The 144,179-nt window shown below is 37.7% G+C and overlaps 1 protein-coding gene across 1 annotated transcript; it reads right to left on the bottom strand.

Moving 5' to 3' along the window:
* Positions 1-30,297: 30,297 nt before the first annotated feature.
* Positions 30,298-115,930, bottom strand: LOC116268633 (renalase-like). Its single transcript, XM_031651923.1, has 4 exons — positions 115,858-115,930; positions 103,228-103,401; positions 60,449-60,624; positions 30,298-31,705 (listed from the first exon to the last, which is right to left on the bottom strand). The coding sequence occupies exons 1-4, from the start codon at positions 115,928-115,930 to the stop codon at positions 31,553-31,555; spliced, it is 576 nt and encodes a 191-aa protein (XP_031507783.1). The 3' UTR covers positions 30,298-31,552.
* Between the last annotated feature and the right edge of the window lie 28,249 nt (positions 115,931-144,179).

Raw genomic sequence — 144,179 nt, 5'->3', positions numbered from 1 at the left:
AGCATAAAAACAATTTCTTTGTGTCCCCTATAAACCCTTACCTTTAAAAGTGAGTATAGTTATGATCATAATATATATGCAATATGTGGGACTTTTTCATAAAGGAGAACACTTTGCACGTCTTCACATTTTTTAATGTCCTGCTCTCATTCTCATAGTAGTTTGAAGGCAGCTTTAGAAGCATCTGTCCATTTCATGATTTCTCCCCCGCATATCCAGCTGCCCTCCCTCTCTTCCTGCCTCCTGGCAATGAAGCGAGCCCCCAGGGCCATGGTGTAACTGTGACCCTGCCTCTACCTATGACTAACTCCTGCCAAACTGAATAAACAGGAGTAGCACTAGATGCAAGATGAGTCAGAGTCTTTCTCCCCAAAGTGTGAAATTAAGGCCAGGAAAAGGACTTATGTTGGTTTCTTTTTGGGTAGCTGAACCTGCAATATGTCAGCTTAAGAGTGGGGAATTGGGTTTTCTCCAACAACGCTGTGGACCTAAGAAGAGAAGAAGCTGAGAGAGGAGAATGAAGAAGATGTGCACAGAAGGGCAGAGGTGACAGAACTTCCCCGAGGCCCAGGTATATTCCTGCTCTTGGTTTCTGTGAGACACACCTGTATTTTTTGCTTAAGCCAGCTTTGTTTCATTTTTGTCACTTGCAAGCAAGAGTCCAAACTAATTATCAGAATAATAATATTAACGACACGGAACATTTGTGATGTAACAGATACTTTATGCACCCAGTATTTAATCCCTTCAATCACCTAACGAGCTAACATAGAGATCCAGTAACTTTCTCAAGATAATACCCCTTCATGAATCGTGGACTGGGATTTGAACCCTGATCTTGTCTGATGTTACAGTCTATGGTCTTAACTATTCCCTATGTGGACTCTCAGTGTAAGCGTGTCATCACAGAAGCGGGATCAATAGAGGGAAGAAACATCATCCTTCCAAGAATAAATAGAAAACACTCCCATTTCAGATGCCAGAAAGAAGACCTTTTGAGGCACAAGCCTCTTCCTGCTTAACCCCCTCAAGTGACCCCATATAGATGGTACTGTTTTCCTTGTGTCTTGGCTCATGGCTGTCCTTCCTGGCCTTTGGTACCTTGGATGGGCCTACCCTCTCCAACAGCAAGGAAGACCTGTGTTGAGTCAGTTCTCTGCATATAAACATGTCTGCATGATCCAGCCGTGGTTTATTCGTGATACATTTGTTAAAATTCTCCTCTTGCCATCAACTGTGCTCCTGGGACCACCTTTCATTGGTTCTAGTTGGTATATTCTTAAGCATTTCAAACTAGTGGCAGTCACTCATGCATTTATTCACTATCTTTAACATGTTAGTTGACCACAGTCTATGGGCCTGTCTTAATCCCAGGGATACAGGAGAAATCAAATAGCATGTCTGCCTCCTTAGAGATCACAGAGGCATTTGAAGACATTCCCTAAAAATGCCACACATTAACATCAGAGTAGAGGCACACACAGGCTGCCTGGGGAGCAGGGGAGGAGGAGTAGGGGTAGGAGGGCTGGTGTGGGGTGTGTAAACTAACTCTGTGCAAAAGACTTAATGAACAAATGGACTTTGGAGGCTGTGAGCATTTGTACTAACCCAATCAACCTAAATAAAGCAAATGCACAAGTTTTCGTCTGCTGTGATATTATGATAAATCATTTATCAGGAACAAAGGCTGAATTGCGGGGCTATGTCTCTCCATGTCTCTCTTCAAGGGCACTATGATTTTGGGAACTGATAGAATTGGTTACAAACCTTCATGTGTACTAAGAATTCCTAGCCAATCATCCAGGGATTTGCTTCAGCAGAGAGTGTTTGAGTGGAAGGACTGGTCTCACAGTTTCCCCCTAGGGCAGCACCTCTCTACAGAAATGCCAGCCCAGCGGAGGGAAAGCAGCCATGTGAGGATCCTCACTTGCCTCTGGACATCTTCAAAGGTGGCAAACAGGAATCGAGACTTATGCAGAACTCTTCTTCCTCTAGGATGGGTACACTGGAGCGCAGTTGTAGCTGGAGCAGAAAGGTGGCTCAGGGAGGAGAATTAGTTTCAGGAAATTCAGACAAAACCAGCCCGTGGGGAATATTTTTGAATTCCAGGCAAATGATTGGATAGGAATACAATAAGCGTTCCCAGTGTAAAGGCTTTCCCTTCTCGATATTGATCTTGTGGCAAGTCAGAAAGCTGTTTGCAAGGAAATGGTCACTCTTTCCCTTTACATAATATTCATAAATGTGCAGCCAAATTCAATGTGTCATAGATGAAATTACCAACCCGCGTACCACCCGCCTGTCTCATGTGAGCTCGGTTTACGGATCCAGTGTTCTCCAGCGAGCATCACAAATCCACATAATGTTCCCGAGTGCTAAATTTGGAGCTCTGATGTAGCTGACAGATGTTTAAAATCACATTTAGTCGGACAACTCCCTGAGGAGGACACAGCTGCAGATGTGAAAGAGAGCAAGTTATTCCAGTTAAGGTCGGCGGGAACTCTGCCTGCAAACCTTCTGTCTCCATCCGCCTTCTTCAGACAGGAGGATATGGGCGAAGGAACTTTTTCATGCGGGGTTCACTCACTTTCGGCCAAACCATCACCCTCAAACCCGGGTTTGAATTGTTGCCAAGATAAACGTGGAGGTTGTGTCTTGGGCAGAGTGTAGGGTGCTACGCTTAGCCTTAATGGAGTATGAAAGAGGCTGCTTGCTCTTTAAAAACAGGCACAAAGCCACATTTTGGAGCCTGCTTTGCCCCTCTGTGGCATCTTAGTCCCGAAAATGAATACGATTCTGCAATTTTGCTCTTCAGGATCAGTTATTCAAATGTCAACCATTCTGGATGGGTTGAAGGGCCATTCACCCTCCCTCACTCCTCTGACATCTCGAATAGTTCCTCCTTCGTTTTTTAAAAACAACAAAATTAAAATTATCCTAAAATCTTTGCAAATCACATATTTTAGGCTTGTTTCAAGACTCAGACTAAAATGGATTTGTTTAAAAAAATGGTCTGTGTATTTGATGTGGGAGACTAGTGACCTTTGGTATGTTGTGCCAAAAAAAAAAAAAAATGTTTGATGTCTAAAATTTCCCTACTGAGCTTGTATTGTTTCTGGTCTCTTTCTGTGATTTTTTCCATCCTCCATCATTCCCCACGTTCAAAATCAGTTCTTTATTTACTCAACAGAGGTTTTGATATAGTTATGAGCTCATCCTGATGGCAGCCTTGAATCAATGCAAATCACTTTACGATGTCAAAATTGAGGTGATGTGAGTGTAAGATAAATGATTGTAAAACAATTTTAGGACAGAACCCAAGAGAGACTCTTACCGTGTCAGGAGAATGGTAGGAAGGGATTACTGGGAGAACTCTGCCAGATTCATATCAGCACAATAGAGTGTGCACACAGGCTTTACTCCCAGTTTGAAGTTCTTATAAAGGCATCCTTAGAGACCACGAAATACCCTCAGAGGAGGCTGACGGGCAGCTGGCTAGGGTGATACAGTGGATTTGGCCCACAAAGTTTTAGGCACTGAGATGAGCAGATAGTAATGTTAAGTGAATGACAAACTGGGAACAAACCAAACTCAGGCAGTGCCGATGAATCCCTGGAGCCTAGTTTCTAAATGTTCAGGCTGGGAGACCGATAGCTAGGAAAGGAGATTCACTAATGGGGTAAATAGGGGAAGCAGAAATAGACTCTAGGACCAGTGAGAAAATCTCAGGTGGATTTCTGTGCTAAAAGTAAAACATCACACTTCCTAACTCCTCGGACTTCAGGACTCAGTCTATGATATTATCTTCGAACCATGGACTTTCACAGTCTGGAGTGGAACATTATACACCAATCCACGACTACAGATGACTTTGGGAGGGTGGAAGTGGAAGAAGAAAGGGGAAGCACATTAACATTAAAAGCAAATTTGTACTGTGTGGTTTGTTGTAACGCTTTTTCCTTTACTTAAAAAAAAATCCATTGAAATTAATTGAATGACATGTGCATAAACACACACCCTTTCCCCCACAAGAAATTTTACTGGACAAAGTTCAGGAAACTTGATAATTGACTAGCAAGTCCTTTGACCTCTGTGGGTGCCAGTTTCCTCGTCTCTGAGAAATCACAGTATTTCTGGGAGAATAAAATGCAATAGATAAGGATAGAGTTTTGAGAAGCTGAAAGGGGGGTTAGAGTGCAAAATGTTACTGCAATTATACAGGACATAAAGGGCACTTTATAAATATTGTGACTGACTGTGACATTGGCACAAATTCCTGTAAGAGACTCTTTTAGGCATATGTTTCTCAAGGACTTTGGACACTAAAGATAAATGTTCAGAACTTTGCATTCTGGGTCCTATTAAATAAAATCTAATTTGACTTGTGGAAAGAGTCTGTGATTTTTCCATCCTCCATCATTCCCCACGTTCAAAATCAGTTCTTTATTCACTCAACAGAGGTTTGGAGTCCATTTTGAACCCTAACTCCACAACTCACTTGCTCTGATACATGTGGGCAGATTAGTTAATTTCTCTTAGCTTTAGTTTTCCATGACTATAAAAAGAGGATGAATATCACCTTCCTCTAGGACTGTTGTGGGAAATATATGAGATAATGCATATAAACTGTCTAATCACAGCTGCTCCCATCACCGGGAGATCTCCATGCAAAGTGCAATCATTATTTGATGATTACAAACATTTGTTCCTCTCTTTTACCAACAGAGAAACTGAGGTAATGAGAAAACTAATAAGTTGTAGCTGCAGGATGAGATAAGGCAGTACTTGGGAATAAATCCCAGGCCTAAGAGCTGCCATCAGGTCATAGTAGGAACTGTTTGATTATTTTCTGCAGAGGAACTCTTACCTTAGGAGTTTTGGGAACTGCATCCACTCTTGTGATGTCTGGGTATTGGAAAAGAGAGGGTCATTCCTTCACCAGAGACCTAGGGTGCTCTGCTGCTGTGATTGTGAAAATGTGGGGCAGCAAAGTGCAGTCTTTAATGCTCTGTTACTGGCGAGCTCAAGTTCCTGCAGCTAAAGAGCATTCTGCATGCCCCGGATTTCCCTCACATTCACTGTGTGTGGAGACCTTAATCGTTCTCTAATTCTAAATACTGTGGGAACAGTTGCAAATGCTATCACACACTGGTTACTTTCTACTTATCATTAAAGTGTGATCTAGAACATACCAGATTATTTAAATGATCACCAACAAAGACACTGGTTTAGAGAAGCACACAGGAGTTGGCTAAGACCAGTTGGTTGGGAATCATGTCTGCCGGTCTCAACTTATGTCCATTTAGCAAAGTGAAGTCTTAAAGACAAAAGAGGGAGGAGTTTACAAAGATTCTCACTCCTGTCTAGTGAGGAAGACAATCCCAATCTCTAACTTAGCGGAAACTATCACATCAATCTCCACAGGACATTGATTTTAATTGGAGCCAGAGAAATGGGTAGTTCAAACAAAAAGAAATGGGTTATCATCACCATGCCAGGTAACCTTCAGTGCTAACACATATTTTCTCAGTTTAAATGGACATTAAGTATGTGTGCTTATGGGTGCAAAGGCTATGCATGAAAGTTCTACTTGGAAATGATTTAAATGTCTATCTCTGGGAATCAGGTGAATGAATTTTGGCGAATCTGCACACATTCTCCACACCTGTAAATTGAGTGAGGCAGATCACTGCACTCTCATGCATAGTTACCAACTGGCTGCATTCTAAAGTGGAAAGCCAGGTACTGAGTTGTGTGTAGAACATGCAAATTTTTTCCAAGTATATGGGAGGAATCAAAATATGGGCACAAAACTTAAATAGGATTCAACAGAAATTAAAGCTAGCCTTTTTTTTTTTTTTTAGGCCAAGTCTCACCCTGTCGCCAGGCTGAAGTGCAGAAGTGCGATCTTGGCTCACTGCAACCTCCGCCTCCCGGGTTCAAGCAATTCTCCTGCCTCAGCCTCCTGAGTAGGTAGGACTACAGGCAAGTGCCACCACGCCCAGCTAATTTTTGCATTTTTAGTAGAGACGGGGTTTCACCACATTGGCCAGGATGGTCTCGATTTCTTGACCTTGTGATCCACCTGCCTCAGCCTCCCAAAGTGCTGGGATAACAGGCATGAGCCACAGCACCTGGCCAAAGACAGACTTTAAGGGAAAAAAGAAACTGGTTTGGGCCTAGAGAATGTTTATGAAATTCTAACAGTACCCTACTCCTGGGCTCCCAAGAGAATACAGTCTCTGCCTGTAACCAATCCCCCTCATAATTTCCTGACCAAGAAATTGCCTCAAAGAACAGGAAACATGAAGATAAGCAAATTTGAACTGGTTTCTCTTGAGTCCTGCAGCTACTTCCCTGTGGCAGTATTCTGATTTTCTTTTAACCTAAGCTATGAAGATGGGCAGGTGTTATTTATGGCAAACTTAATACTATTTTTCATCAAATGTTTATCAGATAGTAGACAGTGGTGTCAAGGATTGTCCATGTGAGTTTACACAAGTGTGTAATCCTTATAGCAATTGTACAAAGGTAGCTGTAATTTACCCATATTACAGAGGATAAAACTAAGGCTCTGAGTGGCTAACTGAATTGACCACATCAAAGAACAAATAAAGGGCAGAATTTGAATGTGAACTCATTTGGCTTTGAAACCCTGCTCTTAAACACTACCTAGTACTAGTCTGACATCACAAACAGCATCTGTATCAGGCCTTCATGGTTGGAAGGATTCTTGGGCTGAATTAGCCAAACAATAATGTTTTCTTCAGCCTTGAATTTGTATTCTCCTCATCCTCCCTAATTTCAGTGCTTTACCAACTCATTGATACCACTGGCAAAGAGAGTTGGCTTTTAAAAAATAAGAATTTCTTTAAGGAAAGCAAACCACACAAACACTTGTGTCTGCTATTTAATGAAAGGTTATGTTTGCTTAGTAGAAACTAAAAAAGAACTCTTGAAATGACTTTTAAAAATCTAACTAGAAAATGAACATGTGCTGACATGTTCTTTATTGCTTTCAGCAAAAGACAAATACTGTATGTGCCCAAACCTTCCAGAGTTGCTGTTAGCAAAACCCAACACACCCAAAGTAGAATTAGGGGATGGAGATATTAACAGACTTGAGAAGAAGAGGGGGAGTTTTCTTAGCTATTCCTGAAGGAGTAGCTGCTCTACCAATTTCTGATAACGGCTGGAAACAGGAAAGGAAGTAATAATTAAAATGGTCAGTGTGGAAGAAGATTGGTTTCATTCCTCTTTCTCTACTCCATAGAGATCTGGAAGATAAGCTTTAATACCAAACTTTAACATCAAGCTTTAACATCTGCTGAGTTTGAATGCCCCCTCTGCCCTCTACCACCTGGGTGACCTCAATTCATTTATAAAAAGAGGATAATATTAGACACCCTCTACCCCCCACCACACTAGTCAGGAGAGGCTTAGTTATGCCGCAGTAACAAACACCAGTTATCAGTGATTTCAAACAACAAAGATTTATTTTTCATTCATGCTGTGTCCAACATGGGTCAGCAGGGGGTCACTGAGGCTTCACTACCTTATAATGATGCCCGCCAAATACAAGGCTTTAGGACCCACTATTGTAAGGGGAAAGAGTGCCTCTTATTAGATGATTATACATGGAAGTGACACATGTCACTTCTGCTTAAATTTCATCCATCAAAGCAAGTCATGTGGCCACCCCTAGCTTCAAGAAGAGAACCAGAAATCTTGGTAAGCACTGGTTATGTCCACTTCTACCACACCCTCCCTTTGGGATTATTGTAGGGATTACATGTTAATTATTATTGTCACGATTTACTTCAATACTCCTAGAACCCACATATTAATGAAAAAGAATGACCAACACAGTGGCCATGACTTTCAGCAGCTCAGAGTTTAATATAGGGAACAAAATCAAACCAAGAACCAAACTGCAATGTAATAAGTGCCCAAAGCCCAAAGAACTGTGTATTGAGAGAGCAGAAGAGAATCAATGTAATCTTTTAGATGGAGGAGTGGGAAATGAGGTCTTCACACGGGAAGCTTCACTGGGAAGGGGACACTTCTGAGTTTAGACAAATGAGTAGGAGTTCATATGGTGAAGAATAAGGAGAAAGGCAAACTGGCTGGAGAAAATCTACACAGAGGCGGAGGCAGGAGAGGGTATAGTGAGTACCTTCTGGGAAATGTAAAGGGCAGGATTCATGCTGGGGAACTGTGGGTAGTGATGGTGGCTAGGTAGGCAAAGTTTAGACTAGCGAACACCTTGTATATCTACGCCATAGACAGATTTTTTGTTTTTAAATGTAGGATTACCAGTGCTGCACCTAACAGTGTGTCTTTAACAATGAGAGCAGAATGTTCAGTGGAGAGTCCTTTAAACTCACCTCATAATCTGTTCATTAATTCTGCTGAAGGAACAATGTTCATCAGCTCTGTGAACTTTGGCATCTCAAGGTCTCATGGCCTTTATTTATAAATAAAAAGGTTTAAATAAGTAAAATTTGAGGTTCTTTCACACATTCAAGTTCAAGGAACAGGACTCAGATTGGCACCCTCTGTGGTGCTTCAGCCCCAGGAAGATGGCTATGCCAGTGTGACTCATAATTTTATCCCTCACCTAGGTTCCTGAGACACTACTTTTGATTGACTGTTATCTTTCTGGCACAGATAATTCATGATAATGACTAAAGAAATATAATACCTATGATAAGTGTGTAAATTTAGGAACTGCCAAGCTTATTCTTTAGATTTCAAAATTTGTAACCCAGAGAAAAATATACTGTACTTCACATCACAGAATCACTCATTTTCAAGGTCTCCCATGTCGCAGAATTGCTGATTTGACTGAACACACATTTCTGTTCTTGCACTATTCAGAGGTGCCAGAAGGGGATTCTGGTCAAGTCTGTGACTCACAGGACATCTAGCCTCGTATTTGGTACTTGATCAAGACATTATGATTGTTATACTTTATTCTGGCCTTTATAGAGTCTGCTTGTGTTGATGTCTGATTTACCTGGGCTATTTGAGGCACTATGTTGGAGTGGTTAAGAGTGTAGGTTTCAGAGACAAACTGTTTCCTCTCTTAGGGCCTCAGTTTTCTCATCTGAAAAATGGAAATGATACTAGGTTTTTTCATAGGTGAGAAAACAGCTTAGGGCAACACATTGTGAGTAGTAAGTGTAATAATAATAGTAATAATAATGACAGTAATAAAGATGTTGAAAGAGAGGTAAAACCAATAGAGATTCATGGAAAATTGAAGAGAATTTGAGGCGAGGGAAAGTGAAATTGATGAGGAGAATTTGAGCAGGTGGGATGTGACTCTGACTCACAGAAATTATATGGTGGCTGGAAAGGGAGCACCTGGGATCTCTGAGTGTCTAGAACAATTTTGTTACCTAAAAAAAAAAATCTTAAAGTCTTAAGCCAATGAAATTTCATATATTTGGATTTGAAGAATAAATTTTATTCTTCATACTAACACTGTTGTCAATAATAGCATCATCACAATCAAAAGTAGATTTACTGTGAAGATAATGAGCCTGAAGCTTCAGCCGCTCTCATTTGCAGGGACTCCTTCTAAAGTTCTGTGTTTGCTTTGTTTTCACTTTTTTTTTCTTTTTCTTGAAGAGGGCTGCTCCTAATCCCAAGCCCAGCCCAAAATTGTTTTACTTTGGGGTCCTCAAAACCTGAACCTACCTTAATTGCACTGATTGGAAAATAGGGGGGTATTGTTAAGACCATAGGTTCTGGAGTTAGAATGACCTGAGTTCAAGTCTCAGCTCAGCTATTTGCTAACTAGGTTAGTTTAGGCAGATGATTTAAACTTTCTCAACCTAGGCATTCTCATCCGTCCAAAGAGAATAATGGTAATGTCTCCTTCTTCTTCTCCTTCTCCTTCTCCTTCTCCTTCTTCTTCTCCTCCTCCTCCTCCTCCTCCTTCTTTTTTGATTTAAATAGGTTTTGGGGAAACAGATGGTATTTGGGTATATGAATGAGTTCTATAGTGGTGATTTCTGAGATTTTGGAGCACTCATACCCAAGCAGTATATACTGTACCCAACGTGTAGCCCTTTTATCGCTCACCCACCTCCCACCCTTTCTCCTGAGTCCCCAAAGTCCATTGTATCATTCTTATGTCTTTGCATCCTCATAGCTTAGTTCCCACTTATGAGTGAGAACATATGATGTTTGGTTTTCCATTCCTTAGCTACTTCACTTAGAATAATGGTCTCCAATTCCATCCAGGTTGCATTGAATATCATTATTCATTCCTTTTTATGGCTGAGTAGTATTCCACAGTGTGTGTGTATATATATTTGTATATATATATATATATACACACACACACACCACAATTTATCCACTCATTGATTGATGGGCGTTTGGGCTGGTTCCATATTTTTGCAGTTGTGAATTGTGCTGCTATAAACATGCATGTGAAAGTATCTTTTTCATATAATGACTTATTTTCCTCTGGGTAGATACTAGTAAGTGGGACTGCTAGATCAGATGGTAGTTCTATTTTTAGTTCTTTATGGAATCTCTATACTGTTTTCCATAGTGGTTATACTAGTTTACGTGTTCACCAGCAGTGTAAAAGTGTTCTCTTTTCACCATATCCCCACCATCTATTTTTTTTAAATTTTTTGATTATGGCCATTCTTGTAGGAGTAAGGTGGTATTGCATTGTGGTTTTGATGTGCATTTCCCTGATCATTAGTGATGTTGTGCATTTCTTCATATGTTTGTTGCCCATTTGTATACCTTATTTCCAGAATTGTCTATTCATGTCCTTAGCCCACTTTTTGATGGGATTGTTTGTTTTATTCTTGCTGATTTGTTTGAGCTCCTTGTAGATTCTGGATATTAGTCCTTGGTTGGATGTACAGATTGTGAAAATTTTCTCTCATTCTGTGGTTGTTTGTTTAGTCTGCTGATTGTTTCTTTTGCTGTGTACAAACTTATTAGTTTAATTAAGTTCCATCTATTTATCTTTGTTTTTGTTGCAATTGCTTTTGGGTTCTTGGTCATGAAGTCTTTGCCTAAGCCTATGTCTGGAAGGGTTTTTCCAATGTTATCTTCTAGAATTTTTGGGGCTTCAGGTCTTCTGTTTAAGTCTTTGATCCTTCTTGAGTAGATTTTTGTATAAGGTGAGAGATGAGGATCCAGTTTTATTCTTCTACATGTGGCTTGCCAATTATTCTAGCACCATTTGTTGAATAGGGCATCCTTTCCCCACTTTATGTTTTTGTTTGCTTTGTTGAAGATCAGTTGGTTGTAAGTATTTGGGTTTATATTTCTGGGTTCTCTCTTCTGTTCCATTGGTCTGTGTGCCAATTTTTATACCAGTACCATGCTGTTTTGGTGACTATGGCCTTATAGTATAGTTTGAAGTCAGGTAATGTGATGCCTCCAAATTCGTTCTTTTTGCTTAGTCTTGCTTTGGCTATGCGGGCTTTTGTTGTTGTTGTTGTTCCATATGAATTTTAGGATTCTTTTTCTAGTTCTGTGAAGAATGGTGGTATTTTAATGGGAATTGCATTGAATTTGTAGATTGCTTTTGGCAGTATGGTCATTTTCACAATATTCATTCTATCCATCCACGAGCATGGGATGTGTTCCTATTTGTTTGTGTCGTCTATGATTTCTTTCAGCAGTGTTTTGTAGTTTTCTTTGTAGAGGTCTTTCATGTCCTTGGTTAGGTATATTCCTAGGTATTTTATTTTATTTTATTTTATTTTATTTTATTTTGCAGCTATTGTGAAAGGGGTTGAGTTTTTTATTTGATTTGCAGCTTGGTCACTGTTGGTGTATAGCAGGACTACTGATTTGTGTACATTCATTTTGTATACTCTAACTTTGCTGAATGTGTTTATCAGTTCTAGGAGCTTTTTGGAGAAGTCTTCTTTATAGTGTTGTTCTAAATATAAAATGAGATCAGTCAGAAGTGCACAATTAATATTCCTTGTTATAACTGATTTGTCTTTCCCTTTTGAGTAACAGGAGGATCTGAGTTTACTCATGGGTGTCCCAAATGGAGAATTAGTCATTCATGCCTTTAGGAAAAGTTTCATGCTTTACTTTTCTCTGAATTCCTTTCCTTCATCTCCCCAGCAACCAGCATGAGGCAGCTCACACTACAGAAATTCACCTAGAAAATGTCATAAGGATTGTAGAAGTGACTGTCATTTCTTGGGCTTTTTTGTCTAGGGCACTTTATTGGCGGAAGATGGGCTGATAAAATTTGATGCATATGAGTAAATTCTGAGTGCTTTTTTTTTACCAGGCTGGTTAGTCATGTGATGCTAAGCCAGGAGGTCCTTAGGATGGGCAGGCCAGTCACTTCTCAGGAAGCCTCACCCACTCTAATAACAATGATCCACTTCTCCACAGGCTCCCATGAGAAGGTGAGTGAATGCTGGATTTACAGCAGATTTGTGCGACAAGCCCTATGGAGACAGAAACATAGGGCAGTGGAAAAACGCTCTCAGGCTTATGTTCTTTAGAGCTTTGGAAATCAAATGCTAATGTCTGGGTCACTGAGGAGGCTGCTCCTAAAATAACTCCCCTGATTCCTGGCCAAAACAGAGGGCTTTTCCACCTTTACAACTAACACAGCATGTTGGATGCCCAGCAGTCTCAGTATACTTTGCCTTGGCCAATTTTCATTTCTAATCCCATTGCTTTGTAAAGTGTAGAATTATTCTCTTTTGACCAAGCCAACAGTCTAGAAGTTGTGGGTGGGACTTGGTCTCACAAACAGAAATATTCTATTGTGGTTTGCATTGTTTTTATCATGTCACAGTTCAGACTCCTACTTCCAAGGCAATCTCTTTTCTTTTAAACACACACACACACACACACACACACACACACACACACACACACACACCCCACATGCCAAACAACTTCTACTTAAAAAAATAAATTCATCATGCGTGGCTGCCAGCATGTACATCACTCAGATTCCCCCTTTAAGAGTACCTGCTGTGAGAAAGGTAGCTGGCTGGTGTCAGCTGCTATCAGGGCACAAGAGCTGGGCCATTTCTTCCTCTAACAGGCAATCTTTGCTCTGGGGATCTCCAGTGGCCGGGCTGAGGTCATCTCAAATTTGCATTGTTGTCTTTGGGTCTTCTTAGCCAGTCCTCCTTCCCTCCTTCTTTGTCTCCCAATGCAGGTGTCAGACCTGCGTCACTGTCTGAAAGCTGTCCCTGCTACTCCTGTTCCCTATACCCTTTATCTTTCATAGGCATTTTCCTTTCTAATTTGGTCTTTGTGTCTATTTTTCAGAGGACCCAAATTAATACCCCATGAATTCTAGTTTCTAGTTTTAATGAATTACAAATCTCCCAGGGTGAAGACTCTAACATCTTGTCAGATGTGTGAGGACACATTGCTGCAAACCCAAGAAGCAACATATAAGAGATGCTATAAAGCAAAAGGAGGCTGGGCACAGTGGCTCACACCTGCAATCACAGCACTTTGGGAGGCTGAGTCAGGAGGATTGCTTGATCCCAGAGTTTGAGACCAGCCTGGGCAACATAGTGAGACTCCCTCTTCACCAAAGGTGGAAAAATTAGCTGAGCATGGTGGCACAAATCTATAGTCCCTGCTACCTGGGAGGCTGAGGCAAGAGGATTGCTTGAGTCTGGGATTTCAAGGCAGTGAGCTACAATCACACCACTGTGCTCCAGCTCAGGCAACAGAGCAAGACCCTGTCTCTAGAAACAAACAAAACAAATAACTAGCCTCTGTCAAGGAGTGGTTGGACTCCTGGATGAAAATACCACCAATACATACTTTAACCAGGAAGAACATAAAACCCACAAATTGAGCACATCTGAACAATAAAGTCACACCTTCCCATTTTGAGTTAGGGTGCATTTTTCAAAAGATGGCCAATGGCACAAAGGCTCAGAAAGGAGGAAGAAGTGAGGAATAGAGAATTTCGATGTGGAAGTTGAGAAGTCATGTGATTCAGTGTCTTCTTAAAAGTCTCAGAGGCCACAGAAGGGAAGAAAGCCTGCCATGGCTGTGCTGTTCCCAGAGAAATTTTGATTTTAAATATCTTGGTAAGAAAATTAAATCCTACAGTCTTATAGGGGAGAAACATTGGTTTAAGATTTTTTTTTTAACAGAAAGGTTCTGTGAATTTTGGCAGTGCTCAAAGAAGATATTTGAGACAACACTTGGTTTTATTAAAGACTTTTGAACTTCCTATGGATTCTTCTATTAAAGAATCACTAATTCGATCTCTTTTCAGACCTGCCATAGTTCTGAGTTGGGTTCTTTCAATATGTAGGCTCACCTCTGAAGGCTTCTCAATGGTGGCACTATTGGCATTTTGGGTGAACTCTCTTGTGTTAGGCAGGATAGTCCCGCCTAGACCTTTCAAGACCATTTAGCATCCCTGGCCTGTGTCCATTAAATGTCACTTGTGTTTCCCACTTCCCAGTCATTGAAAAAACGTGAAAGCTCTCCGTATATTTCCAGATGCCCTCCCCACCTTCAAAGATGTGGTGCCATGCCTGGTTGGGGAAAAACAAACAAACAGACCATTCCCAATGATTAGACATGGTCAAACCATGCAATAGGACCGTGTGGGAGGTAGCTGTACGGGGTTGACTCCATGGTCCCTGCATGCTGTATATCTCTCTCACTAGAATGACAGTTTCAAAAATGAATCAGGATGGCTTAAGCCAAAGAAGAACTTATTGATTCCTACAGGTAGAAAGGCCAGGGCCAAATTCAGAGCTCAAATGATGCCATCAGGTCTCAGGTCTCTTGGCTCTCCCATCCTCTATGTTAACTTTATTCTTGACCTTCCTATGGGGACCCTGGCAGCTCTAGGCTTGCCCCACAGAGTGGCATGGCTACCAGCAGCTTTGGCTCAGATCTTTTGCTTCAAGTCCAGTGGGAAACTCTTCCAATGTTCTGAGTCCCAGTCTGACAGAATGAATTTATTTCAAGTTTATTTTACCTCTGAACCAGTTGGTGTGGCCAAGATAATATGAAGCACTGACTAACTCAGGTTTAGGTGTTCTGACCACTCCAGCACATGGTGCCTTGCCCCACCCCAGGCCACATGGACTGAGGGTAGTGAAAGGAAGCCTACTAAAATAAAATCTCTGGAAAGAAAGGCTGTTAACCCCTGATGTTAGGGGACAATCAACAAATGTTCATCAGAGTCAGAAAATTGCTGGAATCTATGATAAAGATCAGTGAAACTCAGAGGCATACCCTCTTTGGGGAGAAAGCAATATAATGCAAAACTCAGGTGCATCAAATCTTTCAGACTTCTTTGGCTACTTTTAAACATATTTGACAACCATGAGATTGAATAAAATATTTTCCTACACAGGGACCTGGTTTGGCATTCACAAGGAGTGGATATGAATTGATACTTCTCTGAATCAAGGAGTATTTACAATGAGATTCCTGAGAATAGGTTGTCTATATGTAAATAGGGTTACTATACTAAGCTGAGGTCCTATGCATGAAACTATTTTATTAGTCCTCCCTCCCTAATTTCATGTTTTTTCACTGCTTGCTTGATGCTTTGGCAGAAAAACCAAAGTGACAGCGATATTAGGCATGTCTGAGCTGTCATTCTTACCCATCATCAAACTAGGGCCTGGCCTAACTGACTCCTATTGAAACAGGAGGATCTGGGTTTACAAGGTCTTGATCCATTATTTGGGTGACTTCCCCACAAGAGGCCAAAGACAGAAGTCATCGATCTCTGAGGGGCATCTAAAAAACGGTTACAGAATTGGGCAACAGGGGCCTGAGAAGTCTCCTTTATCCATGGCTTACACTGCTTTGAGGGGGCCTTAGAGGAATGCAATGTGGTCCTTCTTTAACTTGTAGCGCTGCTCTTCCTTGGACTTGATTTATGTACACAACAATAGAAGATTTTATTTGAATATAACTTCCATGACCATAGCACAGTTTGTTATTTTATTTTATTTTATCTTTATTATTATTTTTTGAGACAGAGTCTCGCTCTGTTGCCCAGGCTGGAGTGCAGTGGTGAGATCTTGTCCCATTATAACCTCTGCCTCCTAGGTTCAAGTGATTCTCCTGTCTCAGCCTCCCGAGTAACTGGGACTCCAGGCGTGCGCTACCATGCCCAGCTTGTAGCGCAGTTTGAAATCCACTTGTCTCACCAAACTCATCATATTCCTGACAAAGTCCTGAGAAGAAGAGTCATTTCTTTAAGCCAGCTGGGAACATGAGTCTTTTAAACTTTGAGGCCCTCTTAGGTTTGGGGAGACAGATTATCTCTTTGACAAGAGAAGAGAGGAGTAAATGAAACAATGACACTTATTTCTACCTATAATCTCTGTTGATTGTCCTTTGTACTCCATGGTGAGTCTTACACCTAAGAGATGCAAATTAGACCTGTTTGCACTCCTAGTGTGGTCAAGTGCGGTCAAGATCTCCTTCTCCTTGAGTATCAGGTTGTGTCTCCTGGCTGCTCTCCACATCTTTCATTCTGAGGATTTAGCTGACTTGCCTCAGTCTTCAGGCCAGGCACTCTAAAGGCAATTTAGGGGACAAGTCTTGCTTGTTAGATACTGAGTCCCTTCAGCCTCAGTTGCTGTCTTGTGCCTCAGGGGTTCCTAAACTGGAAGTGGTGGCCCAGAGTTTCCTTCAGGTACTGTGACACTGATCTGAGAAAGAAAGCTAAGCTTCCACCTGCCCACTGCCTCCCTCTGTGAGTAACTTGAGTCTGGTTCCACTCAGGATCCTCTGAGAACTCAGTTCAATACTTGTCCAATAGTAAACACTCCATAATGTTTGCCTGTTGAATCTATAATCAAAATCTCCAGTAGGAGAAGGCTCTTATATTTCTGGTTCATTTTTTTGCTAGTTGGTGGGAGAACACATTTTTCAAAATACTAATAGTTCACCACTGGACAAGAGATACATACAACCCCAATTTCCAAGTAAATGGAAAATACCTTTTCTGGGTACGTTCATTTGGAAAGGGTTTCTTCACTTGAAGAAAGAATTAACAACCCCTGTTTGGGAGGATAAAACGAGAAATTCCTTTGGGATGTCTCAGGTTTCTAGAGAACCAGGCTCTCGCAGGCTGAGGTGGCTTCCACGCTGTTCATGAACTACTCTTGGCGGGCTGGTGGCCTGTTTGATATTCTGAGGTCTAGCAAAGATTTAGCTCTAGGGGGTCATCGAGAGGTCATGGTCTTGATCATTTCCTCTGTTATTTATCTTTGGCTTGTGGTACTGGAGCCTGCCTTTGATACAGGGCATTTCTACCACAGCTGCACAGAATCAAGCATTTCAGTGATTTGGTTTGAGGTGAAGGAGGCTTGGCTTCTAATGCTGTGAAAATGTCACTGGGTACATCTGAGACTATCTAGCTCTGTCCTTCACTGATGGGTAAATTCATTTCTGGGGGTTTACCAGTGGCACTTCCCAGACTTGGGTCAGGAAAGGAATCCTCCTGGTGAGGACAGCAGTTTTCAGTTTGAGTAATTCCTTTTTCAGTTCCTCCTGAGACATTCTTCTTGCTCTGAGCTGGAGATAAAAGCAGCACGTCTCAGGCCTCTAGGGTGGATCTCTACTTTTCAACACTGTTTATGACTCACCTGTGACTGCCCTCAATGCAGCCAAGGGGACCATTTATGCTGAATTAGCCTTTGGATTTTTCTTTTTAGTGACAGCAAAACTTCCGTGCCAGCAAACAAGTAAACCACAGGAACATCCCTTGCCTGCTCAGATCAGCAGGCTCTTGGGTTCTCAGAGAGCCTAGGAGGACTTTTCAGCTTGTCTTATGTGGGTTTGTTCACCCGTTCTGTTTCATTTTGATTTAAAACAATTGGTATCTTTCATCTGGGTTGCAAAGTATGGGTTGCATATGGTTTTGACCTGATATGAAGGGCCCAAATCAAATACCCAGCACCTGGCCTGGAATATTGGTTGTATAAGCCCTGCTCTTGTCTTCCCCCAACAAGCAGCCTAGCAAATGGAAGCAATGGCTCCCAGAAGTTCCTTTCTGTATGCGGCTCTAACTCTGCCACAAAGGCCAGGATGGATAGTGTGCAGTGCTCTGTCATGTCTACCAAAGAAAATGATGCAACATGTGCTGGAGACTTTACCATCTGTGCGAGAGTGCAGCCCTAGGCTCAATCCAAAAGAAAAAGGAAGTGGCATTATAGCAGGGATATTCCCAGTGAGTCAAATTCCCAGAACAGCCTGTCCCTCCTCAAGGTGGTCAGTGTGCCCCAGCATCTCACCTCCAGATTTTGACTAAAACAGAACTGTTGCATGCAGGGGTTAGAGAGGACTAGAACAGTGATGTATTTTATGTATCATATTTTCTAGCAATGGTTTTCCATCTGAAACCCAGTTTACATTGTGGCCAGGGCACAGAAACAGAAGCTTTATGAAACAAGTTACTGTTTCCATGTGTCAGCATTCTAATTTTCCTTTCCTTTTCCTGTTCTTTTCTCTGTTATTTTAATTTTTTTGAAAAGCTTCTTGACTCACTAAATTACTATAACAAACCACTTATGATTCAAAGCCCATATTTTGAAAAACAACATTGCTTTAGTGTATATACGCAGCACCTTGGGAACATTTATAGAATATGGATTCTTGGATACCTCTCCAGGGATTCTAATTCAGTCATTCCTGGGCCCAAGAATCTACGTTTTATGTTAACCTGACCTGAATGTGACCATTAAGAGGGTGGGAAATGGTTTTGATCCCTAACATATCCCAAGTGCTTTAAACAAGGAACTCAGTACAGCATAGGCTCTTGGTCGTTGGTGGTTAAATAAATAAGTGAAAGAAAAAGTACTGATCTTGAAATGACTCCATCCTTCAATCCCAACTGTGCCTCCCTTTGCATCTATACTGTTGTCCTTGTTTTTTTAAGATAGATACTCAAATAGTCTGTAGACCTTTGAATTGCAAAATTGCTTTGAATCTCCAAGTTGGAAGCAGCCTTGAAAGTCTCTAATCTAGGGATTCTCAGGTGTAGAAACTTTGTCTCGTTGCTTCAGAATCCGCTGGGGAAGTTGAAGGCAAATACATATCCCTAGACCCCAGCCCTGGAGTTTCAATACAGGTAGATAGGGTTCATGGCCCAGGAATCTGCATTCTGTCCTCCCTCAGGTGATGCTGTGGCCCAGCCAGGGTTGAGATGCATTGTTCTTGTGACCTCTCCCCACTGTGGATCACTGTGGATGGTGGTCACCCAGCCTCTTCTGGAAACGTTTTGGGCTGGCAGAAAGAAACTCCCAGAGGTCTGCTCCACATTGGAAAGCTCTGTTTATTGAAAATTTCTTTCTGATATTAGCTTCAATCACTTTCCTACTGCTACCAGTCTTGGTTCTGTCCTCTGGAGCACCTCAATACAAGGCCAGTTGGCTGCCTGACTGCTCATTGTACAAATACAGAAAAAATATAAAGAAACAAATGAAAAATTTTCAAAATCCCACCATCTTGAAGACCTTGAGTATTTCTTTTGGTCTTAATATATGTACACACATAAATGCATGTTATACTCACTTGACGTTTTTTAGAAATGAAAAGCATCCTGTATTCTTGACTTAGCATTACATATTGTGGGTTTGTTCTTAACATTATATCACAAAAAATATCCCATATAGAAAAATTTGCTTTAAACCCACATTTTAAAATGACTGCATTAAATTCCACTGTTTTGATCTATTAGAATTTATTCAACCATTTCCTATTAGTGTTGATTTAGGTTATTTCCAGTTTTCCACTGTCATAACTAATGCTTAAATAAACATATTGCAAATAAACCATTGTCTGCATCCTTGATTATTTCCGTAAGCCAGATTCCTAGATGTAAGTTATTGAGTTAGAAAACATGCTTAAAAAACAGTTGATACATATTGCCAACTTACTATGCAAACAAGATGTGAAAAATTTTACTTCTACCAATCATTTTAATCCCTGATTAGAATTTAGTCATTCAAAAAAAAAGATGCCAATTTGATAGTTAAAAATTATATTTCATTATAGTTTTGAATTTGTATACTTTTTGTTTACTCATAAGACAGAACATGATTTTAAATATAAACACACATACATAAACATACATATGTACACATTTTGATTACTCATGAGGCAAAATATGTTCATATATATTTGTGTGTGTGTGTATTTTTTCCCATTTGTTTTGGCATTTCCATTAAACAGGGTGTTAAAAGAAAAAGAAATAGATTGAGTCTATTTTTCTGCTAGAGAGAGGGGCCTCATGCTTCTTGTTGATTTGCAAATGCCCTTCTCCTCTTTGTAAGTATAAGAAATATCAACTTCTTTATTTATTGTGGTAAATATACATAACATAAAAGTGATGATTTTAACCATATTTAAATGTGCAGTTCTGTGGCATTAAGTGCATTCACACTGTTGAGCACCCATCACCATCATCCATCTCCAGAACTTTTTACCTTCCCAAACTAAAACTGACCCACAAGACACTCACTCTCCATTGCCCCCTTCTCCCAGCCCTTGGCAACCACCATTCCATTTTCTGTCTCTATGAAGCTGACTGCTCTAGATTCCTCATACAAGTGGAATTATGTAATATTATGTTTTTGTGATAGGCATATTTCACTTTGCATAATGACTTTACGTTTTATCCATATTGCAGCACATCAGAATTTCCTTCCTTTTTAAGGCTAAATAATAGTCCATTGTATGTTTATACCACATTTTATTTATCTACTCATCTATCCATGGACACTGGCATTGCTCGCACCTTTTGGCTGTTGTGAATAAAGCTGCTATGAACATTGGTGTACAAATGTCAGTTCAAGTCCCTACTTTCACTTCTTTTGGATAGATGGACATCTAGATGTGGAATTGCAGATCATATGGCAATTCTATATTTCATTTTTAAAGAAATTGCCATATCATTTTCCATAGTAGCTACATCATTTTACATTCCCACCAGCACTGCACAAGGGAATCCAGTATCTCCACATCCTTGCCAACATTTATCTTCTGTTTTGCTTTTTGTTTTGCTTTTAAATAATAGCTATCCTAAAAGCTGTGAAGTGGTATCCTATGGTTCCTTTAAAAAAAAAAATCAAATAAAATCGGACTGTGTGCTCTAATTTCCAGGAAGTCATATGGGAAATCCAGTGGCCGTCATCCAGGGGCTCTTCCCACATCCTAGAATCACACCAGCACTTGGTACCCGAAAATCAAAGGAATAGCCTTCAACCCCAGTGCCACCCACCACAATGGCCTCTGACATCTTGTCTACACTAATAGTGGTTCTTTGCTTTCACGGAACATATATAGACTTGGAATGGGGAGGGTTCTGGCTCTATAGGTGGTCTTGCTAACTTTTTGAGGAACTGCCACTGAGCAGGACCCCCCAATTTTACATCTTTATCCCAACCTTGTCCCACTTATTTTAGTTATAAAAAATTCTACCAGTTCGCTTTAAAATACTCTGCATAATTGTTATCTTCTGTTAATTTTCAAGTTATTATTTAAAACATATAGATATATAAAAATTAGCATATTCCTTTGAACGCAGGTCTCGGTTTTAATACATTTTAACATTTTGCCTTATAAAAACTCTTGCACAAGGGTAAAAAGAGAAATGTGCAAACATATTTATTGCAACAATGTTGCAGTAGTAAAAATTTGGAGCAATCTAATGTCTATCAATGGGGAAATGGACAAATAAACTGATATATTCATAAAATGGAAGAGTGCACAGTAGTAAAAATCAATGGAATATATCTATGTATATTGACATGGAAAAATACTAAAAATACAACACTGGGGAATAAAGTTCTAAATACATACAATATGCTATAAAATTAAAAACACACAGAACATTACCATAATTTATGGATACATACATATGATGTCAAAGTAGGAAAATATGGTGGTGTTACTACAATTAAAAAGGCATGTAAGCTGGGCACGATGGCTCACATCTGTAATCCTAGCACTTTGGGAGGTTGAGGCAAGAAGATCACTTGACAGGAGGAGTTTGAGTCTTACTTGGGCAACATAGTAGTAACTCATCAGTACCAAAAAAATAAATAAATAAATAAATAAATAAATTAGCCAGATGTAGGGGTGTGTACCTGTAGTCCCAGCTATTTGGGAGGCTGAGGCAGTAGGATACCTTGAGCCCAGGAAGTTGAGGTGCTGTGAGCCATGATCAGGTCACTATATTCCAGCTTAGGTGACAGAGCAAGACACTGTCTCTAAAAACAACAAAAAACCCCACAAAACATATGAATAATAAAAAACAAAAAATAAAATAGATGGACTTTAGCTCTGTCTGTATCATTTTTAACTCTTAAAAAATTGAGCCAAAATTTTAACTTCTGTTGTTTTCTCTACTTCAAGGACACACTTTTATTATAAATTGTTGTATATGTATTTTTCTTAACTGGTCTGTAATCTTTTAGTTTTGTTTTCTAAGAGCTTTAAAATATAATCAAGTAGACTTATTTGTTTCTTTATGATTTCTTTTGTTAATTTATAGAACTTCTTTTGCAACCTAGAAATAGGTTAAATATTTATCTATATTTTCTTCTATATGGTTTTTGGGGAGGCATGTATTATATATTTGTTTATATTTATCCCTTAATTCATCTGGAAATTATAGTAACGTATGGTAGAATCAAGTTTGATTTTTTGCTAAAACTAAATACCTTACCAATTTTCCTCAAATTATTTGTTAAATAATTATTGCTTTTGTATTGATTGGTTTTGTATTGATTCAGTTATCACATTAAGGGGCTATTTTATAGTTATTATTTCCATTGATTTGTATCAATTCCTGAATCAACAGTAAACTACTTATTTATCTAATTTTATCATATGTCATAACAGCAGATAAAATTGCCATTTTGCAGGAAGGTACTTACTACCTTCTTGCTCAAATTTGTTAGTTATTTTTACCTGTTAATTTGTTTCCAGATGGACTTAAAATTATTTTTTCAGGTTAACGAAATCCCACTGTGATTTTGTGCAACCTATAAATTAATCAGGGGATAATGGAAAAAATTAATAATATTTGCTATTTCCCTCTAGGGACATGGTATATCCTCCCTTATTCAAATGTTTCAAAATATCATTCCATAAAATTTTGGAAATATTTCCTTGCATAAATTCTGGATCCTAAAGATAGTCCTTTGTTGATTATAAATCATGCTACTATAAAGACACATGTACATGTATGTTTATTGGAGCACTGTTCACAATAGCAAAGATTTGGAACCAACCCAAATGTTCATCAGTGATAGACTGGATTAAGAAAATGTGGCAAATATACACTACGGAATACTATGCAGCCATAAAAAAGGATAAGTTCATGTCCTTTGCAGGGACATGGATGAAACTGGAAACCATCATTCTCAGAAACTATCACAAGGACAGAAAACTAAACACCTCATGTTCTCACTCATAGGTAGGAACTGAACAATGAAAGAACACTTGGACACAGGGCAGGGAGTATCGCATACTGGGAGGCCTGCCAGGGGGTCGGGGGTTAGGGGAGGGATAGCACTGGGAGAAATGCCTAAAGTGGATGATGAGTTGATAGGTGCAGCAAACCAACATGGCACACGTATACCTATGTAACAAATCTGTACGTTGTGCACATGTACCCTAGAACTTAAAGTATAATAAAAGAAAAAAAATAAAAGATAGTCCTTTGCATTCTGTTTTTTGTTAACAACATTATATATAAGATATATTTGCTTTGATTATTTTGGCATACAGAAGAGTTATTAACCTTTGAATGTTTGTAATTCAGCCACTCTATTTCTCATCAATCTAAAAGTTGGTGCACTTGAGTTTTCTAGGAGTATAATCATATTCACACAATTTGTAACCACTTTGTCTTCTGTTTCCCAACATTCACACCTCTTAAATATTTTCCATGCCTTAATGCATACCCTAGAAATTTTAGAATATTGATGTAAGAATCTTTGACTTCTCCCTAATTTAAAATAGATGGTGCTAGTGATTTATTCTTAATTGTAATGTTTGTTATAGTTTTAAAATAGAAGTCCTTATTCCTTTAAGGTAGTATCCCCTGTTTCTGAATTTATCATAATGTTTTAGCAGCAATGTATATTAAAGTTTGCCAAATTTAACTTTTAACAAATTTCAGCAGATTTGTCAATAAATTTCAGCATCTATTGAAATAATTATAAAGTTTTTATTGTTTCAAGTATTAACATTTCTTAGTATTAATAGTTAAAATGGTTTATTTAGTGAGTGGGTTTCCTGATTTTAGGCACATAATTAATGGGTTTCCTGCTTCTAGGCAAATTATTGTAGCTCTTTCCTGTAATATAGAGCTAATTGCTTAGAGTGCTGTTCAGCCATGATGGTGAACATCTCAATTTCTCAATTAGGTGACACTTGCCAATTGTTTTTTTCTCCACAATGGTCTCTGTATCACTAACATTCAGTTTTCTGACAGTCTTTTGGTTCACAGAAAATAGTTTATTTTCCAAAGGACAAATAAACATGGCTTATTGTAATGGTTAAAATATATGGTACAAGTTTGAGGTTGGCAACTGTCTTGCAGAAGTGGGTGCAACTAACTCTAGGCCTAACTCTTGCCACCTTTAGAGCAATTCAATTTAAAAAGTATCGAAAAAGTAAGAATGTCAGTCAATAATCCTGCTTGCATGTCATTGGTAGGTGATAAAATCACAATAACAGAATACACTGCTACAGGAGCTATATTGATTGTTTGCACAAGGACAGCACCATTCCCCACCTCTCTCCCATGCTAGCACACACATGTGCATACACAACACACCAACTACACAGAGATGGCCCATTTTAAGTACTGTATTTCTAATGGTAGAGCCACTCTCCCGCCTTCCCCTCACCTCTTCCAAAATATAATGGGATGTAGTATAAAGTGAGGACTTTCTGAAATCACCTAACGACTTTGAATAGAAACCACATAAAGAAAATATAGATACTGTTGTAATTATTGCCTCTGTTAAGGACGAGGTTAGTACATTTTTGCTCTATGGGATAATTCTGTGTCAGCGAGATTTTCCTTTGGCACTTACTAATGTTAGAATAAAATAAGTTAATTAGTCAAATTCATTCATTCATTCTTTGGATCAACAGATATTTACTGAGTAACTCCTATGTGCCAGGTCCCGCTTTTGTGGCTATTGCAGTTTTGGCAGCAAGTAGATATTGAACAAGTAAGTACACATGGGATAAGTATCACAAGAGTGGGGAGACTAGATCAGCTGGGGGAGAACACAGTGCCATGAAAGGTCTGTGAAAGAGCACAGCCACAAACCATACACAGCATTTATTCATTTAAGAGTAAGACTTTTTGAGGAGGCCAACCTTACAGTAGCACTTAAGTACAGTCACCAGTGAGCTCTACAAATACTGAAGTGGCTTCCAGCTAGATCTAAAGCTACCTATGGAGGCAGTGATGGCTATCAAAGGGGATTATTTTCCTAAGTCATATTTTACTATTATAATAGTAATAATAATGGCCAGCATTTATGGAGTGTTTTCTCTACACAGGACACGATGCTTACACTTTGCATGTACGTACTATAACCCTCAGAATAATCCCCTCAGAATAATCCTACAGTAGGTGAAATTGTATCCACATTTCATAGACGAGGGCCCTGCGGCTCAGAGACAAAGAAATTGGACCAAGATCATACATCTAGTAAGTGGCAGATTCAGGATGTCACCGACCCCACCAGGAATTGAACTCTTTAAAATGAAGGCCAGGGACAGGAAATGAATCTGCATACTTAGCCAAACACTTAGGAGTGTGAAATAACTCACCCCTAGTTTTTGCAGTGTTTCGGAGATTCACTAATCTTCAGCAGAATCCAATCCAAGCGTGCAATTCTTTGCATTCAGCACAAATGGTTGCTAAGAGAAAAGACAACGTTCTTGCAGAGAATGCTTCTATTTTATACTATCACTATTCCTGATAATGACCTTTCCTAGTGTCTTTCCAGGACTACATCAGAGCTAACCACCTTTTCCCCAGGTAAGTTGTCTACTTACTCACTGTAGCTGGAAAAGAGAAAGTGGCCCAGAACTGGTCACCAGGAGACACTGCTATTCTGTCTCATGGTTTTGAAGCAACCTAGAGCTTTTAAGCTTCTGGGTTTAACCATGTTTTGCTATCAATCCACTAACCCTCATGCTTTGCTATCAATCCACTAACTCTCCTTATCATCAATTCTCCTGTGTCCTATGTGAATATAGAGGAAATTGGCCTTCACAGAGGCCTCAGAGGCACCAGGTTAAACTCTTCCTCCCCTCTCCTCTCTCGTCCTCCCCACTTTATGATCAACATCATCACTGTTATTATTTATTAAGTACTTACTGTGTATCCAGCATTCTCTTAAGGTTTTATGTAAACGTAAGCCTCACAACAATCTTATGAGGTAGTCATCATTAACTCATTTTGCCGATGATAAAGGAAGCTAAGTGAGATTGTGTAACTGCACAAGGTCACACAGTGAGAGGCAAACTTTAGATTAAAGCGCAGATCTAACTGCAGATGATGTGTTCTTAACTGCAAAGTTACAGGCTTGCCTTAAGGGATTTACAACGTGGCATAGGATCAAGGAACAATGGACCAGATGTGTGGATCAAAGATAAGACCATATTTACATAAAGTGATAGGTTTAAGATTTAGAGGTTCTCCTTGGACCCCTGAGTGTCTACAGACAGATGTGTGGGGGGAGGGTTTGAACCTAAAACAGGGGTCAGTAAACATTTTCTAAAAGGACCACATAGTAACTATTTTAGATTTTGCAGGCCATATGGTCTCTGACAAAAACACTTATCTCTACTGTTGTAGTGCAAAACAGTCACAGGTAATACACAAATGAATGGGTGAGGCTGTGTTCCAATAAAACTTTATTTACAAAAACAAGCAGCTGGTGAGCAGGCATTAAATGGCATGCAAATTCTATGTGCTCATATGCATAGTTGTCTTTGTTGTTATTATTAGGAGAACCATGGCTTTCTATAGCTTCTTAAACAGGTTCAACATCCAAGATGGTTAAGAACTGGTCTAAATGGTTTCTAAACCTCTCTAAGCTTAGCTATTCCACAGGGTTCCATAATTCATCTAGCCTTTTACAACCCCTTAGAGATTCTTTCTCCTTAGCAGGCTCTTTTGTGGGATTCTGCTGCGAACTGTTGAGTGGACAACAATTACTGTCTATTGAGAAGGAAACATGAATCATATTATCATTCAACTTTCCTTGGTTTTCCTGGTCAGATGATACTGGCTAAAACACAAATACATTCCAGACTGAAATACAGCAGTTTGGTCCTGCATCAGATTGTCTGATGTTTGCGGAGGCTTTTGTCTCCTGCCAGAGACCTCTTTCTCTGTTCTGCTGAGCTTTCTGCAGTAAGAACTCACTTGTGCTGACCACACTAATATGCAGTTTGGATTCTGAAGTCAGCCAGGTCGACCCAGGTATGGTGTGGAGGGGAGGGATATTGCTGGATGTATTTGACTGAGGCTTCTCTGTATTTGTTCAGGGATCTTTTCTCCCCAAAGGAAACATTTCTCTTAGGATTCCCTAGCTTCACGAATTAGAGCATCTTATTCACTGCCTGTGACCTTGTCAACATGTGTCAACAGGTACCTCTACTCTGCCTCCCACTCCAGGGGTCTTGTCTTCTCCTAAGTAGAATCTCTGGGTGGGGATTGCTGATTATATTCCATTGTGTCCACTAGAGAGCCTGGTACCAGGCTTTGCACACATATGACAAGAAGAGTAAAGAATTGGTGTAAGGAAACCATACAAGTCATGTTTTAGTTTATTAGCACTGAGATCCCTGAAAGCTATGGCCAGTTTTAAATTCTTGCATCATTTTCGAAAATCAATATAAGGGTTGTCCAATCAACTTGAATAACAAACAGGATCATCCCTCTGGGATGGCTTCCAGCTTTAAATTTTAAGAACAGCCACAACAAAACCCTGATATATTAAAACCTGGAAGCACAAATACTATGAATGATAAGGTGATTGCATTCATATTCCAGGTTTTGCTGAGAATGTAGGCATAGGAGAAGAGGCAGGAAAAAGAAATAGAAGGGGAGGAAGAAATGGCAGAAACTGGAAGAAAAGAAGAGAGCAAAACAAGGGGAAAAAAGAAACAAAGAAGAATCAGATGGAAAGTGAGTCTGTACTGTAACCAGCTACTGCTGGGTTGAAATTCAGTGTCATTAGCATGCAGCTATTTCTCACAGCAAGTACCCCCCAAAGAAGGAAATAAACCAGCAAATGAAAGTAGCAGGAGTATAAATCACTTAGCCAGTACTTATGGAGACTTTATCCCATATTAGACTCCTGTATATATCACATCAGGATTAGTGTTAAGTCTCTGAAATGAAACATCAATAAGAAGACCACATGGTGCGGACTGTACCCCCAACTAATATTTCAGTTCAGTTTTAATTATCATGTTCATCTGGCAGCAGCATGGTGCCTGTAAATAGAAACGGGTCATGAGGGGCTTGGGCTCTTGTCCTGGAATATCATTACATGACCTTGGTTGGCCAAGTTCTGTGCCTTGGTTTCCTCATTTGTAAAATGTAAATAAGAATCCTCTGCTCTGCTTATTTCACAGAGATGTTAGAAGGATGAAAAGTGAAAATACACACACACACACACACACAGACACGCTTGGATGAGTATAAAATGCCAGAAAAATGTAAAATTGACCCTGTTCTCTTCAGTTAACAAGGTAGTGGGGAGGCGGGGGGTGGGGACCATGGCATTCTGCACAGAAGGCTTGGTGACTCAATGAAGTGTCTTCCTCCCCCCACCCTCCCCCAGTAATATCTGGTCTGGGATTATTGCTGCTTTCTCAATGTTTTTAGACATACTTTTCTCCTTCAGAAATGTCAAAGGTGAAAAATACTATTTCACTGCTATAATTTGTCACCCTTGCTGCCTGAGCAAGATGTGCATAGACAGTTTAGTAATTAAGCTTTTCAACACTGCATCATAAAGTTTTATTCTGGCAAAGGCTATATTTATCAGCTAACAAGTATTAAATCACCCCACTGCTCACGCCGTTTCTCACTTGAATACGCTCCTTTCAAAACAGAACAGCTTTCCTTGGCTGGCTTGATTAATAAAAGTTCTTGTTTGGAAATACTGTGATGATGTGTGGTCCCGTGGGGCTAGCATACATACACCTTGGCCACTGTTCTACCTGGTGCTGACTCCGATCTCCCAGGGGAGTTTGATATCGTAGCCCTGTGTCTCTCAGAGCATCCTGGCCAGCTGAATTTTCTGGCCCTCTGGGATGGCTTCCTGGAGGAGATATTTCTACCATTTCATTTCTAATGGGGAAGAAGTGAAAGAAAATCTAAATGTGAAATAAGTTTTCAAAATAATTAAAATAGCAAAGAAACAATGATCTACATATTAAGTAGGGTTTTTCCTCATATTGCCATAGTCTTATAAAAACAGATGAAGAATTAGAAAGAATAGATATTAAAAGTCATTAGTGATGGCTTAGAGGAGTACCCTCTCCAAGCAACCCATCCCAGCTTTACACATCCTTTCCCCTCCTCCTTTGGAGGACATAAATTCATAAAATAAATATAGCATTGTTTTTAAAGGCTCAGGGTGCTTTCAGTCAAATGGCTCTAGAATTATATTTGTTAAAAACAAAATAGTTAATTTGAATGAACTTTCTACCATATTTTAAGGGTAAATATGGTAGAATATGGAAAAAGAAAATGTGGTACATACATACCATGGAATATTATGCACCCATAAAAAAGAATGAGATCATATCCTTGGCAGGAACATGGATGGAGCTGGAGGCCATTATCTTTAGGAAACTAATGCGGGAACATAAAACCAAATACCACATGTTCTCACTTACAAGAGGGAGCTAAATGATAAGAACATATGGACACACAGAGGGGACAACAGAAAGTGGGGCCTACCTGAGAGTAGAGGGTGCAAGGGAGGAGAGGATCAGGAAAAATAACAAATGGGTATTAGGCCTAACTCCTGGGTGACAAAATAATCTATACAACAAATCCCTGTGACACAAGTTTACCTCTATAACAAACCTATATATGTATCCCTACATTTAAAATTTTGAAAATATAAATAAAGACAAATGTTAGTCAAATATGGGCCAAAATAACAAAAGGTCACTCTTTTTCATCATTTCATAGAGACTACAAATTTCCTTCTTCCTCTCCCTGCTTTCAAAATAAGTGACATTAATCACATGTTGGCATTTAAGTTTTTCGCCAATTTATTGCTAAGAGGAAACATACAATAATATGCTATATGGTCATAAAACCCACTTTGCAGCCATAGAAGCAAGTTCTGCCTGTGCCTGTACATGTATATGTATGATAGTGGACATGTAAGTGTGAAACTTTAAACACTATTAGAGTAAGAAGTCTTTTGTTGAACTTTTGTTAGTTTGAGAGGCTGCAACAATTTTTCCCCTTTCAAAACACTGGAATAGAACTCATCATTTTGCTTTCCAAATTAGCAACAGGTAGCTGGTTTGGAAGGCTGGAGATTGATTTCTCTCCAGCTAGCAAGTCATGGGGACAGGTCACTGAAGCATGTGGGTGATATGCTGAACCACCAACTTGGCAAATATTGAACTATTTTAAGTGCATCTATTTTATGGTTCAGTAAATTTTTTGTTGTGTTAAATTCATTAAACTTCACACAGTCGAAATGCCACAGCACATACTGGAGAGCCCATAAAGTAACAGCACCAGCCATAAAAGATGGCAAAAGGTAAGGATTGATGTATTTTCTCTCTCAGTTTCTATTTAATTTTTATCTTTCATATTAGGACTGGGATTTATTTTAAAGTTAAAAAGTACTGTGTGGATGGGAAAATCAACTGGAATCTTATTATTTTCTGAAAATCTGAAGGAAGGTCTCTTTGTCAGTCAAGTTGCCCTCCACGCTAAGATGATGACATATATGACCTACAATTCAGGATCACTTAATAACTTGGGGGATAAATGAGAAATAAGAATTACACTCTGTTACTCACATTTTGGAAAAATCTTGTTTTGTATAATTTGCAAAAATATTGATTCAAGGACACATCTGAAGACTTAAGATGGGGCCTTGACAATGTGATTATTCTTTATTCAGAATTGAAATTTTCATAACGATAATCAAGTTTTTGGCACATAAACTGTTATCGTGATTTAATGCAATTTTCTTGAGAGAGTCGTTTGTTATTTTTTAAGTACCACTTTTCCTCCAACAAGGAGTAGTCAAAGCAATTCAGAAAAGTAGAGAAGGTGCAAGGTGCGAGGAATTTCCATTCTAGCATGGGTTGTAAGTATCAAAATTACAAAATTGATTTTATACTCCACATGAAAAATGACAATAAGTGAAGAACAATTTTCCAGTAATTTTTCTTAACAAAATAGAAAACAAAATAATCAATAACAGAAAATTGTGAAAATAAAAACCCAGTGTACATGTAGAGAATAAGGATATAAGCACTAAATATAATTCTTTAAAGCTTCCAGAACACATAGGGCAGAAGTGATGCAGCCATCAAAGTTGGACTGAGTAAATCCATCCCCTCCACATGCAAGGAAAGGTTTGTGATGCAGAGTCATTTGGCCAGGACAGTTGGCAGCAGCATTTGTAACCTGAAAAAGTAAAAAGAAGACTGCAATTGACATTCTGCGCTCTATTGTGCTGTCATGGCAACACCCACCTGGAAAAGGCTAGTCTACCTGGAGAAATCAAGATTTCTCACAAGAAGCACCAGAAAAAACAAACAAACAAAAAATGCACACACAAGAAATAAAAAACAAACCAAGACTCACTAAACTCCCCCCAACCCCAGTTCAAGTGTTTATATTTATATTCATAAATGTTTAAATTTTCAGTTATTAGATAAGATAATCAGAAGTGGGTTGAACTTCAAAATTAGTAGGGCCTATGGTCTGAATGTTTATCCCCCTCAAATTCATATGTTGAAGTCCTAACCCGAGGTGATGGTATTAGAAGGTGGGGCATTTGGGGAGGTGATTAGGTCATGGGCAAAGTCCTCATGAATGGAATTAGTGCTCCTTATCAAACAGGCCCAAGGAAGCTTGTTGGTCCTTTCCACCATGTGAGGACACAGCCAGAGGTGCCATCTATGAGAAAGGGGGCTCTCACCAGACACTGGATCTGCCAGTGCCTTGATCTTGCACTTCCCAGACCTCAGAACTGTGAGAAAGACATTTCTGTTTATTAGCCACCCAGTCTATGGTATTTTGCTATAGTGGCCCAAATTGACCAAGACATCCTTCTTCATTTTCTCTCCACCACTCCTCACCCCATGGTTCTTTCTTCCTCACATATTTCCTGAGTGCTGTTCTGGCCCAGGCCCCATGTTGAGCACTGGAAGCAGGAGAATTTTAAAAGTTCACAACCTTGTCCTTAAGGAACTTTCAGTCCTGAGAGGAAGACTGACCCCAAAGCAGTCTTTTTTAACAGCTTTTTATTTTCATATCTGAACGTATGAAAAAAGGCACAGAGATTGTTTTCTGGAGAAAATATTCTCAAAATTTGGATGGATGATGGCTAATAAGCATTTGCAGTAAGGAGAATGAGTGGGAGGTGAATGCAGTTATGTTGGACACTGAGATGACTTGCCCACTGAAGCACCAAAAACCCTCTAAAAAACCAGAATATGAAAACTTGCTGTAATGGCCATCTGCTTGGGACTGCTTCACTGTACAACTTCAGGGGGTTCCATCCACATGGATGACAATATGACAGTTCTGGTCTCTCCTATACAATGTTTTCATGGATAGTAATAGAGTAAGGCCCATGAGGATTCACTTATCTGAAAATCAGGAAAAAAAATCAAGAAATGTAATAAATGCTATTTAAATTATGGTGCTGAGATCTTTGTTCTAGATAGGCTGAGTCAGTATATTCCCTTACAGTTTTTTTTTTTTTTTTTCTTCTAGAGATAGGGTCTTGCTCTGTTGTCTAGGCTGAAGTGCTATGGCATGATCATAGCTCACTGTACTCTTGAACTCCTGGGCCAAGAGACTCTCCTGCCTTAGCTTCCTGATAGCTAGGACTATAAATGCACACCACCATGCCTGGCTAATTAAAAAAAAATTTTTTAGAGATGGGGTCTCACTATGTTGTCCAGGCTGGTCTTCAACTCCTGGTCTCAAGCTATTCTCCTGTCTTGGCTTCCCAAAGTGTTGAGATTACAGGCATAAGCCACCATGCCTGGCTTACAGAGCCTACAGTTTTCTTAAAGCAGAAAAACTTTGCCATAGATATTTTTAATGTATATGTTATATTTGCTTTTTAAATAGGGATGGTACTATTATTTCCCTGTTGAACCTCTAAAGACATGGGCCTCTGTAGACCTGTGTCACTCAGATATAAACATGAAATATTAAGAGCATCCTCTCACTTTTCTGGAGGTCTCTTACAGCAACATCATCTATTACAAACATAACTGATAATCTTGAAATCAGCAGACAAGATCTTTGAGTGGCTAAAATAGGCAGTACATAGTACAGTCACTTAAGCGCGGACTTGATTCTTTAATTAGAGCTTCTAACCTGCTTTAGATAGAATTTTATCAGGTTGGATTATTTAATTTGTCAGTAAAACACTACAGGAGGAAGAAAATGGCTAGGATCTTAGATATTAGTGATTTCAGAATGTGATAACCAATAGTCTAATAGCAAGGGATATGTATTAGTTCATTCTCACACTGCTATTAAGAACTTCCCTGAGACTGGGTAATTTATAAAGAAAAGAGGTTTAATTGATTCACAGTTCCAAATGGCTGAGGAGGCCTTGAGAAACTTATAATCATGGCGGAAGGGGAAGCAGGCACGTCTTACATGGTGGCAGGCAAGAGAGAGAGTGTGTGAAGGAGGAACTGTCAAACACTTATAAAACTGCCAGATCTCATGAAAACTCACTCACTATCATGAGAACAGAATGGGGGAAACTGCCGACATGATGCAATCACCTCCCACCAGGTCGCTCCCTTAACACATGGGGATTATGGGGATTACAGTTCAAGATGAGACTTGGATGGGGCCACAGAGTGAAACCATGTCGGGATGCTAGATAAAAACTCAAAACCCAGACAAGACTGGAAAGAATCCTGGCAGTCTGGGTCAATTTAATGGAGAGGCAAATAACTTTCTGGCTCTTAACAGGAGCTGAGGGCATCAGTTATTAGCTGTCTTACAATCATTAATGTTCACCATGATGGCCCCAGCTTTCAAGAAGCAATTTCTAATATGCATAAAGTATTCATTGCTAGCATTTCTTGAATGCCCACTGCCTATCAAATGTTGCATATGCACACCTCATTTAATTCACATAGCAACCCTATGAGGTGGTTACTATTGTTCTTATTTTATACATAAGAAAGTTGAGGCTCAGAAAGATTACTACTTGCCCAAAGACGGAAAGTCAGTAGATAAAGAAACAGGGATTCGAACAGAGCAGGCTGACTCCAGAACTTACATTTCCAGCACTTTCAGAAATATTTCCATAAAGACTCGATTAAGTAAAACGAAACAACAATTTTTTATTTTTGTTTTGACTTAGATTTAATTTTTGACTTAGCTTTAGGCATCTGGAAAATTCACATCAATAGAATAACTCATTCATACATATTCATATCTATACATATATGTGTGTGTCTATGTATAATTTGCACATACATAAATCTCCATTTGTGGTAAAATTTTGATACATTCCTGTTGACATCCCTGTATAGATAAACTGTGGCACTATTAAACATTGCACAAGTATTAACCAGGAAGGAGTTTAAGGAAAAGGGTTTTGCCCGGTCATGAGCCGGTAATTTATTGGTGCTGTGTAATTTAATTTGATGAGTGGTAAAACGCAGATGCCAGATCACATGGCTGGAAAACTGGGCCACTGATTAGCCAGTCGGCAGTTTGGATGAAATCAATCTCACTGTATTTAGGTGGAATCACCCATTTTGCAATTACCCAATAGGGAAAATATGAAAACATGGAGCGTGTATTGGCAAGCTCCTTCACCCATGTAAAGTAAGAGCCCTGCAGTGGAGGAGCACGTAATTGTCAAAGCCACAATCTCACAATAATGCAGCCTTTGGCTATGCTTTCAGCCACAGTGAGGAACCACAGCTCAATGACTGTGTTTAAGAGAGATGTCAGGGCTGAAACAACCCCTTGCAAATCCAGGTTACTTTGGCTCACATGTGTGCCAGGGATGGTCAGAAAGAACTCTTGCCTGCTATAGAGTAGCAAATGCAATGTTTCTATAAACTTAGGTGATAACTGGACTGGGTATACAAATAAAGCTGAAGAAGTGGTTTTATTTCTAAGCAATTTAAACCCATGTCAATGTCTTTTGTTATATGAAATGCAAACGCCTAAGCCCCACATGGAGAGCTCTTCATAACCAGGATCTTACTTTCATTCAAATCTCACCTCGTGCCACTTCTCTCACCTTTGTCACCCTTGTCCTTGTCCCTTCTCTTGCCTTTGTCCTATCTATATTCAAACTCAGGTTCTTCTTCTTGTACTTCTGTGGCTTGGAACAAACCATTTTGCTGGGTGGTGTTGCATCATCCTCCTCTTTGCTGACAAGTAAATTGCTCATCCTTCAAGACTCAGTATAAACATCACCTGCTCTGAGGCATTCTTGCTCAGCCAGGCAGGGTCAGTGCCTTTTCAGCATGTTATTTCTATCTATTATATTATTTGCTATTTTGTACTGTAATGATGTCCATGCCTGTCTCCTCCCCTCCTAGACTGCAAGCTTCTAAGAATAGGGGCTCTGACTCACTGATCTTTGTATCCAAGGCTGAGAACAGTGCCCGGATCATATTAAAGTGTGCAATAAATGTTTATTGAGTTAAAAGATATTGTACACAGTTGATCAAATGAAGGTCTTGACAGAAAACCTACACAAAAAGTGTTATTCAGAGGCTCCCCATATAGCTGAGGAGAAGCTCAAATGGAGGAACTATTGTATTTAGAAGATTCTTAAAAATGATTAATGAAGGGATGTCCTCTGGCCTCAGACCGTGCACTGCTTTAATGACTGTCTCCTGTCATGTATTAAGTTGAACCACACAAACTTGCTTATTCTGTAGGTCAAAAATGGTAAAACATTGTCAATTTGTATATGGTTCAGCCTAATAGTTTCTTTGTACCATGATTACTAATTGTAAAAGTTCACACAAAAAAGTGCTTTTGGTGTGAAAATGAAATTAAAGATGAAAAGAAAGAGGTAGGCAGACAAGGAGGCTAAGTATTTCTTATCAAAATGACAGTTGATTATTAGCAAAATAATTCAAATAATGTCCATTCTTGCTTTTATATCTATGCTAAAGCTACAGTGCGTCCTTGGACTAGGAAACATTTACCCATAGAGAACAGTCATTTGTTTGGCCTATAGAGTGGCTTTATTTTAGGCTGACCTATTCAGCCATCCAGCCCATAATTTGGTTACTTAAACAAACCTTTCTGAAATATGGCAACAGGTGACACTCAAGAGGGTAGGCAAGAATTAAGGTTTTATAAATTCTAATTCTAGATGTGCAACTAATGCGATCAGGGAGCTTGGACAATGAATAATCAAATTTTTGCTGCTACGTTTCCTAACTTATACCATGAATGCAAATTATACCACATTTCATTGAATTTAAGGCACCATAAAACACAATAATATTTTATGTACAAGAAAAATGGTGTCAACATGACACAAAAGTTTATTTTATACTTAATAGAAAAATTCTTTCGGATTTGTCTATGTGTATCTTTTGCAAACATAAAAAGGAAATAAAAGAGAAATACATTGGTTAAGCCCTTCTAAAGGCTCACATTTAGAGATGGACTTCTCTGAACCACTCTTTAACTCAGACATGCTGATGTCTGATATCCATGCACTTCCCTATTCAGTCTGTCCTCTGTGCTGTCTAAAACACTGGCAGTGTGGCATTTCTGACAAGGATGTTCCACTGAATTATTTTTTCTAGGGTTTTCTTCTGAGCTGCTGACACTGTTCTGCAAGTATGGATTATGCTTTTTTCTCTTCATTGGGAAAGAAAGGTTTTCAGACAGTAACGAGACTCATATTCTTTCCTCAAATTGTTCTTAAATAATTTGTTAGTTTAAATATCAAGAAGTTACAGCTGCCCACTCCAAAAGCACCAGAAATAACCAAGTTCACACATGTGAAAACTACATCTTGACTGTCTCCTGGTGTACACTGATGGGGTGGCATCTTATAGTTGAAGAAATACGGCAAGTATTAAGTAGGGTGATGGGAGAGGGATGGTAAATACTCCACAGTTTCTCAATGCACAACAAGTCAAAATATAATGAATGGTAGGATCCTTTAAGCAGTGCTTTTTCAGTTAAGTAGCATTGCTGGTGTTAGGACTTCTAATGTCTTTAGCATTGCTGGTTTAAACACTCCATTTTCTCAGCTCACCCAAATGAGCAGCCTCAGGTGAAACTGACAGAGATGTACTGGTTATCTAAGAATCCATTTGTTCATTTTCAAAGGTAAATGTACCAATTCCAGAACCAAGTCTGGTTGTCTTCCCAGATCATTCATCTTGCTGGGCAAATTTCCCCAACTGTATCATAGATTATGGGGGTGACACAGGTGCAGCAACTCCTGACAGACATCACTAATCAATCGTGGCAGTCTTTCCAGGAAGCCCAGCAGGGCCTCAGCATCCTTCTCCCTTCGGTGCCTCAGGCAGCCACCACCAGTCAATTGGAGTTGGCACTTGAGAGGAATTCTATATACCAACCCTGGATTAGAAGATTACAGAAGAAACACATAATTAGAAATAAGGGAACTAAATATTCTTTACTGTTTCTTTCTCTCCTTTCCCATTAAGTTACAATAGCTTGATGCATTGCCTTTCTCCAAACCAGAGACACTTCAGTGCCAAGAAACAGATCACATCAGGAGCCATTTCCTCTAGATGCTGCTGCAAACCCAATTACAATTCCTTCTAATAACCTTCTAAGATCCCTGTCCAGGACACTACCCTTCTCTGGGTCACACAGGTGCTTTGGCTGCTGTGTGAAAATAAACTACAGGCGTTTTAGCTACAACCATAGTTCTACAAAATTGTATGCTAAAAATATCAGGGCTTGTGGAAAAAACAGAGTTGGGGGCAGATGACTCAAAGCCCATGGAACTTTGAGCCAAGCACTAACAAAACCAATAAACATCATAGTAAAGTGGCTAGTACAGTTAATATTCTCCCAGCCTCTGCGTCTAGCTACAGTGGTACACTCTTTGCAGCCTAGATCCTGGGGCTTGTGTTTCTCCTTTGAGATATGGGTCTTGGAGGACAGTTGCTTCTAAAGTAGACCATTTTGAGCTAAATTGAAAGTATGATCTAGGATCATATTTCATCTGCCTTTTTCATCAGTCTGTCACGTTAATATAGGGGAAATATCTTTGTGGTTTCACCATCTGGACGTCCACTTTTGCTGAAGAGCTTAACGTGGTAGAAAACCAGCAGTTCTTTGAGCCATTGGAACAGCCACTATTTGCACTAAAGGAAAGCACGTTTGTAGATTTTAAGTTTTTATTCCTGAGACTTTCACATTTAGTAAGGCTTTATGTTTGCCCGTAAGAAAAGTTACTCCAATTACTTCAAAATATAAATGAGTTTGAAACCAATATGAGTCTCCTGATATTGATCTCTTATTTCTTAACCGCATACAAGGTAATTCACATTAAAACACACACACACACACACACACACACACAAACCCTAGTTGCAAAGACTGTAGATAATTTTACCACTTTCTTATGTTACATTACCTTCCTGCAGGTCACTTTAATAAGCTTTGGGTATGCATAAGCCTTGACAGCAGATGGAGATATCTAAGCCATCACTTGTATTTTGATACTCACACTGCATCTTTTAATAACAATTTTCGGCCGAGCGCAGTGGCTCAGACCTGTAGTCCCAGCACTTTCGGAGGCTGAGACAGGTGGATCATGAGGTCAGGAGATTGAGACCATTCTGGCCAACATGGTGAAACCCCGTCTCTACTAAAAAAAAAGAAAAAGAAAAAGAAAAAGAAAAAAAAATACAAAAATTAGCAGGGCATGGTGGCATGTGCCTGTAATCCCAGCTACTTGGGAGGCTGAGGCAGGAGAATGGCTTGAATGAGAGAGTCGGAGGTTGCAGTGAGCTGAGATCGTGCCATTGCACTCCAGCCTGGCAACAGAGTGAGACTCCGTCTCAAAACAAAAAACAAAAAACAAAAAAAAATTTTTTTCATCCACTCCAATGTCTGACAGTGACTTTTTACTTAAATTGTTCCTGAATTCAGAGAAATTTTATTGTTTACTGGTTACACACTAACTTGACTGGGGAAAACTTTGAGTAATAATCTTCTTGCCTTGGCATTTCCCCTGCTCATTGCGTGTGTGAGGTATTGACCACACTGGCAATAATAAATAGCTATGAAGGCTAAGATGGTATGGAGCTGATTCATACATTTTCTCACTTCCTTGCATTTCTCTACTCTGCTGCCAGTGTAAACCTAAGCCCATGCCATGGTACATAAACAGCAGAAATTGAATATTTGGTTAACTTGTTCCTTTATAGCCCCTATCTATGCAAAGCACAAAGGTAGTTTTTCCCAAAAGGCAATCTGTGGCAAGATGGAAAAAAAGTAAGAATTCTGAGCATTTTCATGGAGCTAAGTACATTATATATATATATTTATAAATCTGTTATGAGGTTGTAACTTTATTTTTTGCGTTATTCTTTTGTTTAAATTCTCGTAGCTGTGTTTTCGCCTTTTAAATTTTTAGTTGAAGAATTAAAAGATAACAATATTATCTTAGCTCCCAAAACATTTAGAGGGGTTTTACTGGTCCACGAAAATACAGAAAAAAATGCTTGGAACCACTGCTCTGGGGTAAGGCTTGACACGGCTTAAAGCAGAGTCTCCGTCAGTCTGAAGAATGTTTTCTATGAAAGGGAGGGATGGTGGCTAGGGAGGAGCTAACGTGAGCTTTGAAAAACCATCAGTAATTTCCATTATCACTGGATAATCTGAGTTTGGGTTTGGTAAGTTGATGAGTAATTTTTAAAAATGGAATGAAATCTTGTATAAAATGTATTTCCCAGAAATCTGCATAATCTCTTTTTTATACAAATATTACTCTAGATAGAACTAGAATCTACAGGAACACATGGTTCGTTTGTTCGCCCATGGTTAAATATTTAGGTAGTAACCATCTAAGGGTTGGAGGAAAATAGAGATTGGGGGAAAATGACTTAATCAAATGTGGAATAAATTCAAATTACATGTGGCCTAGAGAGTGAATGTGGTTCATATTGATTCTCTGTATATATCTCCCTAATCTTACCATATTCCCAAGGCATTGATTATAGCATTGATCACATGCCTGTTTACACACACAGGGAGAAGTGTCAGTAAATGAAGGAGAGACAGAACTTACTCTGATGTCAATGGAAATGGCTGTTTACCTATTTGCATATAGGAAACTAGTCCAGGCACTCTGAAAAAGATATAACTTCAGTGTTGTGGCTACAGTGGAACAATACTATTAGCCACTGAGTAAAGTTCCATAATATAAGAAGGGAAGGGCTGGGATATGAAAGTTGAAAACAGGTTTTTTTTTTTTTTTTTAAATGTATACACAAAATATTTTCTATTGGCCAAATTTAAAATGTAATGTTTCTACTTCTACTAGAGGTGTATTTATCCTTAATGTTCTCCTATTTTTAAAAAATCCTTTTGGGGTTTGACGAAAATCCAACAAAATGTTGTTAATTCCTCTACACACAACTAACCAAAATGCAATTTGGTAAGAGCTGTTTGATATTTAAAAGCCTTTTGAGTCCTTAAAATAGCAAGCTATGGGGGCTGTGTCCTACCCATCTTTTTATTTCTGGTATCTATTACTCCACTGTATATGACTGGCATTGAGTAAATATTTGCTCAAAGAATAAATCAACACAGGCCAACAAAAAAGCTAATTCAAAGTTTTGAAATTTTTATATTCTCAGTGTTCAACTGGTCTCTAAAGGTGGTGGAATTTTTTTCTCTATGAAAATAATTTTCTTTAGTTTCTGAGTCTCTAAATTTTGCTTTCCCGCCCCCGCCCTCCAAATAACCATGCTATTAACCACCTTCTATTTTGTCACACTTAACCCCTCACCACTCTATCCCAGTTCCTGAGCAACTGAATTCCTCAGCACAACACCTATTCTGATTTAATTTTAAAAATTCTTTCTTAAAACAGTTGATTCTCTACGTTCAGATTTTTGTAGCAAAGTAGAAATCATACACATATGAAATACATGTGTTATATTATTAAGAAAAGTGAGGATAAAGATTATTTCTTAACCATACACTGCATCTTACTAAAGATAAGTGATATTCCAAACTGGGATAATAATGATAAATTGGGGAGCTGATTATACCATTTAATCTATTTTTAGGTATCTTTCTTCGATAATTGAACCTCTTTCGGCCACAGATTTTTGAGGCTCTCAGTTCTAATCATCTTATGCTACGGTACTTAATATTCATAAAGAGCTTTATCAACACATGGTTGCTTTACTGCAGAGATGGTACATTTTTAATTGGTTCTTATGTGTTGTGTTCATCATTTCATCTTTCCTCTGTTCTACTCATCTCTCCAGTGTTCTATTATATTTAATGGTGATTTCATAAACTCATTTCTTTGTTGTGCTTTAGAGAAAGGCTTACTTGTATTGTGGACTCCTGATTACTGAGCTCTGTATCTGGTACTACAGAGAGCTGCTGTAAAATTACTATTGGTTGGAATACCCTAGGTGTGAAGAAAGCAATGTGGTTTGCTCAATTCTCAGTGGAGCTTTTCATTTTATTGGCATTTGTCTATTCTATGTTAATAAACCATTGGGTAGATGCAGGCAGAATGTGCCACAAATCAATTATATGATCCATGTAGTAGCTTTAGTGGGCTCAAACTGCAAAGGACATACTTTGCTGAAATTGTATATTCAATTGTTGAGGTCTACATTGACTCTGTTTAGATCTATTCTATCTTTTAAAACCCTGAAAATACTGGAGCAAACTCTTTTGACGAGGACTTGTTCAGAACAAGCACACAATAAAGAATGAAATACGGTTTTCTCTAGTACTATTGAAGTAATAATGGACAGAACAATAGTCATATTACATTTGCCTTTAGAGTTTTTAATTTAATAGAAAATTGTTCTGCCCTTCAGCAAGTTTTAGTGTATTCATTCATTAATTCTTCAAATATTTGTTTTGTTCCCAGTAGTTGCTGAGCACTATGAAAAGTGTGAGGGTACAAAAACCAGCTCCTTTCTGTAAATTGATTTAACAGATTTGGAATTCTTTTGTTTTCATCTAAATATAAATGCTCTGTCACACTTTCTCAAAGGATCCAATTGCTTGGGATTCTAGGATGCAAAGGACTGAAAATGCTCTCCATGGTGAGTCCAGAGATAAACTGAAAATCACTTTTCCTCCTGAACCGGGCCTCACTACTACCTCTTTCCCCTCTGTAGGTTGACAGCTGGTTGATTTCCTGCAGACTCAATTTTTCTGCATTTCTTCTCCCATTCCCTATTTATTCTTCTTGATGACCCAGAAGCATGACATTGACATTTCTTTCTGGTTCTCATTCATGTTGAATGGACCCAATGACTTTATATCTGGGCCATAGGATTATGGCAAGAAAGAATGCAGCATTTTGATCTTCAGGTCTAGAAACGAACTTCCTTCTACTTTTAATACTGTGAAAATTAAATTAAAAGTATTAAAAAATTTAATACTGTGTTCCTCAGAAAGACAATAATGGAGAATAAAAAACAGGTGGTTTTAAAAGTCAGCTTAATTGAACCTATATACAGTAAAATTTATTTTTTGTGTGTATTGTTCTATATATTTTGACAACATATACAGTTGTGTAACAGCCACTACAAATAACAGAGAACATTTCCACCACCCCCTAAATTTCCCTTATGCCACACTGCAGTGAATCCCTTCCTCTCAATCACAGTCCCTGCTAACACTAATCTGTTTTTTGTCTCTACAGTTTTACCTTTTCCAGAAAGTCATACACACAGACTTTGAGTCTGACTTCTTTCACTGAGATGACGCTTCTGAGATTCATTTACGTTATTATAAATATTTCTAGTTTGCTCCTTTTTATTACTGAGTAGTTTTTCATTTATGGATGTATAATATTTACCCACTTAGCAGGTGATGAATATTTAGGTTATTTCCACTATTCAGCAATGATTAAGAAAGCTGCTCATATTATTTGGATATAGGTTTTCATGAGGATGCATGCCTTCATTGTTCTTGGGTAAATCTCTAAGGGTGGTGTTGCTGGGTCGCATGGTAAGTGCGTGTTTAACTTTGTAAGAAACTGCCAAAGTATTCCTCAAAGTGGCTGTGCCATTTTGCATTCCTACCAGTGATACGTGAGAGTTCCAGTTGTTTCACATCCTTGCCAGCATTTGTCATCTTCAGAGTTTCTGATCCAAGCCGTGACTGGTTTCCTTCACATAGCATGTTTTTTTGTAGGTGTGTCATGGTATTTCATTGTGGTTGTAATTTGCACTTCCCTAATGACCATTGATGGTTATTATCTTTCTGTGTGCTCAACTGCCATTCACATCTCTTCTTTTTGTATGTTTTGTGAAATACACATAAAATGTGCAATTAGTGACCGGTAAACACTAATCTGCTTTCTGTCTCTATGGATTTGCCTATACTGAATGTTTCATATGAATGGAATTATTCAAGAGGTTATCTTTATGACTGGCTTCTATCATATAACATGTTTTCAAGGTTCATCCATGTTACAGCATGTGTCAGTACTTCATCCCTTTTTATGGCTGAATGATATTCCCCTGTACGGATATAACATATAGTTTATCCACTCATTAGTTGATAGACATTCAGGTTGTTTCCACTTTTGGCTAAAGTGTGCTGTTATGAACATTTGTGTATGCAGTTTTGTTTGAACACATGCTTTCGTTTCTTTTAATTATACATCTAGGAGTGGAATTGCTGGGTCATATTGTAATTCTATGCTTAACTTATTGAGGAACCACCAAGCTTTTTTCCACAGTGGCTGCACCATTTTACATGCCCACTAGCAAAGTACAAGTGTTCCATTTCTTCACATCCTCTCTAACACTTGTTATTCTGTATCTTACAGCCATCCCAATGGAAGTGAAATAGTATCTCATTGTGATTTTGATTTGCATTTCCCAAATGAATAATGATTTCACACACCTTTTCATGTGCTTATTGTCCATTTGTATTTCTTCTTTGGCAAAATGTCTTTTCAAGTCCTTTGCTCATTTTTTAATTGGGTTGGGTTTTTCTTTTCTTTTTCTTTTCTTTTCTTTTTTTTTTTTTTTTTTTTGCTGTTGTAAGAGTTCTTTATACATTCTAGATAGTAGATTATCAGATATGTGACTCATAAATATTTTCTCCCATTCTTTGGGTTATCTTTTCACTGTTTTGATAATACTTTGATGAACAAAAGTATTGAAGTCCAAATTATCTTTTCTTTTGTTGCTTATATTTCTGGTGTCATAGCTAAGAAACCATTGCCAAATCAGAGGTTATGAAGATTTACCAAAATGTTTTCTTCCAGAAGTTTTATTATTTTACCTTGCATATTTAGGTTTTTGATCCAGTTTGAGTGAATTTTTGTGTGCAGTGTGATGTAAGGGTCCAACTCACTCTTTTGTATGTGGATATCCAGTGGTCCCTGCACTATATATTGAAATAGATTATTCTTTCTCCATTGAATGTTCTTGAGAATATTGTCACAAATCAATTGACTATAGGTATGGGTTTATTTCTGAACTTCCAATTACATTCCATTGATCTATGCCTGTCCTTATGTCAGTGCCACAGTGTCTTGATTATTGTAGTTTTGCAGTAAGATTTGAAATGAGAATGTATGAGTCCTCCAACTTTGTTCTATTTTTTAAGATTGTTTTGGCTATCAGGGGGTCCTTGTGGTTCCATATACATTTTGGCTTTTTCATTTTTGCAAAGGCCACTGCAATTTTGATAGAGACTGAAACGAGTCTGTAGATCACTCTAGTTGATACTGCCATCTTAAAAATACTACATCTTTCAATATATGATGTGTTTTCATTTATTCAGGTCTTTTAAAATGTCTTTCAGCAATGTTTTGTGGTTTTCAGTGTAGAATTCTTATAACTCCACAGTAAACTCACATCTCTTCTTTAGTGAAGTACTCTTTTAAGTCTTTTGCCCATTTTTAGATGATTGTGCTGTTTGTTTTTTAAATTATTGACTTGTGAGAGTTCTTTGCATATTTTGAATACTAGCCTTTTACTGATAAATGCTTTTGCAGATAGTCCTTTGCAACATTTTCTCCAAGTCTGTGGCTGTCTTTTCATTTTTCTAATAGTGTCTTTCAAAGACACTGTTTTTGATTTTAATTAAGTTCAATTAATCAGTTTCTTTCTGTATGGTTTGTGCTTTTTTGTGTTCTATCTAAGAAATGTTGCCGGGCACAGTGGCTCATGCCTGTAATCCCAGCACTTTGGGAGGCCGAATCGGGTGGATCATTTGAAGTCAGGAGTTCAAGACCAGCCTGGCCAAACCCGTCTCTACTAAAAATACAAAAGAATTAGCCGGGCACTGTGGTGTGTGCCTGTAATCCCAGCTACTCAGGAGGCTGAGGCAGGAGAATTGCTTGACCCTGTGAAGGGGAGGTTGCAGTGAGCCAAGATTGTGCCACTGCACTCCAGCCTGGGCAACAGAGCAAGACTCCATCTCAAACAAACAAACAAACCAAAAAAAAACGTTTACTAAATCCAAGGTCATAAAGATTTTCTCCTATGTTTTCATCTAGCAGTTTTAGAATTTAAGGTGTTATGTTTAGGTTTATGATCCATTTTTAGTTAATTTTTGTATATGCTGGGAAACATCAACTTTTGAATATAAAGGTGTTTTCCAAATTCTATTTTGTTGTTCACTAGTTCTTTAAGAAAAATGTTCAATAGGAACATTGGTTTCCTCATTTAAAGCAAAGATAATATTTACTTCCTGATCTGTCAGAACAGTTGTGAGGATCAAATGAAAACAAGTATACAAGTGTTTTCTAAAATCAGAGTATAAATGTTAACTATGATTATCTCTAGCTGACAGCAGCAAAAAAAGAATGGTATAAGAAGGTATCACAATTGGGAGAAAGCCAGAACTTAAAAAATTACTGCAGTTAAGTGAGGTGTTTAAAAGCACTAGCTTTTAAATAGGCCTGCATTTGAATGCCAGCTTTGCCACTTCCTAGCAGCTGAAACATACATAAGATACCTGAGCCCTCTAATCCTCAGTTTTCTCACCTATGTGATGGGGAAGGGATACAAACTCCACAAGGCGGTTGGAGTATAAAGTGAGTTACATACAGAGCCCATTGAGCTACAGTGAGTAAGGAATTAATAAGTTGCATTCTTGAAAAAGAGAGAAAGAGAGAGAAAGAGCGACTGTCTAATAAAATGCTGATGTGAATTATCATGGTATACATTAATGCTACAACACACGATGGCAAAGATCAGGTTCAATTTCCACCTAACTGAGCTACTGGTCATTCCTCAAGTGTTCTTTGCCTCTTTTGCTTCTGAAAGAGTGCATGTGTTCTTGGAACATTGCTCCAGCATCACTGACTTTACCTGTCTTCCCTCATCTTGAAGGAATTAGCTCAAGTGACATCTTCTTTTAGGAAGCTACCTCTTACCACTTCCTCCCCAAGTCTGCTCTGTGCTCACATAGTATGTTGTACATAGTTTTTGTATAGCAAACTGTACTATATCAGGATTATGTGCTTATTGGTTACCCTTGCTGATTGATTATATGGGAAACTCTTTACAGGAAGGGAGGTGTCTTTGAGTCTTTAGAACCCAGTTCAATGTTTGACACATAGTAGAAGCTCAACAAATGTGTGTTTAATGAACAGATGAGTATATGGTATTAATTTATAATGTGGATATGACTACTAAACTTTTTTTGTTTGTTAGTTTTATAGCATAATACTGATGTTTACTTAAATAGACCAAGTAGATTTACTCTTTATGAGAAAGTGTTGAAATAGGGCCTATTTCTTGTAGAGCATCTATGCCTCTGTAATAACATCCACCATCCTATGTTAAGCATTAATGCTGGGTGCAAGTGAATATATTTAGTACTTGCTCAGTGCCAATGACACAGACTCCTTTTTAAAGTTTTTAATAAAGTATTTGCTGGTCAAAATAATTAGTTATTCTGAATAAGTGTGATACTGACTACATGGGAGAGTAAGTCCCAAGAGTATATGAGAAAAAAATGACTTCATTAAATTCTTACACGTTAAAACACTTAATAGTTTATGTAATATGGAATTTTGTGAAAAGGGGAAATATCTGCCTATATAAATTTCAATTAAACTGTGACTATACATGCTAATTCAATAATCAGAATTTCTCAGCTAATGATCTCACATATATGTACTACCTCATAATAAACCACTGAAACAAGTGGTTAGTTATGTGCTGATGACAAGGAGGTGGGCAATTACTCAATGCAATGCTTATGACTGACACCTGTTAGGTTTCCTGATGTTGATAAACTGGGTCATACTACAGTCCACCTATTCCAAAAGGCCCATTTTGGTTATGCAAAGGTCACTACAACTTATGATACATAAGCAAGATACTCTCATGACCATAATTTCTTGTTGGGAAATGTTGACTCATGGCCCAACTGTGTTAAATTATCAAACACTGGAAAATGTGCAAGTTTTAGTTTAGGAATGATTGGCAGGAAGCTGGAAAATCTTTAAGCTTAAAAAATAGCAACAACAAGAAACCACTGGCAAGCGTTCCTTGTGTCCACAGGGATCTGCCACTTCCATCACACCTTGTTCTGATGTTATTCAACAGTCCCTTATGGTAATGACTAAGTGTCATAGTCCCTGGCATTGAATTGGACCTAGTGAAAAATTCCTATCTAGACTATTTACTTATATAAAACAGAGAGAAAAGAGATAAACTTTGAAAAGATAAAAAAGTGAGAAAGAAAAGAGAAAAAGTGGGACATGTGGGCATGAATAGAGGTAATCAAGAAAAGAGAGCAACGAACACAGAGCTAAGCTACCAACAAAAAAATGACCATCGAAGCACTGTCACCCCATCTCCTCCTCCTCTTACTGCTACTACTGGTAATATTAATTGATAACTTGCTTTGTACTAATGTCTGTAGTAAATGTTTTCTACTGTATTCTCTCATTTCACCTTAACCACAAGTCTAAGGGGTCTGTTCAGTTGTTACCATTTACAGATGAGAACCTTGAGACATAGAGTTACAGTTCAGCCTGCCCAAAGGTTTGAAATGAGTCTATGTTATGCCAAAGTCCAAGATCATAATTACCTCACATTATTAAAAATCCAGGAATTATAAAGCACAAATATGGGAGAAAAATCATAGGAATTGTGGCAGAATAATGAAAAGAGCTTGATTTTATTATAGAAAAGAACTATGAAACAAAACACCTAATGTACTTTAACTGATAAACACAATTGATTGTTGTCTTTCAAAGTACTTATCTTAGAAGGTGATGTATTTATATCCATGATGATGAACTGGCCAATGTCTTTGAAGGTTGTCAGATTTAAAATTACTTTTAAAATCAGCTTACTGGTTATACATTAAAACAGATAAACAAATATAAGCCAGCTGTATGTTTTTTAGTTACCTCTAAATTTTTTTAATTGTTAAGACTGTATTTAAATGAGTTAAGTACAAATGATTGTGGTTTTTAAAACAATAAATTGAACCTCAAGCTTCAAAGACCTGATGCAACTGATGATATATTGAAGAATATGTGTCAGACTATGAAAGAGATGCCCAGTTTTATTGAAATAAGCGTGCAGTTTGTCGAGGTGGCTGACTACTTTGAAGAGGACAACAATCTTTTGGATTTGTAAGTTTGTTATATTTATGATATCAGCCACTACCTTCCAGTTCCAACTCACCTAAAGGGAGACAATGAGGGTAACAGAAAATGCAGGGGGAAGGCAAGATGGTTGACTAGATGCAGCCAGGTGGAATGGCTCCCACCAAGGGACCAAGACAACTGGCATGCTCCTAATAGATCTTCAGAAGGAAGGCACCCAAAGTGGACTGAGGGAAGACACAGAAGCTGGACTAAAGAAGGAGAAAGCTGGGAACACTGCATGGGGCTACTGCACACGCAGACTCATTACTGGCCCACAATGGCTCCAGGGGAGTGGGTGAGTTGAACAGGCGAGGAGCAACCTGCTCTCACCATAGGCCTGTGGAACTCTGGCAGGAGAAGACTCCTCAATCACCATGGAAATCAAGTTGGCAGGGAGAGCTGCTTAGAGAAGAGGTAGGGGCAGCAAGCCAGTTGATGTGGAGCCCAGATGGTTTGGTGCGGGAGGATCAGTAGTGAAGTACAGCCAGGGATGGCCATGCCCCTAGGCTTGACTTGCTCCTAGGAGACTTTAGCCCTAGACGAACTGTTGGACCTGATCTCTGAAAGACTATCTTGCCCATTAGATGGGGCTAGGTTGACCTGAGAACCAGCTCAGGCCATGCCTGCTTGCAGGGCAGTCCCAGGTATCCTGGGGCCCTACACCATAGCTTCTGTACTGGTGGACTGTGCCTGATGAGTGCAGAGCTCCAGTAGGGCAGCCTCTACAATCATGCACCAGCCTGCCTACTCCTTCCCCATACTACAGCTTCCCCAAGGCCCATGGCAACTGTCCACATTGCTTTGCTGGTGCATGTCTGCATGGGGTGGGTTTTGCTTTTCTTCTGCGAGAGTGCACTCCGCCCACCCTCCCCCGACCAACCACCATTGCAGACAGCCTTGGTAGGCACAAAACCAGCCAGCCTCACCTCCATTAGTGCCCCACCCTTGTATTAACACTGCACAGAGAACAGCAGATCCTTCTCTTCCCTGAGTGATCACTCCCACTTCCAGTGCAAAGAGAAGGCACCCAGACCTGTGCCAGTCAGCACCCTGCCCCTGAGCCAACACCATCTCCAGTGTGACTGCACACAGTCACCAACCGCATTGCCTCCACCAATGTGGTGAACACCCACAGAGAGGCATGTACCCTGGCATCTGCTAATACTCTGCTGCAGCAGCCATATCTTGGTCCCACCATCACAGTGGGCTGCTAACCTTGAGAAGCCAGAGAACAAAGTTGGGGCCCACTACGAGTCCTGCAGAGTTACAGCATTCAGTCCAGGAGTTGGGAGCTAAGTGTTGGCCCCCTACAGTCTTTCAGAAATGAAGCCAGTTGGTTGAATCGACCTTATGCCACAATCAAACTCTCAAGGTCATCAAATAGGATAAAAGAGGCAAAAAATCCAAAGGTCAGCAACCTCAAAGATTTAAGGTACATAAGCTCACAAAGATGAGAAGGAATCAATGCAAGAACTCTGAAAACTCAAAAAGCCAGAGTGCCTTCTTTCCTCTAAATGACCACATTACCTCTCTAGCAAGAGTTCTGAACTGGGCTGAGGTGGCCAAAATGACAGAAATAGAATTCAGAATATGGATAGGAATGAAGAACACTGAGCTACAGGAGTATGTTGAAACCCAATCCAAGGAAGCTAAAAATAATGATAAAACAAGGCAAGATCTGACAGACAAAATAACCGGTATAGAAAAGAATGTAACTGACCTGAAAGAGCTGAAAAACACATTACAAGAATTTCATAATGCAATCACTAGTATTAGCAGCAGAATAGACCAAATGGAGGAAAGAATCTCAGAGCTTGAAGACTGGCTTTCTGAAATAGGATGGTCAGACAAGAATAGAGAAAAAAGAATGAAAAAGAGTGAACTAAACCTCCAAGAAATATGGGAATATGTAAAGAGACCATATCTATGAATCACTGGTGTCCCTGAAAGAGATGAAAAGAATAGAACCAACTTGGAAACTGTACTTCAGGACATTGTCCATGACAGTCTCTCCATCCTAGCTAGAGAAACCAACATTCAAATTCAGGAAATTCAGAGAACCCTAGTAAGATATTTCACAAGAAGATTATCCCCAAGATACATAATTGAGATTCTCCAAGGTCAAAATGAAAAAAAAAAAATGTTAAAGGTGGCAAGAGAGAAATGTCAGGTAATCTACAAAGGGAAATCTATCAGACTAACAGTGGACCTCTCAGCAGAAACTCTACAAGCCAGAAAAGATTGGTGGCCAGTATTCAATATTCTTAAAGGAAAGAAATTCCAACTCAGAATTTCATATCTGGCAAAACTAAGCTTCATAAGCTTAAAGAAGAAGAAGAAGAAATAAGAATCTTTACAGATAAGCAAATACTGAGGGAACTCGTTACCACCAGACCCGTCTTACAAAAGAGCTCCTGTGGGAAGCACTAAATATGGAAAGGAAGGATGGTTACTAGCCATTACAAAAACACACTGAAGTACATAGACCAGTGACACCATAAAGCAACCACATAAACAAGTCTGCAAAACAACAAGCTAACATCATGATAACAGGATCAAGTATACACATATCAGTACAAAACTTGAATACAAATGGGTTAAATGTCCCAACTGAAAGACAAAGAGTGGCAAGATGGATAAAAAACCAAGACCCATTATGCTGTCTTCAAGAGACCCATTTCACATGCAATGATGCATATAGGCTCAAAATAAAGGGATCTACCAAGGAAACGGAAAAGAGAAGAAAGCAGGGGTTGCAATCCTAGTTTCAGACAAAACAGACTTTAAACCAACAAAGATAAAAAAAGAAATGTATTACATAATGGTAAAGGGTTCAATTCAACAAGAAGATCTAACTATCCTAAATATGTATGCACCCAATACAGGGCACCCAGATGCATAAAGCAAGTTCTTAGATACTTTCAAATAGACTTAGACTCTGACACAAAAATAGTGGGGGACTTTAACACTACACTGACAACATTAGGCAGATGATAGAGACAGAAAATTAACAAAGATACTCAGTACTTAAACTCAGCACTGGATCAAATGGAGCTGACAGATATCTACAGAACTGTCCACCTAAAAACAACAGACCATACATTCTTCTCATTGTCACATGGCACACATTCTAAAATTGATCACATAATAGGAAGTAAAAAACTCCTCAGCAAATGCAAAAGAACTGAAATCATAACAATCTCTCAGACCACAGCACAATCAAATTAGAAATCAAGACTAAGACATTCACTCAAAACCATATAGTTATGTGAAAATGGAATAATCTGCTCCTGAATAACGTTTGGGTAAATAATGAAAATAAAGACAGAAATCAGGAAGTTATTTGAAATTAATGAGAACAAAGATACAACATATCCAAATCTCTGGAACATAGTTAAGGCAGTGTTAGGAGGGAAATTTATAGCACCAAATGCCCACATCAAAAAGTTAGAAAGATCTCAAGCTAACAATTAACATCACAACTAAAATAACTACAGAACCAAGAGCAAATACATCCCAAAGCTAGCAGAGACAAGAAATAACCAAAATCAGTGCTAAACTGAAAGAGATTGAGATACAAAAAAATCACTCAAAAGATCGATGAATCCAGGAGCTGTTTTCTGGAAAAAAATTAATAAAATACATAGACTGCTAGTTAGACTAATAAAGAAGAAAAGAGAGAAGATCCAAATAAACACAATAAGAAAAAACAAGCAGGATATTACTACTGACCCTACAGAAATACAAACAACCATCAGAGAATATTATGAACACTTCTGTGAACATAAACTAGAAAATATAGAATAAATGAATATATTCCTGGACACATACACCCTCCCAAGACTGAACCATGAAGAAACTGATTTCCTGAACAGACCAATAATAAGCTCTGAAGTTGAGTCAGTAATAAATAGCCTATCAACCAAAAAAATCCCAGGACCAGACAGATTCACTGTTGAATTGTAGCAGATGTACAAAGAACCGGTACCATTCCTGCTGAAACTGTTTCAAAAATTTGAGGAGAAGGGACCCCTCTGTAACTCATTCTATGAGGTCAACATCATCCTGATACCAAAACCTAGCACAGATACAACAAAAAAAGAAAACTTCAGGCCCATATCCTTGAACATTGAGGCAAAAATCTTCAAAAAAACACTGGCAAACAAATTCAGCAGCACATCAAAATCTTATCCACCATGATCAAGTAGGCTTTATCCCTGGGACACAAGGTTAGTTCAACATATGCAAATCAATAAATATGATTCATCATGTAAACAGAACTAAATACAAAAACTATATGATTACCTCAATAGATACAGAAAAGGTTTTCGATAAAATTCAATGCCCCTTCATGTGAAAAACTCTCAATAAACTAGGTATTGAAGGAACATATCTCAAAATAATAAGAGCCATCTATGACAAATCCACAGCCAACATCATACTGAATGGGCAAAAGCTAGGAGCATTCCCCTTGAAAACCAGCAAAAGACAAGGATGCTCTCTCTCACCACTCCTATTCAACATAATTTTGGAAGTCCTGGCCCACCCGGCCAATCAGGCAAGAGAAAGAAATAAGGGGCATCCAGACAGGAAGAGGAAGTTGAACTACCCTGTTTGTAGATGGTCTCAGCCCAAATGCTTCTTAAGCTAATAAACAACTTCAGCAAAGTCTCAGGATACAAAATCAACATGCGAAAATCACTAAATCACTAACATTCCTATATACCAACAATAGTCAAGCCGAGGGCCAAATCAATCCCATTCACAAGTGCCATAAAAAGAATGAAATACCGGCTCACGCCTGTAATCCCAGCCCTCTGGGAGGCTGAGACGGGCGGATCACGAGGTCAGGAGATCGAGACCATCCTGGCTAACACCGTGAAACCCCGTCTCTACTAAAGATACAAAAAATTTAGCCGGGTGCGGTGGCGGGCGCCTGTAGTCCCAGCTACACGGGAGGCTGAGGCAGGAGAATGGCGTGAACCCGGGGGGCGGAGCTTGCAGTGAGCCGAGATCGCGCCACTGTACTCCAGCCTGGGCAACAGAGCGAGACTCCGTCTCAAAAAATAAAAAATAAAATAAAGAATGAAATACCTAGGAACACAGCTAACCAGGGAGGTAGAAGATCTCTTCAAGGAGAACTACAAAACACTGCTCCAAGAACACAGAGATGACGCAAACAAATGGAAAAGCATTTCATGCTCATGGATAGGAAGAATCAATATTGTTAAAATGGCCATACTACCCAGAGCAATTTATAGATTCAATGCTATTGCTATTAAACCACCATCAACATTCTTCAAAAAACTAGAAAAAACTATTTTAAAATTTATATACAACTAAAAAAGAGCCTGAATAGCCATGGCAATCCCAAGCAAAAAGAACAAAGCTGGAGGCACTAAAACAGCATGATACTGGCACAAAAACAGACACATAGACCAATGGAACAGAATAGAGAACTTAGAAATAAGGCCACACACCTACAACTATCTGATCTTTGACAGCCCTGACAAAAACAAGTAATGGGGAAAGGATTCCCTATTCAATAAATGATGCTGGGAGAACTGGCTAGCCATATGCAGAAGACTGAAACTGGACCCCTTCGTTATACCATATACAAAAATTAACTCAAAATGAATTAAAGACTTAAGTGAAAAACCCAACACTATAAAAACCCTGGAAGACAACCTAGGCAATACCATTCTGGACACAGGAAGAGGCAAAGATTTCATGACCAAGATGCTAAAAGCAATTGCAACAAAAGCAAAAATTGACAAATGAGATCTACTGAAAGAGCTTCTGCGTAGCAAAGGAAACTATCAACAGAGTGAACAGACAGCCTATAGAATAAGAAAAAATTTTTGCAAACTATGCATCTGACAAAGGTCTAATATCCAGCATCTATAAGGAACTTAACAAATTCACAGGAAAAAAACAACCGCATTAACAAGTGGGCAAAGGACATGTGCAGACACTTCAAAAGCAGACATACACATGGCCAAGATTCACATGGAAAAAAGTTGAACATCACTGATCATTAGAGAAATGCAAGTCAAAACCACAATGAAATCTCATACCAGTCAGAGTGGCTGTTATTAAAAAATAACAGATGCTGGTGAGGTTGACGAGAAAAAGGAGTGCTTACACATTGTTGGTGGGATTGTAAATTAGTTCAACCATTGTGGAAGACAGTGTGGCAATTCCTTAAAGACCTAAAATCACAAATGTCATTCAACCCAGTAATCCTATTTCTAGATGCATACCCAAAGGAATATAAGTTGTTCTATTATAAGGATACATGTACACATATGTTCATTGCAGTGCTATTCACAATAGCAAATACATAGAATGAACCTAAATTCCCATCAATAATAGACTGGATAAAGAAAAGGTGATACATATACACCATGGAACACTATGCAGCTATAAAAAAGAAAGGGATCATGTCCTTTGCAGGAAAACATGGATGGAGCTAGGGGCCATTATCCTTAGCAAACTAATGCGGGAACAGAAAACCACATACCGCATGTTCTCACTTGTAAGTGGGAGCTAAATGATGAGAACACATGGACGCATAGAGAGAAGCAACACACCCTAGGGCCTATCAGAGGGTGGAGGGTATAGGGTGGGAGAAGGGAGAGGATTAGGAGAAATAATGGGTACTAGGCTTAATACCTGGGTGATAAAATAATCTGTACAACAAACCCCTATGATACAAATTTACCCATACAACAAACCTGCACGTGTACCCCTGAGCTTAAAAGTTAAAAAATAAGAAAAAGAAAAAGAAAATACATCGGAAAAAGCAAGAAAAAATTAAAATATCAATTACCACCTGACCTTTCAATGCTGAAATTAGACACTATTACTCACCAGAAATTAATCTCATGAGGGAATAATGTAAGCGTACGGGTGGTCTCAAGCTCTTCTGTGTGCACACCCACTTCCTCCACCAAACAAAATCTGTAAGAAAAATTCTGGCCTTCAGCCATTGCCCATTTCCTCTTTTCTTTCTTACTCCTTTTAACACCTAGCAGTACTATGGGTAACTAAGGTAATCAGCTGGAAAAGGCCTGAAGGAACCAAATGGAAACTTTTATTGAAAAGGGCAAAAACTTCCTTGTTTAAGAGGTGGGAGGGGAATAAAAGGATAGAGTCAAAAGTGAAGAATGTGAATGGAAGGTTGAAGAAAGGAAAGAAAAAATGACAAGCCTACATGGCTGATTGTCAGCGAAAGTTTCTGCAGGTTATTAAGGGAGCAAAGAGAGGATTCAAAGGAGTTTTCATAAGAGGGTCATACCAGGAATGAGGAGAGCTTTCCAAAAGAGTTGTGAATGATAAATTTTGGAAATTCTTTAAAGTTCTAGAAGAGATACCAGTAAAGATTGGAGTTATTTTAAATACTGTTTGTGGCCAGGTGCAGTGGCTCATGCTTATAATCCCAGCACTTTTGGGAGACCAAGGCAGGCAGATTGCTTGAGTCCTGGAGTTTGAGACCAGCCTGGGCAACATAGCAAGACCCCGTGACTACAAACATTTAAAAAAAATTAACCGGGAACAGTAGTGTGCACCTGTAATTCCAGTTACTCAGGAGGCTGAGGTGAGAGGATCACTTGAGCTAAGAAGTTTGAGGCAGGCTGCTGTAGTCAGCTCTGATCATGCACTGCACTCCAACCTGAGTGACAGAGTTAGATCCTACCTCTGAAAAAAACAAAACAAAACAAAAAAAACAAAAGAAAAGAAAAGAAAAAAACAAGCTCAGGGCAAAGTATTAAATGAAGATACATAACAATAGAAGATAACTGATTTCTAATTGTACTGTACAAGCTTACAAGGTAGTCCACATCCACATCCATTTATTTTTCCAAAGATATTGCATTTCAATGTATTCATTCATTTCCTCCCCCTAAGTTCCTCTCCTGATTTCCTTGGTATCTGAATGTACATTTGGAGACTAAAAAACAAAGTAATCATGACAGTGCTAAATAAAGTAAGGAAAAGGGCCACTAACATTTTCTGGAATTGAAGAAAGATGGGGAAAATTAGAGCTAAACCTGAATGCAGAAATTACTATAGTTTGAGAAGGACATCATGATAGACACTGAAACGAAGGAAAGCACAGCATAAAATAATGGTCAGAGTATCAGGGTTATCAAACTGATTAAATGTCCCCTGTCAAGGTACATGGAAAGACATTTTCAGTAATTCTGCTTCTAGTGAAAGAGTTAATATGTCATACTTGTTACAGAAACCTTAATTCAATGCATAACCGACTAAGCATCAAGTCATATTAACTGGCTAAACATTTAAATTATGGAAGGCAAATAGCTGCAAAAGGGAGGAACTGAGAACCACAAAAAATCTGCCATTGCTTTTCTGTTTGTTTGAACCACCTACTCAAGTGCTTTATTCAAATTAAAAATGGGATGCACAGAAACAGCTCCTAAGTCTTTCAAAAAATGCCTTCTTTCTTCACCTGCCTCTTTCCTAAGAGCAGCACCCACAAGAATGCACCATTATCTTACCCAAGACAAACTTCAATTTAGAGTCTTAGGAGAAGGCCGTCAGCAAATATTAGTCTCTAGGGTTTCCTGAGCAGAGTACTAGGCATATTGTAGGCATTCATTAAATGCTTATTGAATAAGTGAGTTACCAAATGAATACATGAGAAAACATTTTTTACCCCACTGCTGCAATTGTGAATATGGATATGCGACATTAGGAATAGCACTAGGCTTGGGAGAGCAACACCAAGGAAATCAGAAACTGTCCCCACACAAAATACTCCTCTTTTCTCTTGTAGATAGCAGCTGCTCCCTTAGGGTGGCTTGAGTCTTACAGGGCTGATGCTCTCTCCAGAGGTTTTATGAGGAAGAGGGAAACAATGCCTCATTAAGGGGATCCATCAGGGGATTTGGGAGAAAGGAGGGTGTGGCAGGCAGAAGTAATGCCCCTATCACAAACATCCATGTCTTAATCCCTGGAACCTACAAATATGTTATGTCAATGGAAAGGAAGATTTTAGGTTGCAGATGGATTAAAAGTGTGAGTCAGCTGAACCTGAGATGGCGTAAGTATTCTAGATCACACAGGTGGGCCCAATGTCATCACAAGAGTGAGGTAGAAGAAAAGGTCAGAGTGGAAGAAGGATTTGACCTGCTGTTGCTGGCTTTGAAGATCGGAGGGGTCTCAAGCTGAGGAATGTGGGCAGTTTCTAGAAGATGATAAAGGCAAGAAAATGGATTCTCTCCTAGGGCCTCTAGAAAGGAATGCAGCCCTGGCCACACCTGGATTTTATTCCAGTGAGACCCATTTTCGACTCTTACCTCCAGGAATGTAAGATAATAAATTTGTGTTGTTTCCCACTACCAAGTTTTTGAGAATTTGTTACAACAACAACAGGAAATAGAAGGTGGGTGAAGAGGATGGAAGGACTTGAGAGGCAGGTAGACTGGTTTCATCATTATTACCTGTGGGGATTTAAGGAAGTTATTTCATCTCTGTGAGGCTTCGTGTGCTCATCACTATAGTTTTTCTAAAACTAACAAACTCATAAAACTGCTTTTAAAAAATATATATTTAAAATAATCTATTTAGGGTTTATCTTTACCACTAGATACATTTTTAATTTGATTTTTTTCTATTTTTAAATTGACTTCACTTGTTTCTTTTTCAGAACAGTTTTAGGTTCATAGCAAAACTGAGAGGAAGGTATAGAGATTTCTAATATGTCCCCTACCCTCCCACATTTCTATCATAAATGAATGTTATGTTCTGTAAAATGATCCTCAAGGTACTATGAGAAGTATATGAATAGTGGAACATGCAAACTTCTAAGTCTGCATGATAACTTACTCCTTTTCAGGTTTTGTAGCCAATGTAGACTTCATGACTTCAGAGTTGTAAATATAGTGAGATAATTTCAACATCCAAATTGTAACAAAATCATTGCTAGGGTTTGGAGGTACATTGTGTTCAAAGATTTTTATTAAATTTTGTGATATTGCACAACTTTGATTAGGCCATTTTGTGGTTAGGACAAATCTATTTTTATTAACACATGAAATATTAAGAAATAAGTAGATTTTTAAACCCACTTTTTCAGTTTATTAATAAATTACGAGAAAGGCATGAGAGGAAGCCTCATAAACGAATGTTTCTTTTAAAGGAGTATTTATAAATCACAAAGCGACTTGATGTATAATATACCTAGCTTCAAAATATATCAACAAGATTATTTCCCTGTTTTCTTATTCAAGCTAACTTAAAATTGAGTTCAATATCACTTAAAGAGAATAGCTATTTAGATTTTTCAATGCTTTTAAAAGGAAAAAGTAAAGTCTTCTAAAGTGACCATGACGTGCTTAAGTAAATATTTTCCCCAAAGGTTCACTGTATAATTTAACTTGAGAAGATAAGAGTAAAACATAGACCTGCTGCAATATTTTAGGAAGTAATTTACTATTTCCTCTGATTTTGGAAAGCCCTTTAAAATATACAAAACCAACTGCAATTTCTCACAACACCACTTTTTCTAAAGGCTTCACAGCTTGGATAACCAATAGGGATGGTAAATCAGTTCGTCAACAAGCTCAGAAATCCCAGGAAAAAAATGGAAAACTCACTGCTTTTTCTCCTGTATCTGCCCTTTGCTTCATTGTCCCCTAAATGACTTCACTACTGAGTTTACGGATCAAAAGACTTTTTCTACGAATACTCACTTCCATTGAAATATGCAGAAATTTTCAGAAAAAGTCAACATTTACTTAGTATAAGGAGCTTTAAATTTGAACTAGTAGAGTGATCAGCAGGTTTAATCTAACCCTGAAAAACAGCTCAACTAGCTGTCCTATGCAGGTACTTATCTCTCTCCCACAGAGAGCTCAGCTGGCAGCAGTCAAAACCAAAGTGGAAACTTAATAAAAATGAAAATTGTGGTAGCAAAATACACTTACAAGGTTAATTTGACATATTGCAAAATTTTGGGAAGTTATAGTGGTTTCTAAGTATCCACAGTACTGATATAGAAGAAGCCCAAAGAAACAGCTGCATTTGGAGATATAAGCTGCCTTGTCTGAAGAGAAGACCTCAGAATATCAAGGGTTGTAAGTCTTGAGATAGAATTTGAAGATAACATTGGTGAATATTGTATGCATTTCTTGTTGAGAAACAGCAGGACAATAAAACCCGCAGAAGTTATATTTATGTGTTGGGCAAACACATGTTTGCTCCAAAGATCACATAGTTAATTTTTTTTACTAGAGAATGCAAAAGATAAAGAAGTAACATCAGTTCTGTTAGCCTATTAAGAAAATTGTTGTGCTTAGACCACTGGATTATTTGATTACCTGTGAATGTCTCCATTTTTGGCATTTGGTAGCAATTGGCTGAGGCAAACCTGGCAAAATGTTTTCCAGCTGCTGGAAGATTAACTCCTGCACATCCTCAATGCTGTGTTCCAAGTATGTAACTCCAAATGGGACAGTGGTGTGAATCACGAGGGAAGGCCCAATTTCTGATGACTCTGTGGCATAAGAGGATCATAAAGATGCATCTTAAAGTGGGTAGGAGGCAAGCATCTCTCAGGATTGCAATTCAAACTAGAGAATTGATCACAATAATCAAGCAATAAGTAGAGGAAAAACTTATTCTAATCTTTAAAGCATAAATTAGGCATTTCTGAAATTCAAAATCAAACTTCTCTGAAGAGGAAGACAGATTAAAGAGAAGTTTTACTGAACAGATTGTCAGATATTGCTAAAGAACTGGAAGAAAGGGTAGAAGTTCATTTAATATGAACTGCCTTGGATATAATTATATTTAGGTTTGTTTTCTCTCATTCACAAAATTTCTAGCTCTTCAGGGCAGGGTCCATTTTTTAATACAGAGTCTATAATCTTCATAAATTCTGAGAACAAAGTAGATATTCAATAAATACTTGTCTCATTCAATTAATGCTTAAGGGGTTGAAATATATTTTGTTGAAATTACACAAATGTCAGAACAAAAACAAACCAAGCTCCTCTCTAAAAACAGGCTTGTCCTCATAATATTCTTCTCTATGTTTTAATTACCATTTCTTTATGTTTTAATCAGCATTAAAAATAAAAGTCTGTCTCATTCAAAACATGAAGCAACTTTCCATTTTTGTTTGCCATTGATTTTTTTGCTGTCTGTTTGTAATCACAAATAATGAGTATCTGCTTTGTATCATTCACTCCTTAGTAGAATATAGAGCAATCAAATAAAGTCTCAGTTGAAAGAAACATAAGTAACTGAGACATTAGAAAGCACCGTCTTGGAAGAATATTAACAAGAATTTGTCCGCTATTATTTGTTTGAATCATGCAGAAGAGAAAGCTGAGAGGAAAACAATGATAGATGTAAAACATATGAATATAATATGAAAATTGGAACCTCCCCCTCCTGAGAGAATAGAATATTAAAGTGTGTGAGGCACTGATAGGAGATGTCAAACCTGATTCTGGAAATTCTTTAACTTGGGATTGTAAAAGGTAATACAATGATCTATTTGAGTTACAGCAGTACAATTGACACAGGAAAGAAAGAGTTGACATAAGCCACTTACTCACTATGTGCCCGCTTAATCTCTTTACATTTCAGGTTTTTTTTTTTTTTTTTAATGAGAATAAGTTAGTAGCCACCACATAGGTCTATGATGTGCATTAAATAACATAGTACACATGAAGTACTCAGCATAGTTTCTGACACAGAGTAGGTGCTTAATAAATGTAAGCTATGGGAATGGAAGCAATAAGCCAGATACATGGGTAAAGCTTCCTGAGTGTTGCCTAAATTATAGGTGTGAGTCATGTTTTATGAAAGTACTTCATTTTTCCATTGCACTCAGCACAAGGAACCCTGGCTTATAAATTTTATGGCAAAACACAAGAGAAGAGAGTCCCAACATGCTGCAAACTTTTTAAAGTGCAGTGAATGCTTCCAAAGAGTTTCACGTATATGAGGTGAGGGACCTGAATTCAGAATTTGTGCAGTAAATGCAATGGTAAGCTGGACTGTACAGTATTTTCACCTCACAGTAGCTGAAACAACTTGAAAGAGGAAACAGAGGGGCCATCTCTTTGAATGTTCAATGTGTAACCTGTCAGTGAAGACTTTACAGGTTCTGTACAGAGGGAAGGACCCAGGAGTGGGAAATCTCAATTCCTTTCACAGAATACTACCACAGTGAGAAATCTGTTGCATATTGCCTTAGGAAGTGTTATTTATGTTATCAGTTAATAAATTAAGGGAGGCTTGTTCACAGTGATGGGGTATCAATGCCACCCCTCTTCCATACTATCAGGCCTCTGAGCCCAAGCTAAGCCATCATATCCCCAATGACCTGCACATATACATCCAGATGGACTGAAGTAACTAAAGATCCACAAAAGTGAAAATAGCCTTAAATGATGACATTCCACCATTGTGATTTATTTCTGCCCCAGCCTAACTGATCAACGTACTTTATAATCTCCCCCACCCTTGAGAATGTACTTTGTGAGATCCAAACCCTGCCTGCAAAACATTGCTCCTAACTCCACCGCCTATCCCAAAACCTATAAGAACTAATGATAATCCACCACCCTTTGCTGACTCCTTTTCCGGACTCAGCCCGCCTGCAACCAGGTGAAATAAACAGCCTTGTTGCTCACACAAAGCCTGTTTGGGGGTCTCTTCATACGGACGCATGAGACACATACAGTACCACATCTTCCCAGCAACAGAGAAAACTACTAGGTCAGCATTCTGAAGCAGGGAAGTTGAGGCTCTGAGTTGACTTATCCATGGCAAGCTTCAAAGGAAAATGAATGCTAGCTGCATGCTGAGAATTGGGAGGTTGCACTGACCCAGCTATTTGTTCTAGGGGGAACTCATAAAGTCACTAAGACCAGTGATGGTGTGATGCCAGGTTTCTTCCATTTACATTAACCATCCACTCCACAGAGAGCAATAAAAAATGAAATTTAAGACCTAAAGTGAAATAGTTCTTGCATAACAATGAGAGAACAACCTGGCTACTTATTTTTATTGGAATCGTATATTTATTTTGAAAATTTAGATGAAAATTTGAATAGCTATGACTGAAAACAGTAAGTTTTGGGGAAAAGCTCCCCCAACCCTAAATTAGAGCATATTTTCAGAAGCTAAAGTCTAAAAATACAAAGAGCCAAGCAGAATTTAAACGTGACCAAAGTTTGAAAATAGAGCAGTATCGACAGAGCGAGACTCCGTCTCAAAAAAAAAAAAAAAAAAAAAAAAAAAGAAAATAGAGCAGTATAAAAAGCCACAAATATGTTAATAGGATTTAGAGCATAAATTCAGCATAATCATTATTCCTTGGTCACTGGGAAGTTAATGATGCTATTTTTCTTTTTCTTTTCTTTATTCAGTTTAACAAGAATATTACCTAGTTTTTGGCATTTTAAATGTAAAGCTCATAGTAAGTTGACAATTATTTCTCTACTTTGGGAAATCAATGGCTACAGAGTCAGAAGATAAGTATTTGAACCTCTGCAACCTTTAATAGCCCTGTAATCGTGGACAACTTAATCTCTCAGGCTTCACTTTTTTCCATCAATTAAAAGGGAGCAACACTACCGACCTTACAAGCCTGCTATGAGGATTAAGTGAATTACCCACATAAAATCCTTCCTTCAAACATAAAGTGCTACACAAACAGAAGGCATTTCTAAGTAATATTCTTGTTTTCACCTCTCCACTGTTGAAAGAGCGGCTTTAGAAAGGGATAACAGAATTGACTTCTCTCAAAGCATTAAGACTGATCATTATATCAACACCCCAGGGACAATGGAAGACTATTCCTGGGTATAGGCAGAGCAGGATTTGATTTTTTGTGTGTTTTGTAAGATATACATAACATAAAATTTACTGTTTTAACCTATTTTACGTATACAGTTCAGTAGCATTGAGCATGTTCACTTTGTTCTATAACAGTTACCATCAAGCTTCTGGTTTTCAAGATGCCTGTCTAGTGACATCAGATTCCAGATCTTTTCAGAAAGATCAACGTTACCTGTGAATGGACAAGTTCCAAATGAAAAACTGACAGAAGAGATCCAGGACCTGTCAGAGTGCCCAGCGGAAAAAGCTGAGATACAGGGGAAAAAAAGCAGCAAGGGTCTGGCAGAGATTGACCCCTGAGGAACTCAGAACCCTTTGGCAAGGGGTAGTGGGAGTGTTTCTCTGCTCCCTTCACCCCTGCAACAATTCACTGACTGTCAAACTGTTGGGGAGCCCCTCTGCCCTCTAGATCAAGGGCAATGCTGTCAGTGGTGACTTGGGGAAATTTTCCAGGGGCAGAGAACCAAGTGGCCAGCTCATGTTAAGCATGCCTATACTCCCCTCAGACCTGAACTGACATGGCCGAACGGAGTCATGCTAGTTGTGCACCTGTGGTGGGACACTGCCCTGCCCAGGGAATCTCTGCCCTTGAGTCACCACACCACGAGATTCCCCACAAACATACCCCACAACCCACTCTGTCTCTGGCAAACACAGGGGGCTGGTGGGTCCCTGTGGAGCTGTGGGAGCCCTGGAGATCTCACCCTTGGTGGGCTGCCTTGAAGGGAATGGGGAGCACAGCCCACTAAAGTCTCCCTTGGGACAAAGGAAATGAAGGAAGTGGCACCAATTGGTGAAGGGGGTAGAACTGATGGTTAGGAAAGGTTGTAGAAAGGGAGTCATCCGCCCCTTGCCACCTTTAGCACTGTTGAGGATGCAGTAGTAGTTCTGGCTGGGGGCTGGTATATGTGCACCTGGAGAAAGCACTTATCACACTTTTTGTAGTGACTCCACACTTGCTGAAAGTGAGCCTGTGCTGCTTGGGCTTGCACAAAGGGCAGGGCCCAACTCCCTGACCCTACACAAAACAGCAGCATCCTGGCAATGGAGGACAGACAAGCCACAGAGTTGTCTGCTCTGGACTGGAGGAAGAGGCTCTGCCCCAAGCCCATCTTAGTGGTAGCTGCCAAAATGGTGTATCAGTAGCCCATAGCCACATTGCAGCTGGGAACCAAAGGAAAAAGTCTTTATGAACTGAAGTTTGTGAGCCCTGTGACATGGTGTGATACGGGAAGCAGTTGGCATTCCTGGAGCTGGTGCACTTCCCCCACTGCTCCTTCCCCAAAGACCTCAGCATGCTCCAACAATCTACCTGTGGGTGGGCCAGCTCTTACTCGTAAGTGCCACCTACTGGACTAGAGCTTGAACTCCACCAACAAATAAAACACCTGCTGCCAGAAGGGCTGAGTGCTAGTGCATGTGATGAGACTTCCACACCCTCAGCCAAACAGTAGATAGAGCGTTGGCTCATACATTGAATACATTGCTACAAGAAGCAGCATCTGAGAAAGCCACCACACAAAAGCTATCCACAATGAAGGACCCATACAGCACCTTGGTCCTCTGAAAGCACCTGGAAAGGAGGCCAAATGATCATACACAACATACAACATACCCACAAGATTAAAAAGAATTACAAAATGTAAAAGTCTTATCCAAATGACAGCAAACAAAAAAATAAACAGTGACAGCTGCCTCATATGAGAAGGAATCAGTGCAAGAACTGAAGCAGTAAAAAAACTCAGAGTGGATTGACACTTCCAAAGCATTTCATTTGCTCTGTAGCAATAGGTCCTAACAAAAATGAAAAGTCTGAAATGGCAGATAAATAATTCGAAATATAGATTTTAAGGAAACTCAATGAGATCCAAGAGAAAGTTGAAATCCAATACAAAGAAACTAGAAAAACAATTCAGGATATAAAAGATGAGATAGCTGTGTCAAAAACAAAAACAAAAACAAAAAAACAAACAAAAAATCCCAAACAATTAGAACTTCTGGAACGAAAAAAATTCACTGAAAAAATTTCAAAATACAGTTGGAAGCTTTAACAATAACCTAGACTAAGCAGAAGAAAGAATTTCAGAGCTTGAATATTGGTCTTTCAAATTAATCCAATCAGACAAAAATAAAAAAGAATTTAGAAAAATGAATAAAGCCTTTGAGAAATATGGGATTACATAAAGTGAACAAAATATAACTGCTTGGTATTCCTGAGAGAGAAGAAGAAAAAGAAAGCAACCTGGAAAACATATTTGAGGGAGTAATTCAGGAAAATCTCACTAACCTTGCTAGAATCGTCAACATCCAGATATAAGAAATTAAAAAAGCTCCCACAAGATACTACACAAGATGATAATCACCAAGGCCTATAATTATCAAACTATCCAAGATCAACATGAAAAAAAATAAAAATCTCAAAGGAAGGCAGCTGAAAAAATGGGATAAATGATCCATAAAGGAAATACCATTAGACTAACAGCAGACTTCTCTGTAGAAGCCTTACAAGCAAGAAGAGATTGGGGGTATATTTTTAGCTTTCTTAAGGAAAAAAATAGTCGGTAAAGAATTTTATACCCTGCCAAACTATGCTTCATAAATGAAGGAAAAACAAAGTTTTCCCAGATGAGCAAATGCTAAGGGAACTCTTCATCACCAGACCAGTCCTACAAGAAAAGCTCAAAGAAGTTCTAAACATGAAAACAAAAGAACGATGCTTGCTACCATAAAAGCACACATAATGCCAAAGTACACAGATCCTATAAAGCAATTACACAATTGAGACTACAAAGTAACTAGCTAACACTATCGCAGGAACAAAACCTCACATATCAATATTAACCTTGAACATAACAGCATAAAAGCCCCACCTGAGAAACATAGATTGGCAAACTAGAATTAAAAAAACAAGACCCAACCATCTACTGTTTTCAAGAGACCAATGTCACATATTACAGCCACAGTCTCAAAGTAACAGAATGGAGAAAATCTGTCACACAAATGGAAAACAAAAAAGAGTAAAGGTTGCTATTCTTGTGTGAGATAAAAGAGACTTTAAAACAACCATATTAAAAAAAAAAAAGACAAAGAAGAGTATTATATAATGATAAAGGGTTCAACTCAATCAGAAAATTCTACTATTTTAAATATATGTTCACTCAACATTGGAGCACCAAGATTTAGAAAACAAATACTACTAGACGTAAGAGAAGAGATAGACAGACTTACAATAATAGTGGGGGGTTTCAACACCATGCTGATGGCACTAGATAGAACATTGAGGCAGAAAATAACAAAGAAAATCTGGACTTAAATTGGACTCTTAACCAAATGAACCCAGTAAATGCCATAGAACACTACACCCAACAACCACAGAAAGTATGTTTTTCTCATCTGTGCATGGAACAGTCTCTAAAATTGATTATAAGATTGACCATATAGAAAATCTCAATAAATTTGGCCGGGCGCGGTGGCTCACGCCTGTAATCCCAGCACTTTGGGAGGCTGAGGTGGGCGGATCACGAGGTCAGGAGATCGAGACCATCCTGGCTAACACGGTGAAACCCCGTCTCTACTAAAAATGCAAAAAATTAGCTGGGCGTGGTGGCGGGCGCCTGTAGTCCCAGCTACTTCGGAGGCTGAGGCAGGAGAATGGCGTGAACCCGGGAGGCGGAGCTTGCAGTGAGCCGAGATCGCGCCACTGCACTCCAGCCTGGGCGACTGAGCGAGAGACTCCGTCTCAAAAAAAAAAAAAAAAAGAAAATCTCAATAAATTTAAAAACATCAAAATCATATCAAGCATCTTCTCAGACCACAGTGGGATAAAATCAGGAATCATACCAAGAGGAACGATCAAAAACCACATAAGTACATGGAAACCAAACAAACAACTTGCTGCTAAATGACTTTTAGGTAAACAAAAGAATTAAAGCACAAATCAAAATATGTTTTGAAACAAGTGAAAATAGAAACAAAATACCAAAATCCCTGGGATACAGCAAAAGCAGGGCTAAAAGGAAAGTTTATTCTGCTAAATGTTTACATCAAAAAGATAGAAAGATCTCAGATTAACAACCCAATGTCACATCTAAAGGAAGTAGAAAAATGAGAACAAACCAAACCCAAAGCTAGAAGAACAAAAGAATTAACAAAGATCGGAGCAGAATGAAATAAAATTGTGACCAACAAAATATACAACAGATCAATGAAATGAAAAGTTGGTTCTCTGAAATGATAAACAACACTGATAGACCAGTAGCTACATTAACCAAGAAAAAGAGAGAATATTCAAATAAGCATAATCAAAAAAATGACAAGGGTGACATTACAACTGATATCGCATAAATACAAAAGATTCTCAGAGGCTATTATGAATATCTCTATGCACACCACCTAGAAAACCTACAGGAGATGGATAAATTCCTGGAAACACACAACTTCACAAGATTGAATCAGGATGAAATTAAAATGCTGAACCGACCAATAATGAGTTAGAAAATTGAATTAGTAATAAAAAATCTAGAAACCAAAAAAAATTCAGGACTAGACAGACTCATGGCCAAATTCTACCAGACCTACAAAGAAGCTGGTACCAATCTCAATGAAACGATTCCAAAACACTGAGCAGGAGTTCTTCCCCAACTCATTCCAAAACATAGTTGAGGAGTTCTTCCCCACCCAAATCTCATCGAAAATTGCAATCCCCACGTGTTGGGGGTTGGGGGTGATTAGATCATGGGGACAGTTTTCCCCATGCTATTCTCATGACAGTGAGTTCTCACAAGATCTGATGATTTTTTAAGTGTTTGACGCTTCCTCCTTCACAGGTGCTCTCATGTGCTGCCATGTAAGAAGTGCCTGCTTCCCCTTCTGCCATGATTGCAAGTTTCCTGGGGCCTTCCCAGTCATGCAGAACTGTTAGTCAATTAAACTTCTTTACTTTATAAATTATCTCTGGCAGTTCTTTATAGCAGTGTAAAAATGGACTAATACACTCCCTGGGAATGGGAGCAAGACAAGGATGTCTACTCTCATTTCTCATATTCAACATACTACTGGAAGTCCTAGTCAGAGCAATTAGGTGTGAAGAAGAAATAAAAGTAACACAAACAGGAAAAGAAGAAGTAGAATTATCTCTGCTAGCTGATGACATGATCCTATACCTATAAAGCCTAATGACTGCTCCAAAGGACTCCTAGACCTGATAAATGACTTCAGTAAAGTTTCAGGATACAAAACTAATGCACAAAAAATCAGTTGCATTCCTATACACCAGCAACACTCAAGCTGAGAACCAAATCAAACACTCAATCCCACTTACATTTGCCACAAAAAAATACAATATCTAAAAATACATTTAACTAATAAGGTAAAATATTTATACAAGGAGAATAACAAAATACTGATGAAAGAATGCATAGATGATAAACAAATGGGAAAACATCCCATGCTCATGCAGAGGAAGAATCCATATTGTTAAAATGATTATACTGCCCAAAGCAATCTACAGATTCAGTGAAGTCCCTACCAAATTACCTACATCACTTTTTCACAGAATTAGAAAAAAACAATTCTAATTAGCTAAAGCAATCCTAAGCAAAGAGAACAAGGCTGGAGGCATCACATTACCCAAACTCAAAGTATACTACAAGGCTACAGTACCCAAATCAGCATGGTATTGGTATAAAAATAGACAAAGATCCATGGAACAGAATACAGAAGCCAGAACAAATCCATATACCTACAACTAACTGATCCTGACAAAGTCAGTAAAAACAAACAATGGAGAAAGGACACCCTATTCAGTAAATTATGTGGGGGAAAACTGGCTAGGCATTATTATGCAGTAGAATGAAACTGGAACACCACCTTTCACCATAGACAAAAATTAAGTCAAGATAGATTAAATACTTAAATGTAAGACCGGCAACTATAAAAATACTAGAAGAAAACCTAGGAAAAACTACTTTGGACATTGGCATATTCAAAGAATTTATGACTAAGACCTCAAAAGCAAATGCAACAAAAACAAAAATAGACAAATGGGATTTAATTAAACTAATTAACAGAGTAAACAGATAATTTACGGAATGGGAGACAATATCTACAAACTGTGCATCTGACAAAAGTCTAATATCCAGAATCTATAAGGAGCTTAAACAAATCAACAAGAAAAACAAAACAAAACATCCCCATTAAAAAGTGGGGCAAGGTCATGAACCGATACTTCTCAAAAGTAGACATACAAGCAACCAACAAACATATGGATAAATGTTCAACATCACTAATTATCAGAGAAATGCAAATTAAAATCGCAATGAGATACCATCTCACACCAGTCAGCATGGCTATTACTAAAAAGTCAAAAAACAACAGATGCTGGCAAGGCTGCAGAGAAAAGGAATGCTTATACACTGTTGGTGGGAATGTAAATTAGTTTAACCCCTATGGAAAACAGTATGGAGATTTCACAAAGAACTAAAAATATAACTACTATTCTACTCAGCAATCCCACTACTAAAAGTATCTACCCAAAGGAAAAAAAAAATCATTTTATCAAGAAGACACCTGCACACGTATGTTCACTGCATCACTATTCATAATAGCAAAGTCAGGGAATCAACTTAAGTGTCCACCAATTGTGAACTGGATAAAGGAAATGTGGCATATATACACCACAGAATACTATGCAGCCATAAAAAAAAGAAATCATGTCCTTTGCAAAAAAATAACTAAAACAGAAGATCAAATACCCCATGTTTTCACTTATAAGTAAGAGCTAATCAATGGGTACACATGGATATAAAGATGGAAACAATAGATACTGGGCACTCCAGAAAGGGTAAGGATGTGAGTGGGGAGAGAGTTGAAAAACTCCCTATTGGGTACTATGTCCAATATTTGGGTAATGGGTTTACTAGAAGCCCAAACTCCAGCATTACACAATATACCCATGTAACAAATCTGCACGTGCCACCTGAATTTATTTTTTAAAAGCCAACAATGACCACTATCCATCTCCTAAACTTTTTCATCTTCCTAAGCTGAAACTCCATATCCCTTAAACAATAAGTACCGATTCTCTCTTCCCCCAGCCCCTGGCAACCACCATTCTATTTCTGTCTGTATTAATTTGACTACTCTAGGCACCTCATATAACTGGAGTCATACAACATTTGTCCTTTTGTAACTGGTTTATTTCACTTAGCATAATGTCCTCAAAGTTCATATATTTTGTAGTAAGTCAGAGTTTCCTTCCTTCCTAAGGCCGAATGATATTCCACCATATGCATATATCACAATTTGCTTATCCGTTCACCCTTCAATGGACACTTGAGTTGCTTCTACCTTTTAGTGATTGTAAATGATGCTGTTATGAACATTGCTGTACAAATTCAGTTCAAGTCCCTGCTTTCACTTCTTTTGGGTAGATACTCAGAAGTGGAATTGCTGGATCATATGAGAATCCTATCTTTAAGTTTTTTGATGACTCAACCATATCATTTTCCATAGGCTGCATCATTTTGCATTCCCACCAGCAATGCACAAGAGTTCCAATTTCTCCACATCCTCACCAACACTTATTTGCTGTTTTGTTCTGTTTGTGTTTTTAATAATAGCCATCATAATGAGTGTGAAATAGCCACAGCAGTTTTTAGTCTACAATTTTGAGTGAAGGTCAGGACACCAAATGTTGATAAAAACAGCAGCAACCTCAGCAGTATCAGCAGCATTATAATCATCAACTGCTAATAGAGCACTAAGATTTAGAAGCCTCAAGCATTAAATACTTACAATCAAAAGCTACAGAAGTTGCCGAGTCTCCAAACAGAAATTAACATCTGTTTTGAAGAAAGCACTGTAGCTGCTTCAGATTCATGGTCCTATCAGTTATAACCATTAATAGGTTAAATTTACCTATTTAAATAAAAAGATTGTCATACTGGGTCACATCCAACTACATGCTACTTATCATAACATGCATTTTTAAAATAAATTCTATCTCAATTGCGTTGGTCTCTCTGATTGATATGGTTTGGCTTGAACCATAGATGGGTTTGGCAAATCTCATCTTGAATTGTAATCCCTATAATCCTCACGTGTCTAGGGAGAGAACTGGTGTGAGGTGATTGGATCATAGGTGTGGTTTCCCTTCATGCTGTTCTTGTAATAGTGAGTGACTTCTCATGAGATCTGATGATTTTATAAGAGGCTCTCCCCACTTTGCTCCTCACCCTTCTCTCTGTCCTTCCGCCATGTGAGAAGGCCCAAACTTGCTTCCTCTTCGCCTTCCGCCATGATTGTAAATTTCTTGAGGCCTCCCCAGTCATGCCAAACTGTAAGTCAATTAAACCTCTTTTCTTTATAAATTACCCAGTCTCGGGTATGTCTTTATAGCAGTGTGAAACCAGACTAATACAGTAAATTGGTACCTCAGAGAGTGGGGTACTGTTATAAAGATACCTGAAAATGTGGAAGAGAATTTGGAATTGGGTAACAGGCAGAGGTTGGAACAGTTTACAGGGCTCAGAAGAAGACAGGAAGATGTGGGAAAGTTTGGAACTTCCTAGAGATTTGTTGAATGGTTTTGACCAAAATTCTGATAGTGATACAGACAATGAAGTCCAGGCTGAGGTGGTCTCAGATGGAAATGAGGAACTCATTGGGAACTGGAGCAAAGGTCACTCTTGCCATGCTTTAGCAAAGAGACTAGTGGCATTTTGCCCCTGCCCTAGAGATCTGTGGAACTTTGAACTTGAGAGACATGACTTAGGGCATCTGGTGGAAGAAATTCCTAAGCACCAAAGCGTTCAAGATGTAGTCTGGGTGCTCTTAAAAGCATTCACAAAGAGATGATTTGAAATTGGAACTTATGTTTAAAAGGGATACAGAGCATAAAAGTGGAAAATTTGCAGCCTGATGATGCAATAGAAAACAAAACCAATTTTCTGGGGAGAAATTCAAGCTGGCTGGAGCTGTGAGAAGAGGGCCACCATTTTCTAGACCCCAGAATGGTAGAACCAATGACAACTTGCACGATGCAGCTGGAAAAGGTGCAGACACTCAATGCCAGCTTGTGAAAACAGCTGGGAGGAGGGCTATACCCTGTAAAACCACAAGGGTGGAGCTTCCCAAGACTGTGTGAGTCCACGTCTTGCATCAGTGTGACCTGGATGTGAGACATGGAGTCAAAGGAGATCATTTCGGAGCTTTAAGATTGAATAGCTGCCCTGCTGGGTTTTGGACTTGCATGGGGCCTGTAGCCCCTTTATTTTGGCCAATTTCTCCCATTTGGAATGGGAGCATTTATCCAATGCCTATACTCCCATTGTATCTAAGAAGTAACTAACCTGCTTTTGATTTTACAGGCTCATAGGTGGAAGCGACTTGCCTTTTCTCAGATGAAAACTTTGGATTTGGACTTTTGGGTTTATGCTAGAATGAGTTAGGACTTTGGCAGACTGTTGGAAAGGCATGATTGTGTTTTGAAATGTGAGGACATGAGATGTGGGAGGGGCCGGGGGTGGAATGATATAATTTGGCTGTGTCTCCACCCAAATCTCATCTTGAATTGTAATCCCTGTAATACCCATGTGTCTAGGAGAGACTGATGTGAGGTGATTGGATCATGTAAGTGGATTCCCCTACACTGATTTTGTGAAACTGAGTGAGTCCTCATGAGATCTGATGGTTTTATAAGGGGATCGTCCCCTTTCACTCCTCACTCTTCTCTCTCATGCTGCCATGTGAGAAAGGTCCAAGTTTGCTTCCCATTTGCCTTCTGCCATGATTATAAGTTTCCTGAGGCCTCCCCAGCCATGCGGAACTGTGAGTCAATTAAACCTCTGTTCTTTATAAATCATCCAGTCTCAGGGAAGTTCCTTACAGCAGTGTGAAAATGGACTAAGGCAATGCTACTTTAAGATTTGTTCATTGGCCTCAAATATAGTCAGTTCTTACAAGTGTTTTATGTGTACTTGAATAGAATTTTCTAGGTATTGAATTGACATTTTATTTATTTATTTATTTTTATATTTTAGTAGAGATGGGGTTTCACCATGTTGCCCAGGCTGGTCTTGAACTCCTGAGCTTAGGCAATCTGCCCGCCTTGGCCTCCCAAAGTGCTAGGACTACAGGTGTGAGCCACAGCACCCAGCCAATTTAACTAATTAATTAATTAATTAATTAATTTGAGACAGAGTCTTGTTCTGTCACCTAGGCTGGAGTGCAGTGGCACAATCTCGGTTCACTGAAACCTCTGTCTCCCAGGTTCAAGTGATTCTTGTGTCTCGCTTCCTGAGTAACTGAGACTACAGGCGTGAGCCAACATACCCAGCTAATTTTTGTACTTTTAATAGAGACAGGGTTTCGTCACGTTGGCCAGGCTGGTCTCAAACTCATGGCCTCAGGTGATCTGCCTAGTTCAGCCTCCCAAAGTGCTGGAATTGTAGGCAAGAGCCATCATGCCTGGCCTGAATTAACATTTTACAAAAGTTAATTAGAACAATATCATTGATTATATAGTACTCATGAATTAAATTATGATTTTTTGGTTCACTTCAGTTACTGAGAGAAGTATCTCTCCTGATGATGGTAAATTTGCCAATTTCTGCTTTCAGTCTTGACAATTTTTGCTTTATATCTAAGTTAGGTTAATAGTGTCCTGATATTTGAATATTTTAACAATATGCTGTGAACCTCTTTACATCTAGATGTGCTTTCTATTTTAAGGGATATTTTTCTATTTGTCCCACCTATTCAGCATGCGTGTTTGCATGTTTCTTTTTTAAATTTAAAAAATGCCTTCTTTATGATTAAACCATGTTTACACTTTATTCCATTTTCATCTTCTACTGTCTTGGAAATTATACAGTTTGGTTATATTTTTAGGGAATACTCATATATTTAAGCATTTATATTAAATTAAAAGTGAAAGTGAATAAATACCTTTATTCTCCTCCTAAATAATATTAGAGCCTTAGATTACTAACTCTAAGTTTATATGCTTTCATTGTTAAGGATTATTTTATTTCTTTGGTTCTATCTTATACAGTTAATGTTTGTTTTTATTCATGAAAAGCGTCTTTCTTGGATCTCAGATTTTCCCTCTAGGCTCATTTTCCTCTTCCAAAAGTATTCTGTGAAGTTCTTAAAATGAACTTCTAATGGAGATAGAACTCTCTCAGATTTTGCTTTCCTTAAAATGTCTTTATTTTATCTGCATTTGTGAAATATAATTTTTCTTGGTATATAATAATAAATTGAAAATATTTTTCTCAGGACTTTAAAGATATGATACCAATGTAGATTAGCTTCTTTTGAGGCTATTAGGAAGTCAACTCTTTTCTTTTTTCTTTTTTTGCTCTCTCACCCAGTTTGAAGCACAGTGGTGCAATTGTAGTTCACTACAGTCTTGAACTCTCAGACTCAAGCAATCCTCCTGCCTCAGCTTCCCAACTAGTTAAGACTACCACATCCAGCTAGTTTTTAATTTTTATAGAGACAGGGTCTCACTGTGTTGCCCAGGCTGGTCTTGAACTCCTGGCCTCAAGCAATCCTCCTGCCTTAGCCTCTCAAAGTTCTGGGATGTGTGAGCCACCATGTCCAGCCTGAGAGGTCTTTCTTAATTTGATTGTAGGTCCTTTGCAGTTAAGTTTTCTTTTATATCTGGCTGCTTTTATGGTTTTCTCTTTGTCTTTGGGTTGCTCAGTTTTATTCAGTTATTTTAAGATTTTAGTTTCTTTTTGTTTACCTTTGTTGACTTCATTGGGATTTCTGAATCTGAAGACTTAATTTTGTCATTACTTTTGGAAATTGTTCAGCTACTAGTTCTCCCAATATTTCCTTATTCCCATTCTCTCTAACCTCTTATCATGAAATTCTAATTAGGGACATACTAGATATTCTCATTCTATCTTCATATGTCTTGATCTATTTTCAGTGTTTTCTGTCTCTATCTCTCCATGTTAAATTCTGTGTAATTTTTTGTGATTTATCTTTTAGCTCACCATTCTCCTTACATCTGTGGTTTTTTTGATGTTTAATTTGTCCTTTGAGTTTCAAATTTATTTTTCATTTGTAAATATTCTATTTGGCTCTTTTTCAAATCTGCATGATCAATTTTGATAGTCTCTTTCTCCCTAGTCATACTATCAGTACTCTTATTTATTCCAACATATTCAATATAGTTATTCTATAGTGTGTGTCTAGTTATTCCAAAATCTTCAGGCTTTATAAGAATGGCTCTGGCTTTTTTTGTTGTTGTTCTTGTTGGATGACTATTGCTCATAATTGCATGGTTTTCTGTCTGTTTTGAGATGTCTACATATCTATATAGATAAATATATATACACACATGCTCATACACAATTTTATATTCTCTCTATATATGTATTTATCTCTATATATTTATTTATAATATATATATATTTCTATTGTGAGCTCATGCTCCTAGGAACTTTATCTGAAAGATTCTTTGTGCCTGCATTTAAATAATGCTCCTTTAGAAATGTGCTTTGGTTTCTGCCAGAGGCCTTAGGGCAATATTGCCCATGACCACTTTAACTAGATTTATACAATATACTGGCAGAATGAATTCTGGCACCAAATCTGCCTAAGGGTGGGTTTGTGGCTTGGCATCTCAGGAAGACATTTTGTTGCTTTTTTGTTTTTTTTTCCACTCCACCTAAAGACAGGCAAGCATCCCCATTGCCTTCCTCTGCCAGACAGGATACATCAAATAGAGAAGTTCTTTAAAGCCACAAAAATACATAGTACATGTGAATACATTTTTTAATCTTAAAAGCAAGAAGGTAATTTTTCTTAAAAATAAAATTTACCCCAATTGACTCAAGCAAAAAGAAAATCCATATAAAGCAAATAAATATGTAAATACATAAATCAATAAAAGAAATTGAAAATGCAGTCAAGACATTAATTTTTTAAAAAACACCTCAGGGCCTGGTTGCTTTACTTGTGATTTCTTTCAAATTGTTAAGCTAGTATAATGTCAATTGCAGACACACACATCACCATTTAAGAACATAAACACATACTAAACTACAGACCATTCTTCCATATGATTATAAAGAGAAAATTCATGAGTGAAATGTTCAGAAACAATATTAATTTTAAAAATTCATCAATAACCATATAGATTTTCTAGTAATTAATCTCTTATAATATGTCATATTATAGGTACAATTAGGTAAAACAGGATGATTTCAATGTATATTTAAAAGGCACCTATGAACACTTAATTCGTGAGAAAAATAGAGAAAATATGAAATAAAAGTAACTTCCTCAAAATGAGATAGAATACCTCTCTTAAGATGATGGTTTATAGCATACCTTATAATTAAATAATATTGACTTTTTAAATAAAATCAGAAACTAAAATTCTTAGTAACACCAATAGTATTTAACATTGCTCTGCTTGGTACAATAAGATAAAAAATGGAAAAAATATGTATAATTATTAGAAAGAAGGAAAACATGGTTGAAAACAGTAATGAATCAAATAAACTTGATCAAGTTGAAAAATTTTTCATAAAATTGATTTCCTTATGTATCAGTGATAACTAGTAAGAAAAATAATTTTTAATTAATTATGCAACATCCTTTACAATTTGACAAAATGACACTAAAGATAAATATAATATAATAACATTTAAAATTTTTCATAAAGAAATTCAATGAGTAGAGACTTGCTTTGTCATATATTTAAATACATCATAAAGCTACAGTAATTAAAATAGGCTGGTCCTATTTAATAATAATGATGAACCAGAATAGTTATCTCTGAAAAAAAATCCTAAACCATGTTAAGTATTGTAACAGAAACTTAACGAAGCACTGGGGAACAAATGCATTTTTAATATTGGCTACAAAATTGGATATAAGGAAAAAATTAACTTAGATATTGTTTTTCTACCTCTGAGCCAAATTTCTCACCCATTTCTAATTTTCTACTTCTGTAGCCACATGAAGAATGTACATTCTTAGGTACACAGCATCTCTGCTCCTAGGTTTGCTCTCACAACTTTGTATTAAAAGTTCAAACTCCCTGGGACACCCTTATTCACATGCAAATACACCAGAGACTTTTTCCATCTGAAAAATTATATTTTTGGCAGTATGTATCAAGGGTCAGAGGTTGGGTTCACAAAGGCCAGCTCTAAATTATATCTCTGACAAGAAAATAGAGGACTAAAGAAATTTAAGGAGTGGAAGACTTTACTGTTAGAGATCAAGACCAAAAATAAATGGGTGAAATATTTCTTCAATTATTGATTCAATCAAAAGAGCATCCTGGTGTCTGGCATTTGTTGCCATGAGATACAGTATTAAGGTCCTTCAAGAGTTTACATCTTACTGGCGGAAAAGAAACACATGCAAAATAACAACAGAATCATTATCCACTAAATGGTATAGTATTGATGTGTGTGCAAATGAATGTTCTAAGTAAAGGGGAGGACTTAGTTCAGAAAACAGATTCACATAAAGAGAGAAGTTGGACAAGGAGCTGAGGGCCACACTGTTTGAGGGGTGGTGGTCTGCTCTCCTTTCTCATGGCGGTGGAGGTTGATGATACATTTGCCTTTCTCCGCTCCATTTGGAACTGGCTCAACTGCCCTCTAGCCATGAGAGTTATTACAATTTAGCTCTTTTATATGGCTCCCAGGTTCAGCAGCACCTGTAATGGAGACCAAGCCAATCATATCAGTAAGTCCAACAACAAAAAAAAATAACTTGCCCTGGATGATAAGAGATAGCCAGGGAGAGAGAGAGGAGAAAGATGGGGAGGGGAAAGGGAGGTTGAGAGAGAAGTAAACAGGCTCCTGATGTCTCTCTCTCCTCTTTCTTGCCTTGCTAGCACAGCCAAGCCAAAAGAGCACAAAGTGCTCTGCCTTTTGGCATTCTACCTCCTTGGCTGCGTGCCTACTGCTGGTCCCAGGTCAAGAACTAGGCCTCACTATTCAGAGGGACCACCTGCAGATTTTACTTGCTTTTTAAAAATCTCAGATCTAGTTCTTATATATAGGTTACAGCAGCCAAAATTCAGCTATGATAACACTCCTCACCAAATATGTCCTGGGCAACTTTGTTACCTCCAACTTTATCTATGGCAGGGACTTTTGTACTATTCATTTATTTAATTGTGTTTATTCAACACAATTTTACAGTTTTAATTGAAGAGTAAAGTTCTGGAAGTAAATACTTCTGAAATGATGGCATGGGCCATGCAGAGAAAAGACGGTTTTACTCACAGTCCTCCCCTTTACATATTTCACTTTTATCCTGTCATCGTTGAGGAAAAGTGCTTGTTTTACTTTCTTCCATATTATGTCCCTAGAGGTAGGGGGCTATATTAATTGATAATAGCAGTTGTTTACATATCTAGTTAAAACCATTGAAGAGGTTGGAATTAACAGCCTCATTTGGAAGACTTAAGGATTACAAGATCTAAAGAAGTGATAGGAGAAGGTAATTGGCCTGGAAAATATTCAGAAAGATAAATGAATGTGGAAATTGTATTCTTGTCAGCAGACACCAAAATGGCCTGACAAACCCTTACTTCCCTTTTTACAGGTTAACTATGTATTTTAAAAGGGGGAAATGATAGAGGTGAAATGACACCCTTTTAAATGCCAGGAAATATAATTCAAGTATAAAAGTTTGTGGTTTTTTTCTCCTCTTCCTGCTGAAGGTTATACCTACCTCTTCCTAGGAAACTACGATGTACCATTTAAGATTTATAGAAAATTCTGGAGTAATATTTTTACCCCTAAGAAACAAGATATGATTAATTTAGCATAAGCAATTCAGGTCTCTTTCTTCATCCTGACTGTACACTTTTGAGGAATATCAGTTGAGCTTCAGATCTTGAGTCTGAAATTCTGTCTCCCTACTCCCTGCCTGTAGGACTTTAGGCTGCTTGTTGTTTTGTAATTTCTTAAGTCAGTGCCTCCCACAGGAACCATGACATATTAATAGTTATTAGGCAAAACAACAACATAATTCTTTGGACGAATATATTTTTGAAATGCCTGGCTTAAACAAAATTAAGTGGAACTTCTCAGTCCCTGATATGGTTATGTACAGTGTAATTCTTTAAAGGAAAGATATTATGAAATTATTTTTGGTGTTTTAAAACTACTTTTATCTAAATTACAAAACTTTAGAAAAAAGTTATTCAAACATGATGAAAGTGTATAAAGTGAAAAATGAAAGTACTGCTTTGGTATCAGAGCTGGCAGCCCCACTCTCCAGGGTAACTGCTGTCAATGGTTTCTTAATACCCTTTCCTGAAATTTTCTACACATGAGCTTGCATATTTACTTCCTGTTTAATAATGGAAACACAGTCTTATCATAGCTATCATTTATATCTTGCTTTTGTTCATGTAACATATCTTGGATAGATTTCTAGCAGTTCATGAGGATCTGCTTAATTTAATAACATGAATTGCCATGGTTTACTAGTCTTTCAGAGCTGGGAATTTCATTTTTTTTCCAGTTTGTTGCTGTTAGAAACAATGCTGCAACAAACACATTTATTCTGTTGTGGTCCAAAGGTTTATGCCTCCCCAAAATTCATATTTGAAATCTAATCTCCAATGTGTTGTTATTTAGAGGTGGGGCCGTTAGGAGGTGATTTGGTCATGAGGGCTACAATTTCTTGAATGGGACTAGTGACCTTATAAAAGAGGCTTGAGGGAACTTGTTTCCCGCTTCCACCGTGAGAATGCATCAAGAAGTCACCACCTTTGAAGGAAAGTGTGAACCCTCACCAGATGTCCAATCTACCGGTATCTTGATCCTGAACTTCCCAGTCTCCAGAGCCGTGAGCAATAAACTTATACTGCTTATAAACTACCCTGTCTAAGGTATTTTGTTATAGGAGCACGAACTAATTAAGACAATTCACATATCTTTGTTGAACTTATGTGAGACTCTCTCCAGGATAAATTCCTAGTAATAGAATTGCTGAGTCAAAGGGTAAGCATATTTGAAATTATTTCTGATATAGCTAAATGGCCCTTCAAAATTACAGTCCCCTTAGTAGTAAATGAGAGCCCTTATTTCTCCACATTCTTAACACTGGGTAATGTTTGCTAATCTGTTAGTTTAAAATGTATCTTATTTTATTTTTAGTTTTCAGTTAGTTATGTATGAGTGTGGCATTTTTGCATACAAATCCAATTTGTAAACCCTTTCCCAAAGATCTGACTTTTTCTTGCCCCACTAGAGACAACAATGCCAACCTCAGGATTACTGTGCAGATTCAATCCATGTAAAGTGAGAAGTTCAGGGTTTGGCACACAATAAGTGCTCATCAAATGCTATTTGAAAAACCAGCCTATCAAATCTGACTCACTTCATTTCAAAGGATTAGAGTTACTGAGGTTTTGTTGTACTTCACTTCATCAATGGGAAATGCAGATTGCAGAAAACAATGTAGATGGGAAGAAAGTGCTCTCCACACTCACAGTATTTATCACGTTGTATTTTCATGGTCTATTTATTTGTCTCCCCTCTAGATTGAGGGGTACCTGAATTTATGGATCTTATCTTATTTTACATTTCTTTTTTTTTTCCTTGAAATCATGATTTTATTGAGTTGAAGGCATTTCAGCCACAAGTCATTAGTATCATCTGAATCTACCCACAGCTCAATCAAGTCTAAGGCTGAAAACATTCAATCTCTTAAAAACAATCAGCAAGCAATTTTTCCTCTGTAGTTCAAGTTCATTGAGTTCATATCTCTTGTCCCAGAAGGAAAAAACTGCAATCTTATAAGCCACAAACTAAACATATTTAGTTAATTAACAAATTAATTAATGCGCGATACCAACTCAGTTAAAATTTCAACAACTTATATTAAAATAAGCAAAGTATTCCCAATCATCTTCAAATTCTTCCTAAAATTTATTTTACAAAAGTAAAACTATCAAAATATCTATTTCTTTATACTTTCATCACATTTACCAGGGAATTTGATTTATAAACTTAAAGCATAAGCTTCCATAATAAAGAATATACTGTATACTGGTACATTGACTTTTTGATTTGAGTTTTCTTTTCTTGTACTTTTTTTTTTTTTTTTTTTTGAGACAGTGTCTTGATCTATTACCCAGGCTGCAGTGCAGTGGCTCAATTTTGGTTCACTACAACCTCCACCTCCTGGGCTCAAGCGATCCTCCCACCTCAGCCTCTTAAGTAGCTGGGACTGCCAGGTGTGTGCCACCATGCCTAGCTAATTTTTTAATTTTTTTTATAGAGATGGGGGTCTTTCTTTGTTGCCCAGGCTGGTCTCAAACTTCCAAACTCAAGGGATTCACCCACCTTAGCCTCTCAAAGTTTTGGGATTACAGGTGTGAACCACCACACCCAGCCCCTTTTACATTTCAGATGGCCCATGCGAGTTGTTTCTAAATATGGGCCCCAAATTTTATATTCCTCACTTAATGGTGGTTAAGAGCTGCCTCATTAGATATATTAGTTCATTAGACAAAGACACCTCATTTATTAAAAATAAGCAGGTGGAATGTAGTGGTAATGCAGATTGAATTTGTTCAAAATAACTACATCGTGGGCTTGGAAGTATAAGAGAGGTTATTCCGTGATCCTTTACTGCCAAACAAAGCCTCACTATGGGTTGATTTTTAGCAATAAATATAAAGAGACTTGAAAATGTTAGTTTTGTATAAAGCTAGGATGATTGTTATTCAGTGTTTTATTCTTTTACTGTTAAATTTTAGAAATACAATTTTACATTTCTAATAGTAACTACCTTGGGGTTTGGCAATTGGTAAGCAATGAATAATTGTTGAATACTTGGATGAATAAATGAATGAATGAGGTATCAGTTCTGTTCTCAGGATCTAAAAAGTATGGATAGATAAAGCAAGATTTTCTCCATCTATCAAATGAAAACGGCAGGGTCAGCAGTACTGGACAAAGCTATGGCACATTTAGAATCTGACAGCACTGAATGCACACAGCAGAGGAATTACAGGTCTGGTTCCATATGCAACCCTAAGAAACTTTTCTATCATTGAGGTGGAAATACTAGCTTTTAAAAAACCAACACATCTATTAGTTTCTTTTCTTCTTTAGGTCTTTGACTTGTTTATTCTAGGCCTGTGTGTACTAAAAGATCTGTGGATGTATGCATTTGCCATTTTAAATAAAGGCTAGGAAGGGAAGTTTTAAAACTAATACACATGTATGTTTGTAATCGTTGTTATTCCCAGCTACATATGTTTGGATTTCTTATGTTTAAACAAGACACACAGACATCCTCTAAACAACTCCACATAAGATAACCACTCTGATAGGCATTTAGTTAAATATAAACAAGTATGTAAAACCCCACACGATGAATTGAAAGTAAAATGAGAACTCCCCTAAAGTTCCTACTTCCAGTTTCCAAAGATGTTTCTCCATAGCTGCAGCATAAGTAAATGTATACAAGTTCAGGAAATAATCTTCAAGTAAACAACGAAAAATTGTTCACATAAGAGTGTGTTCTGTCTTCTTCAGTCAGCTGAGAAAGTAAATGATAGCCTTCACCAGCAATATAAACTACCTGAACAATAAACAAAATGCTATCTATTTCAGCAATACTTTCGAGTGCTGGATAGAGGCTATGGGACTTGGTAGGAAGGCAAGAGTTGGGGCTGGGTTGGGCAACTAGGGATAATTTCCTACTGATTATAGTGGCATCCCAAAGTCCTGAGAGTGGAGCAGATGTAACATCAAGGTGTTGTGTTAAATCATCACACTAGATAAGACTTTATAACAGACTAAGTGATCAGTGGAAATGGTTGACTTATATAGGGGTGAGGGATGACAGGCAAGGCTGGGCCTGGGAGATGGGGCAGAGAGTACTCCCTATTTTAGGGAGAAAAAAACACATTGCCCACACAAATTCCTTTTAATCTTTATTTTCCTACTGGATTGGCTTTGGGTCTCATGAAGGGGCTCAAAACAGTTCACATATGGTAAAGGTCTTCTGTCTGGTGATCTACAAAATAGATGCAAGAAATCCAGGACCCTGTTGAGAGATGGCATGACGTAGTCTAGCTAACTAACTACTGACCTCCAGGCTAGTCAGGAGGACCAGATGAGAGAACATCTGTGTGGTGGATGTCAGCTGCTCAGCCACCACTACCTCTTTTGTGGAACACTACCCAAATTTTGTTTTAGGGGAATCACCCTTCCTCTACTTTCAGCCCTGATGAAAGTAGCCTAGGTTACACTGCTCAGTTTATCCATCCCTTCTGGCCACAGTGACTGGCTGGATAATGGGTACATAACTAAAGCCAAGCCACTCAGGTCAATAAGATTCAATTCCAAAATTATTGTACTTTGAGGAAAATGGTGTTGCTCTCTCTCTTTGTTCTTTTAAAATAATCATACTTGGCACTGAAATCCTTGGTACTACCTTGTGTCATCATGAATGAATCCAACGCAGCAGAAAGTTGAAAGAGTCAAGAAGCAGAGCAAGCAGAAAGAGTCAAGAAATTGAACAGAAGCTAAGTTTGCATGATGTTGATCGAATCTATCTAGAGTTGCCTACAGCTTTACTCCTGGATTTTTCAGGAACAATAAGTCTCCCCACTCCTTTTTTTTGCTTAAGCCATTTGAGATGAGTTTTACGTCACTTGCAACTTAAACTATCCTAGTGTGTGAAGCCTTTAGTACTGTGTCTGGCATATTTATGCTCATTCTTACAAATATCAGTTTTATTTTCTTTTTCTATTGCCTCTCTTTCTCCTCCTCCCATCTCCCCCAAATCTTATTTTATATCTCTAGTGTAAAATAGAAGATTAGATTTGACTATTTCCTTTAGAAAGCATGACCACATAATTATAGGAAACACTTCTTCTGGGCCTCAGTTGCTTCAAATGTGAAGTAAAGGGGTTGCAGAAGTCCATCTTATTCTCTCAGCCTTAATTTTCTAGCAGTCTATAAATCAGTTGGCAGTGATGATTTAGAAGAAAAGTTCATCCTTCCCAATCGCTCCTTGATGTTTAGTCTCTTCAGAGAAGAGACTAAAACTAAGGAACTGCAGGGCCAAAATGATGGAAACACTTCCTTTCAACTGAGCTTTCTCAATCCTTGAGCCACTGTGAATTTTAGGCCTTAAGTTCCATCCTACTTTTGAGTTTAAATACAATGGACTATTTTGTAGTTGGGTAAGAAAAAGAACTACATTATTTAAGAAAGCTTTGGTCTAGTTTAGCTCTGCTACTATCTGACAGTTCTTGACACAGCACATGTATGCAATTCACATGCTGAAATGGACAAGTGATTCACAAGTATCACAGATCCATGGAAAGTCATGTGTGACTGACAGTAGGTAAATTGGTATATACAGAATTTGGATGATTTATAATACTTTTAAAAATATCTTAAGATAAATCCAAGTTTATCCCTAAAATAACATTACTCTTGCTCACACGTGGTTTGATATATGTGGTCTTGAGTATGAGAGAACACTGAGCTTCTTGGGATTACTAATAACTTGAGTTATCTTCATGAATCATGCCATGAGTTTGAACATCACTCATCATGTGAGTGACAGTAGGAAAGCTAGATTTTTCTTTTTTTTTTTTTTTCTTTTTTTTTTTTTTTTTTTGAGACGGAGTCTTGCTTTGTCGCCCAGGCTGGAGTGCAGTGGCGTGATGTTGGCTCACTGCAATTTCCACCTCCTGGGTTCATGCCATTCTCCTGCCTCAGCTTCCCGAGTAGCTGGGACTACAGGCGCCCACCACCACACCAGGAGAATTTTTTGTATTTTCAGTGGAGACGGGGTTTCACCGTGTTAGCCAGGATGGTCTCGATCTCCTGATCTCGTGATCCGCCTGCCTCGGCCTCCCAAAGTGCTGGGATTACAGGCGTGAGCCACTGCGCCCAGCCAGAAAGCTAGATTTCTAAGGTTCTTCCATTTCCAGGATTTTGGATGGTAGAGCTGGTGGTGGCTGTGGAATGTGAGGATTTGTGATACAGACATGGACTGAGGATTTCATTAACCCAAATCTGGGAAATACGTGAGGGGAGCAAATGAAGTTTAAACTACCACATTTGGTGTTATAATCTCTTCTCGAGCAAATACGTTTTAAAAGCTACAGTTATTTTCTTTACACAAATGACAGAATGCATAGGTTGGGTAGGATATGAAAGAGAAGACTCTAGTTTCCAGGTATCGGTCAATTTTAATGTGTTGCAGAGTAGGTGGTGGGGAAAGAAGTAAGTGTTCCTAGGGTGTTTTTATTAAAGTCTTCAGGGCAGAGATTTTTTTACTTTTATAAAAAATGTACGATTTGGAGACAAATTAAGCTGAGGTTGAAGTCATGGTCTTCCTTAATTTCTCTAAACTTTAGTTTTCTCAACTATAAAATAGGGATAATAATATTTACCTCATAGGGTTGTTGTGATGATAGAATGCAATAAAACATGTAAAGCACACATGATACCTGGCTCACAGTGACCAGTGACAAGCTGAATTAAGATTACAGGTACGGTGTTTTAAATATTGAGCAATGTTGTTCTAGTTTTTAATTTCATTTCTTTTTATTTTTCAAACTCCTGATACAAATTGTCCTAAATTCAGCCTATAAATGCTTCTCTTTGGTTCATATATAGAAATAAGTTCTGATAAAGGATGAACATATTTTCTTACTTGTAATTTGAGACACAATTAGCACACACACAAGTGGATATGTATGTATGTACTGACATAGCAAGAGGGAGGCAGAAGTTGATGTTGGGCTGCGAGGCGGACCCGTGAGGCACACCCATGGTTTCCCCGACACCCAGATATACATTGTGTAAATGACAGCTCAAGACAGCTCAAGACCCATATGCATTTCTATATTACATAGGGTTTTAGATAACATTCTCTCCCCACACCCTGTTCTTAGGACTTGAGACTTCTTTGATTATTCCAGGGACATCTAACTACTGCATTGGAAATTATCATTATCTTGCAATAATTCAGACGTTTACAGAGGAAGCAATACCTTGAAGGTTTCCAGCGTGGAAAACCAAGGAGGTGAGATTTCTAGGTTCCCAAGCATGGGATAAAAATCCTTGTAGCTCTACAGAATCCCCGCTGCAGGGTGCCTTAGGAAGTTCTGAACCAGAGAAGTTTTCCACTTGGCCAAGAACTCATGTTAGAGTTCATTCTTCTCCATCATTTTTTAGGCTCCTGATTTTACTTGCAAGTGCAGTAAATACATTTAGTTTTGTGAGACAGATCTCCTCTCCTGCGAAATGCTTTCATAAGGAGGATAAACCTCAGGAGATTGATTTCAAATTAGAGGATCATTTCCTTTCTCTTTGATGGAGTACATATAGCCTCAAAGTTTACAAGTGTCTCTTTAAAAGAAGGTACATTTTTACATTCCTGTAAGTGTAACTCAAGGATTTCTAAAGACCCAAGTAGGATTACTGGTCAGATAAAAGACAATGTCTTATGATACTACCTCTTCAATCCAATAAACATTCCACTGCATAGACTTTAAAATATATATACTCCAGAAATTTGTAGAAATAAAAGAAAAAAAGAAAACACTAAACATGGTGATATTTTATTTATAAGGAATTCTAACGATTTATTATTATGCAGGAACATATTTTAATATTCCCTGTAGAATGTAAGTACAAGGAGAGGCCGGGTGCGGTGGCTCTCACCTGTAATCCCAGCACTTTGGGAGGCTGAGGCGGGCAGATCACAAGGTCAGGAGTTTGAGACCAGCCTGGCCAACATGGTGAAACCCCATCTCTACTAAAAATACAAAATTAGCCAGGTGTGGTGGCACGTGCCTGTAATCCCAGCTACTCAGGAGGCTGAGGCAGGAGAATCGCTTGAACCTGGGAGGCAGAGGTTGCAGTGAGTCAAGATCGTGTCCCTGCACTCCAGCCGGGGTAACAGAGCGAGATTGTGTCTCAAAAAAAAAAAAAAAAAGAATGTAGGCTGGGAGGGAACAAGAATCAGCTGAGCTGTGGTTCATGTGTCTGTAATCCCAGCACTTTGGGAGGCCTAGGTGGTGGATCACCTGGGAGTGGGAGTTTGAGACCAGCCTGACCAACATGGTAAAACCCCATCTCTGCAAAAATACAAAATTAGCCAGGCGTGGTGGTGCATGCCTGTAATCCCAGCTACTCGGGAGGCTGAGGCAGAAGAATCACTTGAACCTGGGAAGCAGAGGTTGCAGTGAGCTGAGATCATGCCATTGCACTCCAGCCTGGGCAACAAGAGCAAAACTCCAACCAAAAAAAAAAAGAATAAGCACAAGAACATTGGCTGTATCATTCACCAGAATACCTAGAACAATGCCTAGCCCATGGGGTGCAATAAATAGACACTGAATGTGTAAACAATGAATTATTTATGTAGACATAAGTAACTTCAGAGGCAAAGAGAACATACATATATTCCTTTTCTTATGAAAATCATTTCACTACAGCCCATTTTTAAATTTTGATCTTTTACTTGTAAAAAGAAATGTGCCATATAATTACTTAAAAGTAACCAAAACCTAGAGTACATAGAAAAAATCATGACTCATAACATGAAATTATTAAAAATTAGCATTTTGCTCTACCATACCTTAAAGGTCTTTGTGGAAAAGAGCCTGAGGGAAGCATGAGAGGAAGACACCAAGGTTTACTACCAAGTGAGATGCTAGCTTAAACGTACTAATTGGTAAATCAAAATTTAAGAAAAGCTTTTTACAATTGGTAAAAGATATAACCTATTGCGTACTAATCTGTGAGGTTTACAGTATTTTCATATAACCAATTTTCTTTAATATTAGGAAATATATTTAAATAATTTTTTACATTCTCTCAAAAAGATAGTTTCTACTCACCACATATTCTAGGTGCTCCCTGAGTACTCCTAGTCTACTTGGCAGGAAAGTTGCAGCCATGTAACTATTAGGTTGGTGCAAAAGTAATTGCGGTTTTACCATTACTTTTAATACTTTTTTGGTCAATGGATTAGGAGGGAAAGTAAAGTGTATCAACCTTAGGCCAAAGCTGTTAAAAGCTCTTGTGCTTCCTCCGTTTCTTTCGTATTTCCAGCCTGACTTTTGGGGCTCATCTTCCAAACGGCAGAGCTACCAGATGAAGTAGAGCGGCTGAACCCGCATCTGACTTTGTGTAAGCCACAGCGTGTCAGCCACAAGCACCTTTGTAGCATTAAGATTTGGGACATGCCTATTCATTACCCTGGTTAATACATATTTCCAATTTCAAGTATAGAACTTTTAAAATGACCTACCTTGGGAATAAATGAACTCAAGAAAAGCATCTCATATTTCAGATCTCAGATTCCCAAATTGTTATCTTTTGTTTTCTGCTCTCTTGTTTTGATCAGATCTCATTAATTCACTATTTACTTAACAAACATTTCATTGAGAATTTAGTGCGTATTAAGCTATATGCCAGGTGCTAGAGATATAAAGATGAGCAGATATCCAATTTCTTCATTCATGGACCTTACAACTTGAAGGTAAAACAGGCATTAAACAAATAATCACATAAATCAATGTATAGTTACTGAAAATTAAAATATAAGTATAAAATCAATCATAAAAATAAAATAGGAAAACCATTTTAATTAAATTAGGACTTCAGGAATGCTCTCTGTGGAAGGGACATTTAAACTGAGACAGTCTAGATAGAGAACAGAATAGACAAAGGTCTCAAGGTGGAAAAAAGTATGGGAGGAAAGAGAGGTGTGACTGGAGAGCTAAGCAGTGAGGAGATAGTGAGATCTGGGGTTGGCAAGCTATGGGCTTCAGTCTGGCCTGCCACTTGTGTTTGTAAATAAAGTTTTATTAGAACACAGCTATGCCCATTCTTTTATATGTCTATTGTTCGGGTTACATCAGTAGATTTGAGTAGCTGCAACAGACTGTATGGCTTTCAAAATCTAAATTATCTGGCCTTTATAAAACATTTGCTGACCTCTATACTAGATCATTCAGGACCTTGCCAGCCATGTTAAAGATTTGAGATTTAATCCCATGTGCAAAGGGAAGGCATTAAAGGGCTTTGAACAGGAAAGTGAGTGACATGAACAGATGTGTGCTCTAAGAAAACCATTCTGGTTATTTGAAGAATGAATTGGAAAGGGGCAAGGATGGAGAAGCCAGTTAAAATAAGACAGTATCTTGATAGTGACAGTGACGATGAAGAGAAGTGAATTCAAAGTCTATTTTTGAAAAAAAAAATCAATATGATTTGGTTTCAGATTACATATTGTGGTGCAAGAGTGGAAAGTATCAAGGATGATTTCTGATTTTTGCCCAAAAAAGCTAGGAGATTGGTGGCTCCATTTTCAAAAACAGGAAAGATGGGGGAGGAAAAAGTTCAGAATAATGAAAGTAGGCAATCAAGAGCCAGTGATGAACATAAGTTTGATCTTAACATATACATATATATATTTTCCAAAAACAACAACAAAAAAAGGGTAAAACAACTCTCAAAAATATATTCTGAATTCTACTTTCTGTCCAGGGCTGGGATAATTTTCCTCTATTTTCCTTGTATTCATTCCTTTAAAAATTCCATAGATTCTGTCCATTCAAAGAAAATGCCACATTTAGTGAGACTGCATATATTTCAGGATCTGTTTGGGAGATGTTTTTTCTTTGGCGGAGACCTCCCAAGCTTCATGAAAACATCTATTTATACTGGGACACAAGGAGATTTTCAGTCTGTTGCAGCTTTTATTTGTACTGCCAAAAGGAAAAACGAAAGGGTTTCAATAGTCCTTTAATTGAAACGTCCCTGGAGCAGAGGATTTGTCCTAACTCACATTTGGTTTTCCAGGCTCTCACTGGAGTTCTCCTTCCACAATGCCTAAAAAAGCCCTGGTTTTCTATGATGACAGTCCACTAAAATGCTCCACTTTCCCAATACTCACCAGCAATATGCAGCCACCCCTTATTATACATTGTTATTTTGGCCTACTCAGCATTATGCCCTCTATGAAATTTTGTGTTAAGTGGTATTATGATTGGACTATTTTCCTGAATTGGGCAAGGTTTTCCCCTTAAGCCAGCACACTGGTTTGCCTCTAAGGGTATCACTTTATCACTGCAGTTGCATAATTGGGTTCAGCTTTAGATTTGTAGCTGTTCAAATGAGCGAAATACATCTCAGGGCTGGGGGATTTCACCTAAAGCTTTGTTGTCATCCATTTGGTTTAGTAAAGAGAAGTTTTGGCCTTGACATTATAAAATGCTGAATTTGAAAAATTGAGACTAATCAGATGGTGAATCTTTTATTTATGATAGTGTCAAAATATTCCTGGCTCCTTTTGTGGAGGAAATCTACTGGTTTACTGTGGACATTCTTATCTTCTTTCCTAATAAGATGAATGGAGTTACTCTTCCTGCTATATTTTGACAGGAAAAACAAAGATTGGATCTGGGTATTTTGGCAAAAGCTCTTAAATCAGAGGGACTATACTCTTTACAACATTGTTAGCCACTCATGAGAAACTACTATTATGAATACAATAAACAAATAGGCATTTTATTTTTAATAAAAAAGAGTGAATTAAGTTCAACTGATCTCAAGGCTCTAAAGTGTCTTTCCTGACTCTGTTAAATAATGTAAGGATATATAACAACAGCGAGAATTCACTTGGTATATTTATAATAGAAATCTATTTTAGTGAGGAAAACTATATTTTAAATTCAAGGGTGCTTCATTTTTTACAAACATGAATTTGGAATATTTTATACTAAAGAATTCCCCTAGTACCACAGATCAGTTATAAATATTAATGGAATTTCAAGAGATTCTTTTCTGATTCCAGTGCTTAATATTCATTCATATTATGCAGGGAATTCAATGTCCTGTACAGTAACATGTGGATTCTTCTCATTATATAAATGAGCACACATATGGAATCTGTAGGGGCAATGATAATTAAAAATAGCAGGGCCCACATATGATCTTAGAGGGCATATAAAAGTCTTCTCAGCTCACTTAATAACAAGAAAGTTACTGGTAATAAACCAAAGGACTCTTTAGGCTCAATTTACTCAATAATGTCATATCTGGGCAAAAAGATGGATTGGTGATTCTGAACAGAGTTAAAAATGCTAACTGATATAAAGTATTTATGAAATGCAATGAAGTGATTTCCTGTGGTGAGATTCTGCAGTCAGACTTCGAAATCTGCTCTTGAATTAGTCTCAGCTCTTTGATTTGCTAACGACTTACTTCACAGTGCTTAGTCTTCTCAGACTATTTGTAGTGTAAATTTTTTTTGGAAAAATTCTTATTCAAAAAACAATTTGACATCCCATAAAAAGAAGAACTGCATCTAACTTTATGTTCTCTGAGTTTAATAACTCATTCAGGTAATAAGATATTGTTTAGCCTTCCTAATGTGTAAGTATAAGTATTATTTTTAACAAAGGGTAATTTTTAACTAAACCTGCACTATTAGTGTGTCATTCTCTCTTCTGTCTCTCAAAATAAAGATTTATAGAACTACTAGACTAAAACCATAAAATAATTTGTATGTAACAACAATTATTAAGTTGGCATTTACTATGCACCTATGTGCCAGGCATGATATTAGAAGTTTTGGATATACTATTTCATTCAATCTTTATAACATTTCTGGGAGCCATTATATTTACAGTACAGGTAAGTAAGTGAAGCTCAGAGAGATTAAGAAGGTTAATCATGATCATAGAGCTATTAGGTTGAATCACATGAAAATGCTGATATTGGACCATTTTTAATCTATAAAGACAGCAATATCATATGCTTCAACCTAATTCTAAGTGCTGAGTTACAGTATGAAAATAGGTCTGTGTGATTCAGAAGTCCACTGCAGTATATTAGATAATACTGGTTATTTTTCACCACCCATAATAATAAAAACCAAATCATGAATTATACAATAAAGAATCACTCACCAAGTTGGGTTAATATGAACTCATCATTTATAGCAAGATTCCTATGCAAGATATTTCATTTTAATATCATTCTGATATAAAAAGAGAGATAATTGCTAAACTATGGCAGAGAAATGGCACATTTGCAGAGCTTATCATATATTTTCTAAGTTAAATATCTTAGCTGGAGCACAGTTGTTCTTTAACAAACTATTAAAAAGAAATATCCTTCACAAAGAGAACAGTGGGATTCTTTGAAGTGTAACTTTGGAAATCAAGGTTTGTGTTACAGGGCATCATTCAAAGCAGATGTATTTTCCTCAGAGACCACAGTAAAATTGTTGCTAAGAATACTTGTTTCTCCTTTTCAGGTTTTACTGAAAATACTATATAGTCAAGTATTCGCAATGTTCTAGGCATGGTACAGAACATCCAGAAAGAGGCTTCTAATCATTCTAATTGCGAAGAACTCGCATATGCTTTTCAATGGCTTTCAGATTCAGCAATTAAATGAAGAGCTTATTCATTTTATGTGATTTAAAGGGTAGTGGTAACAGACACCTAGATTGTTTTAGGGATAAACAATTTGCTGACTAGCCATTACTTTTCCTTGCTTGCTAAGTGGGCGACCAGTGCTGAAGTATTAATTCTCAATGTTATTTCAGGAGCAGGGAGGGGCATTTCAGAGTTGCAAAAAGGACTACTGGCTCAGCAAATATTTATCAAGTACTAAATACTCCTATTATGTCGTGATGTTAGTGTCTCTTATTTTCAATCTTGATCAAGATAAGAAGTATCAACGGATGTGTCACATGTGTGATGGATTGTGGCATGCATGTATTCCCACTAAAGGAGAAAGCTTCTAATTTTGGAGAAAGCAGCACGCTCTGCAGTCAGAGCATATTACTTCTTCAGCCCATGAGACATTTAGACTGATCTGAAGAGGAATTCTTGACAGTGAGGAAAGTGGCGAAATCTTTTCTGAGGGAGCTCTCGGCAAAGGAATGATCCCATCTCTTTGGGATAATGTTGTCATGGTCCCAGATAAAAATGGACCACAATGAAGACTTGTCAAATTCTTATCTAGCTCAAGCCTTTACTGTTTCCCAGGACCCGAGGCTCACAAGCAGTCTGTGATTTACACAGTCTTACGATACTGTTCTCAACTTGCAAAGGTTTTGAGATGCCTCCAGAATGATGAAAACCAGGCATTTGTCTGGGAAGCAGAGCAGCTCACATTATTTTGAGCCCTGGGCTTATGACCCAGAGTGTTGACAGTTTCACTTCAGACCACAGTAAGGACTTAACTTCAAGATCCTTCAAAACAGCTCAGTCCCACAGACACAGCCTTTTTCCAATTTCCCTCTCTGAACAGATTGACATGGTTGCAGGTATTATGGAAACAGCAAGTTGAGTTTTCTATATTTGAGATTCAGAGGATGAGGAGTTCTGTTTTAATTCAAAATAAGGTTCTCAAACAGATGTGAATATTGCCATTTAGGCAGCAGACTAAATTTCTGCAAAGGAACCAACCTAAAGAAACCATAACGTTCCTATCTAATTTCATCTTAGATATTCCAAAAAGTGTCTGGGCTATCTTAATTTAAACACCAACCCCCACAATAAAAAGCAACCAGGATATAAAGCAACTGCTCATACCAGAACCATATTGAGGTTGTAGAGTTGTGGGAGGGCCACAAAGTAAACTAAACAGCAAACAAGTTTAAAATCTACATATTAATTCCTCTGGTCAAGCTGGAACCTCTACCACCTGGTTTTCTTCTTTCTCTTTCTTTGTTCCTTCCCCTCCCCCATTGCCTTAGGCTATCTGAAATTTTCTCAATTAGGCAGAGTAATTCAGCTCTCTCACCTCTCATTTTCAAACTAGTACCTAATCTTTATAAACGCTCCCCAGAAGAAAGAATAATCCTACTAAAAGGACTGTAATTATAATAGCAAAAGTAAGTTGCTATTATATTTAATACAGCAGTTTTTTCACTAGAGAATAGTTTGCTACACACGTATTTCTTGACCTTTGTTAGTGGGGAGGTCTGAAAGACTGTGCCAATTCCCACCTGTGACCCTTGCTGGTTTTCCCTCTTCTTTACATTGGCCATCCGTATCTCCTTACAGAGCCAACACACAGTGGGGTTTCCTCTTGCTGTTTCCCTTCTCAATTGGCAGCAGAGACGGTGGCCTCTGTCCATGTTTTCTGATGCTCTCATCTCATCTATGACCTATAAATTTCATATCCACACATTTATTCATCATGAACAGTCATCTGATTCTCATTCCTGCTTTCTCCCTGACAAATGATGGATAGAAACTATACTCAGTCCCCAACACATCTGCCTGGCTCTTAGGTTCTGAACCAATTCTTGGCCAACCTGAAGGTCTTTTATAAATCTCAGCCTGACAGCCACACATTTAGGCCTATCCACAAGGGAAAATATCATTTTCAGAGAGCAAGGCAGGCAGAACATGAGGTGTAATGTTGACACAAATGGGACTTAGGGTATTTAATGTTTAAGACTCACGTTTTAGTATGGATGCTGCATAGATCTGTAATTTGGACTTGTTTATAGCTATAGAAATGCCAGGCAGCTGTAGACTTACCCTTTTGCTGTTTCTTGGACATTTCATGACTTATATGCATCTATTGAACTTTTTTGGCATCCCCAGGAGAAAGTTAAATCATATTCCCTATTACAGTTTCTGATTTATTCATGGATTTAAATGTTCCACAGCCCTCATTTTTCATTTCCTCACCTTAAAGAAAAGAGATTATTGGGTTAATGTTGACAGAAGACCATAACTTTTCCTTTAAAAGCTCATAATATTGTCAAAAGGCAACACAGCCCTTCCTGGTTTTGATCATGAGTGTGAGTTAGCATTCTATATATCGTATAGATCAGTGCATCTCTTTATATTCATGAGAACTCTTACATGGCTGCAAATTACTAGTGCAACAGAGCATCATGTATCTTATTTCATTCAGAATTTCTCATTTGAGCAGACTTCATGAAACTGTGTTTTGTGAGCGTAGGGACTATGGAATCCTCAGTCCTTAGCACAATGCCTGGCACACAGAAGGAATTCAATACATAATTGTATATATTTGTACAATTGAATGAGGATGAAAGACACAAATATTTGGGAGTTCAATTTTGCTGAAAGACACTTCCATAGCAGTATATTCCATAAGATACATTTAAAGTTTATTTTTGATTTCTGTATTTAGCTGATTTTCTACTTTTATTCCATCTCTGGCATTGATTTTCATACTGAGTTAAGTTGCTTTGCAAGTGAGAGGGCAAATGTTATCTTAGATGTAAATCTTTCCCATTGAGGATAACTTGACAGGGAAACTAGAGGCTGACAGGGGTCTGTTGTTTTTACTTTGTGTGCAAATGTTCTCCTTACAAAATGGGCTGAGTTATTTCATTCTCTAATGAAAGTCCCCTCCTCTTTATTTTAAATAACAGAGATGGAGTTGGGATCTCGCTAGGTATTCCAGGCTGGTTGTGAACTCCTGGCCTCAGGCAATCCTCCTGCCTTGGCCTCCCACAGTGGTGAGATTATAGGCATAAGCAACCATACCTGGTTCCCATATTTGGTTTTAAAAGTGAGAAATATATGAAATCAGACTATTCTATTTTATAATTTGTGCCTATTAATTTAAATAACAAAAAATAGATGTTTTTATGTATACATGTATGTGTATATACACATATTATATATAAGTACTTATACATATTCTCTCTCTATATTTTTTTCTTCCTGAGAGACCACCCCAAGATCTGATATTACCATCATATTTTGTGACATCACTATAATAATGAGATGAAGATTTGCTATTAGTATTTGACAGCTGTTAATTAAATTGCCTTAACAGATTTATAGGGAAAACATCGGTTACATAATTGAATTACAAATAACTATGTCTATTATATAAACAACAAAATATCATGATTACTAGTCACTGCTTATTATTTTAAGATGAGGATTACTACTTTATCTGAGAGCTCTGATATTTTAAAACAAAAGCCCAAACTGGAAACCTGACAGTTTTTCATGATTATGGTTCTTCTTTTCTTTTCCTTCTTTCTTTTTTCCCTCTTCTTGGTCTTCTTTTTTTGTTCTACTTATAAAGTTTTACCTGTCTGGATTGCATTTTCTGCAAGTTCAAATAGTTCCATGTTCATTCAATTCTTAAGAGGACCATTTTGTGTTATAAATTTCATGGCTATTTGTTTAACTGGAATAATCATGAACTCTTTTAAGTGTCACAACATGAATGGATTTAAAGTCACAGGACCATCCCAATTATTTATAACATCTCATATTATGTCCTTGTTTTTATAAAGAGTTGACGTAATAGTCATATGGAATAACATTCTTGCATATTTTGCAAAACAGCCATTAAAGGTATTATATATTAGTGTTTGTTACTCAGAGATTCTAACAATAAAATTCTTGCAAGGATAAACTCTATGAATAAACTCTAAGTTTGTTCATTTGCTTTTCTTCTTTTAAGATGAGTTGGATTATTTTCTTTGGTAAGATATTGAAAACTATGTCATTATGTCCATTGGCCATCACATCTCTAGAATTCAGATTGCCTTAATCGCCTCAGATTGCTGCCTATTGGCTATTTTATTGATCATTAACACTCCTCCAGATGGTGACAAGGAAAGAATGCTAAATTTCTGATCAATCATTTTCAGGGTTGCTTACTCATTTTATTTATTTAAGCTGCCCTAACTCCTATCTGTACTGGTAACAGAGGCTGCATTCACCTAAGTTAGATTTTTATATTTATGCCCTTTGCTTCAGAGACTATAATGTCCAAATTGAAGACTGGAATTGTTAATTATAATAATAGGTACCATAAATACTGACTTACTTTCTAAATGCCAAGCAAAGCTCTTCATATGTTCAAATCATTTAATTCTCAGTAACCCTTTGGTATGGTATGGTATTATTTTACTCATCTTATTAAGGAGGCAACAGATAGTTTAATTTACCCAAAGTTACACAGTTAGTCAGTGGTGCTGAGTTGAGTCTGGACTCCCGGACAGTCTAACTTCAAATTTAAGATCCTGGGATGGAGCTCAGAGATCTTCTTCAGAAGTAAATGTATCTCACTTGTGGCACTATTCCTTATGTCCTCTACATGACAGACATTGCTAATTGTTGGCAGATCTTTTTCTACTGAGTCTATACCCAGCCTGGGAATCATTCTTAGTTGTTGTCCCAGGTGGCAATTACTTACTGAATGATTCTCAGTTGTGTTGAAACCTATTTATCATTCACACAGGTCTAATCTGTTCCTTTTACAGAATGATTTATGCCAAATGTTTTAGTAGAAACTGGCTAAATGTTCACCAGATCCACTTTTTCTTCCTACATATATAGGTAGACTACATTTCCAGCTTTTCTTCCAAATAAGTGTGGTCACATAACCGTGTCCTAACCAACAGAATGTGAGCACACCTGAGGTGCACCATTTCTAGGCTTACCTCTAAAAACTCCTCTGGCTCTCCTCCATCCTCTTTCCATCCACAGATTGATGTCTATGAGTACACTGACTCTGTTAGTTACCTGATGAAGTTTGCAGAAAAATGGATGGAGCCTGCGTTCCTAAATAAAGCTTTGAAGAAAGCTACCTACCAATCACAAATACCTGTTTGGGCTTTATATGAGCAAGAAATAAACCTCAGTCATGTTCAGGCCATTAAAGGTTTTGGGTATGTTTACTACAAAAACTAGCATTACAAATACAAGGCCTATACAAAAGTACAAAAGTAGCATTTTTTCAGAAGCAGAATCTGAATCTAGGTCTTGTAAGTCCCAATTCTTGCCACTACGCCAAGCTTACTAATTTTAAAAACTAATATGATAAACACCTTATTTTAATATAAGTTTTCTCAAATTTTAACTCCATGAAGATTTGAGTTCATTGGCAACAAGGGTTCTCTCATTTCTAAAAAAAATCTCAAGTATTTCCCAATTGATGCCTTCAGGACCAGACCTCCCACTCCAGTTATCTGGCCTATAATTCCTGCCCAGGTGTGAAGCATGAAAGGTGACATCAAGTCAGTGCTTCTAAAATGTATACTTGGGAACCATTTCTATGGGATGTTAGTAGGTTTGGTGCTGAAATACAATAACCCATGGTCAAGCACATTTAGGAAATTCTAGATTAAAAGAAGTAAAAAGGTGTCTTTTCTGTAGGAATATCCTTTAATAAGATAACATGTCCTGAGATTCTCCAAAATAAACGTCTGTAATATTTTGCAAATTTATTTGATGACAGAGCCCTTTTTCAAAGAGCAACTCAAGGAAATAGTGTTCCACTGAACACATTTTGGGAAACACAAACAAGGATATTGAGGCATATTCATAACTATTGTTACTTAAAGTTGGGTCTAGTACATCTTGGAATCTACTCCCTCTGCCTAAAGAAACTTTGGTTCTGGCTGTGCCTTTCTACATGTACTACCTATTCCTGACTTCTAACAAATGATTATGCCTTGATCTGTAGGCTTCTTCTATATCCTCTAGCTCTTTTCAAGACTTAACAACTGACTGTATTTTGTGGTCTCCACCATGCCAGACTTTATCTTATTGCTTCTCTACCCTGACGGAACACAAATGTTTGATTGGTTGTGTATGTATGTTGTAGTATTAATTCTTGATTCAATCAAACACCCCACATAAAGCAAGGGTGTGGGGTAGTATTACTGGCGTAAAGAAACATCTCCTGGCTGGGTACAGTGGCTCACGCCTGTAATCCCAGCCCTTTGGGAGGCCAAGGCGGTTGGATCACTTGAGGTCAGGGGTTCGAGACCAGCCTGGCCAACTTGGTGAAACCCTGTCTCTACTAAAAGTACAAAAAAAATTAGCTGGGCATGGTGACAGGCACCTGTACTCCCAGCTACTTGGCAGCCTGAGGCAGGAGAATCACTTAAGCCCAGGAGGCAGAGATTGCAGTGAGCAGAGATCTTGCCACTGCACTCCATCCTGGGCAACACAGCGAGACTCTGTCAAAAACAAAAACAAAAACAAAAAACAAACAAACAAAAAAAACAACTCTTACTGTCCTAGTTAAATATCAATATCAATAAAATCAGTGAAGTTACATTATATGGGCATTTGTAGTATGTGAATTCAGCTAGACCCATTTAGTATCCTGGCCCCCAGATAGAAAAAATAGTTTAAATGCAAAGCAGTTAGATTTTATGTTATGAAATGCCATTACTGGCATTCTGTATCACTTAATTTAAAACTTGCATAATTGAAGATTAATTTCCCATACAGCTGTCAAAGAAAAGCAGGCATTTCTTTGCTTGCTGAAGTGGCACCACCATGGGCTGTAGCAAAAACATGGTTTCCAATTCAGGTAGCCCACTCCTTTTAATATTGTATGATTGTTGATATAAAAAAATTTAAATTCTATTATTTCAAATGCTTCCAATCACATGAGAGAATTTATTAATCTTTTATGTTGTACTCTTTCAAATTTGCATAATTTTATAAATTACTGCACTGTACTGTGGGTGCTTTTACCCACCATCCTACTCCATTTTTACAGCAGATTTATAGTCTGTTAGGAGATATGACTCTGTTATTTCTTTCCTTCCTGTGTGCCTTTCATAGTAGAAAATATCACTGGGTCCTACAATTCCAAACCAACTTTAATCTGGCTTCACCAAAGAAACAGAAATCTACTGAATGTTGGGAAAATAGTTGCACTGAATTTACTGAAAGATGTTACATCATTCTCTAAAATGTCATATAGTTTTAAGAAACTTTGAAGGTAAGTTTGAATATACATGACTCTTTTTATGTGACAACTTTAGAACTTTACCTCCCATATAAGATGTGACTCTACTTGGAGATAATGGACATTATTGATTGCTAAGCCAGCATTTAGTACTTCCTTTCTTCCTCCTAACAAAACTCTATCTTATTCAGATAGCACTCCTCATAACTAAGGGAAAGAGGATCCTAGTACCAGTTCCAGGACTAGATCTGGACTTGTGTAGGCTTACCACGTTGCTCCCACCCTCTTTGCCAGTGACTGGTTTTGGAGCACTCAAGTAATCCAATTCTGGTCTGTGACACATGAGGAGAAGTCGACCAAAAGGCTTCTGTAAAGATTTCCTTGATTATTATTAGTATATATTATTATTATTTTTTGAGACAGAGTCTCACACTGTCACCCAGGCTGGAGTGCAGTGGCACGATCTTCACTCAGTGCAACCTCCGCCTCCTGGGTTCAAGCGACTCTCCTGCCTCAGGCTCCCGCGTAGCTGGGATTACAGGCGCCTGTCACGATGCCCAGCTATTTTTTTGTAATTTTAGTAGAGATGGGGTTTCATTACGTTGACCTGGCTGGTCTTGAACTCCTGACCTCGTGATCCACCCACCTTGGCCTCCCAAGATTTCCTTGATCCTTAGCCAGTGATAGTTCATTTCATTCCTAAGCATGTTGTTAGGTTCAGTGTGACTCCAATAGCTATTGCCATCTTGCTGCCAGTCCTCTGAGGATGTCCACATTGAGAGTAGAAGAGAGCAGAGAAAGACAAAACCTAGGTCTTTTAAGATATTGCTCAGTTCCTGAATCAATGAACCCTGAAGTCTCTCCAATCTTCTCCTTAGATAATGTATTATTAGTCAGCCCAGGCTACTATAACAAAATACCATAGACTGGGTGACTTAAACAACAGAAATTTCTCACAGTTCTGGAGGCTGGGAAGTCCAAGATCAAGGTGCCGGTAGATTTGGCTCTTAGTTGGGGCTGTGTTCCTGGCTTGCAGATAGCTGCCTTCTTATTACGTCCTCACATGGTATGTGCAAGCCAGGATAGAGAGAGAGAGCTTTCTCTCTTTTGTTCTTCTTATAAGGCCATCAACCCTACATGGATAGGGTCCTACCTTTAGGACCTCATTTAATCTTAATTACCTCCTAGAACCCCATCTCGAAATACAACCATATTGGGCTTAGGGCTTCAACCTATGTCTATGGAGGAGACACAATTCAGTCCATAGTAGATAATATAACAAATGTCTTTATGCTGTTAAACAAGTTTAAAATTTTTTTCTGTTATATACAACTGAATACACCCTGACAGATATCATATCTTATGATGAAATATACAAAGGATAATATCTAATTCATGCCATATAACATGAAAAGATCAAGGGTTAATCTTCTTTTCTCAGAATAAAGCAGTTGTAGAGTTAAAAATGGTTAGTCCATTGCAGTTCTAAGGCATTTCATGAACTGCTGATTGTACATATATGTGGTATCATGTTAACATAAACAGTCCAGCCCTAAGGGAGTTTTAAGTTATAAAAGAAACATTTTTCTAAGATTATGAGCTCTGATATAAAAACCATACTCCAGCCCAGTTCTATCATTATGAAGGTCTGGTGAGCTGAGAGATGTTAGTTGGTGATTTTATCAAGCCAGACTTCTAACTAATGGCTTGGTGAAGCCATCACTGTCCCATAAAATACCATAACAGATTGACAGGACGATTCAAGAGCTTTAGTCACTTTACATCCTTATGGTTATTCCACAAAAAGCAGCATCTCAGGGATCACTGCAATCCTACAAATGAGAATACACTTTCACCTTTTTGCCTAAAAGGAATCAGTTATGTTTTTCTTACAATTCAAATCTAACTTTTATAACTATCTTCAACAAAAACGGTGGAGTGTAGATTTATCACATTCTAGTAAAGCTCTCATGAAACATTTTACTCGTTACATTGTTTCTAAAGTAAATTTACCATTTTCCCCCAGATGAAATGCAAATAAACAATAAAATTATATTGAAGTGAAGGATTTTCATAACATAGTAAAATTCTCCTTTAATTTCCAGCTGAGGGAGTGGAAGAGCAGCACTTATCAAATTAGAAAAAAAAATACCCAAACCAAACAAACAAAAACAAACTTCACCAAGAAACAAATGAGAGATACATTTGCATATAGATGCATCCATATTAAAGAAATAGAACTTGGGTCATTTTGAAATCTTAAACCTTCTGACACTATTTTCATGAACTCAGTAATATAAACCATGTGGTGAATGAAATTCTGAAAAACTTTGCCGGTTTCACTGTGTATTTTATTACTGGCCAAATGTGACATTAAATTTTATCCCCTGTGGCTTGGAGTTAAATGCTTGCTCTGTTCAGAATGGCAACACTCAATTAAACAGCATTTTTCATGATCTACACCCACCATTGTTACTGTATTTAAGGGAAATAATGGGGGTACTGACCTATATTGCGCTTCTTATTATCAATGGAGACGAAGCGTATGCAGGGATTACTGGTGATGTACTGCCCAGCCCAAGGGACATCAATCTTCGTGCCAGCTTCATAAAAGAGGCCCAGAGCATATCGAGAGGAGTAGCTCACAGCCTCCAGTTGCTGCCTTTGGCATTCACTAATTACTGTGGAAGAAAAAATAAAAGGCATCAAACTTAAAAATATCATCTTTCCTTTTAGTACATCAAATATAAAACTCCTTTAAATCAGTTACAACAGCTTCTACCAATTCCATCTCACTTACAATGAATTTTGAAAGGTAATGTAAAATAGCATCAGCTCTAATTTCTTTTTGGAATAATTCTTAACTTTGGCACATTGTTTTTATGAAGTTGAAGGTTCACAATCTTTGGAATGGCACTCAAGGTTCTCAAAATCTGGCTCCAAATTGCTTTTCTATTCTGATATTCTAGTCCTTGGACTGTCTGGCCACATTATAGATTCCATATACTGACCCCTTACTACAAGTCAGGGTATTTGCTATATACTTGGCATAAGCATTTCACTCTATCATAATAGTTTTAAAAGGTAGAGTATAATTTCCAAGTTACAGATGAGGAGGCTGATGCTCTATCTCTTATGACCTCTTAAATTGTTCCATGGATACAAGGTGGGAATAACACACACTGGGGCCTGTTGGGAATGGGGGCATTGTGGAGGGAGGGCATCAGGATGAAGAGCTAATGTATGCTGGGTTTAATACCTAGGTGATGGGATGATCTGTGCAGCAAACCACCATGGCACATGATTATCTATGTAACAAACCTGAGTATCCTGCACATGTATACCTGAACTTTAAAGTTGAAGAACACAAAAACTGCTACACACACACACACACACACACACACACACACAAATTGCTCCATGTCATAGAGTGATTTGTTCGCCTGTCATCTTTCTGCCAGTGCATTATAATAGCTTCTTAAGCAGAGGGACCACACCTTAGTCATCTTTGTTTACAGGTCCCTACTGTACTCATTACAAGCACACCAAAGATGAAACTTTAAAGGGATAGAAAGGCAAACACAGACATGCAAAGAAATAATGTCTTTGTCAACTTCTTCACAAAAGAAGTTGAAATGTAGGAGGTAAATAATAGGAAAAGCCTGGAAAAGGAATTGAGTAGGTTTAGGTTTAAATCCTGACTCTCCACTTACCAGATATGTGACACTGGTTAAACTACTTAATTGCTCTGATTACAGTTCTCTTGTCTATACTCGCAATAATAGTACAGAATGCATTAGTCTGTTGTGAGGATTATATGAAATAATGCATAGCACAGTGCTTGGCATATAATAAGTGTTCATTAAATAGTGACTTTTTCTACTATAGATAGAAAAAAAATACTTGGGAAAATGGGACAAGAAAACATACTTAGGAAAATGGGATAATGTTCCATCCTGAGGTGGGGAAAGAAGACATATTTTCCACTTTTCACTTTCTATCTGCAATACCCCTACCTTTAAGGTCTCAGGGAGCTGCTTGTTTATGTATGTACAACATTAATAGTTTAGGTTTCAGAGAAGGTCATAGTTCTGTTCTGCCTTAGAAGGCTCGTTCAGACATGGAACACATGGGAAATTCTCATTTAATTGGGGTAAAATATCCTAATCTACAACAGTAGGGATAAGCAAACCTCAAGGATGAGGGGGCAACTTTAGTTAAATATTACAGAAGTAGCTTTAGGAGGTAGAGAGAGGCAGGAAAGGGATTCAATAAATGATTATAGCACAGTAATAATCCTATACATTATTTCAACTATAAAACATTTTTACAACCATGACCTAATTTAGTCTTCACAAAAGCCATCCTCATTTCACATCCCCAGGAAGGTGAGATTCAGATTGGTTAACTAACCTGCCTTAGGTTACACAGCTTCCAAGTTGTGTGGCCAAGATGAAGCAAGCCAGAGCTCCCACATTGGAGCTACACATATATTCTTATAACCCTACACTTTCCTCTGCTCATCTGCAAGTCTGAGTTTCAGAATAAACTTTGGCATTGCTTTCTCCTTGACATTAATGGCTATTTTGTATTCATAAGTAAAAGCCATATTTCCCTTTAACCATAATTTTCTGCCTTATTAAAAGCTGTAACTACTTGATGAACGAATGATCTGACATTGGCCTCATTACACTCAATGAATTTGGAACTTCATTTTTTAATTTAATCTGCTTTTAAAGTTGTGGCTTGATGTTATACTTACTGTTTTCTAAGAGGGAGGAGGTGAAACATATTAATGCTAGCCGCTGAGCACATAATCACTGTTTCCCATTTTTTAAATTAAAAAAAAAACAAACAAACACTAACCAAACAAAACTGTGTAGTTAGCTACTTAGTAACTGAAAGGGCCTAAAACTTTTACTTTTTTTAACCAACACTGAAGGGTCAATATGTTGACAACCAAATCAGTCCTCTCCCCACCCCCCTATTTTTTGCTAGCTTTTAGACAAACTGCCAAGTGGTAAATCCCACTGGGTAGCCCGTTGAAAAGGTAATTGATATCTATATAGAAAGAGCAATTAACCTTACACACCCTTGTCTATTCCAGGGGCTCTACAATTCATTCTGAGAACAGGGAGGTGAGACTTCTGACTGAAACTATCACAATTTCTGGACATTCACTGACAAAAACTTTGTCTTCAGAGCCTTAAAAGTTTTTTATTGTTGGAATGCGGGCAGCATCTTAAAAAAAGATCTCACTTTGTTTTAAAAAGTTTCTAGTGCAAAATGCTAAAGAACCCAGCCCTAGGTCCCACATATTTTGGCAAGCAAAACAATAGATTCTTTCTTATCATGTTTTCAAATAGGACAAATGACCACAAATCAAGGCTTATATAAAAAGGCCTAATTCCAAAGTAATAAATCTTTACCTGGCTGTCATCCTCATTTAATTCTCAACCAATAGGATTATATAATCCAATAGGATTATATAACCCACAAACACACATACACACACATATATGTAAGATATGTTATATAATATATATCTTACACATACATAAATAATATAAAACATATTTTATGACTATGAGTAAAATGGCTAAAAATTGTAGTGAACAGAGTAGTTCACATACATACTTTCATTAATGAGGAAAATTGTGCTTATTTCATTTTCCTTGTGCCTGTGTCTTTGTGTGCATGAGTGGGTTTGTGGGAGGTGAAGAGCAGAGGGAGAAAAAGAGAGAGAAGAGGAGAGTGAGAGAGAGGAACAGAAGACCTGGCTGTACTCTTGAATAACACTGAGCAAATATTTCATTTTCTTTGTTTCCTCATGTAATTTCATTCTGTTAGTTTCCAAACCTATAAAAGAAGGTTAATAATACATATTCTGCCTATTTTCTACATTTTTTGGTGACAATCAAATCAATCTATCCATCCATCCATCCATCCATCCATCCATCCATCCATCCATCCATCCATCCATCCATCCATCCTTCCATTACTTTATGCCATGCACTTTTCTAGACGTTAGGGCTGTAAAGCAGAAAGATAAAGTCCCTGCTCTCATGTAGCCTACATACTAGTGGCAGAAAGGCCATTATAAATCAATAATCAAGTAAATGATATGTCAGTTGGTGATAATAGCTATAAGGAAAAATAAAGCAGGTAAAGGGATAAGAACAGGTTTGAGTGAGGCTGTTTTATATAGACTGTCAGGGGTATGTGTTACCTCTGAGGTTTTTACTTGGATTGACATGGGAAGCTACTACTCGTTATGAGCCAGGGAAAGACATGGCATTCCTTCTGTCTTAAAATTCTCATTCTGGCTACTGGTGAAGATACAGGGGTGCAAGAGTGGAACTGGGACAAGCAGCTTTTGCAGAAGTCTTAGATTAGAGAGAACAGTAGAGGAAGCCAGAAGTGGCTACAGTTTGGATGAAATATATAGGGTGTGTGTGTGTGTGTGTGTGTGTTTATGCATATGTGTATATACTCTTAAACAAAAATTATGAGAGGCTATTGATTTGGGCTAAGATCTTGCACTAGGTCCCAACAGACCAACCTAAACTGGAGTCACTCATGCTAATGTTCCTGATCGCCAAACCAAAACCTAAGCTGTTACTTGCAAGATCCGACCTGAGAGATTAGGGGAGAAGGTCAGTTTTCCAAAAACAAAAAAAAAAAAAAAAAGAAAAAAAAGGAAATCCATAACAACCAATCCAAAGGGCCCAGTCAACCTGAGCTGAGCGGGCATAATAACCAAGTCCCCACTGCTTTAATCCATACGAGGAGAGTAACCTTTAGTAACCTGATGTTAACCAATTTACCTTTTGCACTAGATGTTTCCTTGTTCCCGCTCAAGTTGCCTTACAAAAACCAACTCATGGCCAGTGGAGTTCTCTATTAAACCCATTCACTGGCCATGACCTCATGGCCAGTGGAGATCTTGTCTGTTTTATAGACTGGATGCTGACTGGTTTATGAATTGCTAATAAAAGTCAATTAACTCATTAACACTTCATTTGTTGAAATGTTGTCATTTCACATACATGCACACAATATATGTGTATATAAATATATAATATGTATAATGTAAATTTTAATAGAGGTTTAACATACATAGAGAAAATTATGCCTTGATGAATTTTCATGAAGTGAACACACCCGTATAACCGGCAGCCAGATCAAGAAACAGAGCATTACCAGGATCCCAGAAGCTACCTTCTGCTCCTTTTCCAGGCACTCTTTTCCTGCGGCACGTAATCAGGAATCCTAAATTCCAACATCATAGATTACTTTAGCTGTTTTTGAACTTTACATGAACAGAATGATATGGTATATATTTTTTGTGTCTGGCTTCTTTCACTCAATATTATGTTTGTTATATAAATGTTGTTAGATGTAGTTAATTAATTGTAGGACAGTATTGCTTATACGTATATACTACAAGTTACTTATCCATTCCACTGTTGATGAATATTGGGATTGTTCGTAGATTTTGGTTATCACACATTTAATGTGAAGAACATATGTACGTGATTCTCTAGTACTGGAATTCTGGAATGATGGAGCTCACATAATTCAGTTTTAGTAAATACTGCCAAATGGTTTACTAAAGTGATTGTACCAGTTTGTACTTCCACCAGGTGTGTATGAAAGCTGAGTTGTTCCACATTGTTGCCAGAATTGGCTACTATCTGTCTTTTTAATCTGGGATGTAGAGATACTATTACATTGTGGTTTTAATTTATATTCCATGGTGACTAATACTTGAAAACTATTCCATGTTTGTCATTCATATATCCTTTTGTCACTGCTTGTTCAAATCTTTGCCCATTTTTTCTTTTGGGCTGTCTTTTTCTTATTGCAATACAGGAGTTCTTTATATATTGTGGATATGAATCTTAAATATGAATTTATTTAAAACTTCCTTCCTGAGTGGCCTGCCTTTTAACCCTCCTAAAAGTATGATTTGATGAACAGAGTTTTAATTTTAATATAGCCCAACTTATTTTGTTTTCATTTATAATTAACACTTCTGTGTCCTGCTTAAGATGTTTTTGCCAATAGCCTACTTCAAGATCATAAAGATGTTTTCTTAGGTTTTTTTTTTTTTTTTTTTTTTTTTTCCTTGAAAGCTTTATTAGTTTACATTTCATGAGATTTTGGACATATTTTAAAGTCATAGGCAGCCAGGATTCCTATTGGCTTTGAAAGGTGGTGCGAGAGAAAGAGACCAAATATATTGAATGCTACTTCCCCTCATTCACCCTAATTAAATAAACAATAGCTTTATTATCCTATTATTTTAGAAATTACAATATAAAAATAAGACACTAGATTGTAAGCAACTTGAGGCAAAGACTGTGCTTCATGAGCTTTGTATGTCCGGGTCCTACAACAGTGACTAGTGAACAATGGCATTCAATAAATACAATGAATATATCCTTATTTCAGAAAATTTGGCAAGTAGGCAAGGATATAAAGAGGGAAAAGGTAAAAATATCACCGTATTTTCATTATTCAGATAAACAAGTAACATTTTGATGTTTTTCCTTTAGTATTATGATAGTTTTTCTCTAAACATGGTTGTGATCAGATTGGACATATAATTTTGTGTACTGAATTTCTGCTTACTGTAAGACCAAAAGCCCTAATTGTAAATATTTTAATGCCTCTATAATATTTGATGAAATGTATGTTACATAATTTGTTTAATCATTGCATTAATGTTGAACATTCATTTCCTTTTTTCTATTATAAGAAACACTATTATGCACATCTTTGTGCAGATTTTTATCTATGTTTCTAATTATTTTCCTTAAGATAGAAATTGAAAGTGGAATTACTGTTAAATGGTTTTTCAGAAACACTATACCAATTTATAATTTCTACTAATGGTATACAAAAGACCCATTTCACTGTATTCCTTGCTTATATTAAGTAATTTCTGTTATTTGCTAGGAAAAATAGATCTCGCTTTGGTTCTAATATAGTAAGACTAAACATTCTTCATATGACTAAAGGCCTGTATATATTTTCTCTTTTGCAAGCAATCTGTTCATGTCATTTTGCTAACTGGTCTATTAGATTCTTCATGTTATTAAATTGATTTATATTAATGGGTGATACTGGCATTCTAAATTTATTGTATGTTATACAATTTTTCCTGTTTACTTTTTAGTATTGTATATATTATAATATTTACAAGGATAATCAGTTTCTTTCCTCCCTCCCCATGACTCTTCTTTCTTTGAACAGAGACAAGAAGTCTATTTATGCTGGTTATTCTTGCTCTCCTATGTCCACTCCTTGCCCTTCTCTGCTTTGATCTGTGCCCAGGGAGACTGGCTCCTTTACGGGCTGAATTCCTAGAGTTCTGGTTTCTGGAAGGTTTTGGTCAATTGGTGACATAGGCAGGGGATTCTCAGGTAGGAGACAGAGGCTGGAATATTGATTCCTCCTGTTCGGTCCTGCTTTGCCAAGTATTGGCAATGGTGAGCTCCTTTACAGCTAAAGTTCCTTTCAGGTGGCTCTTCTCCCCTAGTTCCAACTCTCATGGGGCATTGGTAACCTTTTCTTCCCTTACCCATTTAGGCCTAGGACTAGTAATGGCTTCCTGCTGTTACTAGTTCCTAGGTGCCACAACATCCCTGGCTGGCTGCCTTAACCCTGCCCACTGTTTTGTGAATACCCCTTCCTTAAATTCTTTTTTTGGAGACAGAATCCCACTCTGTTGCCCAGGATGGAGTGCAGAGGTGCAATCTTTGCTCACTGCAACCTCCGCCTCCTGGGTTCAAGCTATTCTCCTGCCTCATCCTCCCGAGTAACTGGGATAAGATGTACATGCAACCATGCCTGGCTAATTTTGTGGGTGTTTGTGTATTTTTAGCAGAGACGGGATTTCACCATGTTGGCTAGGCTGATTTTGAACTCCTAACCTCAAATCATCCACCCGCCTCGGCCTCCCAAAGTGTTGGGATTACAGGCATAAGCCACCATGCCCAGCCTCTTAAATTCTTTACATAAAACTGTTTCACATATACCGTCTATTTCTTGCTGGGACCCGGACCGAAACAATATTTAACTGTATTTTCATCTAGCTTCTTCTAGGAAAGCACTCTGAAGCCAAGTAGAAACATAATACTCCTAGGCAGTAGTAGAGATCAACCTCTTAAAACCAAATCCATGGGCCCAGGAGTATGGTAAGAATGTTGTGCAACTTATAAATGTCTGTTTTTTCATAAGTAAATAAGGTACTACTTTCAGATGCACTTCTCTTCACATCATACTGACTTTGGGGGTATGATTATGAAGATTTTAATGTTAATAGTAAAATAAAAACTTTTTTTTTTTTAGCATATCATGGTATTTATTACCAATATTACAGTTATTGGTAAATGCTGCTCACATTGATACTTGGTGCTCAAAGCCTTTAAGCTTCAGCCAGTTTTGTTGTTTACAGCAAATTACAGAAGATTGCTAATTTCCTGATTTACCACCATATGTAAAGCATTTTAGCTCAGGGACAGCTGAAGTTAGGAAGCCAATTTGTTTTATAACTAAGTTCTGATCGAGGAAAACAGCTCTTGATTTAGTTATTACCTTTATTTTTTATGGTGAATTCCAAGAATGTCAAGAAATGTTGTGCATGAATTAACTACTTATATTAGACCATCTAGCTCTGTGGGCTTTGTTTGTACACAAGGGCAATAGTATCTTAGCCAGAATAACCGGTTCCTCTTTACCCAAAGTGGCTGTAGAAATAGTGCTGAAAGTCCCGTTTTCCATAAACAGTTCTCCTAGCAGGTCAGGATAGTTTGAAATTTTACTACTCATGAGTCATTCCTTTCCTATAAAAGCACAGAATCAGTCTTGTTTCACTTCACCTGGAATAAATTGAATGTTAACTTGGACTCTATAGGTATAGAAGTCATTAAGGCTGGAAGCACAGTTTTAGAAATAGTCTTGGCAAGCAATAAATCTCGAGTTTATTGGCGACAGACTTCAGCAGTTATATCTATGTGGGATTTCCCTGAGGAAATATTTCTTTCATCCTGAGAAGCATCTCTGGAGTCAGAAAAATTTGGGTTTGAATTCTGTTTCTGACATTTATCTGTGTGACATTGGTCAAGCTACTTAATCCCTCTAAGCATCTGTTTTCCTGCAAAATAAGAGTAATAATATTGCCTGCCTTAAAGATTGCTAGAAAAATTAAACAAGATAATAGTAAGTGTTTAACACAATACCTAGCACATAATAAGTGTACTGTAAAAATCCAACATGACCGTACTTGATTTTAAAAGCCTTCAGAGGTGTCTATGTGTATATCACACTTTAGAAACGTTTTTAGAAAGCTTTTAGAGGTGGCATCCTAATATTCAAGCATATCAGGATGATACTAAATCAAAGACACGTCTTTGTCTAGTAAAGTGCACAACTACACTTCACTTTTCAGAGTAGAGAATAAAAACAAAACAAAACAAAACTTTTCAGAGTATTAAGAATGTCAAAAGTATTTTGGGCAATAATTTTTGAAAAATTAATGTACATCGTGGAATTCTTTGGTTATCTTTCTACTTTAGAAGGCTGAATGTTCAAAGATATGTCTTTGGAAATGAATGAAAACCAAATTTTGGATCATTACTCTAGCATTATATTTCTTAATCCTATCCCACAGTTGTATAAAAGGGCACAGAAGTGGCTTTCCTTGTATTGTCTTCTGCTCACTTGAGATTATTTTTTGGTAAACATTTAGGATTAAGCTGTTTTTACACTCGTGTGTTTATGGAGAATGCTAATCATTACCTGAGTACAAATCATGACTTGAATACACTGTCTAACAGGTAAATTCTGCCTAGTTGCTATGCATAGCTGGCTTTTTTTGGAAGTCATCAGAAGGAAAGCATTGGTGTTATAGGACAATAAAGTTCATATCGGCCGGGCGCGGTGGCTCAAGCCTGTAATCCTAGCACTTTGGGAGGCGAGGCAGTGGATCGAGGTCAGAAGATGAGACCATCCTGGCTAACGGTGAAACCCGTCTCTACTAAAAATACAAAAAACTAGCCAGGCAAGGTGGCGGGCGCCTGTAGTCCCAGCTACTCGGGAGGCTGAGGCAGGAGAATGGCGTAAACCCGGGAGGCGGAGCTTGCAGTGAGCTGAGATCCGGCCACTGCACTCCAGCCCGGGTGACAGAGCCAGACTCCGTCTCAAAAAAAAAAAAAAAAAAAAAAAGTTCATATCTAGCAAGAGAAAGTTATCTTAATATTTCCCAAATTGTGTGGGACCCTAACAATCAATGCATTAAGTGGCATTTAAAAGGAAAGAAAAGAACATAAAGACATCTGAAGTTTCTAAAATATAATAATACTTAATAGATCATGACTTTTGTTCCTGTAGGATAAAAATAAACAAGGCGTTTTTTTTTTAGAAGCAAGTTCTTCAGCTTCCGTGATGAAACAGGTGATCCTGCCATACTGGGGGCAGATGTCATGCCAAAAGGCCTTTGCAGTACTGTAAAGGCTCAAACTGTTAGTGTGTTACCAGTATTTGTGATTAATCAGGTCCTCTCCCCTCTCCCCCTGGCAATCAGGGAGCGTTTTCTAATCCCTGCTGATTCCCCATCTCTTTAATCATAAAGAACAATCTGTCAAGGAAAAAAGGGTTTTCTCTCTGGTCCCTGCTTTACTGCCTTTTGCCACTCTGTCCTAGCAGCCATTGTAAAAGAGTATTTAGCTATGTAGATGTGACTGTAGCTGGTTTTTCATAAAATCTTATGACTTTCTCTCAATCACATGAAGTCTGCTGCTTTACAAACTACCCACTCTTCTCTTTATCCGGAGGTCCTGTGAAACCGAAATGACATTCAATCGTTTCTATAGCAACATGTTCTAAGCATGGGATTAGAACAAAATAAACATTTTTAAATGCAGGAACTGTTTTCTGAAAGCATGAAAGATTAGTTAACTCAAGCAACATTTATTGTAGGCCTACTATGCATCCAGCACTATGCTAATCACTATAAAAAAATCTCTCAACCACTTAGCAGAGTCTAGAATTAATTTTGGACTGACATGTAAAATAATTTCACTCTAGTTATTATCAGTTTTATCCTTGGGAAAATTCTCGTTGGATTTCAAAATCTAAATGTATTTGGCTTTCTTGTTTTCTTTACAGAGCACATACAGTAAGTCTGCAAACCACAATAATACGGTTGGAAAATGCTTTCCTTATTTCCATGCATTCTAAACTTTTTAGACTATTGTGCCATCATTCTTTTTGTTGGGAAAAATGCTGAGTTTCAGATGGGCAAGAACATGAAAATAAAACATTGTGTGTGCTATTATGCAAAATGTCACAGAATATCATACATATTTTACAGCCACTCTTCCCAGCCTATCCATCTAATTAGTTTATGGCCATGCCATTCATGAGCAATATAGTCATTCTAAAATCCATAACAATAAAAACTTTATTACATGTCACCTCATATTTTTATACAGATATATATTTTTACATTTATGGCTAGAGATACTTTATACCAAGGCAATGACTTGGAGAATTAATATGCTAATTAAAAAGTTTTATAGTTTTAGAAATCAGAAAGCACTATTTGCAAAGACGTGAAATTTGTGGTACTGAAGCAAAACATCAGAGTCTGGTGGTATAAGCTCTAGGACACTCAAAAATAATCTTGTACTTTGCAGATCCACTAGCTTCTTTTCTGTTTACATAATAACAACTCTTCACAAAGCTTAGCTAAAGCCAAAACAAATAAACTAAACTTGGGAATAAAAACTGTAAGAAGCAACAGGCTTCATCTTGTGGAAGCCTACAGCATTTTATTTATTTTAAAACATACTTTCATAACTAACAAAAATCTCAATTTGATGAAAAGCACAATTATTTTTTATCTTCATATCAGCCTACCATTTCTTTGCAATTTTTTTTTTTTTTTTTTTTTTTTGAGACGGAGTCTCGCTCTGTCGCCCGGGCTGGAGTGCAGTGGCCGGATCTCAGCTCACCGCAAGCTCCGCCTCCCGGGTTTACGCTGCCTCAGCCTCCGGAGTAGCTGGGACTACAGGCGCCCGCCTAGTTTTTTGTATTTTCTTAGTACAGACGGGGTTTCACCGTGTTAGCCAGGATGGTCTCGATCTCCTGACCTCATGATCCGCCCGTCTCGGCCTCCCAAAGTGCTGGGATTACAGGCTTGAGCCACCGCGCCTGGCCTTTGCAATGTTTTAAAAGTTTACTTTAATAATGTACTGGTGTTCCCACATTAGTAAAATATTCATTTTTCTTGGTTATCTTTGTTTCCATATTATTATCTTTCTTTTGTTTCCATATATGAAAATGGATGATTGAAATAGGTTTCAATCATTTTCCCCTATTTCCCACCTGAGATTTACATCACTGCAAATGCTGAACCTGAAAAATTCGATGATAGAGGTTATCTTTACCTGAACATTTGCATTTCTGACCCTCAGCAAAAGACTGTGTGTGTATGTATAAATAATTCTATAATAATATAATGTGATGTACAAATTTTATATCACTGAGCTTCAGTTTGCCCTATCTGTTAAGTAGAAGTATGCCCTACCTTAAAGGGTTGTTATGAAGACTAGAAAATTAGAAATTTTATATGTTAATATACAGCTGACACAAAATGGGGGCAAAAAATAATAAAAATAATTATTGTTATTGTTGCAGGAAAAGAGCTCAATAAAATGGCCTTAACTGGTATAAGAAGGTACAATTGTTAAAAGGAGATTCAGCTGTGATAGCAAAAAAGAAAGAAAATGAAAAAGTTGTCCTGGCTCATCTCTGGAAAGACATGAAATTTCATAGCCTAAAGGTGTTTGCTTCTGACCTATAACTTCAGTTGTAGACCAAGTTATCCAAAAGTACTCCTTATTAACCAGGTATCTGTTTTTACCAGGTGTCTGTTATTAATTAGAGTTAGTATATAATTTAATGCAATTAACCAAAGCACCTCTTATGCCTAGAACATAGTAGGTAGTTCACTTCTTTCTTATGACATATTCAAGACTCATGATTTTCCCATTTTTAGAGTCAAAAACATAAATTCCTCCTTTTGCTTTCCTGCCCTAACACACCCACCTCACACACCTGTTTACTCTTTGTTTGCAGGGAAATGCGTACATCTGCTAGGGCGTAATCTCCATGATGAGATGACATATGGGACGTCATTCCATTATTTAAAGAACAAATTCCAAAGATCAAACTTTTCTCCCCACACTTGTGAGTGATACATGGGTCTTCTCAGGGACATTAAAATGGAGCTAGTCTCATTGATTTCGTGGACATTTAGAATACAATTGTTGAGTTACCTGCTGAAATCTTTTCATACATATCTGGTTTTACCCTATGTTATGAATATCCCATGCAGACTGTTTTTCCAAGTTTCTATGCAACTAACCTTGGCACTTACCCCCAGCTCAGGCAGCAAGCAAAGTATTCTGGCTTGATGTCCATCTGATGGTTTACTCTTGCTGCCTCCTACTCCCCACTATAACCGCAAATCACCTCCTCCACACTTGCTCAAGTTCTTACCCAAAGTTTTCACAGTTAACAGCTCACTACTCAGCCAGTTTCCTTCTTAAAGTATATATATCTCCTTTTAAAATTTCCAGTCTTGTTACTCTCGCTCTTCCCTTCAATTTCTTGTCCTGTTGACACAAGATCTCTTCTTAGCTCACCAAATTATCTTCTCTTCCCTTCCTCTTTTATTCCATTTATGAACAAGACGCCAACTTCTACCACAACAACAGAATAAAACAACCTCTAGCTTCAAAGAGAACAAAAAACTCCCAAAATAAATTAAAAATGGCTTTAATACTTAGAGTTGCAGGGACAAGAAAAGCCACATTCTTTTAAAATGAAATTAGATGTCATAAAGGACTATGAACTAGTAAGAGTTCCCTGAAGTCCCCTTCAGAATCTCACAAAAGACTCCATCTTCTTCATCATCTGACTTTTTGTTAATAACCAGTGTCCAATATAAATAGAAACATTGCTTTGTTTCAATTGTATTGCTCTTTCATTTGTACAAATGGTAGTATTTCTATTGTATCAATGATAAACCTCTTCAGGCAAGCCTGAGATGGCAGATTAAAACATTATTTCTATGGGAATACCCATTCCTAATTTGAAACAATCAGATTACCAACAGAGAGTTCATAAACTGAGAGCTGCCTGCAGTGAGAACTGATTTACACTCCGGTTTCTAATTTAGAAACAATTTCACTGTGCTAGTTTCTCCTTTTGCACAAAGATTTAGGATGGTGCAGTAGGGTAAGGAAAAATGACTTCCCTTCACTCTCCTAGGTTCTTTGGCTGGGCTACAGATTAAATCGGCATAAAACATATTAAAATGAGAAAACCATATTTAATAACATGCATGCATGGGAGTCCCACAAAATAAGGGATTGGAAGAAGGATCAGATGATTGAAGTTTATACAGCATCCTGAGGTACAGAAAGAAATAGGGACTTGGCACTTTCAGGGGATGGTGGCAATACAAGCTATGGGAGGATAAGGGGAGAAAATGTATGGTGAATAAAGGTTGTCTTATGAAGACATAAGGTCTCTCATGTAACACAAGTTATCTGGGAGCAGCCCTCAGAAAAATAGGTGTTAATCTGTTGGGTCATGGTGTCCACCTCCAGTCTCTTCTGTGATTGAAGTTAATCTTCCTTGATTGATAAGATTCCCAGGGAGGGAATTCATGACAGTTCAGTTCCTTTTGGGGGCTGTCTTTAGGAAGACTAAAGGGAGCTCAGAGGAAGCCTCTGTGGGCATCCACTGTTCCTCAAGTGTCCTCAGTTCAAAGTAATAAACATACCAATGTGTCATATTTTGGGATGGCATTTCCTGAACCCCTTCAGTGAAAAAAGGAGAAAATAAGAATAGGCACCTCATAGAAAAATTTACCTCTATTTCAAATAATGCATATTGGGAAATTGAATTGAATGATGAAGCAAATAAAATATTTATTTCTTATATGCAATATAGATGAGTCAATGTCGCTTTGAGAAATTTAACGTTTTAATTTGCTAACTTGGTGTTTGTATTTCATTAGCAATTGCGAATGAATAATCTATTCTCTTGCAAGTGTCAAGAAGATAATGTTGTGGGGAAAGCAGCTCCAACTATTACTAGGGCATGACTGGAAAAAGCTTGCACTCTTCATGGTCTTTTTGTAGCCACTGAATCCCTGGCTTTATTTCTATGGTGGCAGGTATACCAAAATCAAAGTGGGATTACACTCACATAACAGTATATATAGCAACCTGCTGTGTGAAATATATGCAAATCTTCCCCTACATACCGTGTAGTTAACTCTACAATTAACAATATATAAATATTGTGGGTAAAATAAATCAATATAATCATACATTCACGTTCACAATATTTAAAAAATATCAAAATGGATTTGGCTAAGAACATAAAACATTTTATTTTTGGAAAAGAAAGTCTGTTTTAATAGTCTTGTTAAAAATACTACCATATAAACTATACACTTAAGATAAAAAAAGAACAGAGTAACACTTAACTTCATAAGAAATATCAAACCATTTATTATAAATTATTCATTCAACTTAGTGAATTATTTTATATGGGAAAATTCTCTTTGAAATAATATTTGTATGGCTTCCTAAAATCAGACAAGGTTAGCTACACTTGAGTTTCTTCCTTTCTTGCATATAATTCAGAAATATTCTTTGAAAAGCTCAAATACAAGATAAGGTGTGTTCTCCACATCTCTCTGTGTGTGTGTGTTGCATGCATGCACACAAATTATCTCCACATACACATACACACACACACACGCACACATCCTTATTGTTATTTTCGTCTCATCTTCTAAACGTATTTATTTGACTCCCAGTAGAGGACAACTGTACGCTACAGGGGAAAAATGCAATTAAATTTATGTTCAGAAGAACATAAACAATGGGAATATGTTCTGAGAAATTCATCATTAGGTGATTTTGCATTATGTGAATATCATAGAGTGTACTTACACAAATGTAGATAATATAACCTACTACATACCTAGGCTACATGGTATAGTGGATTGCTCCTAGGATACAAATCTGTACAGATGTTACTGTACTGAATACTACAGGTGATTGTAACACATGTTACATATTTGTATATCTATACATAGAAAAGGTACAATAAAAATACAGTGTAGAAGATAAAAAATGGTACATGTGTATGGACACTTACCATAGATGGAGATTGCAGGACTGGAAGTTGCTGTGGATGAGTCAGTGAGTGAATGGTGAATGAATGTGAAGGCCTAGGACATTACTGTATCCTTCTGTAGACTTTATAAACACTGTACACACAGGCTACTCTAAATTTATTTTAAAAATTTTTCTTCAATAATAAATTAATCTTAGCTTCCTTAACATTTGTACTTTGTAAACATTATTTTTTTTAAACTTTCTCTTTTGTAATAACACTTAGCTTAAAGCACACATTGTATAGCTGTGCAAAAATATTTTCTTTATATCCTTATTCTATAAATTTGTATTTTTAACTTTTTTTTTTTTTTTTTACTTTTTAAGCTTTATTATTAAAAACTAAGATATAAATACACAGATTAGCTTAGGTATACACAGGGTCAGGGTCATCAATATCACTATCTTCCACCTCCACATATTGTACCACTAGAAGGTCTTCAGGGAGCATTAACACACATGAAGCTGTTATCTCCTATAATAATGTCTTCTTTAGGAATACCTACTGAAGAAACTGCCTGAGGCCATTTTACAGCTAACTTAAAAAAAAATAAGTCTAAGAAGTACACTCTAAAATAATGATAAAAAATACGGTACTCAGAAGACAATACCTCAAAAGGAAGTCCTCAGAAGCAAAAGGTTCTCCCTGATCTTTTGCCATCCTGTTTCTGGCCACTCATTCTCTCTTAAGGCTGGCCATTGAAACTAGAGTCCCTTCTTCCCAAGGCACGTCATAGAAACCAGAACCCTTTTCCCCAAAGCCAGCTTAAAAATATTACTTTAACTTAAAACAAAATTTTAAAATATTACTTTAACTCCCACCTCACCCCTGCCTTTCTATATAAAAACTGGCCATAAAAAATTATCTCACCCACCTTGTTTGACTGTAGGTCATAAGACCCCCCATTCCAGAGAAGCTCCTGCCCCCTACCCAGAAGTAAGGAATGCTGCACAGAAAGGTCAGGAAGAATCTGAACAGACAGGCCTTACTGGGTTTTCCCACTCGGTCTATTAGCGTTAGATCATACCCTTGTTGTCCAGTCATATTTGCACATGCTATACATAGTTTGTTGAACCTAAGTATAAAAATGGACTGTTTCCTTCATCTTTGTGTTTTCATTCTAAAGGCTCCCAAATCATGTAAAATTATAATAAAATTAATTTGTATTTGCCTTTTATTAATCTGCTTTTTTGTCAGTTGATTTCCATCGAACCTTCAGAGGGTGAAGGAGAAGTTTTCCCTTGGCCCCTACAATAGTATAGATAAATACATAAACCAGTAACATAGTCATTTATTACCACTATAAAGTATTATGTGCTGTATGTACTGGTATGCACTATACTTTTATATGACTGGCAAAGCAGTAGGTTTATTTACAGCAGCATCACCACAAATATATGAGTAATGCATTTTGCTATGGCATTATGATGGCTACAATATCACTAGGTCATAGGAATTTTTCAGCTCCATTATAATCTTACAGGACCACAGGTGTCATTAACTGGAATGTTGTTATGTGGCACTTGATCATATATGCTTTAATGTTGAAGAGTGAGTTAAATTAGTAACAGGGAATTCTTTGCTTTGGTTAATTTAAATGTGAAAATGGATTGCTATTTAAGCAGAGTGTATAAAATAAACATTTTTTTCATATTCTAATAAAATAGCCAGTTTAAATAATATTTTGAACAAAAAAATTCCCCCCAGACCAAGGTGTTTTTTAGTTAATAGGGAAAAATAGTGCTAAAATTTCACCTGATTTTTTTTCGTATCTTTCTTTTCTGTCACTCCTCTGGCTCTTTTTCCCAATGAATGAATGAACCTGGGAATAATTATCCATCTGATATGTGATAAGTGGTTTCTAGCTATTTAATATGTCTTTTCCTGATAACTAATTTGCCAGATAGATTTTCCAAAAATGGTTGCAACAATAGCTCCCATCCCTGATTCCCTTCTTAAATATGACTTTGACAACCTTTCTATCAAGAGGTAGGTCTATATCCCCTTCCCTTGAATCTAAGAGGGTCTGTGGTTAAGGCAGAACTGACACTCAGTGACTTTTGAGCTAAGTCATAAAAGATGATATGACTTACGCCTGGTTCTGACTCAATCTTGGAACCCAGCCATCATGTTGTTAAGAATCTCAGGACATTTACAGAGGCTTCATAGGTTTCTGGCAGACAGCTCCAGCCTACATCAGCATCAACCAACAGACTTGTGAGTGAAGATGCCTCCTGAAGGTATCAGCCCCCAGCTGTCCAGTCACCTCCCAGCTTTTGAGTCTTTCCAGCTGAGACCCCAGACACCGAGGCACAGAGACAAACATCTGCATTGTAACCTGTCCAAATATCAGACCTACAGAGTTCTGGGCATAATATAATAATTGTTTTATGTCACCAAAGTTTGGAGTGGCTTGTCACATTGCAATAAAAAATTGCAGAGATAAAGGGGACATGCCCAAGATGGTGGAATAGGAACAGCTCCAGCCTCTAGCTCCCAGCATGAGCGACACAGAAGATAGGTGATTTCTGCATTTTCAACTGAGGTACCAGGTTCATCTCACTGGGGTGTGTTGGACAGTTGGTGCTGGTCCGTGGGTGCAGTCCAACCAGCGAGAGTTGAAAGAGGGTGAGGCATTGCCTCACCTGGGAAGTGCAAGGGGGAAGGGAATTCCTTTTCCTAGCCAAAGGAAATTGAGACACTCAACACCTGGAAAATCGGGTAACTCCCACCCTAATACTGCGCTTTACCAAGGGTCTTAGTAAACGGCACACCAGGAGATTATATTCCAAACCTGGCCCAGAGGGTCCCACACCCACGGAGCCTCCTTCGTTGCTAGCACAGCAGTCTGAGATCTAACTGCAAGGCAGCAGCAAGGCTGGGGGAGGGGCGCCCGCCATTACTGAGGCTTAAGTAGGTAAACAAAGCCACCGGGAAGCTCGAATTGGGTGGAGCCTACCACAGCTCAAGGAGGCCGGCCTGCCTCTGTAGACTCCTCCTCTGGGGACAGAGCATAGCTAAACAAAAAGCAGCAGAAGCCTCAGCAGAGTTAAATGCCCCTGGTCTGACAGCTTTGAAGAGAGCAGTGGACCTCCCAGCACGGAGGCTGAGTTCTGAGAACGGAAAGACTGTCTGCTCAAGTGGGTCCCTGACCCCTGAGTAGCCTAACTGGGAGACATCCCCCACTAGGTGCAGACCAACACCTCACACCTCACATGGTGGGGTACACCCCTGAGACGAAGCTTCCAGAGCAAGAATCAGACAGCAACACTCGCTGTTCAGCAATATTCTATCTTCTGCAGCCTCCGCTGCTGATACCCAGGCAAACAGGGTCTGGAGTGGACCTCAAGCAAACTCCAACAGACTTACAGCTGAGGGTCCTGACTGTTAGAAGGAAAACTAACAAACAGAAAGGACACCCACACCAAAACCCCATCAGTACATCACCAACATCAAAGACCAAAGGCAGATCAAACCACAAAGATGGGGAAAAAGCAGTGCAGAAAAGCTGGAAATTCAAAAAATCAGAGCATATCTTCCCCTCCAAAGGAACGCAGCTCATCGCCAGCAATGGAACAAAGTTGGATGGAGAATGACTTTGATGAGTCAAGAGAAGAAGGCTCAGTCGATCAAACTTCTCAGAGCTAAAAGAGGAACTACGTAACCAGTGCAAAAAAAACCTAAAAACCTTGAAAAAAGAATGGATGAATGGATAACTAGAATAATCAATCCAGAGAAGACCTTAAAAGAACTGATAGAGATGAAAACCATAACACGAGAACTACATGACGAATGCACAAGCTTCAGTAACAGACTCGATCAACTGGAAGAAAGACTATCAGTGATTGAAGATCAAATGAATGAAATGAAGCGAGAAGTGTAGAGAAAAAAGAGTAAAAAGAAATGAACAAAGCATCCAAGAAATATGGGATTATGTGAAAAGACCAAATCTACGTCTGATTGGTGTGCCTGAAAGTGATGGGGAAAATGGAACCAAGCTGGGAAACACTCTGCAGGATATCATCCAGGAGAACTTTCCCAACCTAGTAGGGCAGGCCAACATTCAAATTCAGGAAATACGGAGAATGCCACAAAGATACTCCTCGAGAAGAGCAACTCCAAGACACATAATTGTCAGATTCACCAAAGTTGAAATGAAGGAAAAAATGTTAAGGGCAGCCAGAGAGAAAGGTCGGGTTACCCACAAAGGGAAGCCCATCAGACTAACAGCAGATCTCTTGGCAGAAACTCTCCAAGCCAACAGATTGGGGGCCAATATTCAACATTCTTAAAGAAAAGAATTTTCAACCCAGAATTTCATATCCAGCCAAACTAAGTTTTGTAAGTGAAGGAGAAATAAAATCCTTTACAGACAAGCAAATGCTTAGAGATTTTGTCACCACCAGGCCTGCCCTACAAGAGATCCTGAAGGAAGCACTAAACATGGAAAGGAACAACAGGTACCACCCATTGCAAAAACATGCCAAAATGTAAAGTCCATCGATGCTAGGAAGAAACTGCATCAACTAGCAAGCAAAATAACCAGCTAATATAATAATGACAGGATCAAGTTCATACCTAACAATATTAATGTTAAAAATAAATGGACTAAATGGTCCAATTAAAAGACACAGACTGGAAAATTGGATAAAGAGTAAAGACTCATCAGTTTGCTGTATTCAGGAAACCCATCTCACATGCAGAGACACACATAGGCTCAAAATAAAGGGATGGAGGAAGATCTACCAAGCAAATGGAAAACAAAAAAAAAGCAGGGCTTGCAATCCTAGTCTCTGATAAAACAGACTTTAAACCATCAAAGATCAAAAGAGACAAAGAAGGCCATTACACAATGGTAAAGGGATCAATTCATCAGGAAGAGCTAACTATCCTAAATATATATGCACCCAATACAGGAGCACCCAGATTCATAAAGCAAGTCCTTAGAGACTTACAAAGAGACTTAGACTCCCATACAATAATAATGGGAGACTTCAACACCCCACTGTCAACATTAGACAGATCAGCGAGACAGAAAGTTAACAAGGATATCCAGGAATTGAACTCAACTCTGCACCAAGGTGACCTAATAGACATCTAAAGAACTCTCCACCCCAAATCAACAGAATATACATTCTTCTCAGCACCACATCACACTTATTCCAAAATTGACCACATAATTGGAAGTAAAGCACTCCTCAGCAAATGTACAAGAACAGAAATTATAACAAACTGTCTCTCAGATGACAGTGCAATCAAACTAGAACTCAGGACTAAGAAACTCAATCAAAACTGCTCAACTACATGGAAACTGAATAACCTGCTCCTGAATGACTACTGGGTACATAATGAAATGAAGGCAGAAATAAAGATGTTCTTGGAAACCAATGAGAACAAAGATACAACATACCAGAATCTCTGGGACACATGTAAAGCAGTGTGTAGCGGGAAATTTATAGCACTAAATGCCCACAAGAGAAAGCAGGAAAGATCTAAAATTGATACCCTAACATCACAATTAAAAGAACTAGAGAAACAAGAGCAAACACATTCAAAAGCTAGCAGAAGGCAAGAAATAAGATCAGAGCAGAACTGAAGGAGATAGAGACACAAAAAACCCTCCAAAAAATCAATGAATGCAGGAGCTGGTTTTTTGAAAAGATCAACAAAATTGATAGACTGCTAGCAAGTCTAATAAAGAAGAAAAGAGAGAAGAATCCAATAGATGCAATAAAAAATGATAAAAGGGCTATCACCACCAACCCCACAGAAATACAAACTACCATCAGAGAATACTATAAACACATCTACACAAATAAAGTAGAAAACCTGAAGAAATGGATAATTTCCTGGACACTTACACTCTCCCAAGACCAAACCAGGAAGAAGTTGAATCCCTGAATAGACCAATAGCAGGCTCTGAAATTGAGGCAATAATTAATAGCCTACCAACCAAAAAAAGTCCAGGACCAGATGGATTCACAGCTGAATTCTATCAGAGGTACAAGGAGGAGTTGGTACCATTCCTTCCGAAACTATTCCAATCAATAGAAAAAGAGGGAATCCTCCCTAACTCATTTTACAAGGCCAACATCATCCTGATACCAAAGCCTGACAGAGATACAACAAAAAAAGAGAATTTTAGATTAATATCCCTGATGAATATCGATGCAAAATTCCTCAATAAAATACTGGCAAACCAAATCCAGCAGCACATAAAAAAGCTTATCCACCATGATCAAGTGGACTTCATCCCTGGGATGCAAGGCTGGTTCAACATACGCAAATCAATAAACATAATCCAGCATATAAACAGAACCAAAGACAAAAACCACATGATTATCTCAATAGATGCAGAAAAGGCCTTTGACAAAATTCAACCTCCCTTCATGCTAAAAACTCTCAATAAATTAGGTATTGATGGAATGTATCTCAAAATAATCAGAGCTATTTATGACAAACCCACAGCCAATATCATACTGAATGGGCAAAAACTGGAAGCATTCCCTTTGAAAACTGGCACAAGACATGGATGCCCTCTCTCACCACTCCTGTTCAACATAGTGTTTGAAGTTCTGGCTAGGGCAATCAGGCAAGAGAAAGAAATAAAGGGTACTCAGTTAGGAAAAGAAGAAGTCAAATTGTCCCTGTTTGCAGATGACATGATTGTATATTTAGAAAGCCCCATCGTCTCAGCCCAATATCTCCTTAAGCTGATAAGCAACTTCAGCAAAGTCTCAGGATACAAAATCAATGTGCAAAAATCACAAGCATTCTTATACACCAGTAACAGACAAACAGAGAGCCAAATCATGAGTGAACTCCCATTTACAACAGCTTCAAAGAGAATAAAATACCTAGGAATCCAACTTACAAGGGATGTAAAGGACCTCTTCAAGGAGAATTACAAACCACTGCTCAGTGAAATAAAAGAGGACGCAAACAAATGGAAGAACATACCATGCTCATGGATAGGAAGAATCAATATGGTGAAAATGGCCATACTGCCCAAAGTAATTTATAGATTCAGTGCCATCCCCATTAAGCTACCAATGACTTTCTTCACAGAATTGGAAAAAACTGCTTTAAAGTTCATATGGAAACAAAAAAGACCCTGCATTGCCAAGAAAATCCTAACCCAAAAGAAAAAAGCTGGAGGCATCATGCTACCTGACTTCAAACTATACTACAAGGCTACAGTAACCAAAACAGCATGGTACTGGTACCAAAACAGATATAGACCAATGGAACAGAACAGAGCCCTCAGAAATAATGTCACACATCTACAGCCATCTGATCTTTGACAAACTTGAGAAAAACAAGAAGTGGGGAAAGGATTCCCTATTTAATAAATGGTGCTGGGAAAATTGGCTAGCCATAAGTAGAAAGCTGAAACTGGATCCTTTCCTTACTCCTTATACGAAAATTAATACAAGATGGATTAGAGACTTAAATGTTAGACCTAAAACCATAAAAACTCTAGAAGAAAACCTAGGTAATATCATTCAGGACATAGGCATGGGCAAAGACTTCATGTCTAAAACACCAAAAGCAACGGCGACAAAAGCCAAAATTGATAAACGGTATCTAATTAAACTAAAGAGCTTCTGTGCAGCAAAAGAAACTACCATCAGAGTGAATAGGCAACCTACAGAATGGGAGAAAAATTTTGCAATCTACTCATCTGACAAAGGCCTAATATCCAGAACTTATAAAGAACTCAATCAAATTTACAAGAAAAAAATAAACAAGCCCATCAAAAAGTGGGCAAAGGATATGAACAGACAGTTCTCAAAAGAAGACATTCACACAGCCAACAGACACATGAAAAAATGCTCATCATCACTCACCATTAGAGAAATGCAAATCAAAACCACAATGAGATACCATCTCACACCAGTTAGAATGGCAATCATTAAAAAATCAGTAAACAACAGGTGCTGGAGAGGATGTGGAGAAACAGGAACACTTTTACACTGTTGGTGGGACTGTAAACTAGTTCACTCACTGTGGAAAACAGTGTGGTGATTCCCCAAGGATCTAGAACTAGAAATACCATTTGACCCAGCCATCCCATTACTGGGTATATACTCAAAGGATTATAAATCATGCTGCTATAAAGACACATGCACACGTATGTTTATTGCGGCACTTATTCACAATAGCACAGACTTGGAATCAACCCAAATGTCCATCAGTGACAGACTAGATTAAGAAAATGTGGCACATATGCACCATGGAATATTATGCAGCCATAAAAAAGGATGAGTTCGTGTCCTTTGTAGGGACATGGATGCAGCTGGAAACCATCATTCTCAGCAAACTATCGCAAGAACAGAAAACCAATATTGCATGTTCTCACTCTTAGGCTGGAATTGAACAATGAGATTACTTGGACACAGGAAGGGGATCATCACACACCGGGTCCTATTGTGGGGAAGCGGGTGGGGAGGGATAGCATTAGGAGATATACCTAATGTAAATGACGAGTTAATGAGTGCAGCACACCAACATGGCACATGTATACATATGTAACAAACCTGCACATTGTGCACATGTACCCTAGAACTTAAAGTATAATAATAAAAAAAAAATTGCAACAACGAAGGAGGTTGATTATCTTTTCATGATTATTGATCATTTGTCTTTCTTCTGTGTACTGTCTATTCATAAATTTTGCCTGTTTGACTCTTGAGTTATTTGTCTTGGTCATATTTTCTGCATATTAATCCTACTTTTGTATTCAACCAGTTGCTTGCTAGGTAATAGAGAAGTTTGAGTTTTATGTATCCGTTCATTCTTTTCATGTTTTAGTTTTGGGGTTTTGTGTCTTTTTTTTTTTTTTTTTTTTTTTTTTGAGACCAACTCTCACTCTGGTGCCCAGGCTGGAGTGCAGGGGTGCCATCTCTGCTCACTGCAAGCTCCGCCTCCTGGATGTGCGCCATTCTCCTGCCTCAGCCTCCTGAATAGCTGGGACCACAGGCGTCCGCCACCATGCCCGGCTATTTTTTTTTTTTTTGTATTTTTAGTAGAGATGGGGTTTCACCGTGTTAGCTGGGATGGTCTCGATCTCCTGATCTCGTGATCTGCCAGCCTCGGCCTCCCAAAGTGCTGGGATTACAGGCGTGAGCCACTATGCCCGGCCGGTTTTGTGTCTTTTTTAGAAAAAGGCTTTCCCATTTGAAGATTATAAAAATATCCTATACTTTCTTCCAGCACTTTTATACCTTTTCTTATTCATCATAAAATCAATCTCTTACTCTATCTTGAATTTATTATTTTACATGGTATGAGACAGTGAAAATCTAACCCTTTTTAGATGGATAGTCAGTTGTCTCTGTACCATTTATTTAAGTCATCCATTCTTTTTCCATTGATTTGAAATGCCTCCTTTATGAACTAAATTCTTAAATAAATATATATCTATTTCTAGACTGTCTATTCTGAACCATTAAACTGTTTGATCATTACTACAAAAGTGCCATTTTAATTTATATAGCTTTTTGATATGTTCTGATATCTGGTAGAACACATAGTATGGTCTAATTTTTCTTTCCCCAGAAATATCTTCGCAGATTTTAAGAATTTCATCTTTCAGATAAATTTCAGAATAAACTTGCCAAGTGCCTTGCTTAATGTGTAGCAAACTGACATATTTATTATGTCTTCTTGTATATTAACATGGTATATTTCCCCATATATCCAGGCCATTTTGTAGATCCTTTAGTAAAGTTTTAGACATTTTTCTTCATCTACGCATGTACAATTATTTTAGGTTTATTCCTAGGTAGTCTGTTGTTTTTGTTATTCTTGTGGATAGTTTTAAAAAAATTAATATTTCAAATTGGCCATTGCTGAAGTATAGTAAAACTATTGAATTGTGTATATATTTGTATGTGCATTTATATATATACACATCAAAAATATTTTTTGTTTTTTATATTCAGCTTTTAAAAAATTCTTTTATTAGTCATAATAGGCTTTCAGCTGATTCTCCTTGAATTTTCCCTCTACTTGTAGATGACTGTCTCTTTGAATTATGGATTATAGTAGGCTTCTGTGATTAAACAAATATTAAGATATATCAAATAGAGCCAGTTTTAAAGTGCAAATTATATATCACTTAAAAGTTTCTAAATTTTAGAAAAATTTTTATCCATGTTTTCTGAAATCTACTTTATACTTAGTTATCTACAACAGGGGCTGGTAAACTACCATCCATGGGCCAAATCTGACCCCCTGTCTGGTTTTTTTATATTCCCCCCAGCTGATACAAAGTGATTTAAAAATACCAAAATAACAATATTTTTGATACACACAAATTAAATGAAGTTCAAATTTCAGTATCCATAAATAAAGTTTTCTTGGAACCAACCATGCTCACTCATATCTATTATCCATTATCACTTTCCTACTACAATGGCAGAGTGGAGTAGTTGTGACATAGACTGTGTATGTTACTTTTATTGCTTTGCAGTGCTGCTGGGTACACTACAGATCATACTGACATAGTTATCATTTGATTGTATTTTACATGCCATGTTGTACTGTGACATCTTATTATTTTTTAAATTGCCTTTTCATACCTATCATCTCAAAACAGTAAAAGAAGAGAAAAGTGGACTTCAAATGACAGGCACAGTGGAGTGTAGATGACTGTTATCAAATTAGATGGCAAAGCATTGTGTTTATTGTGCATGACACTTTGGCTATGCTAAAAAAAATACAATATATATATAGGCATTTCTAGATTAAACACTCATCACATTATTTTCAACTCGCCAGTAACCAATAGTCATAGAAATAAAAAATTAAATTGAATATATCATCACAGTAGAATTTTTTCACAAAAATAAAAAGTGCAAATAACACTGCATCAAAAATAATTTTCTGTGTGGCTCATTTGTTTCCCAGGCAAAGAAAGCTAGTTACTGAGGATGAATCAATTAAATTGTGTTTGATTATGGCAGTTGAATAAATTATCCAGATAGAGCAAACTTGTTTAAAACTGTTAGCTTTTTGATGAGAACAGTTGCTTGAATAGTTGAGAATACTGGAAACAATATCAATTGTTGACTAAAAGACAAAGCAAATAATTTTGAGTGGTTTTCCTTGCATCTTGACGAGTTGACGGATATAGCTGATACTACTCAGTTATTATTTATCTGAGGAGTCAATTCTGAGTCTACAGTGATTAAAGAATTAGCCTCAATGAATAGTCTGCATTGTAAAACTATAGGTGACAACATTTCCAAAAAAACTGAGAGAATACAAATTCTGCACAACCTGAAGGGGAATCTTCTAAGATGTGTTCCAATAGACGGTGGTAAAAATATTTATTTTTAAGCAGAAAAAGGACTTAATTGTACAAATTCATATAGCTTTTCAAAATGCAAGGCATCTTAAAGCTATAGTGACTTCTTATATTATTCATTGGCAGGTGTTTTGTGGAAAATATTTAAATCTATCATGTGTAATTGAAATAGTAGTGTCAATGATGATATTCATTTACTTTTGTGGACTTAACCATCATTAGTCCTGTAAATTTTTGTTAGAATAGAATCTGAATATTCTACTTCTCCATCACATGGCAGAAACAATTGTTAACCAGTAGTAACATTTCATTATGATTTGTTTGAGCTCAGGGCCAAGATTGAAATTTTTATGAATGAGATGCACCACTATCACCTACTATAATTGGATACTGAATAGTTTTGGAAATGAGCTTTCCTACAGACTGTTAATGTTTCTTTAAAAATGCAACCTAAAATTATTAGGCAAAACAGCACTTACAAGTGAAATTTATACTGTGGTAAAGTCATTTCAGTGACAACTAATATTGTTTGAATCACATGTAATGTCAAACTGCTTTCTACATTTCCTGTGCTGTCAAAAGTTAAAACAAGAAGCAAGACCTCCATTTCCACATAAATGTGCAGCAGATATATTTTTCGAATTCAAACTACAATTCCAGCAGTGGATTTTTTTGGACTTTGATGCAAGTGCAAATGAAATTTCCTTATTTCAAAATCCATTTAACTGTGCAATTGAGGAGCTTCCACCTACCCTTCAATTGGAAGTAATTAATATAATGACATGCTAAAAGGCAAATACCAAGAGAAGAATCTAATAGAATTATTAAGTGCCTTTTAAATGATTGTGCTAAATTAAAATCATATGTTCATCAACAGATATTAGTATTTGACAGTATCTATTTGTGTGAAAAGATATTTTCAAAGACAAAATATATAAAACCTCATTATGAATCAGCATTAACAGATGGGCGTGGGCAATTGATTCTGATGATAGGAAACACTAAGTTTGAACCCCAATTAAGTGAAATGTTATCACTCTCCCACAATAAAAAAAATCATTTTTTCTCATCAGTAGACCTATATTATAGAAAATTATACTTAACTATTATTATCATCAAATTTTCCATTTTTGTCAACAAAGATTTATAGAAATTTGTTTTCTATCTTGTCATGTAATTGCCCACATAATATCCTTGATTTTGACTCTCAGCCTGAAAAGTCTAACATGTTTAATTTTTTGGGTCTTAACAGAAAAATGTTGCCAATCCCTGACGTAGACTATTCTCTTATGCCCTTTATTATCAAAGGTGTCTACTAAAGATAATTCTTAAAATAATTTTATAAGTTCATGTTTGTTGAGTGCTTACTACCTGCAAAGCTGTTTAAGTTCAGACACTTTCTCAAGGTCAAACACTGGTAAATGAATTAACCATTATTTAGATGGTTAACAATGACATAGATAGTACTGTAGTTATAATTCTCATTTCACACATGAAAAAACTTAGGCTCAGAGAGGTTAAGTAATTACTCAAAGCCACACAACTGAGGCTTTGCAGCCAGGAATATGGGATTAAATCATGGTTAATTTCCTTACCACTGTATGACCTTGGGAAAGGCTGTGAACTTCAATTTCTCTACACTATAAATTGAAAATTACAGGACTACCTATATCATAGGGTTGATTTAAACATTAGATTGATTACTATATAGAAAGCACTTAGAACAGCTATAGCTCTAGTGTGGAGTAGTCAGAAACGGCCTGGAAGTTCACTTTCAGTAAAGAGATTAATAAAATAGTTTATTATGTACCAGGAGTTGACGGAGAACAGTTCCCAATTCAGTTGTCAATTTGAAGTTTTCACTTATGAAATCTATGCTATTGAGTTGACGTTTGTTAAGGAAAAGAACCTAATGTCTGCTAAACAGGCAAAAAATAAATATTACCTTTAAATATGACTATTGAAGATGTACTAAGTAGTTGAGAAAGCCAGTTGAGGTCATACTCACTTAGGCTTATGCCTAACTTTGCCTCCTTGTTAGCTGTGTGACCTTGGTCAAATCACTTAACCTTTCTGAGCTGAAGTACCTTCCTCTATAAAATGTAGATTTTAAGTAGCCTATTATACAGGATGGTGTGAGGATTTTAAAAGACCATGTATCAAAAGTACCTAAGATGAAACCTGATTTAAGAATGTGCTCAGCAAATGCTAGCTCATTTCCTTAGATTTGCCTTTGTACACTGACCCAAGGCTTGCAAGGCAAAGCAAGGCAAAACTAAATAAAAACAAAATGAAGTTAAAAAGCCCAAACAAATAAAAACCCCTTGTTAATTGGGTGTTGGTGGATAAAAAGACTCTGAAAGTACATCCAGTCAAATTTGAATTTCAGGTAAACTATGAAATTATTTGTAGTATAAGTATATCCCAAGCATTGCATGGGATATACTTACACTCACTAAATTCTTCACTGTTTATTCAAAATCCCAATTTAACTGGATGTCAAGTATTTCTATTTATTAAACCCGGCAGCTGAGACATGGTAGAATTTAGTAAGCCTAGACATGACAGACTCCTGAATAGCCAAGGCACAGAATTCAAAAGAGTCAAACATGTTTCCAACTTGCTAACTGCAAAAGCATCAAGGAAAAGGTTGACCCCACTCTCTCTGTCTCTGCCAAGTAAAGAGCCCAGATGGGAAACCCCAGGTGAGTGATTTAGCCTCCTGTGCACACTCTATGGGAGCCTGGTGCAGAGGTTGCTGGGAAAAACTGTGGCAGCCTGCCCTAGGTTTTCCTTTGGGTGGGGCCCTGCGGTTATGGTGTGGTGACTCTTTGTCACTGTGCCCCTGCCACGCCCTGCTTAGTCCACCTGGTGGTTGGGGGTGGGGGCAGAAGAGAGGTTACAGGCAGAAAAAAGGGCTTATCAATGTAACGTATTTCTTAGGTGGTTTGTGCATTGCTGTTTGGGCTTGCAAAACTTTAATTATTACTTTGATGCAGACTGGCTGCAGATTGTCACTGCCAGGCCTGATTTAATAGCCTGCTTGCACAAAGTCTGACAGAGATTGCTTTTGTTGCACTTTCTAACAGCTCGTGATGGTGGCTTTTTTACGTTAAGGAGGAAACTCTGTGGTTAAACTGTAGCCTAGGTATTTTTAGAGCCGTTACCATGTTAACCGAAATTTCGTACATTTCACCTGCAGGATATGCAGTCGTGCTTAGGGCCTTCCTTAAACTCTAACAAAAAATATAATTTAACAGTTGTGAATACTGTGTTTAGGACCAACTCCATGTTATCAGAAAAGCTACTGACCAAATACTGTACTGCTAAGAATTCTTTTTTTTGGACGGGTGATACTGTGCCATCCGGGAGTATTTTTTTTCCTTGATATAAAAACGAGTTGAAGGAACATAACCAAAAGGCTAAAATTGGTTAGTTCTAAAGGTCAGAGCCTGAAGGCAGTGACCCATTTGTTAATCATTAAGCTTTTCCAAGCCGTCTCTGACAGAATTCTGGCTTTCTGCCACTTCTCTGGTCATTTTAAACTGCAAATTCTTCTACTGTTTCAGTTCTTAAGTAGGTTTCAAAGGTTATGAGAAAGGCATAACTTGTTAGCTATTTTTCCTTATCAAACGTCTTTAGGGTTTTGGAAGGCAGAGCTGTTCTGTGTTAAGAGAATCTTCACAGCATACCCAGCCATACAGCATTTAAAGATGGACTCTTGGGTCCTCTGAAAAGGGAGGGTTTCTAGCTATCATTCCCATGTTAATTAGTTTCCACAGATAAGCAGGATGTGAGGGCTGAGGACACCCACTTAGCCATTAGGTATTAGTTCCCAAATCACTGCTATTTCAGGGTAGTTTTCTCCAATAATCCCAGCACTGAAAGTTCAAAAAACAGGAGCAAAATAACCACAATGTATTTATCATCTTCTGTCATCAGTTATAAAGTGGAAGTACTTTAAAATATTTTGAATGCATTTTTGTATAGCCCAGTGAAGTTCGAGTGCTATGACGTTTCATTGCCAAATTCAATGCCAGTTTATGCTCTAGTCCATCTGAATAAAAAGTGATCTGTACACCCAAAACACATAAGCAGAACTAAATTTTATGTAGCCAAGGGACATTAGGCTGCTAAAACATTTGCTTCAATATTGAACATGGAATAGTTGTTCTCTATTTCTCAAGGGAAAAAATATACAGTCAAACCTTGCTTATCCACAACCCAAACTTCCGGAAGGCTTAAGTATTTGGAACTGCTCCAAACCCAGAACAGGGGAGGAGTGAGAGGAATACAGTGGGGGTGGGAGAAGTGGGGAACAGAGAGAGACAGAGAATGAACTAGCAGAAAGCAAGCAAGTCAGCTTTTAGAAGTAGACCTGAAGCCCTAGCAACACTGAAAAGAGACCTGGAGCTTACATCTGATTGGCTTTCCAGCCAGAAGGAATAGAGAGCTCTGATTGGCTGGTGATGATGTCTCCAAATAACCAGCCTTTTTCAGGAAAGCAAATTTATGTGGCAGAAAGGACAAGAGACAGAAGAAGCAGGCAAGAAGAAAAGAGAGGAGAACAGAGAGAAAAAAAAAAAAAAAACCGGCAGATTATTTGTTACGGAGGTGGAGACTGAGACAAAAATGAGAATAACGAGCCTATTTACATAGCTGCTTACAGTTTACGAAGTGCTTTTACATGTAATCATTGATATTGTCTTTACAAAGACCTGCAGGGCTCCCAGAAGCTAAATGGCATGCCCCAGGTCACCCAGTTAGTAAGAAAAATAGTGCATGTCTTCTGGCTACAAATCTAACACTTTTGATATGGAGCAGGTGTTGTGGAGATAATGATTTAGAGTTGTCCTATAGGATGGAGGGCAGCAAATGCTCTGACAGCAGAAAAGAAAATCAGAAGGCACGTCAGCCTGTAGTTTAGCGGGCAATGCAGATGGGAGTGAAGGGCTCCCTGTTCTTCAGGACCACACACCTTGAAGACATAGATATAGGAAACATCTCTGTGGGTATTTGGAAAGGGAGATGGTTGTAGTACAAATGAAAGCTACGTCTAGAGAGCTCAGAGGGCAGTCCTGAATATATTTCCCTGGGATGTGTCACAGTCGTCTTGCATTTAACATGTAGAAGTTGGATACTGAATTATTCCTTCCATCTATCCTTGAAAGCTGTTCCTTCCTCACGCTTAGTTGACAACATAACCATTCACCCAGTTGCTCAAGCTAAAAACCTGTAAGTTATCTTTGTCTTAATTTTCTCTCCATGTTTAATTTATCAGCAAGTCCTGCAGATTCTACTTCTAAAACACACCTTGAATAAGGCTACTCTGTTCATCTCTATAATCACCATTGTTTTCTCCTTCTGAGCCACTGCAATAACTTCCTATTTGGTTTCAATACTTTCTGGCACCCTATTTTCCCCAGCTCTTGCCTCCCTCCCTTCAAATCCATTCTCTGGACTATGCCATCCTGCTTAAAACTTGCCTGAGAATAATTCAAAATCCTTCCTATGATCTGGCCCCAGTTTAATTTGTCTCACCCTGCCTGGGACTCACTATTCTAGCTATGGAGGCCTCCTTTTTGCTACCAGAACACATTACAGTCTTTCCAGCTGAAGAGCCTTAAATATTTTGCTGGTCCCTGTCTCCTTGTCATCACATGGCTAGCTCTTTCTCCTATCTCATGCTATCTACACAGACAGTCCTACTCTCACAAGCTGTGTGAGTTCCCTTCATTCTCATAGAACCTTTTTATTAACTTTCTGTGATCTCTCAAACTGAAATTACTTATGTTTTTATTTGATTCCTTGTTTATCATCATCTTTTTATATGACTTCCCCCTACTAGTAATCAAACTCCATTAAGACAAGTATCAGGTCAATTTCCCTCATCACTGTATCCCCAGAGCTCACAACATGGTACACAGGAGATACTCAATAACTATGTGTCAAATGAATAAATGAATTAATATCAGGGAATTAACATACCCTACATGTTATATAGTACCATGCATCAATGGAGCCATGGATATGAGACACTGTGTTTCCTGTTTATAACCTGTTATTTGTTAATTCCTGTCAGAGTTGAGAGCTCTGATAGTAGCTGCCATCATTTGGGGAGTTCTGTGGAATCCTACCACCATGAGTTCTGGAAAAGGGAATCTGTGCTGGGACTTCAGGGATGGTATAAATTAACTCCCAAGGTTTATTAGTAGTAAACAATTAAAATCCACCCTGAAATTGGAGCTTTACTAAAGGTAGCTATTTTGTAGCACGTAGGAAATTACAATATTAGTTTACCTCCTAGGATTCAAAAAGCATTCATTCTTTTTTGGAGTCAGAAAAGGAGAGGTCTGTCTCCTAACAGAACTGTGCTTTTTTTTTTTTTTTTTTTTTTTTTTTTTTTGACAGTCTGTGGAGCTCACACATTGGCCATAATAAAGCCTGCTATCTATTTTTGATTTGTCAAAGTTGTGCTTGAGAGTGATTAACGTACCCTTAGCAAAATGAATCATTCTATAGAGATTTAAAAGTCACGATGGAATCAATATCTTGGTCAAAGGTATTACTGCTTTAATTACATTCATTTGTTTCAATATTTCGGTTCTGGGGATCTCTTAACTGAGCTGTTAAGGATCCTTTTGAAAGTGAAGTTTACCATGGTGCCCTCTGGTGGAATGAAATTCGCACCGTTTTTAAAGCTAAAGCCCTATCTAGTGAGAATGCATCACTCTGTGATACAGAAATAAAAGGAGCAACATTAAATACGAATGTCCAAAAATATAAGCAGGGTACGCTTGCTATTGGGGGACTACAAGATATACATGCCTCAGAATATTTGCTTACAGATTCAGGGATAGGGCATGCAGGTGTTATAAAGGAAGAGCAATGACGTAATACATACAATTCCAAATCCATCAGAAAATGAGGGTCAGAAGCCACAGCATTTCATATCAACTGGCAACACTGACACTGACTAATTAGGTATTCTATTGAGAAAGTCAGAGGAAGGTGATGATAATTACAGCATTTGCAACAATATTCATAAATAGCTAGGAACACAAGGGGGAAATACAATTTGGTTGTGGTCTATCAAGAACCAGTAGATATTCATTTGATAGGACTTTTGTAATTAGGCACACCATCAAAGCTGATAAAACCATCAAAATGGTAAGTGTCCCAGTGTTGGTTCCTTGAAACTGTATTGTGACCAGACTTAGTGACTCCTTGATAGAGCAGCTTTCACGTATCTTCACAAGGAAATAAAGTGAAAGTCTCTGGGACGCAATCTGGGTCACACACCACAGGGATCCTGCTCAGAGAATTTAGAACATTGGACCAGCTCACTAAGGAAAGATGTCAAGGCCCTTCTTTGAGGACCTAAGGAAGTTTTAAATATCCGTTCATCTGAATGCATTAAATAAAACTCTCATTCCAAATAAGATAAAAGAGGGGGAAAAAAGTGTTTGAGTATCTAATCCACCAAAGTGTCTGCAAATTATTTAGTGATTATTTCAGTACTCAAACTTCCTGAAAGGTGGAATGTGGGGCAGAGGAGTAGTGAGCAGGGAATATAGCACACATGCATTTAGTTGGCTTGTTGGTTTCTTTACTGGGGACCTTTCTGTGAAACTTGGTACACCTCAGATTTTAGAAAACCCAAAGCCAAAAAGCAACTAACAGCTGGCTCTTCTAAAGCAGTGACTCTCAGAGGAATGGTACTGCTTTCTAGGGGACATTCTGGAAGTTTACGAGGGCCATTTTTCTTGGGAAGGGTGTCTCAAAGTATAAATTATTATGGGGGTGTTACTGACATTCAGTGGGTAGTAGTCAGGGAGGTAAGGGGAAGTTACATATCATGTTAGATTTTATGTGTTGAATGAATAAATGAATAAATACCAGGGAATTAACATACCCTACATGTTATATAGTACCATGCATCAATGGAGCCATGGATATGAGACACTGTGTTTCCTGTAGATTTTTTTAATCATGTAGATTAAAAAAAAATCTGTATGTAATGATTTAAGCCTAGGACCAAATTCAATCTTACATTAAAAAATTAAATACTTCTTTTCATGGTTTTAATAGACAATTTCCCATAAATGCAAATCCAATGTAAACTAACTGAAGACTATACTTTGTTTCATTTGCACCTTACTGAGAATTGTTAATCATTTTTGAAAGTTGTAATATCAATATCCATGGCACGTATGATATTTGAATCCTCTGAAAATACAACTGCAATCATTTGTAACATCCCAATTCAAAGTGATATACAAACAGGTGTGTCTGATTATGTCTTCCAGCATAGTTGTACCCAAGAATTTTCAATTATTATTATGATATTCCTTTCTTCTTCTTTAAATTACAATTAGGCAATCACATTAATGATTTTAAAATAATGTGTATTGGCCAGGCATAGTAGCTCATATCTGTAATCCCAGCACTTTGGGAGTTCTGAGGCCGGTGGATGACAAGGTCAAGAGACCGAGACCATCCTGGCCAACATGGTGAAACCGTCTCTACTAAAAATACAAAAATTAGTCGGGCGTGGTGGTGGCGCCTGTAGTTCCCAGCTACTTGGGAGGCTGAGACAGGAGAATTGCCTGAACCCCGGAGATAGTGGTTGCAGTGAGCCAATGTCACGCCACTGACTCTAGCCTGGTGACAGAGCAAGACTCTGTCTAAAAAAAAAAAATGTACTGGTAGGTTGTGTTATCCATGAATTTCATTTAAGAATAGTAAGAGATGTTATTGAAAATATTTGTTATTAAAAGAGGACATGGGATGATAATGAAAATGGCAGAATAAGGGACTCTGAAAACCCTCTCCTCCATAAAAGCAATAAAAATACCGGCAAAAATTGTCAGTGTAAACTTTTTCAGAACTCTGGAAATTAGTCAAAGACTAGCAAAAATCAGGTAAGCTTTTATTTTAAAAAATGGCTGAATGTCCGTAAAAACTGAGCTTTTCTGTCTTTTACTCTGCTCTTTTCTCATTCTCCCTCCCCTGCCCCCAGCACTGCAATAACCTGGGAAACCAACAGCTTGCAATCATGATAAACACTGGCAGTCTGGCAGCCTCTGGAGGGGATAGAACAGGGTTAGAGCTCTCTCCAAACTCCATTTCCAGAGAACTATCATTATTTGACCTATCTGATGGTTCCCTGAAATATTCCACTCATAATATTGTCTCTATGTGACTTGACTTAGAGCTCACCCAGTGTGAATATTTTTCTTAACAGAAATGATATTCAATTATTTGTAGAAAAGACTCAGTGGCAATTGTTTCACATCACCATTGCCTGAGACAGTACATAAGAGTTGAAGCAAATAATCAGCTTAGCAAAAGCTTAAAGGGAGAAGCTGTGGAAAGATATGTCCACAGGATGATTTGAAAAGCACAGACATAACAGTGGGAATCTAGAAGTCCAAGTTCATGTGTAGGGATATGAGGGTACTCAGTGCTATCTGCATGCTCAGGAAAGACCTGAGAAAGATCTAAATTCTCATCTCTGCCTAACCTTGTGGCTCTATGCAGGCAGGAAGTGAAAGTGAAGGCAGAGTTTCATACTGCCTGCTGGAGCATTCAAGGTGTGCTCCAAATGCACACAGAGCCCTTAGGCAAAGATTGGAAGACTTATGAGCTCCAGGAATTTCAGAAAATCTTTGTCCAATCATTAGCTGAACACTAAGTTAGCTATCAAAGACTCCAATGGCCACCTATGACAAAGAAATCAGACATTAAATAATTAGTTCAAACAAAGAAAACAAGCACCAACTACAAACAACAACCCTGGAGAGGTAGGAGATTCTGATTTCAAGAGTTGCAACATTTTTAAAAATGTAGTTTCAACAAAAAATTAGGAGACATTCAAAGAAACGAAAAGTATAGCACACATGCAGTACAAAAGCAGTCAATGTAAACTGTCTCTGAGGAAGCCCAGACATTGTACTTACTAGACAAATATTTAAATAAGCCATTTTAGTTGCATTCAAAGAACTAAAGAAAACCACGTCCAAAGAACTAAAGACAAGTATGAGAATGATTTTGCATCAAATAGAGATCAATAAAGAGATACAAATATAAAATAGAGCAAAACAGAAATTCTGGAATTGAGAAATAAAATAACAGAAGAAAAAAATTTTACTAGAAGGGCTCGATAGAAGATTTGAGCAGGCAGAATAAAGAATCAGCAAACTTGAAGATGAGTCAACTGATGCTATCAAGTCTGAGGAAGAGAAGGAAAAAAGAATGAGGAAAAATGAACAAAGCCTCAGACACTTGGGGAACACCATCAAATATATGCACAGTGGGAGTCACAAGAGAGGAGAGAAAGGAGTGGAAAGAATATATATAAAAATAATGGCAAAAACTTTCCAGTTTGATAAAAAATCATTAATCTATACATCCAACAAACACAACACACTCTATGTAGAATAAAATCAGAGAAATTCATACCTATATGCATCATAGTCAAACCACTGAAATACAAAGACAAAGAGAATCCTGAAGCAGCAAGAAAGAAGTGACTCATTATGTTCCAGGGATTCTCAATAGGATTAGCAGCTGATTTCTCATCAGAAACTATGGTGGTCAGAATGCAGTGGCATGACATTCAAAAAGCTGAGAGAAAAAAACATCTACCAAGAATTCTACATTCAGCAAAACTATCCTTCAGAAATAAAGGAGAAATCAAGACACTTTCAAATAAGCAAAAAAACTGTGGCAATTTATTGGCAGCAAACTTGCTCTTCAAAAACTACTCAAGGAAGTCCTTCAGGCTAAAATGAAAGGTCAATAGACTGTAATTTGAATCCAGATGAAGAAATAAAGAAAACTGGTAAAGACAACTATATAAATATAAAAGAAAGCACAGATTTCCTTTTGTTTGTAGCTCTTTATTGGATTTGAAAGACAACTTTAGAAAGTAATAATTATAAATCTGTGTTAATGTGTATACAGTGTACATAGATGTAATTTGTATGACCAAGGCAGCACAACAAAACAGGGAGAGACTGGAGCTATATAGGAGCAAAGGTTTGATATACTATTGAAATTAAGTTCATATTAATCAAAACTAGATTGTTGTAAATTAAGATATTAACTACAAGCCCAAGGTTGACTACTAATAAAATAACTTTAAAAATATATTAATAGTATAATAAATGACAAGAAAATTAAAATGATACCCTAGAAGAATTCTACTTAATACCAAAGAAGGAAGTAATGGAGAAATAGAGGAACAAAAATGACTTAAGACATATAGAAAACAAATAGCAAAATGGCAGACATAAATCCTATCTTATCAGAAATTACATTAAATGTAAATTAATTAAACACTGATTTAAGGCTTAGTTTGGCATAATGGATTAAAAAAAAAACCCTGATCCAACTCTATACTCTCTATAAGAGATGCACTTTAGATTCATGACACAAATAGGTTGAAGGCAAAAGGTTGGGAAAAGATATACCACACAAACAAAAACTAAAATAGAACTAGAGTGGTTACACTAATACCAGAAAAAAAACAGACTTTAAGAAAAAAACCCTTACTAGAGACAAGATTATTTTATAATAATAAAAGAGTTAATCCACTAAGAAAATATAACAATAATACATAAATGTGCATCAAACAACAGGGTCCCAAAATACATGATGCAAAAACTTACAGAAGTGAATGGAAAAATAATAGTTGAAGACATCACCTTCCCACTTTCAATAATGGATAGAACAGCCAGACAGAAGAGCAATAAAGAAATAGAGGACTTGAACAACACTATAAACCAATTAGGCCTAACATGCATATACAAAATACTTCACCCAATAACAGCAAAATAACACATTCTTCTCAAGCATACATGGGACATTCTCCAGGATAGAACCTGTGTTAGGCCATAAAACAAGTTTTAGTAAATTTAAAAGAATTAAAATGATAAAATATATGTTCCCTGGTAGCAATGAAATGATATTAGAAACCAATAATAGACAGAAACATAGACAAAAATTTGGAAAATTTACAAATATATCGGAATTAAACAACACACACCTAAATAGGACAAAGATATAACAAGGGAAGTTAGAAAATACTTTGAGATAAATGAAAATGAAAACACAATATACCAAGCCTTACTGGATGTAGGTAAGCAGTGTTTACAGTAAAATTTGTAACTGTAAATGCCTACATTAAAAGAAAGAAAGATCTTAAATCAATAACCTGACATCCCAACTTACAAAACTAGACAAATAAGAGCAAAATAAGCCCAAAGAAAGCAGAAGAAAAAAATAATATTAGAATACAGATAAACAAAAGAGACAGAAAACAGAGAGATCAATGATTCATAGATCCAACACAATCACTATAAAATCCCTACTGCTTTTATTTTGCAGAAATTAACAAGCTTATTTTAAAATTCATATGAAAATTCACAGGGTTAAAATAGCCAATACAATCTTGAAAAAGTAAAAAAAAGGTGAAGGACTCAAACTTCCCAATTTCAAAACTTACTACACAGCTACAGATATCAAGACAGTGTGGTACTGGTCATAAGGCAGACATCTAGATCAATGAAATAAAATTGAGAGTCCAGAAATAATCCCATATATCTATAGCAAATTGATTTTGACAGGGGACCAAGGCCATTCAGTGGGGGAAAGAATGGTCTTTATAACAAATGGTTCTGGGGCACCTGGATATCTACATATAAAATAATGAAGCCATGTTTTCGTATATGTTTATAAGATTATTTGGGCATGGCAAGGCCAACAGATCAGAAGATGACTGCCATTGCAAAGATAGTTTGTTTTACTCATAGATCCCAAAAGAAGAGGCACACCACACCATGGAAGGCCACACATGGAAGATCCAGGATCAACAAGAGGCAGAGGAAAAGAGAAAATTGTGAGCAAGAGCCTTAACTGTGATTTTTGTGAAAGGAACAAGTGAGTCAGGGTGAGCAGATGTAGGATTGGCTACTTTGAATAATTTTAGTGGACTTTGGAGCATAGGGGAAGTCCCTAGTTGTATGGTACCTGGCTCTAGGCAATTAAGGTAGGTGGATAGTGGCCCAGAGTGTGAGAGCTGGTTAAAGAGGGGGCTGAGGTTAAAATCTCTGGATTGGGTGATCAGCACTTGAAAGAAATCCTCATGGGCTGGTGGTTTACTATATCTAAGAATTGACTAACTCTAAAAGGGTCAGTTCCTCCAGCATCATCAGGGCCCAAGACACTAAAACATCAGAATACAGAAAATAAAAGACATGGTTAATACAAGGTGGATCTCTACATGGTATACAAACATCAACCCAGAATAGAGCAAAGATATGAATGTAAGAGCAAAAACTATAAGACTCTTAGAAGAAAACAGTCATAAATTTTCAGGACCTTGGCTTAGGCAATGGTTTGTTAGATATCAACAGAACAAACAACCAAATGGGGCAAAAAGATAAATTGAACTTCATCAAAATTAAAAACTTCGTGCTTCAGAGACTAGGATCAAGAAGTTAAAAAGTTGACACATTGAATAGCAAAATATTTGCATATCATATATCCGATAGGGAACTTCTATCTAAAATACACAAATAACTCTTATAATTCAATAATAAAAATATAAATAACCCAATTAAACAGTGGACAAAAAATCTGAATAGACGTTTTTCCCAAAGATGATAAACAAATGGCCAAAAAGCACATGAAAAGATGCTTAACATCATTAGTCATTAGGGAAATGGAAATGAAAACCACAATGGCATATCATTTCATACCTCCTAGGATGGCTAAAATCAAAGAGACAGTAACAAGTATTGGCAGGAATATAGTGTCATTGGAACCCTCATACATTGCCACTGGGAATGTAAATAGTACAACTCC

The sequence above is a fragment of the Papio anubis genome, chromosome 11 (genome assembly GCF_008728515.1).
Source record: "Papio anubis isolate 15944 chromosome 11, Panubis1.0, whole genome shotgun sequence".
NCBI classification, from domain to species: Eukaryota; Metazoa; Chordata; class Mammalia; order Primates; family Cercopithecidae; genus Papio; species Papio anubis.
The sequence above is the reverse complement of the archived record's forward strand: the minus strand, read 5'-3'. Positions and strand labels throughout refer to the sequence as shown.

What these genes read in the sequence shown, in the direction of transcription:
- LOC116268633 (XM_031651923.1), bottom strand. Translation starts at nt 115,930, where the DNA reads ATGACGTCCCATATGTCATCTCATCATGGAGATTACGCCCTAGCAGAT. An exon ending in TAATAAGAAGCGCAATATAG is followed by an intron (nt 60,625 to 103,227) that starts GTCAGTACCCCC and finishes CTTATGCCACAG; the next exon opens with AGTCATCAGAAATTGGGCCT. An exon ending in AAAAATGGAGACATTCACAG is followed by an intron (nt 31,706 to 60,448) that starts GTAATCAAATAA and finishes TTACTTTTTCAG; the next exon opens with GTTACAAATGCTGCTGCCAA.